The 144,179-nt window shown below is 42.3% G+C and overlaps 2 protein-coding genes across 4 annotated transcripts; one reads left to right on the top strand and one right to left on the bottom strand.

Moving 5' to 3' along the window:
- Nucleotides 1-3,942: 3,942 nt before the first annotated feature.
- On the top strand, nt 3,943-115,459 carry TCF7 (transcription factor 7). 3 transcript variants are annotated; one of them, XM_024205832.2, is made up of 13 exons: nt 3,943-4,140; nt 4,293-4,359; nt 5,053-5,159; nt 83,286-83,418; nt 87,138-87,228; nt 91,391-91,477; nt 94,139-94,249; nt 94,655-94,817; nt 97,018-97,125; nt 102,955-103,044; nt 105,970-106,018; nt 111,871-111,966; nt 115,299-115,459. In XM_024205832.2, exons 1-13 carry the CDS (start codon nt 3,943-3,945, stop codon nt 115,376-115,378), a joined length of 1,380 nt encoding a protein of 459 aa, XP_024061600.1. In that variant the 3' UTR covers nt 115,379-115,459. The 3 variants fall into 3 exon arrangements, with proteins under 3 accessions (XP_024061600.1, XP_024061601.1, XP_024061602.1); XM_024205833.2 differs by lacking the exons at nt 91,391-91,477; nt 102,955-103,044; XM_024205834.2 differs by lacking the exons at nt 91,391-91,477; nt 102,955-103,044; nt 111,871-111,966.
- Nucleotides 115,460-123,774: 8,315 nt separating this feature from the next.
- Nucleotides 123,775-143,571, bottom strand: SKP1 (S-phase kinase associated protein 1). Its single transcript, XM_024205816.3, has 6 exons — nt 143,467-143,571; nt 139,510-139,606; nt 128,126-128,199; nt 126,731-126,874; nt 125,878-126,018; nt 123,775-124,067 (listed from the first exon to the last, which is right to left on the bottom strand). Exons 2-6 carry the CDS (start codon nt 139,604-139,606, stop codon nt 124,032-124,034), a joined length of 492 nt encoding a protein of 163 aa, XP_024061584.1. The 5' UTR covers nt 143,467-143,571; the 3' UTR covers nt 123,775-124,031.
- Between the last annotated feature and the right edge of the window lie 608 nt (nt 143,572-144,179).

Raw genomic sequence — 144,179 nt, forward strand, 5'->3', positions numbered from 1 at the left:
AATCCCCACAGCCGGTAACACTGATAAATAGATTCAGCCATCTCAATCTGAAGCTTCTTTTCACAGAATAATGGGTGGAATCCTGGACCCAATGGCAACGCTCCCAGTGACTTCAGTAGAGCCAGGACTTCACCCAGTGAGGATGAAGATCCACACTGTGATACCCACAGAGCATTTTACCTGTTCGATTTAACACATTTGTACAGTATTCAGAATACACCATGTTGATAAGTGTGGGATGATTAGATTAGATAAAATAGATCTCTTTATTCTTTAAAACGCATAATTATCACCCGTGACTTAGTCACATAAAGTTATTGTACATGTTTAATTGTTTAAAAAAATGGAGGGTAATTAGAAAATTTAATAATGCTGACAGCAGATGTGTTTCTTTACTTTAGGTGTCTGCTTATAAAAAAAAAAAAAAAAATGAACAAGTATGTCAGAGGCACAAAGATGACAACAGAAAAGGTTCCTTAATTCACAGATGACTGCACCTTTCCAAAAACATTAAAATGGAAAAGCTTTATTGATTTAATCACCCATACAAGCGAAACAACGTAATGATGATACTTAGTGCCAAATTGGTCTTTTGGGACCTTTTCCATGTAAATAATACAAAAATCAAACCTTGAGGTTCAGTGCAGATATGATCTGACAAGTGAGCCAAGCTTTTCACTTTACTTTGATCCAGCTCCAAAAACGTACCCAAGGTAAAATTGTGTTTAACCATTTTCCATTTCAATTTTAAATTTTAGACATTTATCATATGGGAAACTTGCCTATAGTGCTTAAAAAACAAGTTGACTAAACTGACTCATAGCCTTTAACATGAAAATATTCCTATGTTGGCTATTAAGACTGAAAAACATAATCTGCAATATGCCATCTGATGAGATTCTGCATTATCTGATTGTTTTTAATGGTGTGTCCTGGATTTGTACAACCTGACTCGGAATCTTGAAATATTTCTAGCACTGTTCCCCTTCTCTTAGATTTAATTGTTTGAACCTATAGTTCTGAAGATAGCAAAGTGGATAGGCCTTTGTTTTCTAAATGACTTTCCAACTTTACCACAAGCTTCCTTTCTACAAATAGCCAGAATATACTCTGCAAACTGCAGTGAATTGCTTTAGAAGAAAAACTCTGTATGTATTAATTTTATTTTGATTTGCGGACTCCTTTGGTTATTTTGTTATAGTCAAGCTTAGGTGTTAATTTTAAATTTTCACATTTGACTGTAAAAATAAAAGTCTCTTTCCTTAGACCCTATTTTAATAACAGAGTGAAAGTTCAGCAACTTGAAATCTATACAAATAAAAGAAAAAAATCCTGGCCAATGCTTTCAGAATTGGATGCCTAAATATGGATATAGTAACCTAGCTTTAGGCACCCAGATTTTTTTTTAAAAATTGGCTCTTGTGAATAATATAAATCGTGGGTATTTTTTTTTCAACTTCCATAATTACTAACTGGTGTATTTAGGATTAAAAAGGCTTTTCTCTTCTCCTCCCCCCCTTTTGTTGTTGTTGTTGTATATGTGGGTCAAGGTTAATGAAAATAAGATAGATCTTTTATTTTGGGTCTTAAATATAATATGTGCCTACCAGAGATATAGGATAAAATATTTGCTCTGCTTGAAGATTATGTGATATTTGTATTCTAAGCCTCACCACAGTGGGTTTCTTTAAATAGAAGCTATACTTTACTCCTAAATTGCTTAAGGCAAAGGAAGCAGAGATGATGTTTTTATGAATGTTTAAATGCAAATGGAACTGAGAGTGAATGCTATGCTAGCTAACATCAAAGGCTCACCAAAATCTCTGCATTAATGAGGCTCTTTGTTTCCTGGATCACAGATTACAACAGGTTTCCAACTCATTGCCAAGGTTTTATCTCCATTTGGGAGGGCTGTAAATCTGACGATTTTTTTTTTCAGATGCAAAACAAGAGGATCATCTGAAAGAAAGGAAAATTTAAAGTAGCAAATATTTCATTCAAATTATTCCTCACATTGATTGCAGCTTTTGATTCTTTTAAAATATAATCTGAAAAAAGAAAGGAAATTTACAAATGGATTCGCCTAAACTGTAGCACTTTCATTAATTTGGTTTGACTCGCTGAGTCAGGAGCGGTATAAGCAATATCATGGATAGTATCCTGTCTATTTCACATATCATCTAGTTTTCCCCCTAAAAAAGTAGCAAAAAAAAATATCTGGTCACAGTGTTTTTTAAAAATTAAATATATGGATTACTTTTTAAAGTGGCGCCAAATAATTATTCTCACCCCAAAAAGCAATAAAAAGCCACACACAGCAATAAGCTCCTTAATTAACAGGCAAAATAGGGACCCAGATTTTCAGCTCCTTAACTCAAGTGTTGAATGCGACAAATATGTGCTATCTTGGGTCATACATGGCGTCATTACACCCAGTAGAAAAACTCTCCGAAACTCCGGGCTATCTTATGCAATCTTCATTAAGGAAAACAAACAGCGGTGTGTTTTTCTAAGCTACCAGAGACATGCACCGGACCTGTTGGATGTGATCAGCCGAGATGGGGAGTTTCCTTTCCATGGGAACTGTGGGGTTGTTTTGGTTTTTTTCTCTCTCTTCTCTCCAAACTGACGCCAGAACAGACGTGTCTAGTGTCTTTGGAAATTGGCTGCGAAGATGTTTAATTTCATGTTTCCGGACCCTCCGGGCAAGTTAGGAAAACTAATAATTTTCTGAAATCCGACGTCACGTCTGTGTTCCTAACGAGATCGGGGAGGGGGAGGCGGGTGTTTGCAAGACTTGCAAACGAGCATGCCCCTGCCCAGGACCCAGCCAGGGCTGGAGCCCGGGGCTGGGCAGAGGGGACGTGGAGGCTGAGATGTCCCCTTCCAGGATATGCTCAACCCACTGCCACGCTCCCTCGAGGGTTGCACGTTGCCTCGGCCCTGGGCGCGCTGGCAGAGAACCGACGACGCACGGGCTCGGTCAAAGCAAGAAATAAAAAATAAAAATCAATCCCCCCAAGCAAAACGTCTGGGATGGGCCCGATCCTGCTTCCCCGGTGTAAGTCAGGGGCGTCCCCCATTGACTCCAGGAGCGGGTCCCCGGGCAGCCCCACGCCCGAGCGAGGTGGGTAGCGCCAGGGCCGGCTCCGGGGGGGAAGGGGGGGCTGAAATTTAACATTTCAGCAACTGGTGCCTGGTTAGTCCAAATATAAACTTAAAATCTCGCTGTGGAAATCCCCCGAGCCCGCCTTAAACCCCCCCGGGGAGACCTCCCCGAGCCCAGCCCAGCCCCCCGGGGCAGCGAGCAGCGCGGGCCCCGCACAGGCGCTGGGGCAGAGACGGGCCGTGTCGCCGGGCTGCTCTGGGGTGGGGCATGTAGCGGTGCCCGGGCTCCCCCCAGCCGGGCTCCAGCTCGCTCCGCGGGGACGCGCCTGGGCGTGCAGCAAGCGAGCGCGGGCCCTTTAAGACAGGCGCGCGGGGCTGTGTGTGTGTGTGTGTGTGTGTATGTGCGCAAGAGAGAGAGAGAGCCACACAACCCCTCCCCTGCGCTGTCAATCAGCCGGCGGCTGCTTTGATGTCTCCAGCCCTTGGCTGCTGGGGCTCCTCCGTCTCGCTCGCACACACCGCTCGGCGCCGGGCGCTCCAGAGCCGTGTCTCTCCCGGCCAGAGCCTCGGGCTTGCACTACCCCAGGCTGCTACTTCGCTGAACTTTCCGGGGGCTGGGGGGGGCGGGGAGGGGGGGTGCTGCTGCTGGCCCCAGGATCCTGCTGCTGCTTCATCCTCCTCCTCCTCCAGGCTGCAGCATTGCAACCCCCCCTGCCCCCGCCCCTTCCCCCCCAAAAAGGGTTTGATCTTCGGGGGGTGGGGGGAGAGCGGCTGCCGCCGGCGAAGTTCCCGTGTGGCTCGGAAGGGGCGAGGCGGGGACGGGGGGTGGGGACCATGCCCCAGCTCAGCAGCGGCGGAGGGGATGACCTGGGGGCCAATGACGAGATGATCGCCTTTAAGGACGAAGGGGAGCAAGAGGAGAAGATCCAGGAAAACGCCTTCACCGAGCGCGATCTGGCCGACCTCAAGTCCTCGCTGGTGAACGAGTCGGAGAGCAACAGTAGCCCCGCTGCCGCGGCGGCCGATCCGGAGGTGAGAGCCCGCGGCCAGCCCCCAGCCCGCACAAAGGGCTTTGCCTCCTTCCAGCCGATTTCTTTCTGGTTTATTGCAATGAATAAAACTTTCTCTCCCCCCCCCCGCCCCCCGTCCCCTGCTGTGCTTTTCTCTCCCTCCCTCCCCCACAGGCGATCAGGCGTGTGCAAGATCCACAAAGGGTTTATCAGGAGAAACTCCCGGATCACATGGAAGATGGTTAGTTTCATAAACCATTCATTTCTCCTGCCCTTCCTCTTTCTGTACACCCCCCAACCCCCAACCACTTGGGTGATGCGCTGAGTCCTGGGGAGGGGGGGGGAGAGAGAAGAGAAACTTCGGTTTCTTTCTATAAATCAGAGCAGACAAAAAAAAAAATCAGGGAGGAACTTTGATTCGCCAGATGAAGAAGCCCTTGCGTGCTTGATACATTGGATTGCCACAACACAAGGGGGTTTAGTCACTCCCTTGACATTTAATGTGTAAACAATCCTCCCCTTTCTCACAGCGTCTGAAATATTATTGATCTGCTCATCTCTTGGTGGGGTCCTGGGAGGCAAGTTTTGCAAAGCGGCGGCGATGCAGGGTGGATGGCCCAGGAATACTGCTGCTGTGTGAAATGTGCTTCACCCGAAAGGGAAAAGCCTTGAGCACGAGCTTTTATTTGGCTTTGTTACTAAAGCCAAGTCAGAGCTGTTGATGGGGGTGGGCTAGTCCCACAGATAGAAAATACAGTCCGTTTATTAGTCCTAAGGGCAAACTATGCACATTCAATAATTCTACTAGTAGGGAAGGCACCAAAAATATATATGATGCACGGAATGTTCTGTTTGCAAACTACAAGCACCTTGCACAGGCAGAGGAATGACCTGTTGCAGGGCAAGTCCTAATGAAGTACTTTAATTTTAACAGGTATAAAGCATCAGGACACGGGGATGTACAAAGGATCTGCTTATTCTGGCTACCCTTTTCTAATGCTCTCAGACCCTTATCTGCCAAATGGATCTATGTCACCTTTGGTGAGTTCATCATGTTTTCGAGAAGTTTTTAACCTTTCACAATTGAAGTATATTGCTGTCTGCCATGCAATCACTTGATGCCAGTGTTTTTACTGACATGATGTAGCATTATTTCTAAAATGCCTAGGACGGTGGCCTAAAGAAATGAAAGGAAAAAGATCAGAGAGGATAAATGATGCTCAGCCGTAGGACAGTGGTGTAGTTCTGAATTATCCAGAGCGGTTTCTTTTCAGATCACCTCAGCTTCTAGTTTCATCTCCAGTGTTTCAACAAAAAGAGTTACCTCCAGAATGCCCCCTTCATTTTTGCTTAAATATTAGATGATAATTTGTGATGTATGTGTTTAAGGATCTAGCCCCCAGATCAACTTCCCCTTGTAAAATGGTTTGCTTTGCACTCCCACCCCCACCCCTGGCCCATGAAAGGGTTCAGTGGTGGATGATCTCCATACTGATGTACGTTTTACCATATTTAATTAATTGTAGTTGGTCCTACACAAAGGTCTAATGTGACTAGTAGGCAATATTTGTTCCAATCTTTATTTTACGGAAGTTTTGCAAAGAAATATCAAGTTCTAGTAATTAGATACACTTCAATACTTACAGTAAGTTGTGCTAAATGAAGTCTGAGATCTAATGTGCTATTTAGGGAGGGGTTTTAGCAGAAAATCCCTATCCATAGCCATCTCTAGCAAAGTTTCCAACAGAAATTGCAACTAACAAACACAAAGGGGCAAATTCTGCCGTCCTTAGCATTGCTGTAAATCTGGAGTGATTGCATGGGTTTCAGCCATTATTCTGGACGTGGAGGAGTTGTGTAAATGAGAACAGACTATGGTTGTCATTTTTAGTTTTGATCTTACTGCTACAAGATTTTGAAGAATACATTTTGACCTCCTTAATGTAAACCTGAGGTTTATTGAAATTCTACTAAGTTTAGTAGAATTTCAGATCATTTGTGCACTGGAAAAGTAAGAATACAAAAACTGCAGCTATGAAAAATGCTTCGGTGGTGGGGTACTATGAAAATCTTTGAGTGAAGGTGTAATATAATAATGTTTGTGTGTATCATCCAAGCAATTGCAATATCACAAGGTTTAAAGTAGTTAGCTTGCAGGGTAGTGGTGGTGTCTAGTTATTTTTGAAATCTACTTGTGTCTGTAGTGCTGTTACACTTTACCGGGCAGATCTTCAGCTGGTGGAGTTGTTGTAATTCCACCAAAGTCAGCATACAGCAGCTGAGGACCTGCCTCTATGTTTTTGTAATTTTCTTCATTGTACAAAAATAAATGATACATTTGCCAGGCAGTGCCAATATGGAGCATTGTATATGCATCTCGTTGCTTGCTTCCTATCCCCCTACCCATTACTCCAGGTTCCTGTTAATCCTCTCATTTTTGTAACAGATAATGCTCTTCTTTCACTATCACATTTTGAAGCGTGATACTAAAGCTGTTTTTTACAATGGCATTAATTTGTGCTCCCTGGTGCAGAACTTGGATGAGCTGTCACTTGTGTTGGCACAGGAGCTATTCAGATGCTTCAGAAGTCTGTGAATATTTATATCAATCTTAACCCTTTGCAGATCTTATTCTATTGGTTAAAACTGTGGCAGCCTATTTATTAGCAGTGTGGTTAAGAAATACGCTTTTGGTTAGTGAACCAGTTAAGGAACCTCCCACCACCGCTAATGTAAAAAAGTACAGGTTTACAGTTGGAGGAACACAGAGTAAAACAAACAGTACAGAAATCAAGAGAGTGAAAAATGACAAGCAGAGCGGGCATGATTCAAAGCCCATTACAACCAATGGAAATCTTTTAAATCAAGCCATACAGATTGTGCAATGCCTTAAGTTTGGTGGATCGAAATGGTGATTTAATTTTCTATATCAAAATCTACAATCTATTTAAGAAGTATGGGAAGAGTTCTTCCTTAAGTCAAAGAGAAGTTGCTAGTCTTCTTTTTAAGTGTAAAGAAGGTGCAATACGTATAATACAAAATACGTATACAAAAGTTAACCTAGTAAGTACTTTTATTACTATATTTGTGATTATATTAATACTGTCCATGTTCTATAAGAAGTAGGTCTTGATCTGATGGTTATTCCCACTGATTGTGTGATCAGTATTATGACTGAAGATTTGGGATACTATACTTGTCCTCCAAGAAAAATATTGTGTTTTTAATTAAAATTCTGGCAGGTTAAGGAAATGGAGTTTGTTTTCTTTTAATGTGCGAAGAATGAGGTTGTACATCACTGTAGTGCATCTACTTGGTAGTGAAGTGCTTTCTCTAACTGGGGTTTCCTGTGAACATTTGTAGGCAGGCAGCTGGGATGAATTTTGTAATCTTCCCCGCCCCTCCCCCCTGCCCCCCCCCCCCCCCCGAAAAAAGAGAATGAGCCAGGCAGTGCTTTTTCAAACTGTCAGAGGGTTTTTTCATTAAACCATTGAAAAAAATATACCTCAGGCATATCAAAGATCCTGGAAAGATCCAAGAGCATTCAGAATTAAGGCTGAAAGTTGAACCCCCGCACTATAGTGTGTTATAAAATTACATATTGTCTGGAGATTCCTGCTTTACTTAGACATGGTGTTGTGAATTAAGGCTGGAGTTAGTTTGGAGTGCCTCTACTTTTGTGAACAAGTCACAACTTTAGCATAACTGTGGTAACATTAATTTTTTAAAATTTATTTTCACACTAGCCCCAGTTGTGTTTCAGTTTCCTTTAGGGCTCAGTCGTAGTTTGCTAACTGAAGTAATAGACAGGAGTGCTTGAATTGATCTCTTGTTAAGACTTCATAGCATAGTAGGTTTCATATATACATATACATTTTATTGAAATGCACCCAATCCTGATTTTTATGTGCATCCGTGCCTTTCTTGAACCATGAATTAGAAGTGACTTGGTGCTTGAGTTCACCAGCAGTAGAATGCTCCGGTTGATGGGTTTTGCTCTCACTTTACAGCGAGATAGTGGCTAAAGGCCATAGGTGCTGGAACTAGGGATGCTGCCACACCCCCTGGTTTGAAGTAATTTCCATCATATATGGGGTTTACAGTTTGGTTCAGTGGCTCTCAGCACCCCCATTATACAAATTGCTCCAGCACCCCCGCTAAAGACCTAATTTTAGCACCCTGTGGTCAGCTATTTGGCACTCTGGCCAAATTCAGGTTGCCCATGCAATAGACCGACAGGGCTCTTTTAATGTGATTATGATCGATCATATTGATACCTGCTTGAGCATGCTTTGCACAGATTGTGGATGTATTAGGTCACAAGGTGTTCTGGACTAGCATTGTCAATATTGGTGCTGCATATGTGTATCCAGGGACTAATCCCGCACTCCGTCCTCTGAGAAAGCTCTAGCTTTTCCCAGAACAGAAGGTGTAGACTCTGTCAGTTACAAATCTGCATGAAACTTCCAATGAATGAATATGAATGTGTTCAGAAAGTATTTTTCCAAATGAAACATCAAATCAAAAAAGTATATCCTTTTTTTAAATGGTACAAATGACTTTTAAAGCAAATTAAGGTGCCTCCTTAGTAGTTACATCTGTCTTTTAGGTAGTTACAAACAGTAGAGGTCAAACATGTTAAAACTTTGCTCAGATTAAAATCTTCTTCTTGCTCTGGTTGTATAATTGAGTTTAGGCCTGAGGGAGTTTTCTGAACATTGTTACATCTTGTAGCGCATGGTAGTTAAAGGTTTTCAGAAGCACTGATAAGTTTCCTGCATTTTGTATATGGGAATATAAAATAAGGAAATTAACTGTGTGGTAGTGGAATGCGTAGGGGCCAACCTTGCACTTCTAAAGTCAGTGACAGAATTCCCAGTGACTTTAACTGGGCAGGATCAGACCATCTACTCCTGGGGCCAAATTTTGCCGTCATTTTCCATGCAACACAGTTGGATTTGGTGGGCTTGTCAGGTAATTTAGGGAATAATTAATGCTTTTCAAATACAAAGGCTAAGACTCTGGAGTGGCTTTCCCATTCTTTGGACTCCAGCAAACTGAGGCTTCAGTTATTTGCCCCCAGTTATTTGGAAAACAAACACCCTACAGAATCTCTTTAAAAGTACTTAAGAATAGATCTTCAAACCAAAGCTCAAATTGAAAGGGGGAAAGTAGAAGTACTATCCTAAGCTTCACCCATTTGAGATACCACAGTGAGATGCCATTGACAGAAGATTGCATGGATTTTCAAAATCTAATACCCTATAACTCTGTGGGGCTCCTCAGATTTGGTTCTTTCTCAGTGGAGTTTGGATACAACCTTGGGCAAGGCTGGATTAAGGCATAGCCACACAAGGCATATGCCTATAGCCCCAGTTCTCAGGAGTCATGTGATCATATCAGAATCTGTTTGACCTAAAAGAGAATCTCCATTAGCTGTTAGCAGTATGACATCTATGGCACACGGCAAACCAGTTCAGTTTCCATCCAGTAGAAGGCAGTGCTACACAAACTCTAACCGCTTCCTTAGACTACATTAGCATTTACTCAGTATAAAAAAGAAGTCCATCCTCCTTAAAGCAAACAAGACATACTAAAGAACCTCCCCAGAATTATCCTCTATAGCCCATTTCACCTGGGAGGAGTCCAGAGTTTTCTAGACAAGCCAGTCAGTTTTGTGTCTCCTCCATTACTAGTACAAGATAGGGCTAAATTCTGTTTTAGTGCCTTTCCTTCAGAGATGCAAAGTTGCCTTCTCAGTGTCTGAAAATCATGTCCTGTTCCTGGCAAGTTCCCTCCACTTGCTGTGCCAAAGTATCACATCGCAAAATATTGATCCCTAACTTTCCAGAATATGAACAGAAAAGAAGTATTACAAGAAGTGGCCAACAAATAATGTGTAAATGTAGTTCAATGAGCTACTCAAATATACTTTAAATCTGGAACTTTGGGTTCACATTCCCATTGGTGCAAATATTGTAATGGTTTGAGATTAAAAAAATGTTAGGGGCAGATTCTGGTCCTATTGCAATCAATGGCAAAACTCTTCTTGGGTTCAGTGTAATCATAATGTGTCACTATCTATCTCTTTAGATGCTCAGGGCCATATAAATACCTGATTAGATAGATTGGCTCAGACTAGCAGCTGCAAAGGAAAAGTAGCTCTGTGCCTTACCACTAGTGCCTGCTGCTGAGTGAAATCGGTGGTGTCATCATGATTTCAATCAGTTTCTCTTGACGGTAGGTGCCACACTATTGGGCACTAGTGGGACAGTGCTCTTCCCCTGCAGATGCCAACACCAGTTATCCTGCTTCTGTCACTTGAAGGGAAAGGCGATAGTTGAGCAACTCCCTGGCCAAGGGACATCCGAGCAGGCCAGCAGATGACTAATTTGCTCTCCCCTGACCAAACCACATCTTCTAGCTCTTCACCTTGCTTGAGATCAGATGAGGGTGAAAATAGTTCTTTATATTCAAAGTGAAATGTTGGATGGTCGAATGTACCAAGAGACAGAGATTCCAAAGTATTCTATTTACGTTTAGTTCAGCTGTGGTCATATCCTGAGGAAAATTTAATTTCTGGGGATTCATATTGTACCACCATATTGTATTTGAAGCAGTACTTGAAATAATTGAACTGTTTGAAATAAATTAGAGAGTTCTGCGTAAGAAGCAATGACAAGGTATGGCCCTTTGTCCCCCCGGTAATAAAACTTTCTTTTAAAAAAATTGTGACTGAAAAAAGTTGAAGAAAAATCTCACATACAAAAACTTATTTGTTTCTATAACTCTCTTTGCTTGTGAATAGCTGTATGCACATGTTTAAAGGGTGTAGTATATGTATCCTCCCACAACAATTCCTTAATAGGATACCTTGTCATTTGTTGCATCAATCATGAACATAGTTTACTGGTATTTAGTTGTAATTATGTTAATTTTGACATGTGTTAAAGTCACCACCCATGCAGGTTGGATTATTGTTGTTGCTGTTTGTTAAAGTGTTACCAAATCAGCTGTGTGAATATTTTAAAAACAAGAACAAACCTAAACCAAAATTCACAAGGCTCATCCATGTTAATGATTAATGTCCTGGAAACTTTCACTTTGAAGAACACAGTGATTTTTAGGTTTCAGGGATACAATGTGTCTGAAACAAGGGAACATACTTGTTCAGCCTAATACTCACCACTTAGCTCTTTGCAAATTGATATTAAAAAATAAAATCTTTAACACAGTATTGCTCCAAGCTCAAGACTAACACATTTCTGCCTGCATTCAATTTTTTGCAGTCAACTTACAGACACTATTAAACCTCTGTGTTCACATAGAAAGCCTCAGTGCAGAGTTGCTGGCAGAATGCTTCTCTTGTTTACCTGTACATGTAACCATGTATGTGACTAAACATGCAAACGCATTAACACGTCTGTATGGCTGACAATATTTACTATTCTCATAGTGTATCTATGCTGGGCCAGATTTTAATAATAGATATATGAGCAGCTTGTATCCCTGTGTATCTTAGAAAATCTGCTAGTATAGCAGATCTTTCAAGGTGCGGTTATGTGCATTGCACACCTAAGATTAAAGTCTGATCCTTACTGTCTATGTATAAAGATGTCAGATTACAGTTGTACACTGACACATACCAGCTGTTTTTAAGGAAGTATCTATCACTCATGCTTATTTCACCTATACAGTTCTGTCTGGTTACATTTGCACTGTAAGTATTACAGTGACACCACATTTAAAGTTCCTTTAGGGCAACTTAGCATTTCACTTTCAGTGATTCACTTGTGGCCTTAGAGAAAATAAAGGAAATTCATAATCCAACGTCCCCTACCTCTGCTCATATAGAATTTAAATGAATGATGTGAGTATTTTTGTAGGGAGATGAATGACATTTTCTTGGACAGAGTGGGTTTGTGTGAATTGTAATAAAGTCTGTGCATCTGCCATTCAGTCAAGACTTCTGCCTTGGGTATGAGTCCAGATGGAAACCCCCCAAGGGTTTCATGCATTCATTGTTGCTTTAATTCTGCAATGGGCCACTTCCGCTGTAGTGCTGGCCATCCACAAAGTACTTTGCTGTAGTGGTTCCTGGGGTACTGTATTTCCACAACCAGAACTGCAACTTCCCTCTCACTTACTACCTTGAATCAGTGATGCATGACTGCTTAGAGTGACTCAACATCAGACAATACTCATTCCTTTATTCTCTGCTGCTATTCTTTAGCTTTTTATGCCTCTCACTGCAGCTTACTTCTTTATCTTGGTGCGTTTTCTTGGTACTGTCAGCATCTCTCAAAAGAGTGCTCTATATTGTTGCCTCAATTTACCAGTGGTGGGTGGAGGTCACAAAGGCAGTAAAGTATGTACATGACTCTTGTCAGAGTCTTAAAGGAGTCACCATCCTAGGGGAAAGTTCTCAGCCTACACAATGTCCTGTGTTGCTGCTACAGTGGGATCTCATGAATATCCCCACGTGGGCTCTTTCATGCTGTCTTCCTTCAAATAGTTCCTCAAGAAAAAAAAAAAAAGCTATAACATGATATTTGCTCATTAATCTTCCAGGATCTGGAAGATGGAACAAAGGTTCAATAGGAGGACTTGATGACTCAGAGGACTTTTAATGGGCTACAGAGCTGTTCGCTTTGTGGTTGCTAATTCTAAGCTAGCTGGATCATAGAGACCTAAAGACCATTACTATCTGATAGGCACTGCACTAACTCCTCTCAGTTTGTCATCTCAGTCCAGTTCCTGATGGACTTGTGCCTGCATTATAAAAGCCACTGTTGCTGTTGAGCTGACTGGTGAGCCGTCCCAGCAGACAGCAAGTTCTGAATGATCTGGATAATGGAATGTCTTCTCACCCTGCTATGTTAGTGCTGAGGCACGCTTGGCGCCTCTTGCTGTCTGCACCAAAACTATTGTGTGCGTAAACTGAGGACTAAGCCGACCAGTTCAGTACATTTTATGAGCATTACATCCTCCTACTTTGTTTTTGTAAAGGAAATTACAGCATCATATACTTTTGAGCCTTGAGGATCCAAAGGCCTTTTCTCAGTCACCTCTAAACTAAATTGGCCAAATATCTCTGACTGTGCATTGGTCTCTCCTCACCATGTGACGCATAATCACCGCAGAGACCCACTGTTTTCTGTCTGTTTGCATTTAGAGGTTTATGAATTAACACCATACTCCAAGCTACTGAGGGCCAAATTCTGCCACCATTACTCAAGCTGAGTAGTTTAATGGAAATCAGTGGGATTACTCAGAGTGAGATACTACTTAATGTGAATAAGGATGACAGAAACTGGACCTAACTTAACTTGTAGATGTAAGTCATTGAGTGAGAAGGAAGCAGTTGACTGTCCAGGAAGGATAAGCCTTTGAACAGGCCCTTTGTAGTTTAGCTCTGAGCAATGGTACCTCTAGTTAGGAAGCCCATCTGCTTCTCTTTTCTCCACACCTGATATAGTGTGTGGAGTGTTTAGTTCAAGTCAGAAATAAAGTGAGTTACGGATATTCTTGGTGCATAATTTTTTTTAAATATAAACGTGATACATGTTGAACTATTAGAAAGTGTCAAAGGATAAAATGTATATAACATGATGATTCTAAAAGGAGATAGCTGCTGCATTGATAGGCTTTGCAGAATTCAATTTTTTTAAATAATTTTAACAGCTAATATCAGGTTTTTTTTTATGCATTTATTTTTATCAATTTAAATTCACAGTTGTTGGAAATTATGAAGGGTGCCAGAATGGGGGTGCAGACAGTTAATGACAGATGTTGAGATTCAAAAAGTTAAAGCTTTAATTGTTAAAACACAAATTGTCAACAGCACATGTCAAACTGTACAAGTAAATATTTTTAAATCAAACTAACTTCTCAAGCAGCATTTTTCTTTTTTTGCCTATAACTAAATTTCAATCATCAGAGGAAATATTTTTCATCAGTTTGTGGGGGGGGGGGGTGAAATTGACGTTTTACTGACATTTACAGATAAAAATCTAATCCGTCGAAGCCTAGTTATTGTGATGAGTCATTTCATATGTATTGGTGAGTATTAAAAAAATTCTCTAGAGGATCTATGACTGACTGTTTGCTGCAATTATTGACTAGAAGGCTTAATTAATCCTCTGTGATGATCTAGTATTATTGTTAATATGACATTGGTGTAAATGGTCACTCAGCAATGTTTCTAGGTATCTAAGTATCTTGTGATTGTTCCTGGTCTTCTCTCTCCTTCCAAATCAGAGTTGTTTTCTAGTATTTCAGTGACATAGGAAAGGGGTCATGGTTGGAGCGTGCATCCATACTCTGGCAAGCCCCAGCTGACAAAATGGCCTCTTGGCGCCATTGGTACCCAGACTGTCAAACTGGCCAGAAGCTCAGGATTAAAGGGTCACTAAGAGGGCTGACATCCCCAACCTCTGGTCCCGTGCTAAGCACAGCTCAGCTGCACCAAAGAATCTGGTCCATTTTGTTTTACTCGGTCCCAAAATTAGTATTCTCTTAAAAACTAACATGGGAGGTTTTAACTACAAACTAAAACTAGATATTTTAATCCAGAGCACTTTCCACATCCACTTAGAATAGTTTGAAGTCTGATCAAATGTTAGGCAAAAAACACTGAGTGTCTCTTTTTTGTTCCGCTGAGCCGTTTGAACTGTATACACAAAATACACATCTGTGTAAAAGAGCCACACAGTAATCATGGACTGACCAAATAAGTATATTTTTTAAAAACGTGATTCAAACCCTATGCTGTATGCTGAATTTATTTTCTCCTGTGGTTTATTCTTTGGAATGGCATATGTTAGTGGAAACAGAGATTCTTCTGGGATGTGACATACACAAAAAGGAAAATGTGAGAGGCTAGAATCACAAAATATTATTGACTCGGCAAAAGGGCAACAAAATGAGCATGTTTTTAAAATAATTGTTTAGTTGATGTTCTTCACGCAAGGTTCTTGAAATGAACCAGTGTTTTAACAGAAGAGTGGTCCTACAGATATTGTTTTCGTGTTTGGGAGATAAAATCTCCTAAGCCTACCAAGTGAAAATTAGTTCCTGTTCTATGGCATGGAACGATTAATGATTTGGATCTCATAAAATATTGCATCCTGGAAATTACTAGCACATGCTTTTGTGTCATGTAAGTTGAAAGAGAAAAGAAGTCGTTTCCTGCTGGAAAATGTTCTGCATCCAACCTCTTTAATATGACTTTGCTGTTTAGATATTGGACCAAATTCTGCTCTCAGTTACACTGGCAGGCATAACCTCATTGACACTGGTATAATGGAGATCAAAATCTGGCCTTTGGACTGTGGTTTCATGCCATAACTTACAACAGGTGGCAATGTGGGCTTTGAAATCAGAACACTAAGTGGCAAGCAGATTTTCAGGTCCCTACTAACGTTTTCTGGGCTCGTGAGTTGATTTGATGAAATGCCATGACAACCAATTTTGTCACTTATCACAAATACTAACCCTAAATCTGAAGCAGAAGCAATAATATAAAGTAAGAAATGAAAAAAATTCTTAAATTTTCTCTGATACAAAGCAATTTGAGCAGGACTCTACACCATATGAAACACATTATAAATACTCTTGTAAAATCCACATCATTATACCACATGAAAAGCTAGGTCCTAAAAATAGCCATTCACAGAGGATGCTGGCTAGTAGTAATTTCGGCAATCATGAAATAGTTGCGTTGAAATCCACATGCATGCACACCCACAGAGTGCTCTGACTTGAATACACTTAGCAACGGGACATTATTGTCCCATAAATAGTCTTCCATCTATTGCCTTTTCTTTCTGCTTTTATTCCTGCTCCTCTGACTAGTTTTATTGAAAAAATGGGTAATCAGTAGAGATTTGCTTTCTCACAGGAAAACTCTTTCCCTGTCATCAATTTGACAGCCTCAGTGCTTGAAAACATCAGCTGTTGTGTTCTCCTTTCACCATTCTTCTGAATTATTCCTCTCTTTTTTCCCCCTCAATAGGGAAGTTCTTCTCACAGGCATTGTCAATATAATTTCCTTAAACAGTCATATTTTTCTTGTATGGTGTATTAAGTTTTCAGTTTGTCATAGAAGCAAAGCATGTACTTGCCTGATATTTAGACGTGTGGCTGTCAAAACTTATATTCTTACCTAGTGCTCCAGGTTTAAGAACTGCCATGCCTAATCAGACCATGTTGTTTAGTATTCAGAGGAATGTGCAAGGAAGTCACCAGTAGGCAGTTATGGAATAACTTGTCCAAAAGGAAAGCTTCTTCTTAACCTCATCAGTTAGAGTTTGGCTTATGCCTTGAAGCCTGAGAATTTATAATCTCCAAACTTTGGAATGTGGGGGGCAGATCCTCAGCTAATGTAAATTCTCATAGCTCCAGGGAAAACAATAAGTTAGGTCAATTTACATTACAAGTTGAACTTCCCCTGTTTTTAAAAAAAATCCTCACTATTTTAAGGGTTTTTCTTTTTTTAAAAAAGTTTGCAATGTAGGTGTTGATCTGTAATTTAATTTTTCTTTTGTAAGTAGAGATCTGGACCATGGATCCAAGAATCTTCAAATTTTGAATGGGGGTGTTTTGAATGTTGTGGCTTAAGCCCATCCCTACCTTTAACTGTATGTCTCCTCTAAACCCACTGGAAACTATTTATTTCCCTAAAAGTTAGTTTGCTTATGGGATTGGGAGAAAAGCTTTGGAGATATCAAACAAAATAAGAGGGTGTTCAAGAAAATAGCTGGCATGAAAACCATAGCTGGCATGAAAATAGCTGGCATTATATAGCTAGCATGAAAACCATTACGTCTGAAGTTTCATTCAAATCAGATGTAACTGTGGTTCTAATGGCATAGTAGACAAAGTCTTTAGGAAATATAAGTTTAAGTGATTCACGGTGGGAGTTTTATTCAGCCTTCAAATTGCGTTTTAACTTAAAGGGTAAATCTTGTCCCACGTCCAGCTTCAGAGTTCCTTTCCAGTGGTAACATTGTCTACAATTTTTATTCAAGCTGTTGAATTTTTACAGGCCTTCAGTAAGTTTGGAGAATCAAGTGCCATCAAATAACTGTTAGCTGTTGCTAATGTAGTTCCTTAAAAGACTCACAACCTGACTTCATGGCTGAGACCAAGGTCACATTTGGCAATATAAGTGTGTCTAGTTTTCCTGCCATTCCACTGGCCTGGTACAGGGAAACTTTGTGGGGTACTTATTATGAGCAGAACCCACTAAAGAATACATGTTAGATTGGTGCTACGTTTGAATATTGGAAGTTCTTAGTGGCACTTGAATGCAAGAGTTAACGTAGAGACAATTTTACTCATGCATTTAAAAGGAAGAGAGAGTTGCTCATTACATGAAATTACAGTTTTCAGTGTTTGGCGTTGACTGACATTATTGTGTAACTAGAAACATTGTAAACCTGCTTGCAAAGGTATGACTGTAATATATTTAAAATTACATTAGTTGTATTGCCATGGTGCCTAGAGGATCAGGTCCCTATAGTACTGCACACTGTATAAAAAATTGAGACATCATTATTTTTGGTAAGGATTTAAGCCCAGCCCACATATATGAATGAACACAATAGGTCTTGGCTAAACCTAATCTATGTTGCATGGTGGGAATTTAACTCATGATTTTCTGGTTTAAAAAACCTAAACACCTTTGGCCTCTACTACTCCACTGCCTTATAGCTGACTCTCTCTCTTTTTGAAGAGGCAAGGTGGGTGAAGTAATATCTTTAATTGGGCCAACTTCTGTTGGTTACAGAGACAAGCTTACACAGAGCTCTTCTTCAAGTCCTGAAGAAGAGCTCTGTATAAGCTTGAAAGCTTGCTTCTCTCACCAACAGAAGTTGGTCCAATTAAAGATAATTACTTCACCCACATTGTCTCTCGAATATCCTGGGACCAATACAGCTACAACACCACTGCATTTCTCCTTTTTTAGACTTCCCGCCACTAGCAGGTGAGACCATTGCAAACTAATAAGCACTTGAGCAGTTTTAAACACATTCCACCTAACACAGGGGATTGCATTATACCCTTAGAGCCAACTGTCTCACAAATAAGACTTTGATCTTCACTTTTGTGACAGTTACTCTTTTGGCTACCATGATGAAGACAAATAGAGTAGAATGATTGTGCAACCTGCTCACCTCACACACAGGCTTAAAAAAATGAAACGAAGCAAACAGTAGAAATTGTTTGACACAGGATACTTGATGGGGAGGTGGCCACATATCTGGTATACAAGTTACAGTTGAACAAAGAGTTGAGATCCAGCCCCAGAGACTAACTTCTGTCATGTGACTGGAGGGAGGAAGTGAAGATCAGACTTTTACCAACACTTGTGTGTCACACTGTTATTATATGGTGTCAGAAGAAAGTGAAATCTCTGGTAAAATGGAGATAATTAAGGTGCCCAAATCCCTCAGCTGGAAGGAAACCTGGACAGAGCAGGAGGAGGTGGTTGCACCATTTCCAAATTTTTAATGGAAGCAGTTGGTATTGCAAAGAAGTTGGAAAGGGTGGAATCCTCCACACTGCTGAAGAGGGCAGACCTGGAAGCAGTGAAGATCTACAATCCACTGGGAGCATGGAAAGGATGGCAAAACATTCAAAAGTGTCACCTGAAAACATTGCCAGGTGAGACCAATGATGATTACATTATAGGCCTGCATAATGAAGTCACATGTTAGTCCATTTGTTCAAATACTAGAAACCAAATTGTTTGTGACAACTTATAATTCAGTCAAAACCCATGGTTATTGCCAAGTCAAGTCCAATTCTTGCAAAGAACTGTGGATGTTTGCAGGACTAGTGAAAACTGTTTCACAGACTGTGGGGAAAGAACAGAAGTGCATGTAAATGAAAAATATGTTCTAAGGGATTAAGGTAGCATACTAGGATAAACAATGAAACCAGATTTGGCTTCAGTAAGTGTGCAGGCAGAGGTGTCCAGCACAGAAGCTGGTGTCATTCATACAATGACTTTCAAAATGGTTGCTAGGTGTGTCGCTCTTGGCACAAGTTAGAGAAAAAATGCAAAAGCCAAATACATGAACTGTGAATCCCAACCATGAAACACACTCAAAAGAGTTGTGCCTGCTTCCACCAGGCTGGATTTGACCCTCTGTGTATAGCATCTAGGTTCTAGTAAGGTGTTCATATTTATTTATTTGTAATTGGGTGATCTTATTGATGTAGGGCACCAGGCGCTTTGCCTGATAGGCACAACATGTAAATATCTAATGAATGTGCATTAGTATAGAAGTTGTATATGGGATAATGGAGAATGTTCGAGTCATGTAAGTAGTGAAGGATGTTACCAAGATTTGTGGAAGAGAAATTGGATGGCCTTGTGAATAAAGCACAGGACTGGGAGTCCGAGAACCTGTGTCCTCTCCCAGCTCTGACATTAACTCCCTCTGTGAAATTTGGTCTTTACTTCTGTGCCTCAGTTTTCCTTGAGGTTTAATTATTCAGTGTTTTATAAGGTGTTTCGGAAGCACTGAAAGGAAAGCCATGTCAAATTTAAAAACAAATATCTTGTCCCAAACCCATTGTCAGCCTACTAAGGTGATGGGCATTTTAGAAATACTCAGAACGGTTTTTAAAAAAAAACCCTACTGTTGCTTTCTACGGTATGTATTTCTGAATATTAAACAAATTGTAACTTCATAATCCTTCAGCAAGTTGCAGGTGGCTCCAAACCACTGTTCCCCCCCAGGCAATGGGCATTTTGTTTCACTTGAAAAAACAAATAGCTTTTCCAACATAAATGATAAATTCCATAAGGTGGTGGTAGCTGGATAGAAATGTTGTTGTGAGTGTGTGATCCCAAAATGTTTTATAAGATACATGCACTGTACAAATCCGTGTTATTAACCTGACAACAAAGTGGCATTGCTTATTTACCAGCTTGTAACATGCTGATGAGAAAAACCTCAACAGTTGTACTACATACTTTTTGGACACATGTACCAAACCTCTGGATGCATAATTCAAATTCCTTGTTGTAAAGAAGCCTGTTTAACTTGGAACATTTTTTACTTAAACTGTAATCTCTGGGAAATCATTTGTTAACTGTAGTTAGCAGCCAATCTGTCAGTTAATGGCTTGAGGCAAAGTCAGAAGTAAATAGGATCCTTTCATATGGCACAGAAAGGTTTATAATGAAAATAAAATATTAGAGGACTCTGTCAACTGGATATAAACCAAATTTTGAAGACATGAAGGAACTAGGAGTTATTTGGCTGCATAAGTGAGTCTTGTTAGCACGTCTGTTTGTAAAATATTAAAGCCATCAATCATGCCTATGTTTTGGCTTTTAATTCTCTGTTCTTCAGACCAAGAGCGACAGGTGAGAGCATGCAGGCACACATGTGTTCACGCAGATTGTCTGCGCATTGCTTGACACCTCTTGAGTCGCAGCACATTGATTCTTGTCTGGGCCCAGAGAGCTCCCACAGTTCAGACCGCTGGAGGAATCAACCAAAGCCAGCTTTAGTGACACTCCAGAATTTGTCCATGGCAAAATTCTCCCAAACCCCACGCAGGTTTCATAGCAGCAGAAAGTGGGAGGTACAGACTGTATCATTTCTAAATAAAAGCATGGCTGTTATTTTCATTTAGGTAACAAGAATTATCTGCTTCTTTTCTGAAGAACATCCCAGGCACAATTATATCCTCAAATTTCTGTTTACATTTAGCCAGATGCTGTGCAGAAGGAAGCCAAGCAGCAGATATGGCCTAGAATTTGCAGAAAGGGGAGTAGAGAAGTCTACTTGGTCTACTCTAAAACCTCTCCGTCTCTGTGTCAGGGTGGGGAATAGCTGCCATAAGCAGCAGCTCTCCTGGTAACCCACAAAAGCCAGCAGAAATTAATGCTGCTTCCTGCAGCAGGATCTTCCATTCCATCGTATCTTTGCACAAAGGGCGGTAAGGTGTGCGCCCTGCCAAGAGATCAGAAGCAGCACAGGCAAGTTATGTGGCCAAAAGCTATGCGACCCAGACAGAAGTACAGATAGGCTTGCCCCCAAGATGTGTGTCTGAGGCCAGATTTTCCCCACAGATTTTTGGCCTTCATATGATTTGAAGATACCCTCGTCTGCAGCTGCAGCCCTTCCCTCCCCTGAGGGGAAAACAGGGTGGCAACTCAATGAGCTGAACCCTGCGGAGGTTTAGGAGCGCAGCCATGGAAGGGAAGATTTGGCTGATTATTGTGGAACATTGTGTTGCCAGGACTGAGTTTTGGGACAGAACTAACAGTGTGGAAACAAATGCAGTCAGCTTTTACTGAACTGGTTTGTAGATTACTTTAAAAAGACAATGTGTGTGTGTCTTGTAAAAGGCAAGACTCTCCTTTCGGATCCATGCAGCAGAGTTTGACTCTGATATCCGGGTCTGCCTACAGATGCAGAATCAGGAACTCCCATGTGGATATGAGAGAGGAATTTGGTCCTAAGTAGTGTTTCAGAAAAGTGCGGTTGAATTATTCCTTTAAAAATGAGTGTCCTCCTTATATCTCTCTTGGAACTAGCAACAGCTTTAAAGTCAGAGTTTAAGGTCAAAAGGGGCTATCAGATCATCTAGTCTGACCATCTGTACATCACAGGCCATTTAAATTTCACCCATTTACCCCTGTGTTGAGTCCCATGTATTGAACCCCTGTACTAAGAGATGAGCACAGATTTTAAGGATATTCAGTCTTGTTTAAGACACCCTCGTTTTGCAGATGGAGATGCATAAACTCCGCTTCGAATCAAGTTTTAAAGCACTGCTCTACTCAGCAGTTTGACTCATGCTTCATGTTGCTCTAATTATCTCAATTACACTTAACTTCTCCGAGCAATGTGTTGGATCCCATTTCCTGAAATGTGACATTCCATGATCCCAGGAACAATTATTTAAACTGGTTCTGTAATTGCACCATATAGGTACCTGGGTGGAATACCCATCATTTGCATTAAAAGTTGTCCTTCCTACCTCATCAGCAGAGCCAAGCAAAGCCATTGCTACTTCAGAATTTCATCAGAGCTCATCCCTTTGCCAGCTCCAGTGATAGCCTGAATATTATTGTTCTTCCTCAAATGCTTTCACCACCTCTACCCTGTTGGGCCCATTCTGTCATGTTCTTCTGGGCATAACAGGCACGGTCCACCCATTATGGTCTTTTGGTTGTAACTAAGCATAGGCTCCATGTGTTTCAGTCAACCACCAGTAGTCTTTCTGGACTTCCATGAGCATTCCCTCTTTTCACAGTGATTTCTGCAAAGGCTTCATAAACACAAAACACGCACAGAAATCTTTTCCATGTATTCTGCACCCAAGGTTCGATCAACAAATGGAACAGCCTTTCATTCATGCATTCCTTACATACTCATTAGTCCCAGAACATTCAGTAAGGTATAATGAATGTCTTTTCAATCTTATTATTCTGTCCTCTCTCTCCTGTGCAATACTGTTTTTTCAGCCAGTTTCTAAACAGATTTCAGAGTAGCAGCTGTGTTAGTCTGTATCCACAAAAAGAACAGGAGTACTTGTGGCACCTTAGAGACTAACAAATTTATTTGAGTATAAGCTTTCGCGGGCTACAGCCCACTTCTTCGGATGCATAGAATGGAACATATATTGAGGAGATATATATACACATACAGAGAGCATGAAAAGCTGGGAGTTGTCTTACCAACTCTGAGAGGCCAATTAAGTAAGAGAAAAAACTTTTGAAGTGATAATCAAGATAGCCCAGTACAGACAGTTTGATAAGAAGCAAGTGTGAAAATACTTACAAGGGGAGATAGATTCAATGTTTGTAATGGTGTTGTATCCATCTAAACACCACAAATGGCTCAGCCATTCCCAGTCTCTATTCAAGCCTAAATTGATTGTATCTAGTTTGCATATCAATTCGAGTTCAGCAGTTTCTCGTTGGAGTCTGTTTTTGAAGCTTTTCTGTTGCAGAATTGCCACCATCAGGTCTGTTATTGAGTGACCAGACAGGTTAAAGTGTCCTGATGTCAGATTTGTGTCCATTTATTCTTTTGCATAGAGACTGTCCGGTTTGGCCAATGTACATGGCAGAGGGGCATTGCTGGCACATGATGGCATATATCACATTGGTAGATGTGCAGGTGAATGAGCCCCTGATGGCATGGCTGATATGATTAGGTCCTATGATGATGTCACTTGAATAGATATGTGGACAGAGTTGGCATCGGGCTTTGTTGCAAGGATAGGTTCCTGGGTCAGTGTTTTTGTTCAGTGGTGTGTGGTTGCTGGTGAGTATTTGCTTCAGGTTGGGGGGTTGTCTGTAAGCGAGGACAGGTCTGTCTCCCAAGATCCGTGAGAGTGAGGGATCATCTTTCAGGATAGGTTGTAGATCTTTGATGATGCGCTGGAGAGGTTTTAGTTGGGGGCTGAAGGTGACAGCTAGTGGTGTTCTGTTATTTTCTAAACAAAGTTGTTCTGGGATCTGTAAATAGCACAATGAAAGTCTGGATCTCACCTCAGGTTCCGTCTTTCAGTTCCAAGGGTTTCAAATCATAATACCCCATTTCCAGGGCTTTCACTCTCCTTATCTAATGTGCAGCATTTTGTATCTCTTGCAGTGGTGCTCTCTCTTGCCAACTTTCCAGTCTTTTCTTTCTTTCCTAACTTTTATGGAATCCTTGTCTAAACTCCCTCTGCACTTCCTCACTGAGACTGTTGTTGATCCATCAGGCAGACCAGAGAGCCCTCGCTTTACTACATTTGTTCTGGGACCACCATATTATCCAATAGTCTCCTTAATCTGCTTCCCTTAGTTGAGAGCTGCTCTTCATGGTGCCCCATGCCATTGCTGGAGAGGATAAGGCTATTATAGTTCTAACACGTTCATACTGACGTGATTTTTTTTTAAAGTCTTCTCTCCATTTCCCCACCCCCTCCCATTTTTTTGATGATAACTTGTAAGATTCCTCTTGCATGGGCAATATGTGTGTGAGGTGTCTTTCATGGTTAGCTGCAATACACAACAACATACAGTATGGAATGTAACTTGCTGGTCCTCCTGAACCTAATGGAAGCACATTCAACATCTCTTTGGCTCTGAGTATGTGAGGAATGGATGGATTGTGAATAACTAGGTGCTAATTTATTTATTGGTGACAGTCATTTCACCCATAAAGCCTGTATAATCCACACCCCAAGCCCAGGGCAAGGCTATGGGCCCCATCCATGCATGCTGCTGTAATTTATATGTTTGAGTGGTGTTTTCAGTCACCCTTCTCATGCTACTTATATAGGGTGCTGGAGCCACGTAACTGCAATTTCCCCCATCATCCCATCCCTTCCAGCCTAGTTAGGACTGGCACCAAGTTTAATCATTCCCCTCCATCCTGGTGTGCAGATGAAATGGAGTTCCCCTTTCACAGCCATTCCACTTGCATTCTCCCCTCCCCCAAACAAACTAGTGTCTTAAGTGGCATGTATGGACCCTACATGGGCTAGTTTCATGGATGCAGTTCCCAGTAACTATTTTGTTTTATAAGTCCTTCTGAACTAAGTATTTGGTAATTAGCAAATGCATAAACACTTAATCTTGTGATCATGGCAGGCAGATTAGCTCTTCTGCCAGCTTTGCAATTTCTGTGCCAGTTTTGGTTTTAATTGCAAATACATCACTGCCAATTCCCTTGCATATTGTAGCAGTAGGCAAATTAAAACATTTGGGCACAGTTGGGCTGGTCAAGTTTCAGTTAAGAAATTAAGTGCTGCTGCCAACCAGTGGGTTGTTTTTTTTTAGTGTGTGATTGGCATTGGCAATTTTACACTTAAATACAAACTCAAAGACCTTTCTCCCCCTGCACCCCCTTCCAAACTGCAGTCTGCATTGGTGTGTTGTTAAGGTCTACCAATTTCGTGCAGCAAATTCCTGTTTCTTTCAACTCATGGTCAAGAAATTTTGTAGGTATGCAGCTCTATCACACAGAATCCAGTGGACCAGATCCTCAGCGGGTGTAAAACAGTGTGGCTCCAATTATTTCACCAGTTCACACCAGCTGAGTATTGGGCCCACAGTGATGTTATTTCATGGGAAAAAATATAATTGATGTAATATACATCTTGCAAATGGGGCCCATTGCCATGTATTTGCCAGCAGAGAATTCCAAGTAGACTGATGAAGAATGGAGAATAAAGGAGTCAAGTACAACTTAACCTTGAGGGGGTGTCGTCCCTCTCCTAATACAAAAATCTAGAGTATCATTAATTTGTATACAAAGGCCTCGTCTACCCACAAAGTTACACCAGTTTAACTAAAGGTGTGATGTTAAACCATTTGGTTAAACTAGTGAAGCTTTGTGTGGGGGCATCTTTATATCAATTTAAACGTGTCTTTATAGATTTAGCTTGCACCTACAAGGCCTTTGCCTTTCTTGCACAGAGAAATTGCATTGCTTAACTTAAATCAGTTTTTAAATCAATTTACTTAAATTGGTGCAAAAGACTTGCTCAGTGGCTACTTTTATTTTGGTTTAAACCAGGTTTATTTCAGTTTCAGGAATTGACTTAAACGAAGGCCTGATCTACACTGGGGGACTGGGGGGCAGGAAATCAATCTAAGTTATGCATCTTCAGCTACGTGAATAACGTAGCTGAAGTCAACGTACTTAGATCTACTTACCGCAGTGTCTTCACTGCGGTAAGTCGATGGCTGACGCTCTCCCGTCGACTCTGCCTACGCCTCTTACCTTGGTGGAATACCGGAGTTGACGGGAGAGTGCTCAGCAGTCAATTTATCGTGTCTAGACTAGACGCTATAAATCGACCTCCGTTGGATCGATCGCTGCCTATCGATCCAGCAGGTAATGTAGACGAGCCCTAAACCAAAATACACAGGTCCACATGTGCTTTTGCACCAGTTTAACTAAATTTATTTTAAAATCACACATTGATTTACACCAATGCCATGTCCCCATGTAGACAACAGCCAGGTGCAAGCTAGACCACTATAACTGAGTTTTAAACTGTTATAAGTGTTGTCCACACAGGTGTTTGCACCACTATAATGAAATAATTTTTAAACCAATTTAGGTTAAACTGGTGCAACTTGTATGTTTAAGCAAGACCTGTAGGGGCGTAAAGACCAAGAGGACTGACACCGTGCAGAGGAGTGCTTGTTCTCTTAAAGGTAACCAGCAAAAGGGAGAGTGCCCCCCTTCGGTTGTTTTTAGTTTGCTTTTTTAGGCTGTACAAAGCAGCAGAGAGGAGGGTGCAGGCAGGGGTGTGTGTTTCAAAATAAATAAAAAAAATACTTTAGAAATTCAGGTCTTACCTCTTCCTGTTTTTGTCTGGAAAATTGTAAAGGTAACTAAGGGACTGGTAGGACTATGCCCTCACACATACCATGCTAGTGAAAACCTGACTGAGTGAGAGTGTAGGAGAGTGACTTTTATTCAGACTATTAAAAACTCTGTTTCTCTGGAAAGATCTGTTGGAGAAGCACTTGAGAGAAAAGGCAATTTTGCTAAAATTCTGCAATCCCGCCCTTTCAATGAAGAGCTGAGAAAGCTCATAGTTTCTCTGAAACTTCAGTTAAGTCAGGAAAACCAGGTATGATACCACTGCTATTTCTAAACAAACAAACAAAAGCAGGGAGGAAAGAACCCTTCTCAAGGCAAAACTCACAACCATGGAGGGTGGGAATTGGACGTTGCTGTAGGGAAGGAAATGCAGAGGGAGAACCCTAGGGTGACCAGATGTCCCGATTTTATAGGGACAGTCTCAATTTTGGGGTCTTTTTCTTATATAGGCTTCTGTTACCCCCCACCCCCGTCCCAATTTTTCACGTTTGCTGTCTGGTCACCCTAGAGAACCCAGAAAGAAGAAGTAGAGCAAGGAGGATGGGAAGGGAAGAGAACCAAAGGGAAGAAATAGTAGTGCTCCTTCCGGAGAGCGTATTTTCCTACTGAGCGATGCAGAATGTGACAACAATGCATATAATGAATAAGGAGGGCAACTAAAAAGTTTAGTTACAACATCAAAGCCATATTTTTAGGGACATTGGGGAGATGTGCTGTGGATTGAGGTGAATGTGGAGTCCTTAATTTATTCCGAGGACCATAAGTAAAAATGGAATTGTGGCCTTCTTCACACAGGGATGGTTTAAGACCAGCCAGAGCCCTAGGCACACCCATCTGTTTCCCCCCCATGTCCTCACCTGGTATTGGCAGGGAGTGATCACACACGAGCTGCCTATCATCACCCCTCCTCTTTTGGCAGGTTAGGCTTTCCCATGTCCCTGGACCATCAGTTCCTGTCTTCATGAGAGCTAGGGTCTGTTTCAGCACAAGGAGAACTCAGCCCCTGCCCAACTGAGCAGAGAATTCTGTGTGGGGGAACCCAGCTGACGCTACCCCAGCAGAGCCAGGATGGAATGGCCCAGTGACACACACAATCTGTGCCTATATCTTGCCGCCACAGAATGGGTTTGACACCCATCGCTTATAAAGTGGCACAAGTATCATATGCATGTAATATGGTGTTTAAGCTTTCTGATATTAGGGGATATTCAGTGCCCTAAACTCAGAGTGACTCCAATGAGTTGAGCGTATGCTGTGACAAGATATGCTGAATTCCCCTGCACTTGTCTCCTGATTAACAGGCCAGAGCTCAGGCTTTTCATGACGAAGATATATTCTATAGAGTTACACTTCAGAAAGAGACTGACACAATTTCTTAGAGGAAAAAAACCAGCATTAAATAAAAGTCATCTACAAATCATATTGAAGTTGATTGTGAATTTCTCCTAAGCAACTATTGTGTGACAGCCCTTTGTTTCTCACCTCAACTTCCACGCTTGTTGCTGTGACAACACGTTGAGGGAATGTTTACTTGTACCCCCTCACATACACTTCCTTCTAGTTCTCTCGTGGGGCGAGTACTCATCCCGTCTCACCGTCTGGATCCAAATGGACTGGCATCATCAGTGGACACCTCGTGTCTTAGTGCGGTGCAGCCGATGAGTCTCGTCTTCTCACAGTCACTTGCCACGCCCCTCACCTTCAATGGAGTTTTCCCAGGTAGCTTCTGACTGCCTTTTGAGCACACCCAGTGCTCACCACACCCAGCTTCTGGCTCGTTCCAGTACAGTCCCCACTGACTGACTCCGACAGGTCTCCAGGCATACAAAGCGCTCCAAAAGAAAAGAAATTATGTATTCTTCCCCACTGTTTACTCCTCTATGTATACCACTCTATCCCGAAATGCACACATGTGGCTTACATTATTACTATGATGTCTCAGTGCTAAAGACAAGCTTCAAGTGTATTGAACGTTTTAAAAAGTCTAGGGGATCTACAACTTAATAGTCAGTGTAGTGCGCTGGAAAGCTTAACTAATCCACCCTGATCCAATAATGAAATGTTGTGCCAACAATACGTGTAAACAATTGCTCAGCAATGCGGACAGTTGCAGATCTCCTCTGAGTGTTCCCATTCTTATTTCTCCTTCCATAGCCAATACAGCTAGTTGAGAGTTTTTGAAGTTTCAGTATGGCACCTGTAAGTGTTTTGAGTCTCTGCCAATGCAGAGCCAATATAGTGATGGGAAAGGGAACTGGATTAAAATCTGGTTTCTACATCATGCAGTAAGTGTGCATTCAAATATAGGCAAGCAGTGAGTGGGGTCAGGTCATTACTCAAAACCTGGCCTCATATATAGCTTATTGAATTTTATTTTAGCATGCTGCCTTCCATGGCTAGGAGCTTGATTACTTTGTTTCCATGATAATTGGCCCAGTGATGTGTTAAAGTGCGATTCTTCTCTGAAATTGTCTAATTGTGCATGAAGCTAGTCTATATAATTGCTTGTTCCTACTTCTTTTCCTCTTTCCCCTGTTCCTTGCAGTTGTTTAACACACTTGCTCTGTTTTGTCTATTCAGTTTGTATTCTCTTCAGGGCTGAGGCTGTCTGTTGCTGTATGCTTGCATATTGTCAAGCACCATGTAACCCTGCTCCATAGCGGCACAACTGTAATGCACTTAAATAATCATATGCTCAATAAATGAACTTTTTTTTTTGGACTGCCAGCCCCGCAAACTTAGGCTCAGGTCTGAGAGTTAAGCTAAGTTTTTTCCTTCTTGTGCATTATCACCAATAACTAGAAGTACTACAGGACAAATTATGCCTTCAGTCTCACCTGTAAAAACTCCATTGCCTTCGCCGGGTTTGCATATATGCGAATGACTGGAACTTGAACAATTCCACTGATGATGCATAAGGAACAGAATCCAGCTTTCTCTGAGTTGCCTCTGCATTGCTAGCAGAGTTTAAAAAAAAAACAACCAAAAAAAAAATTTATTTTTGGTCACTAAAGCCAGCTGTTGGTCTCTGCATTGTTGAGTGAGGTGGACTCTGAAACCAGTTTTTACGTAGTCCGTGTAGAATGGCACTTTAAACATTGTTTTTGTTTTCTGAACAGAAAACAATGGAGGAAGCACAGTTTTGCTGCAAACAAAACTGAATGTGCTTTAAATTACACTCTGAATATCAAAGAGCATTTATTCAATACACATTACCACCCTTCCGTTCTGCAACCGGCACCTTGTTGCTTCTGAGAGGGCCTGGAAAACGGCGTACAGAGTATTAAGTACTTGAGAGTTCTGGTTCAGTGATGTTGTGGCTAGTAAATCTCTATCAGTGCAGACATCAGGTTTGAGTTCAGCCACCATGGAGTCAGGAGAAGTAAACATGCATCTACAGTAAGATCAAAGCACCAGAGAGGTGCGCATGTGCTAATAATAATAGCTTATGAAAGCTCATATTTTCCTTCAACAACATCCTGTCATTTGTGTATTAGCTTTGAAAGGGTAAAAAACATTCAGTATAATTTACTCCAGTGAAGTGAGAGATAAGGCAGATATTTGATTGCACCAGTGCGTATGTGGTTTGCTAAAGGACTGTATATGAACCACCTCCTTCAGTGCATGTGAGAGTCTAGTATGCAGAAACTGAGCTTGCTGTGACCGAAGTACCATTGTTATCTGATTTTTTTTAAAAAAGAAGGTATATACAGTCTGTGACAATGTGATGCAGAAAGAAAGCTGAGGTAAACAGTCACAAAGTTGGTAACCGCATCCACACCTGGTGGACCTCGGAAAAACGTCTGTAAACAGATTGCGTAGTGTGTGAGGTTACAGCTAGGCTAAACATGGGTGAAGATATGTAACGGTTTCTAACTACCCAGGCAATCTCAGGAAAATAAACACTTTTTTTTTTTTATATACTGGTATTTTTGTTTCAGTGGCGTTGCTCCGGATGTACCCAGTGTAATTAAGATCAGAATCTGGCCCGCTTACTACTGCATGCAGACCTACCGGGCTTTTTAATCAACTGAATAGAAAATGTGTGATCACTGGAATGAGATCAAGATAATCACATCACATGAGGCGTTTCAGGACAAAGTGTCCTCAACATTAGCCTAAATGTCAGATCAACAGTGATTTATTTTTCGGACTTACATGACCTACTTAGGATGAGGTGATCAGTCTTCATAACTGGACATAATGAAGCTAGGACACAGGAAACTGTCACTGTTAAGTACTGTAGAGACTTTGCCTATCAGTTTTTGTGATCTAGGACACAGACCTACATGTTGTGTTAATGTTTGTTTCGCTCTGTACCAACTTATAATGAGCCTGCCGGCGGTCAGTCACAAAGGCTTTGGGGAGTTAGTTAACTGCAAGGGGTGATACTGGGAGATAGGTGACATTTGAACTGGGCATAAAATAGAGCCATGTTGCCCAAGATCAGTTAATTTATGGAGGTGTGCCAAAAGGAGGGGCCAAGATGGAATGAATGCTAGTTGCTGGAAAAGGCTACTTTTCCTTTCACATTTCACACACAACTTCATAGGTGAACTGAATGTCAACATTTGCAGTTATCTAGTCTAAGGAGAGAGGGGTCATTTGGGGAGCAGGAAAGCAGGGGTAAGAGGTGGTGAAGTAGTCCAGGTTAGTTATTAAAGATGGGCTGGTTGAGGCACTGTAGAGTAGTTAGAAAGGCAGATAGGGTTACCTTTGTTCTTTAAAAAAAAAAAAAAAAAAGGGGGGTGGGGTTGGTTTTAGACAGAGGAGCTGTTCCAGGCATGTTTACCCATCTCTCTGATCCCTTTGCTTCTATGATGTATCCCGCATAAGTCTTGTCTTTATTTTGTAAGCTCTTTAGGACAAGGACTCTTACAATATGTTTGTACAAACAGCCAACACAGATTGGACCCTGTTAATTGGCACCTTTAAGTACTACTGCAATAATCTTAGCAACCGTAAAGCTAGAAACTTTAACAAACAAACAAAAAGAGCTGATTCTGCAGCCTAACGTTGAAGCCAAGATGGAAGATACAACAAATTCTGCAGCCACTGAATCCCAGTGAACATGAAATCCTCGTTAATGAAGTGGTGTTACAGTAAAAATAATAAAATATAGGGTTATTTAATGCAGAAGAGAGTCTTATCTCAAGGACAGTGTTGTAACAGAGAGCCTTAGATGGAGGATGGATTATACCTGTTCTCTACTTTCAACAATTCAGCTGTGGTGTTGCAAGCAGGTCAAATTGTACTAGTTATTTATTATTTGTATTTCCATAGTGCCTAAGAGCCCTATTCATAGACCAGGACCCCATTGTGCTAGGCTCTGTACAAAGACTGAACAAAAAGATGGTTTCTCTCCCGCTGAGCTTATGCTCTAAGTATAAGACAAGACGATGGATAGGGGAATAAAAGGAAAGGGTGAACAGGATTGTTCAGCCTATACACAGTGGTCTTGGTGCATTAGCAGCCTAACTATAGTCAAGTTCTTTTAGGCATCAGGCAAAGGAGAGTTTTAAGGAGGGAGTTGGAGGATAATGAGGTAACTTTAATGTTCATGGGAAGTTCCTCCAAAGTGTGAGGGGCTGCCTGGGAGAAAGCATGAAGGCGCTTGTTGGAAAATTTAGCGAGAAGATGGCATCACTGGCTGATCAGAGGTGGGAGTCGACATTTTGTTAATGAATGAGAGAGGATAGGTAGGGTCGAGATAGACTGAAAATGGCTTTGAGAGTGAAGTATTATGTTTGATGAGGAAGAGAAGGCAGAGCCAGTGGAGGGATTCAAAGAGAGGGATGGCTTTGTCAAAGTGATGGGCTAGGAAAATGATCTTTGCAGCAGCATTCTGAATGGATATGAGCGGGGCAAGATTGCATTTGTCAAGGCTAGAGAAAAGGATGCTGCAGTATATCAAGATGTGATGAGATGAGAGTTTTAGCTGTCTGGATGGACAGGAAGGGCCGTATCTTGGAAATGTTATTTAGACGTAGCTTGGATATAACATTGGGAGTGCAGGTCTGGGAGTCTGGAGACATAGGGTTTGTTCTCAGCTATGCCACCGACTTGTGGTGTGACCTTTGGCAAGTCACATCATCTTTGTATGCCTAAGGAAGGAACACACCTTAGGGCTCTACATAATCATAACAACAAAGCTCACCTGCCTCTGTGAACAGTTTTAGAATCTGTGATTAAAAAGTACAAAGTATTTGTGTTAAATTAATATCTGCCATTCTAGTCTATAATTAAAGTGGAGTATTTATGCATACATCCTGCTCCCCATTAAGGAACGGAGTAAGTCAGACTGCTTTGCCATTCAGTACCTGGCCTAGAAAGACGATAGAGGTAAGTGCTGCCATGGGCATAGTTTGGAGGGGGTAGGGGGACATTGCCCCCCAAAATTGCAAGTCTTGGGCAAGTGTGGCATTTGCTCCCCCCATTTCCCTGACTGGAGCTGCCCCCCAAATATAGAAGTCAAACTACACCTGTGAGTGCTGCTATGCCTGATGCTAGTGGCGCTGCTTCGTTGGCTCGCTGGATAGAATGTTTTGAGGGCTGAAGGTAATAAGATCTATGCTGCGTGCGTGCAGTTAGTGCCTAGTGCTGCACCATTGAAGTCAGGGAACTTTGCCATTAGCGTCAATGAGCACAGGATCAAACCCTTAGCTAGCAATAGTGCTGCCAGTGCAACCAAGCGTCACTGCAAATTGGCACTGGATGGACTGATTTCTTGTAAAGTTCATATATTCAGAACTGAACCGGAAGGCAAACTGCCTTCACTGTGGAGAACATATAATGTACTGTTTTGTGGTACATGTGCTACACTTGCCTGAGTCCTGAGAGATTCCTTCATTAGACTGATACAGCGGAGCTGCTCCATTAGTTTCTTTTCTTGGAGATGATGGTTGAGAGTTGTATTCTCCACACAACATGCAAGTGATTAGCTGGTGAATAGACAGTATTTCTTTTTGCAAGGGCAGGGGGTTCCATGTTTGCACTGTCTGGTTTTGTGTCACTAAACAGAACCAGTGCCAGACCAGGGGGTCTCCAGCTTTTCCATTCATTGACCCATCTCAGACAAATATCCTCTCCCTACCTATCTCTGTCCCCCAAACACACCGCTGCTTGGTTCACAAAATATAAACATGTTGAGTAGTTCCTCACCCTCCTTCACTTAACCCCCCCTATTCCCATAATTATAAAATACCCAGTCATTTCACTTCTCAGCAGAGACTTCATAGCACACGAGGGATTATTGCCAAAGTTTTGTTACTTTTACAGACTATAGTACAGTATATTCACTAGTATAATCAGAAGAAATGAACAAAGTAGATTCGACGATGTGATCTCCTTGATTTTTTGCAGTCTGTGATGTTGGCATGTTGCTAATTCACAAAATAACTTACAACCCCTCCATTACAATTTGCCTTCATCATTACTGCTTCACAGAGATGCTGAATCTAATCAAGAACAAACTCACTCCCCTGCCAGGTACACAAAATAATTAAAAATAAGGGCAAAAGCTGAAAGTACTGTAAAGAGCATCTTGTCTAGGTGCAGAACACATCAGTGGCAACAATGATGATGATCTTTTGTTTCATTATTGGTGTGTGGCATGTCTGGATATATGCCTTTGCAGATTCAGGGCTGGATCCTCAGCAGCTGTAAGTCAGTTAATGGAGCTGCACTAACGTACACAAGCTAAGGATATGGCCTTTATATTGCCAGCATCTAGGGACTGCAGGTAATATAGCACCCTCAGCTTCATATTTTACCTTTGATTTTTGTGGCAATGCGTTGCTGTTTTCCTACAGCAGCAGCTCCTCTTGCTTTTTGATCATTCTTGCACCATATGGAATAAGTCACAAGGGAGACTAATAGGCCGGTAATCTCAAAGGATCAGTACTTTTTATTTATGGTGGACTGTTATGGAAAAGTCCTAGGAATCAAATAGCTATTGATAACTTTTCTTTGGAATGTGTTAAGCCAGACTACAGCTTTCTATAGCAGGGTATGACACGGTCACCACTCCCAGAGCACCCCTCATCAAATGGGCGGCTCTGCAGCAGCCCTGCCTCAGTTCTGCCTCCCCCTCCCCCATTTCTCAGGGCTCCTCAGATAAACTCCAAAACCTGGGTTGGCTGCTGCAGTGACTTGGCCCTCCAGCTAGGTCCTTAACACAAATCCATCCCTTCCAGGGAAATAGAGTTCCTTAGTCCACGTTCAAAACAAAATACAAAGTCTTTGACCCAGTCTCAGACTGGGCCCAACATCTCCTCTAATCAATCTGCCAGCCATCCAGGCTCAGCTTTCAGCCCTTCCCAGGCTCTTTTCCATCTCTCCCCTCAGCCCATCCCTTGGGTTGCTTGCTGCTCCTTCCCAAGCAGGTACTCCTAAACCTTCCTACCTGGAGTCTTCCACATGCCTCTGCCAGCCTCGTGTTCTCCTCAGTGCCATCTGCCATCACCCTTTCTCCCCAAGCCCCTGGACTGGAAAAGTTAGAGTCCTGATTGGGTCACATGATATTCATTTTCTTCACCTGGTGAGGGGAATTAACTGCCGCACAGGTGAGGAGAGATCCATCTTCCCCTAAACAGCCAGCCAGCCTGTGATACAGGGATATAATTCTTTATTAAATTCTGCACAACGCTTAGTATACTTCAAAGAAAGGAGATAGTTCTCTGCAAAATGCTGTAGATTTTTAGATAAAATTCTATAGAATCCTATTTAACGTCTGTAGTACTCTGTTGGTTTCGTCCCTGTTAAATTCTATATGACTTTTTCCTAAAGCAGAGGTCTTCAATCTGTGGGGCACCCCCCCCCCCAGGGGGGGTGCAGAGTAAGATTCAGGGGGGTGCGGCTGGGGCCTGGACCAGCTTCCACAGGGAATGGAGAGGAAGCGTCATGCAGATCCGCTCTTGGCCCTGGTCCTGGCTGCCGGTCCTGTGCCCAGGGATCCGTTTCCAGCTGCGGCTGCCCACCCCATGCCCAGGGTCCCGGCTGCCCGCCCCACACCCGGGGCTTCACACCCAGACGTGGCTGTAGGCCTCGACCCTGGCCAAGGGTCCGCTCCTGCCCCCAGCCTTGGCTCCAGCTTTGGCCCCCTTACCTTATCCATGTGCTCCCTTCCAGGAGCCGCAGCCCTGCTCCCGGCTCCATGGCAGAGGTGTGGACAGGGGTAAGGGCGGGGGCGTGCATGAGGTAAAACGTTTGGGGATCACTGTCCTAAAGGTTTTACACTCCTCTTGAATGATGAATCTAAACTTTCTGATCCAAGCTGCAGTGGTACAAGTCATGGTTTACTCTTTGGGCAGTGTGTCTACATGAGAGATTTGCACCAGTGCAGCTATCTCACCAATGGCTAAAATCTCAATGTAGACAAGGCAAGAGGTCTATGCAGCTCAATCTTTTGGAGTAGTTATTAAAATTCAGGGTCCTGTCAGTTCTTTATGGATGCTAAGGCCCAGAGCTTCCAAGGTCTGTAGATGCCTAACTCCCATTTCAATGGGATTTAGGTACTTAGATCTGGGTCTGAAGGCCTTATGGCATTGTGAGTAAAAGTAGAGTTCTGAAACACTGTCCTTTATAAGAAACAGCCTCTAGTTCCAACTTCCCGTAAAGTTGGTTGCTACTTTCCACTACACAAGTGACTTAGAAATTTCTGTGTCTTCTATGTAAGTAGGCTCCTACCCTGCAAACATTTAAGCATATAAGTAACTCTGTGCACATGGACAATCTTGCAATCAGCTATACATGTATAAATGTTTGCAGCATCCGGGACATAGTTTGTAAAATGTTTAGGAATAAATGTAAATGCTAATAACAGTGTTATTGGCTAGGATGTTCAAAGGACCCCAGTGTGGTTAAATGCTCAGCTCCCATTGAATTTCAATGCGATTCACGCACCTAACTATCTGGAGCTCCTTTGAAAATTGTACCTTTTAGTATTATTTTAAAATTTATGACAAAGTGAAAAATTGTTTAATTTCAATCCAGGAGACAAACCCAATGTAAAATGTAGTAGATACAATTGGCAATATACAGTTTTATATAGCCAAAGACAGATTTTGCATAGAACTGAGGAGTATACTTTCACCCATGGCCTGTTTTAATATGATCAATTAAACAAAGATAATTATGCTGATTTGCAGCTGGATTATTTTAATACTTTGCTACAACATCATTTTGACTGACAGTATCTTGAAACCTGTAGATTTTGCTGTTAATCATTATATACATAATTAATTCTTCATCTGATCTGATCAGATGTTTAGCATCTTACAACTATTTTAGACAAGACAAATTGAGTAATATGGGACACAATTGATTTCATTGTCATTTTGGGGTTTGAACGATATCCAGGCAACTATCCCAGTAAATTTCACTGCCTCTATCTTCCAAGTCTATTGCTGATGTCTTACAAAATAGCGCACTCGGAAGAGTTTTCACCAATAGGTTGAATAGCCAACTAGTACCCAGGGTGGAAGCTAAATTTCAGTTTTGAAGACATTTTTAGGCCTTCTGTGGTATCAAAGGGGATAATTTTTTCCCTGAACACTTTGATTTTGAAAATCCTAACTCACAATTCATGTGGTCTAGGAGCTGGCAGTACTTGCACTGAGTTCTCCAGATTCAACAGGAGCCTGCAATCTGCTGGAGCGCAAAATGTAGGCCAATTAAATCAGCAAAATAAACCTTTCTTTGGAGGGACAGAGGTTCCCCTGGTTGCCTCCCCACATACACACACTTTCCCTCCATAAACATTTTAAATGCTTTTTTTCTTAGTCAGTGAAATCTGTAACATTGTCAGGAATGCACTATGGCTGCTGGAAGAAATAAATGAGGAAAATGAAGTCTATGCATGCTACAAAACTGCAATCTTTAGTTTATGAAAAAAAATTGAATTTGCCTTGATAAAGTCCAGTATCCTGCCTTCAGCACTGACCAATGTTTGATGCAATCTACAACTAAAAAAACAAACAAACAAACCTAAAAACCATAATTTAAAATTCTCTGTATTGTCCTCCTCTAGTTTTCTCTAGAATTTCCCTTCTGCTTTAAAATGTTCACCTCAATAGGCAGAGTGGAGGTTTTACACTTTATCTTACAATTGACTTGCCTGGTGCTAAAATCAGAGTAAGACATGGAACTGGTACAGAGGGAGCAGAAAGAAGGAGAAAAGACAGCAGCGGACTTAGTAGTTCTTCAGTCAAGTTATAAAGAGGAGGGTGAGTTCAATAACTTAAGTATCAGGGAGTTGCATCTGAAGAATGAGGTTTTTACCCACGAAAGCTTATGCCCAAATAAATCTGTTAGTCTTTAAGGTGCCACCAGACTCCTTGTTTCAATAACTTAGATACATAGCGAAATTATGCTTATACGGGAGATAGGCTGACATCTGTTGGATGGAATGGTAGCCTCCTCCCCAATCTTTGGACTGTATTATCTAATGCAAGACACCTGGCACTTTTGCTATCTAGGTTCCCACACAACAAGATAACCTAGCAGATGGGGGAGCTGGAACCCATTGAAAGAATGGAAGGAAAGTTCAGAGACTTGTAGATGTTTGTGTAGCTGGTGTAATCAGACTTTAAGATATTTACCTCATCCAAACTCTGTACTTTTTATCATGTACCTGCATGTAATTTTATCAAAATCTATTTGTTGATGACTAATCTGGGGGGAGCAAGAGGAGTTACATTAATTGTTGGTTCCATATTCTACACCTCCTCTCCCCCTTTCCTCACCATAGCATACATTTTACAAAGGATCCTTTTTCTCTGGAAATGTACATCATAGTCAGTATTTTTTTTAAAACATTCTGTAAGTGTTGTGTGTATTGGCAGTGTGAGTGAGGACAGATGTCCCAAATGATAAAACTGTTGCAGCACAGGGTGCGGTGGTATATTAATTGCTGGTGATCATGATAATATAGTCCTTTGCACTTACTTATTTGATCATCAATTTGGTTTTCAAAGCACAGATTTGTAGTCTCCTTATAATGGCTTGTAGTGGTACCCAAAGACAGTATTCTGTAGAATATTTTTGTATGCAAACTGATCTTCATAAAACATGGAGTATAAATCTGAATGTCCTGGTCAGATTCTAACTCAGATAATTATATTCAATCTCCCTAAACCTTCCCTGCATTTTCATGTGGGTATGATATTCTTTGCTAATTGTCCCAAACTGTAGAGTTACTGTGCAATGGTAAAGATGTTTAGGGTTGTTGCTAAAGATATTGAAAGGGGTTGCATTAAGAGCACTGCGGACTGAAGTCTTTTTATTTTCTGCATAGAGATGGGAAGATTGAATGGGCATGAAATTAACTATCATTTGCCTCTCTGTTGAGACAACTGTGGTGCTGTGTTTTTGTGGAGTGGGTACTGGAAGCTGGATTCATTTTTCAAAGGCCACCAAACAGCTCTCAGCTTAAAACAACTTTCAGTCACTACTGATCTGGGCTGGATTCAAATTGACAACCTTGAAGCAAATGTCTCTCTGGGCCAATGCAAATCTTATGAGTTTTTCAGCCCTCAAGTAAGGTTGGATTTAAAATGCAAAATTGCCGGGTTGAACAGGGTAACTGGGGCATAATTTGAAGATGATAGGGCTGGACAGTGTGGCAGAGTAGAATTTGGCATATATAATCTTTAGAATTGGTGATGATGTGCAAGGAAAGAACCCAGCTTGGCTTTCAGATCTCAGAATGAGTTTTCAGGATGGGCATATAGAAAAACTATAATTTTATTTGTAAACTTGGCAAATGTGTGTTGAAATCACTGAGCGGCAATAAACACGGAACCCCTCATGGCTATTTTTGTAAAGCCACTTATCAAACCCACACTTTAAATGTGAAATGTGCTATTTGGAGATGAACCCACATTTAATGTGAGATTCATAATGCCCACCTGAACTAAAAGGAAATTTAAAATTATTAAATCATTTTCTTTCAGAAATTCAATTTATAAAGTTACCGTTTAATAATTTCATCTTGTAAAAACTATGGCACTGTGTACAATTAAAGACCATTCATGCCTCTTGTTGTACCGTAGCATAGGTTCAGTATATGTGTTCATGAAGAGTCTTATGGAAAGAGCTATGATAAGCCAAGCAAGCCAGTACATGGAAGAGGATAACAACCACATGCAACAAAAATGACTCTAGGATTTATGTTCAGAATGTATATTGTACATCATCATGTTCCCTTTAATGTTACTGGCATTGCAATATATCTACCCATTGCAATCTTCCACTGAGATATGTTGCTTTCTGTGAACATCCAGTAGGGAGAACACTGAGAAATAAGAGAACATCAACTTCAGTTGCTTCTACATTTACTGTTTACACCAGCGGTTCCCGAACTGTGGTGTGTGGACGATTGGTGATAGCCAGAGGACTGACTGGTGGTCCAGGAGCTGCCAGATCACATGATCCTTGCTCTCTTGCTCTCTGACAGTTGCTTCTACAGGTCTCTAGGCTGTTCATTGCAAAGAAGAGTGTGGAAGCCTGTGAAAGCAACTGGAAACAAGGAGAAGCCAGTCTTGCTGCCTCTACTAGGCTCTTCCTCTACCTAAGAAGAGGGGAGGTAACCGGGCCTTTCCTTAAGGACTGGGGCCACTAATGAGACTAGAGTGGTCAGCCACCAGTGGGGAAAGGAATGTCCAGAGAGCTCAGCAGTGTGTGGAGAGGAGAAACAGGTAGCTTGGCAGGTGTTCTGCACAATCACAAGTGGGAGTGGAAGTGTCCTGGAGACAATCTGTCTAGTAAGAGGGGCCCATGGCTTAAAAAAATTGGGGGGAACCCTGGTTTAAACAAAGCCATTATTTGCACCTCCTAACATATGGTTTCTATCGTACAAGATAACTAAATAGTAATTTTCCTCTTCAATCTAGCTAACAATCTCCGCAACGAGTTTATATGAACAGAAACCATTTGTTTTATATTTCCTTACTCTTCTACTCATGAGTAATGCACGAGTAAACCCTGCATGATGCATATTACGCCTCGGGACTCCATAGGGCGGTGTTTGGAAGCTAATGGTAAGGACTGGTATTTTGCCAACCCATCTTACCTCCAGATCACTGGACACTGCCTCTGGAATTCCCTGGAGTGCTGGGTGGAAAGAAGTGATACTGGGTGTAGTAGGAAGAGAGCATAAGACATAAGCCCTTGTATCAGATGCCTGGTATGAGGCAGGACCTGCTCACAGAATCTGGCAAGAACAGGGCTGATATTGCCAAAATACACATTCCTAAGAAGTGGTAGGCACAGAGTACTCAGGCAAACACATCCCAATATCAAATGATACCAGAACATCCCGATATCAAGGATGGTACAAAAACATTCCCCAAGGATAACAGGAACACACTGACCCGTCCTAAAAGATAAGGTCAGGATGACAGTATGTAATAGAGATGTTTTAATCAAACCAACACGTACAAAGTGATGGGTAATAACTAGCCACATCAGGGGGCAGTAACTAACTATGTCAGAGGCAGTTTGTAACTTGTTTGTATCCGGATATAAAGATGGATCTCAGAAGGAGTCTCTTTGTCCAGCCAAGGTGGGACTGGAAAGTCCCACCATTCACTGAGCTGCGTCCCCATTGTCACGGGTATACACGTCTTAGTATCCTTGTAGAGTCTGCCAGGTACTATTACAGAGCTTTGTTGACAATAAACTTGGCCTGGTGCCTTCGGACCTTAACAGATCTTGTGGTCATTGGGCAGTTCGCTCAAGGTCTGCTGTGCTGGCTGTCAGCGCAGAGCTGGGACAGCACACAGGAAGAACACACACGCAGCCAAACATCTAACCACGCTGGGATGGACTGGGGACTCTCAGGTAGTTCAGGTGACCCCATTTTTATTAATCTCCACCAGGGGAAACTAAAGTAACAAAAAAAAAAAAATCTCTTTTCATCTCATGGTAGAGATCAGTTGCCAAGTCTGATTTTTGAAGTCTTGTCTATCTCGCTGCTTGTGGCAGTAAGTTGTCATTTGTAGTAGGGAGTAATCACAGAATCACACAGAATATCAGGGTTGGAAGGGACCTCAGCAGGTCATCTAGTCCAACCCCCTGCTCAAAGCAGGACCAATCCCCAGACAGAGTAATGATGGTGCTGAGACAGCCATAGACTCCTTTTAAAGAAAGATTACTGTACCTACAAAGAATGTAGGTGAGCCAGATTAAATGGTGCAACTTTCTTAGGAAGAGACTAGTAACAATTGCAAATAAGAATATCTGGCCACTCACACAATGGCTTTATTTTCTTTCTCCCACCCCACTGCTTCTGTTTTATCCACCAGCTGACAAGGAGACAATATAAAACATGGAATAATATCCACTGCTCTATCAGAGGAGCCCTTTGAGCCCTTCTGCTGCTTCCCATCCCATAGCCAACTTTCCTAATAAAGGAGAGACATGAAAAGCCTGATTAGGAGCCATATGACTTAGGAACTTGCCTTTGCACCACCATAATATCACAAAGTGGATGGAGCTCTGGGGTTAGGACAGGGATCTCAAACTCAAATCACCACGAGGGCCACATGAGGACTAGTACATTGGCCCGAGGGCCGCATCACTGACACACACACCCCCGCTGCCCCTGGCCCCGCCCCCACTCCACCCCTTCCATGAGGCCCTGCCCCGGCCCCGCCTATTCCAACCCCTTCCCCAAAGTCCCCACCCCAACTCCGCCCCCTCCCTGCCCCATTCCAACCCCTTCCCCAAATCCCCGCCCCTGCCCCGCCTCTTCTCCGCCTCCTCCTCTGAGCGTGCGGCTCCCCACTCCTCCCCCCTCCCTCCTGGAAAGCACTAAGCGCTGCCAAACAGCTGTTTGGCGGCAGGAAGTGCCTGGAGGTAGGCAGAGGAGCGGGGATGTGGTGTGCTGTGGGGGAGAGGGGGCGGCGGGGGAGGGGAGCTTGGTGGCCGCATGAAATAACTCGGTCGGGGGGGAGCTTGGCAGGCCGCAGGTAATAACTCCGTGGGCCGCATGCGGCCCGCAGGCCACGTGTTTGAGACCCCTGGGCTAGGGTCTGATCCCTAAAATCTAAAAGATCCAACCTGCCAAATTTCTTGCTGCATGTTGGATGGTGAATGGGAGTGATCATTTAGACATCAAGCCAGCAGTGTTTAGATGCAGGCCGTGGGGCTGGGGAGAGGATTGGTATTCATTAGTCTAGTACCTGAGAGTACTGCTGAATTCCATCTCAGATAGAGGCGCTGGGGAAAGGAGTCGGAGAGTGCAGGGGTAGTTGTACTCAGAATCTGGTCTTAACCAACCCAGACAGACCAGGTGTTTGGCCCAGAAAAATAAACCAAAATTCAAGCTGCAATTTTGCTAGTGCTACACAGGACACAATGGGGCTAGCTCTGAGGTTTATTGCTTGTGGTTGAGAATTTAACTTTCTTGTTTTTGAAAGTGCTTTGACATAAGACAGTTCAGGGGTTAGGGTTTGAAATGAAACTAGGATTTCTCTGCATGCAGGAGCTGCTTGTTTGCAAATACAGTGATGTGAATTTAAACCCATTGTGGTTTACCATGGAAAATAGAGACGTAGTGTTTTTCACTTGAGCTACACTACAAATAAATTGCAGTGAGAGGAGACCACTATTGAAGAGTAAGTAACTTCAGGCATGAAACTAAAATTAACCCCCAAACACACACATAGCTCCTCTCAGGTAACTTCCTAATATGTACTAGTTTAGCTTGTGGGCCAGTTCCTGTCGCTAGTGAATAGGAATTGGTGGCAACTTGACAGAGTTTGTAAGGAAAATCTGTCTTGTATCACCTAATTAAATACATTCAAACAGATAAGGCCTTGTCTACACACAAATGTACTGGTCAAGTGGTATAGCCTCACTAGTGTAGATGCAGTTACATCAGTATAAAAGTGCTTATACAGATATTGCTTATTGCTATAGCGATACCAGTATAAGAGGAGTAAGCTCTACCGATATAAGCACTCTTATACCAGTATAACTGCATCCACAACTATATCATAAAAAAAAAAAAAAAAAAATCACACCCCTAACTAAAATAGTTATATTGGTACAAAATCCATGTGTAGACAAGGCTTAAGTCTTTTATTTAGAGCCATAGGGTTTAAGGCTAGAAGAGAAAGCCAGATCATCCAATCTGACCTCCTGTATATCACAGGCCACTAAATACCACCCAGCCACATCCATACCAAGATCAATACCAGGATTAGACCAAAGTATTACAGCCCTCAGGAGACTAAACTATTGCATGGGCTCTTGTTCAGGGATGAAGCATAAATGCAGTCCTTGCATCCCCCTGAGCGCAAGGTTATATACTTGATCATAGTACCCCGATGGCATTACATTCCCCAGCATGGGAAGGGCATGTGTGTGGCTCTCCTACATCAGTTAGGAGGTGTACACAGGCCACACCATGCACCTCGTAACCCACGACTGTGCTACCTCTAAACACCTTCTGCATTACAATGGATCAGGCCCCAGGGAGCAGAACTGCAAAGTGCAGAGAGGATAAGGGATGTGCAGAACATAAATTCATTCTAAACAAATATTATTCATTCTAAAATATCTGTTACTCGGTGTCAGGGATAAAATTATGACTGACCAGGTCTAAGAATAATCACTTGAGATTGAAAGTTTCTGGTTTGATATTGGAGATTCAATCTGCATCAGAAGAGAGGGAAACCCAACAGACATCGTGCCAATGAGATCTTCTGGATTCATTTTATGACTGTGTTTGAGACCTATGGGTCAGATAACTTCCCCCAATAATCAGAACTGCATTCATTTCCGATTCTTTCTGGGCTAACTTTAGAGTTGGATACATACAGCCTATAAAGTTCAGAATGGGCTGTGGGTTCCACATATTAATGTATAAACCTTAAGAGAAATGTATTCAGCCTCTCCCTCTCTCACACACGAACATGCTTTTCATGAGTTCAAGGCATTGCCAATAGAATGTGGAACCTTTCACTTCAGTTGCTTCTGGATGGTCAGTTGTCAGCAGTGGAAAGAGAGCATTAGTTTTCAGATGGCAATAGTTGTGTTACTTTCTCTCTCAGACGTGGAATTTACCACAGTAATCCATTCCTTTGTAACCTCCAGAGTGGGTTATTGCAATGTGCTCGACATAGGGCTATAGCTTGAGACCATTTCGAAATTGGACATGGTGCAGAATACGACAGCCTGCTTGTTGAAAAGTATTTAATGCAGGAAACAAGATATTCCACAGTTGACACAATTGATTTTTGGGTGAAACTTAGGTTGTTGGTTTTAACCTGTGGTATAAAGGCATAAATTATTAGGGTCCTGACTACATTAGAGCAAGCCTTTTTCCTCCTGTGATACCACAGCAGCTGCAATCAGATACTGACTGAGTATATTTCTGCATGTGGATTCCTTTACTTTCAACCCTTCTTAAAGTCGGTCTAGCTTCAATTCAGGCTCAAATAGAAGTATCTAGCCTTCCCAAGGATTTGCTCTGATGGAAGGTGCATTTTCTGGATATGGGTCTCTCTAAACTTGCTAGCATTACAACAGAGGATGCTCTTCCTATGGTCGGAGTACAAAGCAGCAGGGTGTTCCTTTTCATTCTCTGACTTTGTTTTGGGATTTATGAAGGAAACTTTGGTGCTATTTCAGCATCTACCAAAAAAGCCTTTCTTGGAAAAATCTAGGTTTCGTTAACAAATATCTATTGTCACCACTACAGTGAACTTCATTAAACCACTTGACCAGAATCTTTTCCAAAAGTGAATAAGGTGAGCTCACGTACTGCTTTGAGGTTCAGTAGTATAGCAGAGGGAAAGCTTTAGTAAGTTCTATTGACTTTCAGATGAGATCAAGGCATTTTAATAGGGAGTGTGCAGGATCTATTGATAGCCCTAAAGATAGCCGTTTGCTCTTTGGATCTTGTATTTTGCCTGGATGCTGCGTTGCACATTAAAAGTAGTTCAATCTCCAACTCCATCACAAGAATCAGCTGTTTTCTGATTTTGCTTGCAAATAAACCTGATGCTTTTTTTCATGGAGGTTTTCATGCAACAGAAGGACCTTTCCCACTTTGCAGCTTGCCAACAAACGTTCAAGATATGTGAGTGTTACCCCTATTCTGCATGGATAAAATAGCTTCAGCATTCATTTGATCGACAGTTCAAATATTTTCAGAAGGGCAAAAAAAAAGGGATCAAATTGTTTGCAGTCCCACTTTCAGATGACCCCAAAGAAACTTAAGGCCAAAGTTCACCTAGAATTGAATAACTTGCTGTGCTCCAATCCACTCCGTTTAAAGTTTCATGAAGATCTTATTTCTAAAAATAGTGGCTGAATGACAAATGAAGAACTTACATTTTGGGGCACATCTTTTCTGATTTGACATTAAGCCTTTCAAAAGATTGACGTCATCTCACAGGTTCAAATCTGCATCCCATTATGCCTGTGGACACCTCAATGATAAAGCCATACATCAAGAAGTTAGTTCTGAAAAACAATTATCGTTTTCCCATTGATACTCCTTCCACTTCAGGCTTCCAGCTATATTTTTTCTTTCTACATGCTTTGTGAAATGCTGTATACACCTACTGTAATTGATAAATAAAAAATCAGATGCATTTAATGCTTATTAAAATCCTCTTTAAATTTATATGCAAACTAGTTGCAGCCACAGGCTCCTGGCAAGTTGCCTATGAAGCCCTTTGTACTCTTAAGGTTGTATACCACTGATGAGGCAGATAAATTTGTCTCCATCATCATAGTCTTGTCTAGGCCCTGAATCTTTTTACAACTGCTGGAAGATGTAGGTTGAGAAATGCTGGTTTGATTAACTGAGCTTGCAGTTGGTCTTTTTTTCACGCCGAAGTCATGCACTTAAGTGTTCCTGTCATGGCGTATACCCATGGAATCTATTAATACATTTCTTCTGGAGGCATCCTAATTCCTAAAGTACTACGTGATGAAGCATCAGGATCCATCTTGAAGATAAGCTATCTAACTTTAATCCAAGCTCCAACCTATGTGAGAAAATGTTAGCTGTGCAGTCTGTTGGCTACCATTTAATTAATTAGTTTTTTTCTGTAGATTTTTAAAAATGCACCTCTTCAAAGCTCAAGACACATGTAGACATATTTTTTTAAAATACATAACAAAATGAGCAACCCTTCTCCGCCCACTAATCCAATATCCACCCTGATTGCACCCACCGACAGTTTACTGCCTCAGCAGGCCCTGAAAATCAACAGACCTTGGGTCTGTCAACCCAGTGGGTGGAGTGAATTCCATATTTGAGGAGCTTTTTGTGAGAGAACCCTGTTTGCAGCTCCCTTACATTACAATCTGGAGGCTGTTAGCCCCAGAATTTGTTGATCTAACTTCCTGCAGTTTCACAGGTGTCACATTTAAGGAGTTTGAGACAATAGGTGGCAAAAAGAAATATTTCTCTGTTGTAGCCCAGTGAGATTATGTCGGGTGGTTGTGATATCAGACTCAGTTCCCCTCACTTTACACTAAAGTCTGGATTAATTTTTTTTAAACAATTTTGTAGAAGTATCTTATTTTAGAAAGTCTTCCCTTTTACCTTTGACAAGCAAAATACCTAGTGACAGTGAATGCTGCAAAAACTTTCCCAGGTATAATCCATAGGTGAAAACAGTCTGGGTTTGGCATGGACAATCCTGAGCTTTTAAAGCTCATCACAGATAATGATGCCACAATCTATGTCCAGGGACCATGTTGCAGCAGCATAACCAGCTGCCTCTCAGCTGTTCACAGCAAGAGGCCAGTATGCAAACATGACCCTTCCCTAGATCCCAAACTACTGGTTTATTTAGAGAATTGTCCCTGACAAATTTCTTTGCAAGTTGGCAACTACAATATTCATTCCGTTTTTTTAATGAATTGGCTTCAGCTCTCCTCATAACCTTTTGTTTTCTTTAAACATTGGTGCAATAAAGTTTTGCTAGCACCAATGCTGGTGGGAAAATGACTTTTAAGCTGACACTTTAGTACTAGCAGAAAGATAATTGACTTTCAATCAGATTTAGGTTCCTATGAGCCAGATTTGTAAAGACTTTTAGGCCTTGTCTACACTGCCACTTTACAGCGCTGCAACTTTCTTGCTCAGGGTTGTGAAAAAACACCCCCTGAGCGCAGCAAGTTTCAGCGCTGTAAAGTGCCAATGTAGACAGTGCATCAGCTCTGGGAGCCGCACTCCCAGCGCTGGGAGCTATTCCCCTTGTGGAGGTGGGGTTTTTAGAGAGCTGGTGCTGCAACTACACAAGCCATGTTAAAGTGCTGCTGTGACAGCCCTTTACGTGCCCTTAGACACCTAGTGGGATTTTCCAAAGTGCCTAGTTACCCAACTCCCATTGATTTCAGTATGTCTAGGCACTTTTGAAAATCCTAAATACCGTCAAAACTCTGGCCCTAAGTGCCTCATTCACTTTTGAAAACAGGACTTAGAGCGTCTCAACATGCAAAATTTAGTTTGGGTTGTGTGAATCTACCTCACTCTAGCCTGCTACGCACTGGCTATCCATGTGCACCCTGCTGATGCGTATTGACAGTTTGTTAATGAGCTTGAATCTAGTCCTCTTTGAAATGGGTTTCACATCCCAGCTTGCCGCAAACTGAATATTCATGTAGCTAAGCCATGAGTCTCCTAAGTCACTTAGGTGCTTTTGAAAATTGTATCCAAAGTTCCTGCAATGGAGACTTCAGTGCAACTCCATATTGGTGCAGGGTGTCTGCACAAGAACCTCCCCAGGTGCAGGAGGAAAAAAAACTTGTATTGCTCTGGTGTGTGGATTCAGAGGTCGTTTAAGAATCAGAATTTAAAGGATTTGAGTGTGCAGCCCTCTGATACTTCTCTAGTTGTTTTATGCCAAAGGATTTGCACCTTAGGCAGCCAGAGACACAGATGAGGTTATCTGCCATTAGAAATGCTTCTATCTACAATGGAATTTGCAGTGGTCTAGTAAATTATAATTATGCTGATATGACTCCTCCATTATTGTGACACACACACACACACACACACACTTTTGAAAAAAACTAAATAGACTTTTTTAAAGAAACCACTGTCAAAGGGTTTCAATGCATCATTGTATTGTGCAGAGTTCTTTGGGGTTGGGGGGAATAGGTCCCTTTGAACTTTGGCTCTCTGATTTTAGTGTAACTTTTTTTGGTTTTGAGATCTATGGATCTGCACTGTACTGAACTGAAAAAGAGGTACAGGAATCCCTGTCCAGTTCTAGAAGATTAATGGATAGAAATATTTGGTAGAGTTGCGTGGCTTTATACTTACCAGCAGATGTCATTGTAACCAATGCAGATTAGGATGCAGAGGATGAGAACAAAGATATACACAAATTCAGTTAACAACCAACCTATACATTAAATTTAAGAAAAAATCAAATGATCACTGGATCTCATTGCTGTATTTGGGAAATCCAGGTTAAGAAAATTAGGGATAGTTAATTTAAAAGAGATGTGCCTGGGGTGTAACATACCACACAGTAAAGTTGTTTTCCATGGAATACTTATGACTCATATGTCACAAGTTAAATTATAGTCCTTTTGTATCACATTTAATATTAAAATTTAATATGTAAGCAGAAATGTACTTAATGATGCTAATCTGGACCATGTAGCAGACATGCCAAGTCTGAATTTATTTTCCCAGCCGTGTATTCCTTTCCAAAATTCTGTGAGTAGCACCAGACTTAACTGCAAAAGGAAGCGCTGATCATTTCTCTTACACCTACCCCTCCCATCACTACCTGCTGAAAACTCTTCTGAAATCATAGGGCCTAATATCAAAACGTACTACAGCGTGGCTAATGCACATTAATTCCTATTCAGTTTAAAACATGTTGTTTAGAGATGTGTCGGTGAATCAATTCAAGTGGACATTTCTTAGGACGAGAATAATTCTGCATATATTACAGTTTGTTAAACATCTGGGGTGAAATATTGGCCCCACTGAAGTCAATGGCAAAGCTCCCATTGACTTCGGTAGAGGCAGGACTTCATCCCTGAAGTAGAGTTTAGCAGGGGTAGGCAATCTATGGCACGCGTGCCGAAGGCGGCAGGTGAGCTGATTTTCAGTGGCACTCACACTGCCCGGGTCCTGGCCACCGCTCTGGGGGGCTCTGCATTTTAATTTAATTTTAAATGAAGCTTCTTAAGCGTTTTAAAAACCTTATTTACTTTACATACAACAATAGTTTAGTCATATATTATAGACTTATAGAAAGAGACCTTGTAAAAACGTTAAAATGTATTACTGGTACACGAAACCTTAAATTAGAGTGAATAAATGAAGACTCGGCACACCACTTCTGAAAGGTTGCCGACCCCTGGTTTACAGTCTAGATCAGGAATGACGTGAACATAGGTTGGAAAACATGATCTTACTCCGTATAAATGCATTGCAAAAGAGGCTGCTTAAATTGTCCCCTAGGATTTGTCTAGATGCAGAAAATAGTCATGTTTAAAAATGTGTTAACTAGCACGTTTTAACTAATACATCTTCAGCACTACTGCAGATGGGATTTAGCACAATTTAAAGGTGTTACATCCTGTGTATACTAGTCTTTAAGTGGGGGGTGACTGGTGTGTGTGTGGGGGGAGGGGGAGGAGCGGTTTGAGGGGCCAGAGGAGAGTAATCTCTTCTGCATCTTACAGAGAGGAAGCATTATTTAGTAGCTAAAGCACAGACTGGAGCATTGGGAGATCTTAGTTCTATTTCCAGCTCTGTCCCAAACACCCTGTTTGGCTTTGAGCAAGTCATTTAATTTTCTCTGTGTCTCAGCTTCCCTGTCTATAAAATGGGGAGAGTAATATGCACCTACATCATAAGGCTATTGTCAGGATTAATTAGTCAATGTTTGTACAGGGCTTTCGAACAGGAAAAACACTACAGGCTAAATTCAGATGTCCTTACTCATGGTAAGCGCCTATTAACTTCAATGAGAATGTTGCCTTAATAAGCACATTAGGATTTGGCCCTATCTAAATGCAGAACATTATTGTTACTAATAAGGAAGAAAGACATATGCTGACAAAACCATACCATAATATAGCCAGAAATCATGTTAAAGATGCAATCATGCTTTCTGTGTTGTACGTATAGTGAGTGACAGGTGCTACAGAAAAAACCTTAGCTGACATTTTAAAATAGATGAACTTTGTGTAGTAGTAGTAGTAGTAGTAGTAGTAATAATAAAACCTTCTTAAACAAAAGGAAAGCTCAGATGCCTTTTATATTGGCTTCCCTCTTTTTCATTTTAACTCGTGATACAGATATTTAAAGGACAGTGTTCACAGAAATGTTTATGTATTGCTTGGACGGCACTCAAAAGTGTGCTAGGTCACTTGGAGATACACAGGCAAAGATAAGGGCCCTTCCTGGAAAATTTACAGGCTGATTTTAGACACCACACAGCTACAGGATGGCAAACAACAGGGTTAGGTGTGTAAAGAAAAGAGTTATAATACTAAGATCTCATCGTCACCATTAGTTTGGGCCTGTGCCACATTTTGAGGGGTTTTTTTTTACACATTCATATTAATTAATTCTCTTAAATTTTGTAGGTGTGAAGGCAAAACGTTTTCTAAATTGAAACAGTTGTTGTTACCATCATCTGTCAGATGTCACTAGTGTGAAAGAACACAGGACAGACAACTCTTCTAACCAGAGGCAGTTTTTTAAAAGGAGCGGTGAAATTAATTTTACCTGAAAAGAGAGAAGATGGTAGCCACTGGGTGACCTTGTACAGCCTTTCCAGCAGACTTGGGGGCGGCTAAATCTGAAGAGATTTGGCCTCATACCTTACTTGTGTTGTGACATAATGATATTTATGTCATGGCACTAGCTCAGAATATTATTTAACTTTTAGAATGACACAGTGGTTAAAATGGTGGCGGCCAGTCTCCATTCACAGTCTCCATTGTGATCACCAATGGCGTTGTGGGGGCATTAGTACCACACAGGAAGATTGTAAGAATACTACTAGTTTCTAGGTCCTAGATGCTAGAGAAAGCAAAAGAAGGAAAGTTAGTATAATAACAGAAAATTATAGGTTGAATCACTAGTCTGCTGAACACTCCCCCCAGTCCACAAAATGTTTAATTTACCATCTGGTTGCTTTCCAGCCACCATTTGTCTCCCTTTGTGCTTCTGGCTATGCGGTGTGATCCCACAGCAGACCAATGCTACAGATGTGGCAGAGGGAGTGGGAACTAAGGGCAGGTCTACACTAGAAGCGCTAGTGTCTGGTGAAGACGCTCTATGTGGCAGAGCGTCTCCCGCCAACATCGCGCCGGTGTGGACAGCGCTTAGGTCGCTGTAACTTGCATCGCTCAGGGAGGTGTCTTTTTTTCACACCCCTGAGCAACTTAAACTTAGATCGACTTAAGCGGTAGTGTAGACCTGCCCTATGCCCGTGTGGAGGTCCCTGGCCCCCAGAATGCCCCACCTTTGGTTCGTAAGGAGCAACCATAAGAGAGAAAGAATTGTAGTGAGTTTTGAAAATGGCAAGACATGGAAAACAACAGAACTTTAAGGGGAAATTTTTCTGCAAATCTGCACAGGAGAATATAGAATAGTGAACATACATCCCCTAGCAGCGTTGTCTGCCGGTGGAGGTGCTTGTCCTATTAGATTCTAGAGTGCCAGGCCCAAAGTCTTTTAGTGGAGGAGAAGGAGTAACCTGGCCATCAGACCACATGAAAGAGTGTGGGGGGGTAGCCAACTGTAACCAAACATTGCAATAAACCGTTTTGGATTAGCAACCAAACACCGAAGAACTGGAAATCAAATGATATATATATATATATATATAGTCATCACTGTTACAATAAAGGCATATATAGTACAATACATAACTACTGTTATGCTGTTAATTGCTATTCAATATTATCAGACATAGAATGTAATATTATCCCAGCATTTACTGCGCTTCTCGGCTCTCTGTGAGCTGAGGGGTGAAAACATTATCTACTATCTGTTCTTATCAGTTTAAATGTGTTCACTATACTGTTACCAGCTGTTCATCTGCAGTGCATCTACTTCAGCTAGCTGTGCTGGGAACTGTGGGATAGGAATCCATAATGCACGGTCACTGCAGACTTTGCTGCCTATTAGTGTACCCACCCACCCCCCAAAAAAACCAAACCATGGTTAGTGTGAGCACAGTGGCAACTAGCAGTGTTTCAGTCCCATCACTGGAAGTTTCAGTGGTATGATTCATTCTCTCATGCAGACAGAGTTTCTCTGTTTGTGCAAGGGTACTTACTTTCCAGAATGCTATTTCTGTCCCATTGCTTCTGATTTTGATGTTTACTCCTCTCTCCTACTAATCAATGATCTGGCCTTTTGTTTGTAAGGATCAGATGGGGAGGTGGCTTTCTATGGGGCTTTCACAGGCTTGAAAGAATTTCACACTTTTCTGGAAAAAGAACAGTACTTGTGGCACCTTAGAGACTAACACATTTATTTGGGCATAAGCTTTCATGGGCTAAAACCACTTAATCGGATGTCGAAAGCTTATGCCCAAATACATTTGTTAGTCTCTAAGGTGCCACAAGTACTCCTGTTCTTTTTGCTGATACAGACTAACACAGCTATCACTCTGAAACCTGACACCTTTCTGGGTGCAGCTTGGCTAAAGGTAAAAAAAAAAAGTAACAACTCCTGGGAGTGCTAATTACAGCCAATTATAAATTGATTCACCTTTCTTGGTAACAAAATGTCTTGCAGAATGCCCCTTATCCTTCAAAGATGGAGGTTTTGCTTCCATGCAGGTGACCTGGGATACTCAACAACTCATGAAACCATATGTAGTTTCAGAGTAGCAGCCGTGTCAGTCTGTATCCGCAAAAAGAACAGGAGTACTTGTGGCACCTTAGAGACTAACAAATTTATTAGAGCATAAGCTTTCGTGGGCTACAACCCACTTCTTCGGATGCATAGAATGGAACATATATTGAGGAGATATATACACACATACAGAGAGCATGAAAAGGTGGGAGTTGTCTTACCAACTCTGAGAGGCCAATTAAGTAAGAGAAAAAAACTTTTGAAGTGATAATCAAGGTAGCCCAGTACAGACACTTTGATAAGAAGCAAGTGTGAGAATACTTACAAGGGGAGATAGATTCAATGTTTGTAATGGCTCAGCCATTCCCAATCCCTGTTTAGCCCTGAGTTGATTGTGTCTAGTTTGCATATCAATTCCAGCTCAGCAGTCTCTCGTTGGAGTCTGTTTTTGAAGTTTTTCTGTTTTAAGATAGCCACCCGCAGGTCTGTCATAGAATGGCCAGACAGGTTAAAGTGTTCTCCCACTGGTTTTTGAGTATTATGATTCCTGATGTCAGATTTGTGTCCATTAATTCTTTTGCGTAGAGACTGTCCGGTTTGGCCAATGTACATGGCAGAGGGGCATTGCTGGCACATGATGGCATATATCACATTGGTAGATGTGCAGGTGAACGAGCCCCTGATGGTATGGCTGATGTGATTAGGCCCTATGATGGTGTCACTTGAATAGATATGTGGACAGAGTTGGCATCGGGCTTTGTTACAAGGATAGGTTCCTGGGTCAGTGTTTTTGTTCAGTGATGTGTGGTTGCTGGTGAGTATTTGCTTTAGGTTGGGGGGTTGTCTGTAAGCAAGGACAGGTCTGTCTCCCAAGATCTGTGAGAGTAAAGGATCATCTTTCAGGATAGGTTGTAGATCTCTAATGATGCGCTGGAGAGGTTTTAGTTGGGGGCTGAAGGTGACAGCTAGTGGTGTTCTGTTATATGTAGTTGTCATTTGTACGCATTAATCAAAAAGAGAGATGGTTGTCCTCCAAAATGACCTCTCTGGGCTCCCCGTGATTCATCTGAAGATGCTTCAGAGCTGACTAAGCCTCTTCCGAGCTCCCTTTGTGTGCTTAGCTCAAGACTCAAGATATTGAAGACATAAAAATATGACTCCTTTGCACATGATCATTATTGTGATGTGACAAGAATTTTGGAAACAGTTAGCCTGATTGTCTCCACTCAGGATTATACATTCCTTAAACAGCCCGATGACACTCTATCTGGTTTCTAGCACAATTATTTCTCTGCACAAACATACATTACAATAAAGTGCTAGTGCAATATACCTCCTATTGAGCTGGCATGATGGCTTAAGATCCTTCTTAGAGAAGTCTCAACATTTGATAGGATTACTTTAGCTAACCATGACAGGCTTGACAAATAGCACATTCGCATATGTGTATTTGGAGTCCTTCCAGCTTATTCTGGTACTTGGAGGGGGGCGGAGGGGGGAGTTATTTTCTTCACAGTACATAGAGAAGGCCTACTCCTAAATTGTATTATTATTTGTATTGCAGTAGCATGCAAAGGCCCTATTCAAGATCAAGATCCTATTGAGCTAGGTGTTCCAACATAAGATGACACAGTCCCTGGCCCAAGAACTTAACAGCTAAGAAATATGAGTTGTGATTGAGCTGTTATTGTATGAAAGAGGGCAGTTACCTAAAATAAATAAATAAATAAACCAACCTGTAGGGGATAGCTATGAAGATAAGATAATCCCTGTTTAATGCAATGTATTACCAGACTTATGTGTGTTACTGGTATCTTCACAATACTATAGAACGGGATTTATCTTCTGATAAGCTTAAGGGTGACTCTTCAAGGTTTTACACAGGAACTTTGTTCACAAAAGATAGTTGGTTATATTGCAAAAAGATTGTACATGCACAGTACCTTCTATACACCTGTGTGAAACCATACTCCTTTAGTGTGGTTCTCTTGGGAACCAGGATAAAATACTGTCAGTTAAAAAGCAGAGGTAAAGTAGATTTGCAGATGTTCTGAAGAAATAGCAGAGCTGTAGCTGCTATCTTCATGCCTGAAGCAGCTTTTAAGCCTGGTTTTCTCTTTACCCTGGTAAAGCAGGTGGCTTTTCAGTGGTGCAGTTGTTTTGAAGTTGTTATACATGGAGGTGAATGATTAAAAGGAATACACTAATGTCTAAATAGGACACTGTAGTCCTAAATAAAATAAAATTGTATATTCCTGTTAAGACCTTCAGAGTGATTTTTGGTATCTTTGTTATCTATTTAGATATTGATGCCATGCATATCACCATAGTAGCTGAGTGTTTTACTAGTTTAAAGCACTTTGGGCACCTAAAGATGCAGCTAGGTGCCTAATGGGATTTTCAGAAGTGTCTAAGCAAGTTAGGCACCCCCCTGAGCGTAGCAAGTTTCAGCGCTGTAACAGGCCAGTATAGACAGTGCACCAGCGCTGGTAGCTATGCCCCTCGTGAAGGTGGGTTTTTTGGCGCACTCACCCAGCGCTGTGCCGTGACTACACAAGCCACGTTAAAGCGTTGCCGTGGCAGCGCTTTAATGTTGCAGGTGTAGACAAGCCCTAAGTCTCAATGATTTCAATGGGCTTTGAGCACCTAATCTTCCTAGGCGCTTTTGAAAGTCACATTGGGCACCTAACTGTATCGATAGATACCTCAGTATCTTTGAAAATCTGTCCTTCTGTGCCTTGAAGTTAAAGGTAAAATTCCCATTGACTTCAGTGGGAGCAGAGTTAGTCCAATGCTGAGCACTTGTGAAAATATGTCTTTTAAATAGTAATAGTAATAATAATAATTAATAATTAATAAACTGTTCCCAGCCTCAGAGGTCACTTTTTCGTTTTGCCACAGATCTGATTAATGAAAAAACTGGAATTTGGGGCTGACAGTACATGTTATGTTCTAGTTTATAATAGGAGCAACACAGAAATATAGATGGGTGAGTGGTCCATCTAGTCTAGGATACCCCCTCCTGACAATGGCCAGTACCAGATGCTTCTGAATAAGGTGCAAGACACCTCATAGTTGATAGTGATGGAATAACCCATACTTGAGATGTTTCTTCCGAAATCCTGTCAACTAGAGGTTGGCTTGTATGAGGATGTATGTCTTCAAAAAGTCCCAGCTCAATCTCCTTTATAGTCTGAAACAGTACCAAAAAGTAGGCAACAAATTAAAGGGGTATGGTTAGGCTTAGCAGTATGTCTAATAAATGTCTTTCTTTGTGGGACACCTTAGCTTAGTAAAAACTGAAAGAACTTTTAAAATGTCTAGCCGTTCATCATTTATACGTTAGTTTCCTTTTTGCTTTTAAATTATCTTAGACAGTGGACACAGAATAGTCAGTTTCATTTTTGGAAATTACGTTTTGACACAAAATCATCATGTTTGGGCTTCAGAACACTGCAAGGGAATATGTAAATCCCAACCAAATAAAACATTGTTTAGTGTGGATTTTTTTTTTTAACAAATCCTGAAAACATTTTGTTTCGTAGAACATTTTTTACTTTTATAAAACCTCGATTAAGGCCTCAGCTCCATAGCCTGTCCCGTTATAGCAAGTTTCCTTTGTCCTTTGAGCATGCTCCCATTATAGAGAGGGTTTTTTTTTTATTCTCAGACTTTCAGAGATCCAGGTGTAGAACACACAGGCCTTTTTAAAAGGTATGGCAAAGACCCTAAATGAGAGAGAGACAAATAAAAAACAGCAGCATACGGATCTAAAAATGATGTGGAGGTGGGTGGGGTAGGTATACCACTTGGGTACAATTGATGTTCTGTATAACCTCCGTTTCAGCGTTCAGCATTGCCGCTGTCAATTACAGTAATAAAACAAGGCTAATCCAAAGTAAGTTCTAAAATGAGTTCCATGCTGAAAAATGACCTACAGCTGAGCAGTAGGTCGCTGCCATTTTATTAGAGCGCTTGTGTAAATTTAGTTAATTGTCTGGCGATAAGCATGTATAATTCTATCATCAGAGAAAATCTTATTCCAAAATATCCACAATCTTGGTACATTGACTAAAAACCAGAATTGTAATTTGTCTTCTTCCTTTTTGTTTTAAATCCACCTTTTGGAACAAATCTGGCTGCTAAAACTGTTACCGTGGATGAGAGCTTGCATTTCAGGGCAAAAGCAGCCACAAAATAATGCCCAAGTACTTTAGTACAGTAAACTACAGCAGTGGAAAACCCCTAGGTAGTTCTCTGAGTTCTGCTATTAAAAGGATTCAGATTCCTACATACATATTAAAAATTGTACTTTTTTTTTTTAGACCAGACTGTTTGCATATTCAGATCTGTAGATCTGCACACTTAACTCTGGGGTATGATAGTATACTATAGACTCAAATCCGCTCTCAAGGCAGTGTGGTTTAGCAGATTAGCACAATGGACTGTAGGAACCTGGCTAAGCCTGGGTCCTATTGTTATTTGAGTCAATAGCTCCCAGTGTGACCTTGCACAGATCACTTCAGCTCCTTGTGTCTTCGACCAGCCTTTACCCGTGGGGCAGGACCCTTCATTTGTTCACCATGGGACATCCAGTGAGCCACACCCACAAGGTGAGAAAAAGACAATGTCACAGAGAGCTCAGATGTAGCAATGAGGAAAAGCTAATAAAGTATCCTTCAGCTTTCTAGGGAATTAACCCCCTCAAACAACTGTTACAGTAAGAGCCTGACTACACTACAAAATCAACGATGTAGGGGGAACTTATAGTTATAACACAATTGTCTTCTGACATGGTGATAAGATAGTTCAGTCGTGCAGTATAGACAGGACCTAAGTATGTTATAACTATAATCCTTTAAAGAGACCCACTCAGGTGAACACCCACTGAAGTCTTTGGGGATCTGTATGGACACAGGAGGTCCACCCTCTCAGTTCTCTTTTTAGGAATGGGTTATCTGTCCTCATCCATACTGCAAGCTGAAGCTAGGTCTTAAATGTATTTGCAGACTAGCATTTTCTAATCAAGTTCCCTGACATGGCTGACTTTGTAGTGTCAGTGGTTCCTAAGTCGGGTGACTGGCTCCCACTGTGAGGATCTGATCACTAGGACTGCACTGCATTCCGTGGTTTAGTTTCCTGTGGGTTTGCACCCTTTGTATTTCATGTTCAAATGAACCCCAAACTCAAAGCAAAATCAAGTTGAAAGAGCAAAGTTGCACGGGGGAAAAAAAATTCTCATCAAAACCATATGAAATTGCGAGTTTCACATTGTTTCAACATGAAACCTTTGATCAGCCCTAGTTTGTGAACCTTTTGATGAGCCTAGGCTGAGTTTCATGTTTGTAATGAAACCCAAGGCCAGCCACACTTTGTGTGGTCTCAGATTTCGTAGTGAAAGTTTTTCATGGCTCTACAAACCATGTTATCCCCAGAGTGTAGTTCATGGTCTGCCTCTTCAAGCAGTCGCTGGAACCTTTGAAAAAATTCTGCTTCGAAGCAATTCTAACTCTCTGTTCCCTCATTATTTAATAATTAATATGAAGCAAGGAGAATAACTAATCTGCTGCTTAGTCTCCTTGTAGTCAAAGTCCTAATCCTCCATTTATAATGTCACCTTGCCACCAGCAACTTGTTGTGGTATCACAAACAGGAGATGATAACTTCAGCTGAGGTTTGAACAGCAGAAGCAAGCAGCCTCTCAAAATCCTGGTTTCATATCAAAGACTAATAAACTGAAATGATCATACCACTTAGCACTTTTGTACCAAACATTACGCAGTCCAGTTGAGGAATCTCAATACCTGAAAAACAGGATTTGATGATACATGATAAGATCTAATTTATAATATGAGTGACATAATACGAGTCAGGTAGGTAATCCTTATTATGCCAATTTTATAGATAGAGAAACTGAGGTACAAAGCAATAAGGAATAGAACTAAGGTTTCTTGACCTCATGCTGTTCCTTGACTACAATACCATCCTATTATCACTCCCACCCCCAAAATTATATCAGAATAAATGTTTCTAAATAGAATGTATTGACAATACTGATTAAAACCTGGAAAAGGAACTCAGAAATCCCCAAATGTCAAGGGTAGGTACAGACATTGCTCTGGCAGTTAATATATCATTGATTGCTGTTATTTGTTTTACTATGTGTCCTCTAGTATATGGTGTGAAATATAACATAGTAGTATTATTAACAGTAGAGCTGGTCCTTTGAAATATGTATAGCTATTTATGCTAAACAATCTGTTCAACCTTGTATTTAGCTGTGACACTGGGTACATTTCCTAGACCTGAAGAAGAGCTCTGTGTAAGATGAAGAGCTTGTCTCTCTTACCAACAGAAGTTGGTCCAATGAAAGATAATACTTCATCCACCTTGTCTTTCTAACCGAGCTGGTTGAAATATTTCAAAATTCAGAATTTTTCATCAAAATTCCATCTGGTATAAATCCAGATTAAGGGCTCAATCCAGCTCCTTTTCAATTGAGTGACAATATTTTCATTGATGTCAGTGGGAGTTGGATTGTGCTGATGATTTGCAATAGAGTTATTTGGGTTTACAGCAGATGTAATTGACTGTGGATTTACTCTGAAGTAGCTGAGAGATGATAGTCTACAAACCTAAGTGCTTCCTTTTGTCATTTTTTCTTTTTCTCAAATAAACTAATTTAAAAATACAATCCTGATTTCCTTTCTCGACCCCCTCCCCCCCCCAAATAATCATTTGAAACAATTTCCACCTTTTTCCCGGTTGAGTATTAAATATAAGAGGAGGCAAGGTGTTAATTTACATACAAGGTGAGAAAGAAATCAACAAACACTTATGCAAGGTTACATGTGAGTGCGGATGGAATGATTGGCCTTGCGGACCAGCACTACGCATTGCCCTGGAATGCAAAGAGTAGCTAGCATAGCAGAGACTGCCTGTTGAGACTATTATATTTTCAATTTAATTACAATTGGCATTTTGGCTAACTGGGGTGTTCTCACAAGTAAGAACTGCCCTCACAAAACTGTTTTTCAATCAGGCTTGATTGATAGCAGCCATAAAAATGGTTCATTGTGTCAGAAAGGTGAAAAGCAAAAGGATCAAACAGTTTCTTGTTTAAATCTGGGTGATCTAGGGCACATTGAGTCAGCCCTAATGTATATTCAACACTCCCAACACAAGCAAAGAAAGCTCTCATTAAAAGTAACTGAAATCCTATTGAAATCATTGGGCCAAATTTGACCTTTCATTACACCAGTGCAACTCCATTCAAGTCACTGAGGTTGCATAGATTGTATCTGAGTGAAAAATGTGGTCCATAGGGAGTTTTACCAACAGAGGGCCAAATTGTGCCAAAATGGTGGAGATGTGGGTCCAGGGGAGGTAGGGAGGGATTACTTCTGAGGGCCTTTGGAAGGTGCACTGTTCTCCCCTCCTAGTGCCTAATCAATTCCAAGGCCTCAGCTGGAGTTCTGTGTCCAGTTCTGGGTACCACACTTCGGGAAAGATGTGGACAAATTGGAGAAAGTCCAGAGGAGATCAACAAAAACGATAAACCGGTCTAGAAAACACGACCAACAATTGAAAAACACATTGGGTTTGTTTAGCCTGGAGAAGCGAAGACTGAGACAGAGACTTGATAGCCTTCAAATACATAAAAGGTTGCTATAAGGAGGAGGGTGATAAATTGTTCTCCTTAGCCACCGAGGACAGGACAAGAAGCAATGGACTTAAATTGCAGCCAGGGAGATTTAGGTTGGACATTTGGAAAAACTTCCTAACTGTCAGGGTAGTTAAGCACTGGGACAAATTACGTAGGGAGGTTTGGGAATTTCCATCATTGGAGGTTTTTAAGAACAGGTTGGACAAACATCTGTCAGGGATGGTCTGGGTAATACTTAGTCCTGACTCAGTGCAGGGAATTGGACTTCATGATCTATGGGGATCCTTTCCAGTCCTCCACATCTATCATTCTAAGAATCTGTGCCCTGTTTTCTCCCCACTTTTCACTTTGGGGCCATTTATACCCCCAGAGACATACAGAGGGAGCATTGCCTATGCTGTCCAAGCACAGGAATTGCAGCTTTCCCTGGACCTTACATGAGGTCTGCCCTCTACCCCTGCCCAAGGCTTTCATATGGACCTCTGACAGTCTGGCCCATAGGAGTCAGTAACGACGGCTGAATAGTGCCTGTAGTGGGGATTAGCTGACCAGTCTTCAAACTGCTCCTTGTTTTAAATTAAATTGTAGGTAACGTTGAAGGAATTTCCAGAAGTCAAATGGCAAAATGAGATTAGTTGGGATTCTTTTCTAATCCTAACAATGGGGGCATTTGCTTCTCACTGTAGGAAGTATTTAGTACCATATGTGTATGTTTGGATTTTTACCCTTCCTGCTGCTCCCCTCTTGACAAAAAGTTTAAGTAACATTTTAATACATTTTTAAAATCGTTTAAAAAACAAAATTAAACTCTTTTGTCTTTAATCTGGTAAAAGCATCAGATGTGGTGGAGGAGAAAGCCATTAAATTCCCTCTTAATTTCCCTGGCTGTCTAATTTTATGCAAATCCACCAAGCACAGGTTTTAATTCGGCCGTTCTCATCAAGAGATCAGAGAGAGAATTGAAACGGGAAAGTGGGGTTTGACATATCAGTGCCGGCTTTCAAGAATTCAGCTGTAAAAACATTTTACATTTTAATTAAAGTGTTTATTTCATTTGGCACAATAAAGCATGCTTGTTTTCAACTGAAAAAAGGGTGTTAGGCATTAAAGAAACTAATTCCATATATCAAGAAAATTAAGATTTCTCCCAGGCAGACCTATAGTATCATCCCGGATTAGTGACAGTGGCATTCTTTGTAAACATGTCATCCTTGAAAGTGAGTAACAAGGAAATCTCCTATCACTTTCCTGCTGCAGGGTGTCAATAAAAGATTCATTTGACTCCAAAGAGGATTATTTTTCCTCTGCCTCCTCAAGAGAGGAGTTTAAGCAAGAAACTGAGAAAAAACGTTAGTGCAGATTAGTATAATATGGTGGTGGTTGTGAGCAGAGAGACTGTTCTGGGTTGGCTATCCCTGTCACAGAGTGGATCTCCACTACCCTGCATTGGGGACGTATTATATGTTTGTACCAGGGCTTCTCATTTCTGGCCATGCTCGTGAATTTGGTTTTGTGTTTCTGAATTTCAGTTTAATTGCTTCAAGGATGTATTTTAGACATTAGCAATCAACATTCCACAATCAAAGCTCTGGGTGTGCTGTGACAAGATTGGCCTCAATTCTTCAGCGAGGGGCCTAGATTCAGCCGCATTGCAGTGCTGCAGAGTGGAAATTCTGCAGCAGCTTCAGATACATTAAAAAACAAATGTTTTTATTGAATTAAACATGGGAATGGGTAATACAATTCGTAGGCCGTTCACCAAGTCACTTAAATAAATTTCATTCTGCCCCCTAGTTTTAAATTTTCAGTATGTCACAGATTAGATTTTGGAGCGTGTTTTTGTGACGGGGGGTGGGGTCTGCAGAAAGTCTTATGGCAGCAGAATCATGGTGTGCACAAGGCCTTCTTCATATTGGAGAGAGAGGGGCACATTCACAATTGGCATAAGCTGAGGCAAAACCATGGGAGTTAAACAAACAAAGTTCCACCCATTTATGTCAGTGGTGAATTAGGACCATGCTGTCAATTTCTCTCTTGTATTCACTGGGTGAATTTCTGGTCCCATTGAAGTCAATGGCAGAACTCTCATTGACTTCACTAAGGTCAGGATTTTACGCACTGTGTCTGTTTTTCTGCCTGGACTTTGTGAGACTTCAGTGGAATTTGGATCAGGCCCTAATTAAATTATTCATGATCATTTACAGTGGAAATGGTTTTGGCATCCACATAAATATCGAAGGAGTTCATCTTAACAATAAAATAAATACTGAGGAAATGTAATAATGATTATAAATTACTATCCCATGTTGTCTGTACCTTATTATCTTTCAGTTAGGCAGTAGCCCACACCATAGAATGTAGGTGTGATGTGAAGCACCATTTCCTACATGTTAAAATGACCTCAAACTAATGTCATCTGACACTTGAGTAAGTATGTAGCCATAGGGATCTAAAAGGGACATCAGGATTAGTTTATCATTATTTTACTCTTACTTACCCTTTTTGCTGAGCGCAATCAGCATGCTTAAGGTTGTGCAGAACATGGAGGAAACGTGATATGACGCTTACAAAGAAAAACGGCAGACAACAACATACTGAAAGCATCAGTCAAGGACGAAATGATATCATCATAGAATGGTGTAGGAGGGGATTTTGTTTCTCTATTTTTTAAATAGATACTGCCCACTCTTCTTTGGATGGGGAGTTAACAATGATAGACTTTAAGTGCGTTTTGGAGAAGGGATTTGAGAGAGGACAGATTGGACGTAAGAACAGCCATATTGGGTCAGACCAAAGGTCCATTTAGCCCAGTATCCTGTCTTCCAGTGACAGTGGCCACTGCCAGGTGCTTCAAAGGGAATGAACAGAACTAGGTAATCATCAAGTGATCCATCCCCTGTTGCCCATTGCCAGCTTCTGGCAAACAGAGGCTATGGACACCATCCCTGCCCATCCTGGCTAATAGCCATTGATGGACCTATCCTCCATGAGCTTATCTAGTTCTTTTTTGAACCCTATTATAGTCTTGGCCTTGACAACATGTTCTGGCAAAGAGTTCCACAGGTTGGCTCTGCATTGTGTGAAGAAATACTTCCTTTTCTTAGTTTTAAACCTGCCCCCTATTAATTTCATTTGGTGACCCCTAGGTCTTGTCTTATGAGAAGGAGCATAACACTTCCTTATTTACTTTCTCCACACCAGTCATGATTTTATAGAACTCTATCATATCCCCCGCCTTAGTTGACTCTTTTGCAAGCTGAAAAGTCCCAGTCTTATTAATCTCTCCTCATACGGAAGCCATTCCATACCCCTAATCATGTTTGTTTGCCCTTTTCGGTACCTTTTCCAATTCCAATATATCTTTTTTGACATGGGGCAACCAGATTTGCACGCAGTAGTCAAGATGTGGGCATACCATGGATTTATATAGAAGCAATATGATATTTTCTGTCTTATTATCTAACCCATTCCTAATCATTCCCAATGGACAGCTACTTTATGAGGAGAAGGGAGGACATTTCAATATTGCCAACTCGAGATGTTAAAAAAATCATGTCAGACCTGAAAAACTCAATATTTTAAAATATAATAAATTTGGGGTTCTTGTTATTTGCCTTTGGGCTTTTGAGCACTTAGGGGGTCACAGTTTCAAGTTTTTCTCTCCAACCAGGGTTAGACACTTTTTTTTTGTTTTAATGACCGCTGAGATTCTCACATAATAACATGACTTCAGGAGCTGGGACTAAGAAAAGCATCAGATATCACAAGAAAAACACAAAAGGCCTGATGCTGCTCTCACTTTCCCTGGTGTGAGACAGGGGTTGGGGGTAACTCTGGTGAAGCTGACTGAATTATACTGATGTGAGCAGACACTGGTCAAAGGAAGAGATGAGGTGAAAGTAGAATAAATGGAGTGTGGGTGGGAATGGTATAGGCAGGAATGAAAGTGGAGTGAAGTCAGGTGGGTGAGGGAATTCATGTGAATAGGGAAGGGAAACCAGTGAAGAGATTTAAGAAGGGAAATTTTATGGTCAGGAGGGCTGATGCTGAAGATGATCTTGGTGGTAACGCGTTGGATGGATTGAAGGGACATTAGGTAGCACAGGGAGGCTGGAGGGGTTACAGTGGTAAGTCTATTTGAGAGAGTCTTGTCCGGATGATTACTGTTTGGCTGTAGTTGTGCTGAAGCACCACTCAACAGACTGCAGCCATTCATGCCCTTGGATTTGTATACAAGGCCAGCCAACTTTCAGCTGCTCCACTTAACGGCTTCAATTTTACCCAGCTTGTGTTTGTGTCAGTAATGGGTGCATCATCAACAAGCACTCGTGTGAGTCAGATCAGTGCAGCCCTTGTCACTTGTGTGAAGAGGCCAAGTTTCACCACCTCTGATGTTAGGGAAAATCGAAACACCGTGAATCACATCAGGGTTTTTTTTTTTAATTTATTTCCCTTCAGCTCTTTCAAGTGAAGTAGCTGTTTTTGTTTTTATTTTTGTTGTAAATGGGGAGGGGAAAAATCTAAGCAGTTGCAAGCCTTGTCATGAGTGGAGAGACAACATTTTAGCAAATAAATGGCAGAAAATACGGACTGATAACAGACAAGGAAATCATGAGGTATTTTGCCAATAGATATGCTGAGAAATCTCTCAAAAATTTGCCATCCTACTGCTAGAGCATATCCTGACTAAAGATGGACCCAAACCCAGATCCTCAATCTGATAATCCCTTTAGCTTTGTTCCAGATTCAAATCCATATCTGGATCCATGTTTTGTAAATGTGTCTCCTTCAGAATGGCATAAACTAAGTCCCTGGATCTGAACTTTAGATTGTTTGAAATCTGGATCCAGATCTTGCAGTTGGAGCCCATTTCTAGTTCTCACCGAAGGGTATCTGTCTCCGTGTTTTGTCTGGCTTGATGATGTTACATACATACATACAAGGCAAATCAAAATAATTCCTTTAGTATCTTATGGAATGGCTATCTCACGGCTCCTTAAAACATAATGCAATAAATAGCTAAACTTCCTACTTTCTTGTTTTTGCTTTCCTCCCCTTCTCTCTTGAATATTTTCCTGATTATTTCTGAGTAAGATCTCATACCTCTATCAGACTCTTAGCATAAAATGGAGGCCAGATCTTACCAGCCTTTGGGGGTCAAGTAAGTGCCTTATTTTTATTTTTTAACTCAAAGGGTTTAAAACTTTTCTTTCAAACATCACAAAACTGCATAATAGCCTATAAAGTCAGCACTTATATGGCTCTGTTTGGGCTCACTCAATGCTTCAGAAGATCCATATGACAAATGTTTTCTGTGTAGCCTAGAGCAGTGGTTCTCAAACTTTTTTTTTCGCTGACCACTTGAAAATTGCTGAGGGTCTTGGCAAACCACTTAATCTTTCCAAGTGTTGTTTGTACCGTTAGCTAACTATTGTAAAGCGCTTTGGATAAAAGTGCTATAGAAGAAAAACCTTAATAATTAACTTTTTTTGTTCTACAAATAAAAGCACACAACTCATATTTTAATATCAGTAGTCTTATCTTTCTAATGCGATGGATCTGCCCTCTCTCCCCCACTTTCATCCGATGAAGTGAGCTGTAGCCCACAAAAGCTTATGCTACAATAAATGTGTTAGTCTCTAAGGTGCCACAAGTACTCCTGTTCTTAATACAGTTAGTGTGGTTGTACCACTGTGACATTTCTTCCATTACCCCGAATGTCCCTTTTACTTTGGCACATCACTATACTTGTAGGGAATTTTGGTACAGTGTACAGGTCCCCTTGAACATATGCATTAGTGTGAGTTTGATTAAGTTGATTAGTATTGCGGCCGTGGAGTGTTTCATAAGCAAAATTTGAATGGAGAGCAGGGGGACTTTCTGCACCATTAAGAAGGCTTCTCGAAGTGAGGTAGCTCTTCTTCTAAATGTGACTGTAAATATTGGGCAGTGATGTCAAAAGTTCACTTTGCAGGGAGTTTCTTTTCTCTGATATGGATGTAATCAACTCAGTACTTGTCCCTGCCACTCTAGGAGAGAAGCAGCCACTAAGGGACCTTTCCGATGTCTTTTTTTTTTTTCTTTTTTGCAAAGAACCACCTACATCTTTCTCTCAACAGATAGATACTCCAGAAGTGAAATGTCTCTTCCTGTGCCCGTAAGCAGTGAGAAGTTCAGCTCTTTCCCCTACTGAGTGTAGCTTAAAAATAATAACCATCCTCATTTAAAAACAGAAACCCACAGCAGCAAAATGAACATCAAAACTACTCCTTTTCTGAGACAAAAGAACCTCATGCCAACAGTAAGCTCAGAGCATTTTAGCTTTTGTTCTTTTAGGAAAAGTTAAAGCCCTCTGTAACTTAAACTTTGCCAGTGATGGAACAGGGGTGGAGTTCTGACCAGAAATGTATAGACAACTGAGAAGATTGCTCAGATCATGCATAGAGCTATTTATAAATAACAAAGTTGGCATTGCTTTAATATTGAATAACCTTAACGTTTAGGACAGATGAAATTATTTTCATAGAATCATAGAAATGTAGGGCTGGGAGGGTCCTTGAGAGGTCATCTATCCGCCCCCAGCACTGAGGCAGGACCATCCCTCAGGTGTTTGTCTAACTTCTTCTCAAAAATCTCCACAACCTCCCTTGGAAGCTTGTTCAGTGCTTTACTATCCTTATAGTTAGACAGTTTTTCCTAATATCTGTCTTAAATTTCACTTGCTGCAGATTAAGCCCATTACTTCCTGTCCTACCTTCAGTGGACATAGAAAACCATTGATCACTGTCCTCTTTATAACAGCCCTTACAATATTTGAAGACTGTTATCAGGGCCCCCTTAGGCTTCTCAAAACTAAACATGCCCAGTTTTTTAACCTTTTCTCATAAGTCAGATTTTCTAAATGTTTGATCAGTTATGTTGCTCTCCTCTGGACTCTCTCCAATTTGTCCAGATCTTTCTTAAAGTGTGATGCCCAAAACTGGACACAGTATTCCAGCTGAGGCCTCACCAGTGCTGAGTAAAGCAGGACAATTACCTCCCATGTCTTACATACAACGTTCCAGAATACACCCCAGCTTTTCTACAACTGCATCACACTGTTGACTCGTATTCAATTTGTGATCCACTATAACTCCCAGCTCCTTTTCAGTAGTACTACCACCTAGCCATTTAGTCCCCATTTTGTATTTTGTGCATTTGATTTTTCCTTCCTAAGTATAGTATTTTGCACTTGTCATTATTGCATTTCATCTAGTTGATTTCAGACCAACTCTCCAATTTGTCAAGGTAATTATGAATTCTAATCCTGTCCTCCAAAGTGCTAGCAATCCTTCCATCTTGATGTAATCTGTAAATTTCATAAGCATACTCTCTATTCTATTATCCAAGTCATTAATGAAACTATTGAATAGTTCCAGATTCAGGACACCCCACTGTGAAAACTGACTAGATACATCCCCCCTAGTTTGACAGCCAACTATTGGTAACTACTATTTGAGTATAGTCTTTCAACCAGTTTTGCAAACACTTTATAATAATTTCATCTAGACCACATTTTCTTAGTTTGTGTAGGAGAATGTCATGTGGGACTGCGTCAAAAGTCTTTATCAAGATATATCTTATCTACAGCATCCCCCCATCTTTGACTAATAAACCTGTTAAAGAAGGAAGTTAGGTTTGTTTGGTAATATTTATTCTTGGCAAATCCACGTTGGCTATTACTTATAACCCTATTATCCTCTAGGTGCTTACAAACTGACTGTTTTATACATTTGTTCCAGTATCTTTCCAGGTATCCTAGATAGTCTAACTGGCCTCTTTGTTCCCCTGTTTAAAGATAGGTACTATGTTTGCTCTTCTCTAGTTCTCTGGGACCTTATCCATCTTCCATGAGTTCTCAAAGATAATTGCTAGTGGTACCAACGGTGCTTCAGCTAGTTTCTTAAGTATCCTAGGGTGAATTTAATCAGGCTCTGCCAACTTGACTAATCTAAATAGTCTAATATATTATCTAAATATTCTTTAATTTGTTCTTTCCCTATTTTGGCTTAGGTTCCTTCCCCCACCTCCCCTTGCTAATATTCATTGTGTTAAGTATCTGATCACAATTTACCTTTTTAGTGAAGATTGAAGCAACAACAACAAAAGGCATTAAACACTTTAGCGGCCTTGATGTCATTAGTTATTAGCTCTCCTTCCCTGCTATCTAGAGGACCAGGCTTTCCTTCATCTTTCTATTACTCCTGGTTCTATTTATAACATCTCTACTGATTTGCCTTTTATGTGTCTTGCTAGGTGTAACTCATTTTCTCATTTTAGTCTTTCTGGTTTTGTCCCTACATGCTTGTGCTATTCTTTTGTACTCGTCCTTAGCACTTGGTCCAGGCTTCTACTTTTTATAGGATTCCTTTTTGATTTTCAGGTCACTAATGAAACCATACTTGGCCTCTTATTATTCTTCCTATCTTTCCTTTGCAGGGGGATAGATTGCTGTTGCGCCTTTAATATTGTCTCTTTGAGAAACTGCCTGCTTTTCTGAATTCCTTTTTCCCTTAGACTTCTTCCCTTGGGACCTTACCTGCCAGTTCTCTGGGTTTGTTATAATCTGCTTTTCTGAAGTCGATTGTCCTTATTCCACTGCCCTCACTCCTTCCTTCCTTAGAATCCTGAAATCCGTCATTTCAAGATCTCTTTTACCCAAATAGCCTTCAGTGTTCAGACTTTCAACCAATTTCCTCCCTGTTAATCAGAACCAAGTCTAAAACTGCTGTCCCCCTAGTTACTTCCTCCACCTTCTGAAACAAGAGCAGAGAAGTTCAGTGTCCTAGTGCAGCGAGTGCTACTCTAGCGTCTGGCTTTGGAATTGGATATGGAAAAGATTTATCCGTTCATCTTGTCTATCCAGGCTCAGCACAGGATTGTTTTCTCAGCACATTCATCAATGTGTTGTCCTATCAAATTTTAAATGCCCTGATATCCAAGGCTTTTTACCTCTTTCCTTTGGAGACCTCTTGCTAACAGGACATTTCTTCTGATATACAGCTTAAAAATTCCCTTTTCTGCATTTCATCCCATTATTCCCAGTTATCGTTCTTTGGACCGAGGCAATTCCTCTCATCTTTGGTGTTTACATCCAGGTATTTTGCAGATGATCCTCACATCCCCACCCCTTAATTTGTTTGGCCATACACACTATATATATTTAGTTCTTTTAGTCTTTCCTCCTAGGTCAATCCCTCTTGCTCCTTAAATGCAATTTAGCTCTGAAAAATAGGTAAATAAAGCAGCTTCTTACTCAACAGATCTGCTTTCTTTGTATATTCAAAGTCATATAATAGACTCATAGAAATAAATGTAGATCTGAGAGGGACCTTGAGAAGTCATCTAATCCATCCCCCTGCACTGAAGCAGGCTTAAAGTACCTAGACCAGCCCTGATGGGTGTTAGTCTAACCTGTCCTTAAAAACCTCCAAGGATGGGGATTCCACAAACTCCCTAAATAATGTGTGCCAATGGTTAACTATCCTTATACTTAGAAACTTTTTCTTATTATCCAAACTAAATCTTCCTTGCTGCAAACTAAGCCAATTACTGCTTGTCCTATCTTCAGTGGACATTGAGAACAATTGATCACTGTCCTCTTCATCACAACTACACCGCTACCTCGATATAACGCGACCCAATATAACACGAATTCGGATATAACGCGGTAAAGCAGTGCTCCGGGGGGGGAGGGGCGGGGCTGCGCACTCCGGTGGATCAAAGCAAGTTCAATATAACGCGGTTTCACCTATAACGCGGTAAGATTTTTTGGCTCCCGAGGACAGCATTATATCGAGGTAGAGGTGTATTTACATATTTGAAGACTTATCGTGTTCCCCCTTCAGCCTTCTCTTCTGTAGCCTAAACATGCCCAGTTCTTTCAACCTTTCCTCATAAGTCATTTTCACTAAACCTCTCATGTTTTTGTTGCTCGCCTCTGAACTTTCTCCAATTTGTCCTTGACTTCCTTAAAGTGTGGCCCCAGAACTGGACACGGTACCCCAGCTAAGGCCTCACCAGTGCTGAGTAGAGTGGAACAGTTACCTCCCCAATCTTGCATACAACACTCCTGTTAATACATCCCAGAATGACATTTGCCTTTTTCTCAACAACATCACACTGTTCACTTTAGTGACAAAACCTCCTGTTCACTTTAGTGACAAAACTAAGTTTTTACAATGTTATTTTACTCTTGCTGCTGCTCTTATTATTTTTTCTTATTTACTATTTGTATTACAATAGCATCTGGGGACCCCAGTCAGAATCCTGCCCCCCCACCCCCAAGGTGTCAGGTGCTGAACATATATAGAGTAGGAGGACAGTTCCTGCCCCGAAGCAGTTCTTATAGCCTGGGAGAGTAAGCTGAATTCTATTCTGGCTCATGCACAGTAAATAGAATTCTGAGACATGTTCCATCTGCTTCTCATAGGGCTCCATGCTTGTCATCTTACTAATTTCAAAGGCAAACTTTATCAGTAAAATGATGGTTTGTCTAATTTATCCCCTGAAAACTCAGCCGGCAATATGAAAGTCAAGCAGGGCTCCCTCTGGCTTGGGGGTTTGTTCTGGTGGAGAAGGGCAGTGATAAAGTGTAAAAAGATAGCACTGCACCCGGGAACTCTGAGCTGGCAATGGCCCCTTGAGGGACACAGCCAACTATCATCTGCACCAGCTGTGTGGCTAGTGCATAGTTTGCCTCAGAATCAGGGACATTAAACTAGCTCCTTTTTGCCCACCCCAACCGCTCAGGGCACCTTGCAGCTGGGAATCTGGCCCAGAGGCTTTAGCAAATGGGTACCTATCTTAGGATTTCAAAATGCCCCAGCAACCTGCCATTGTTTCTGTCACCCCACTCATCACTCACTAAGCCCTTTTAGCTCATCTCCACTTTCTAGTAGCTCTTCTCAGCGCTCATCATTTGCTCATTAGAAGAAGCAGGCAGGCCTCCATTTGTTCTAATTAGGTCAGAGGCCAGTACTCATGCGAACCCAGAAAGCCATATCTGGTAGCCAGTACTTCAGTGACACAGAACAGAGCAGCAGCAGAGATGCTACCCCTCCCCCCCCCCCCATTTGGTGAAGGGAGCAGCATGGATCGTAGCCACTGAAAGTAGCACCCAAGTGTGAGCGGCATTAACTTTCCTTATTTCCTTTCTGCTACGGCAGTGGGCTGGAGAGATGAGACAGTGTAGCAAAAGTGAGAAAAGAGAAAAAGTGCACAGAGATGTGAAATGAGTTGACACTGGAGGTAGCCCAGTTGCTAGGAGAGTTGAGGTGTCAGCGGCTGCTAGTGCTATATTCAAGTGGTAGGTGCTCACACGCTTTCAAACAACAACAAAAATTATATTGAATTTTTACTTTGGGTGTGATATTTTCTATCAGTTCAATTTTTGTGGTGCAATAGCACAAAGAGACAAGCGCTTAAGGTGTCTAGAGGCATCAGAACAATCCTATTTGTTTTATTTTTATTACCCAGTGGCTCAAACTGGCAACCCAGCCAGACTCTAGACATAACATGGGGCTGTTCAGATCTGGTTCTGAACTAGGTTGTTCAGGCCAATACCTGCAGTGGACCTAAATCAGAACATTGCATGCAAACACACATCCACCCACCCACCCCTGTAAGCTTCTAGTGAACTTCAGCTCCAATCTGCAGCATGGATCATGTCCCTAATACTTATGCACTAATTTGAGTTGGTTACAGTGCAAGGAGATGAAAATGAAATCAGCAAAGGCATGAGGGTATACCCCATCTGAGCTTGGGAACTTCTTCCAAAGCAAAACGTGCTTCGTATTCAGTGCAGCCTGACCTTATAGCTTTATTTCTCAAGCACAGAAACTGGGCTCGGATGACTAATTTTACAGAAAAAAAGATAATTCCCCATTGAATCAGCAACAGTAAATGTTCATGCGTTTTGTTTTTCATGGCCTAAATGTGGACTCATCTCTCCCTGAGAAGTGGTGTGTGACAAACACATGTAGGATGACTTCTCCTGACTTGACTGCATAGCTTGCAGGATGTATGTTAGAACCATAGTCATTCTAAGGTCTTAAGTGGGAGATATCCATTTACTTCAGATTATGGCTCCCCAGCAAGTCTGCGTGCAGGCTTCAGAGTCTCTTCCCCTTAAGCCACCTCAAGTGTAATGAACAGCTATACAGAACTCTTAGGACTAAGCTCTGCACATACACAAAATTCTACAGAAATGGAGCTCCTCTTTTCAACTGGGCGAACAAAGGAAGCGAGATTTTTAGCTCCTCTGAGCAGGCCAGCCTCAGGGAAGCCAGCTCGCTGATTATCCAAACTTTTCTTATCTGAATTGTCCAGGGGACACAACTCCCCTTCAGATAACAGGACTTTTGAGACAGTCAAGGCTCCACTGCTGAAAACTGCTGTTTTCCAGCAAACCCAGATGGACAATGAAAAAAGGTTATTCAGTGAGTACAGCTTACAATTGTCCTTGTTTATGTGGCTCCTATGGGAGAGTGAGGTGAATATTCACATGAGTTCTGATTATTGCCTATATCCCATCCATATCAACATGTGCAGCTGTGTTTATGTGTAGGACCTACACGAACTGTGGTATATGTTGGGATTTTCTACTTAGAGTAGGAAAATGTAATCCATTTTAAAATATTTTGGGTTTGATTCTCTACCAGTCTGAGCTCTACTTCCGTGCTTTGGAGAGGGGAGGCTGTCAGGGACCTGACATGCTCCAAAGCGGGACCGCTTTAACTCACATGTAAGGACCCAATCAGTGGAAAATTGGGTGTAACAGATCTTCCCCTCCCTGCCCTGACAAACCTGTCCCTAACCCTTTCCCTGCCCCAGCACTCCCCTCGCCTCCTGTCAACACCGGTGTTCCAGCACAGACGGCCACAGAACTCGGTTACAGAGCTGGTGCAGGTGGCAGCACTGTCACCTTCTCCAGCTTCGCTCTGATGGAGACCATCTCCCTACAGAGGGGCAAGTCTCCTGGGGCAATCTCCAGCTGCTTTAAGTTCAGCTTTTTGGACTGGGGAATCCAGACAATACATATAATAATAAGCAGGATATGGAACAGCTCTAAGGATGGGGAAAAAATCCTTGGCAGCATACCTCAGAGCCCGGGTCTCATGAGGCTCGTGTTATGGTGCTAAAAATAGCCGTGTGTGGATATTCCCATTCAGGCTCTGAGGCCTATCCCCATTGCCAACTTTCAGAGCCCAAGAGGGAACATCTACACGGCTATTTTTAGCACTGTAGTGCGAGCTCAAGTCTGTAGACCCAGGCTTTAAGACCTGCTGCCAAGGGGTTTTGGGTTGGGTTGGTTGGTTGTTTTTTTGCAGTGTAGATGCCAATACAAGTCAGTGCAGTCCCATGTCTGAACAAGTGGTGAGAGAAAAAAGGAGGGAATTGTGCAGCTCCTCAACTTTGTTTAGGATCTAGAGGTTAGTGACTAAGGGTCAAAATTTCAAAAGGGCCTAAGTGCTTTAGGCACATCTCACTGAAAGTCATGGGATGTAGTCTCCTAAGTGCCAAAGTCACCTTTGAAAAATGGAGTTTAGCTCCCAATTCATTTAGGCCACTTTGACAGCGTTGCCGTATACGTACAACAATGCTTAGCTCTTATCTGGTGGTTTTCATTCTTCCATTGAGCTCAAGCACTTCGCAGTGATGGATTACTATCCTTATTTTACAGCCGGGGAAACTGAGGCAAAGGGCAGGACAGTGACTTGTGACACTGCAGCCACTGGAGCTGGAAAGAGATCTCTTTGTTCAAAATTTTGGGCAGCTCATTCTGTTCTATTTCTTTATTTTGCCAGGCAGGGATTCTCAGTCCCCTTGCTCAATCCCTGAAACCACAACTTCCCTTCCATTAGATGGAAAATCAAATGCTTCCTTCAGTTGTCTGAATAATTTTCTTGCCCGTCTGTGCCAAGTAAAGTCAATCTGGTAAAATACAAAAATAAGAATGGAGTGAGCTGCCCGGAATTTTGCCTATTTTCATTCACAAGAATTTCTCATGGAGCCATGGAGAGTCTCCCCAAAGGTAAAGGGAGCTGACAGACTTGCCCGCTGCTTTTTCAATGAGCTATTTCTGGGGCCAGCGATGTGGGAAAGTTTGAAAGTGATATGACTAATCTGCACTTACCGCTGCTTAGGTTACCCTGCCGAGTGCTAGAAACCACAGTGATCACTCAACTCAGCAGCGGCGGCGGCAAGCTTGTGTACAGTATTTGGTTAGTGACAGTGAGGGACTAGTCATACAAAAACTTAAGGGGGTGTTTCCAGATTTGCGCCTCTTGTGACCAGAGCTCACTGGTAGGAGCTCGCTGCTATGTGCATGTGTCATCAGAACACAAAGAGATTTCAGCAAGGTGGGGAGGCGCAATTGGAGAGGGGAAATGCAGAAATTCTGCACAGCAAGCTTTTGTAATGATACATGTGGATAACATCGGTAGCAATGTCTACTAGTTAAAAGACAGGACTAGGAACTGATGCTTTGGATTCAGGTCCCAACTCTGCCACTGCTTTACTCTATGACGGCAGGCAAGTCATTTAACCTTCCTGTGCCTCTGTTCCCCATCTGTAAGGAAAAAAGGGCACACTTAAGACTTTGAGATGAAATGAGCTACAGAAAGGCAAAGTATTATACTAGGCAGCAACCATTGGTAAATATATCCTTGCTGATAGTCTTTTTTCCTACTGATCTCTTGCATGTGGCATATTCCTGTGATCACAAGGAGACTGTATCACACACCATTCCTCAGGGATCATACTCTTATAAGGCAGCAGCGACATCACCAGGGAAACAATTAGGTAGCAAAAATGGAAATTTTACTTTTTTGTCTAAATAAAAAATATTTGGGAAAAACAACCCTCCTCCCAGATTTACACTGAGTTGTCTGTGCCTGTTAACTGCTTAGAAGCCTGGCATTTTCCATGGTGTCTGCCGAACTAATTTTCAGGAAGATGAGGCACCATGATCCAGAGGCCTGGGCAGGGGTCTGGAATCCTGGTTGTATTCATGAATCTGCCATTGACTTGCTCTGTGATTATAACGGAGTCACCGTGCCTACCTATTTGTAATATGGGGCTAATGGTCTTACCATCCTTTGTAAACTGCTTTGAGATCTAGGCATGGAAAGCATTAGATAAGTGAACATGTTGCTGTAATAATTAATTCGGCCTTTGCTAAAGAAGAGCTATTGTGTTTTACTGTTTGGATGATGAGGAAACAGAATGTGGCAGTGTGAAGCTCCATGAGCCAGATCCTCCATAACAGGCACAATTCATTACCAAATGGTCAGTGTAGAAATGTCCTGCGGTCAGTACTTGATTTCTGTTTCCTTTACGACTGAGGTGTTGGTAAGGTCTGGAGACCACAAGTGTCAACTGTCATCCACTCCTTGCAGTTTACCCACTCCGTTTAAAGTAAGTAATCAGTGAATGGAATGGAAAGTCAGAAGGAAATTAAAATGTTTTAAATGTAGATTAGAGGATAGTCTAAGATCGTTTTCACCTTACAAGGTTTCAAGCGTTTTGAAGCTGATGGACCAGATGAGCCCATTGTGTTCCACTCTGCAGCTGCAAACCAGCCTTACAATTGGCTAGTGTAGGGAAATCCTCAGGTGGCATAGAGCTGATTCAGCCAACTTGACACCACAATCACTGTTAACCCCTTGGCATAGAGGTTAACAGGAAGGGGCATGGCCAGAGCATGCTATGCTCCAGTGATCTCTGTCTGTTGAAGGCAGATACAAGTTAGAGCAGCCCAGAGGCTACTCTAATTTATGCCAGGAACCCAAACCAATTCCAGCAGCCCCAGGGAGCCAGAGTTGGCATAAAATGTCTCTCTTACAATAGGGCAATAACTGAAATATGATAGGTGCTCCCTTACTGTTTCTCCCTGAAAGAGAGTGTAGGAAAGAAAAGGCGAGAGTCTTGCTCTTGTACTAAAGAAAAGATTTTAGATAGTTAATAGGAATTGGAGCCAGAGGTTAGGATATTTCATATGATGTCTCAAACATAAATTTGGAGAGCAGATACTTTCTTACTGTTTTACTTATTTTATATTATTGGTATATTTTGTAGTGGCTTCCTTGGATGAAGTGCTAACAGACTGCTCTGTAGCTGCAGAGTCTGCCATTTGACTATAGTTTTCCAAAGCCTCAGGAATACTTGCAGTCCTTTAAAAAAAAAAATAATAATAGAACGCAGGGCAGAATAGTGGCAGAGTATGATTTAAAATATCAAAAGTGTACTGGAAGAAACTTGGATTATAAATCCTCACCCTTATATGGAGGATTCAGGAAGCTGATCAGTTAGTTTTAGCCCTCTTCATTTTTAGTGGGGATAGAGTGACATTGCAGGTTCTGACTTTTGCTTATCTCAGCTGGGAGTGCCAGTAACCTGCTGCTAGGCTTGATTGTTATAAAGTGTCAGCAAAATCCTCCGGCTAGTTTCTTCTCAAACAGAAGGAAATCTGAGAAATGACTTTTGTAAGTTTCCCTCTTACAGGAGATGCACCATTTAAGTAGTTTTATTAAACATCTTTGTACTAGTTCTATTTTGTTCAAAATGGGGGGGTGAGGGGGAAACCTTCTTGAAACATTAGCACCTCTATCAAATGTCTGTCCCACCAAAGATGCCCCATGCACAGACCCTGCTAGGATGATCCATGTTCACCACAAAAGCTAAGCTCCTCTGTTGTCTTTGTCTGTTGTGTAATTCAAATTGTGGTTGGATGTGTGTGCTTTTTTGCTTTAATATATTAATTCTGGTGTTGCCTGCATTTCTCTCTTATTTTTAATGTGTGAAGAACAAAGCACAGACCTGGAATCTCAGGTGAGAGTCCAAAAGAAGTTTGATATCATGCTGAATGCTATATCCAGAGTTTACAGCTCACGGCTGCAGACCCTGAGTGCTTGCTCCAACTCCCAATTAAGTTAATAAAAAAGGCTTTCATTGGCTCAGGCCCCTAGTGGGTTAAGGGTCACCAGAATTACGTGTCTTCCTTTCAGTTATGACTTGTCTACACAAGGGAATATTTCTAAAAAACATGTCCTCTAGCTGCTACTATTGATGCAGCTCCACCAGCGGCATCAATGGTGGGATCCCAAGTGTAGACAAGGGTCCTGTGGCTGTTGACATTTTTAGCACTGCGTCAATACTTTAACACCTGTTTTGAGCAGTTTTGGATAATGCAGTAGTAAAACTACTGGTGGCTTCAGGAACCTTGGGTAGCCAGGAATAAATGGTACCCGTTTGCACATGCATCTTGGTCACGTTTGGCCAAGGATGGGAGTTGCCTAGCCCTTCATCCTGCAGAGAAGGGAAAGATACTGCGGTGGTGGTGATGATGATGAATCTTCTGGTTTTATGTCCATTCAGCAAGAATAAGAATTTGATAGCCTAGAGCCTCTCTTGAAGTTGGACACACCTATATGTGAGGGAGGAAGTCTCCTAATTGTCCCTTGCCAGCAGTTCATCTTCCTTAATAATCAATGCACCTGCATTTCTGCACTGCCCATCCAATTACATTAGTTAGGAAGGTGGCTTTTCTGCTTCAGAGTGATAGCTGCTGCTCTCTGGGTCATTTTTTTTCCCCCTCTCAATTTCACACAGGTTAGTACGGCCGAGTAATCTCAGTAGTGTGGCTACTTAAAAGTAAGAGCAGTATAAGATTATTCATTACGGTGACAGGAAGTCTGCACCAGAACACAGTGTTGTTTGGTTACCAGGGTGAACAAAAAGAGAATGCGCAGTTGCGCACTTAAGAAAGTAGGTGTTTAGAGACCACTCTGAGATGTCAAACTTGTCAGAGAAAATGGTGGTCTGGGACACAAGAACATTCACGTACTGTGTCTCATTTGGGAAAAATAGTTCTTGTGTCCATCCTCTTGTCCATAAAACAGGCCCTGTGTGGGTAGCAGAGCAGCGTAAGCTGGCCTGTAGTGTCCTATGAACGGTCCCACTTTTCAGGATGAGAAGACAGGTTAATCTCTTCGGCCCATTCATTCCTTGGCCTCTACTGAGACTGCGAACAAAGACTCCAGTTTTGGTGGGTTTTGATGTAGACATCTGTGCATGGGAGGCTGGACTGAAACCAGACTGGTTATTTTAGATAGGCATCTAAACAGCCCATCAGTTGATAACTAAAAACTTTCAGTCACCACGGACCTAAAATCGATTTGAATCAGTGACTTTTAGATAAAAGTTCATGGAACCCTTCACCAATCCCAGAGTCATCCAGTTCCCCATATTTTTAGGATAACTTATATTTTCCCATCCCAGTTTCCCCTGTATTCTAGATAGACATTCTAGATAGACATATTTCTGATACCATCACATCCTTTACAGTGTCATTTAAATGGTTTTTTTTCCCAGGTGAAATATTTAAACTACATAAAAATAGATGCAAAGCAGTACAGTTCAGAGTCCTCCGGTAACAGTTCTACTTCTCCTGCGTTCTCTCTGCAAATTGTCTTCTCAAAGCTAATATAGGTTGAAGGTTAAATAGGGGCCCGGTTGGAGGGACTACTAAAATTTTTAAAATACTCCTATATTAAATGCAATTCAGCTTGTGGAAACATTTGTCTTCAGGTCAGTTTTCCTAGCATAAGGCAGTTATTGGTTGGCAATTTCAGACTTACCTTGAAGATACTCTCAGGGTTACAGTTTTTTGCAGGAACTAAATCCAGGCCTTATCAAAAGAGGAAATGATTCGCCCTGTCTTGAGTATTGGCTTTCATAGCCGTCAGGTTTGATTTTACAATTTGCAGTGTCTGGCAGCTTATAGAGAATCTGATGGTGACCAGTAACCATGAAGATGGGTCCTGGTTGTGAACAGATACAGACTGAAATATTTAAAGTTGTGAATCAAAGTGGAAGACACCTTCTCAGTTTCTCAGCATCTTCCCAGAACCTTCCTTCCTTCTCCCTGTTTTTTACCCAGGGATTTTAAAATACTTTATACAAGTTCAGCTTTGCAAGACTGCTGTGGAGTATGCATTATTATCCTCTTTTATAGATGGAAAAAACCAATACACAGAAGCCTGATTCTCCACTTTCTTCTACCTGTGCAAATTGAGTGTGAAACTGCTATGAAATCAGAAGAGTCATGTGTTTTATACTCATCTTTTACAGGTGTAAATGCTAAACCAGATGAAAGGTAGTGGAGAATCCAGTCTAGAGATAAGTGACTTGCCTACAGCTACACAGCAAATAATTTGTAGATGCTGAATAGAACCCAGGAGAGCTGATTCGAAGTCCCCTCCTTTAACCACTGATCAACATTTGTATATGGTCCACTCTTATTCCTCCTAATCTTGTACTATTATTAGTCCTAATGTTGTCTGCAGATTTTTCCTGGGACATATCCTGACTGTTTCCCCAATCATGGTGAAGTCAGTTTGGGTTTAAAGGCAATTGTGGGCGAAACTGGGCAAGTATGAAACAGCAGACATGCTTGAGGCAGACAGCAAAATTTGTGTGTGTGTGTTTTCCTTACAGCACTGCAACTGTTTTAAACAAGTTCCCTTTTCTTTGCTCCAACTTGCAGAAATATTCTGCATTGTGCTTAACACAGCAGCCTGATTTCACAAAGATTTCAGGCCTTGATTGCTCTGATAGTGCAACAGAGAGAGAGGGAGACTGAAATTTTCTTTTCTTAATTTAATTTTATTTGCTGCATCCTTCAGATTTGTCCATGACTACCATAAAGCTACTACCAGGTTACTTAGGTTTGGCTGTGTAGAAGATATAGATTTTGTTGATGTTTGCTCTGGATGAGTGCTTACACAGCACTCAGGAAAGCCAATGTTTTCAAAAAGTGTCCACTAAATATAGGTTTCTCCATTTCTGAGAACCGTCCATGAGATATTTTGGGCCTGATTTTCAGAGGTGCTGAAAACCTAAAACAACAAGAATCAGTGACTAGAACGTGTGAAAACCCAGAGTGTTCCAAAGTGTGGGCCTATAAGCTCTTAAATTCTGTGTCCCAGAATGTACTAGACTCAGTGTAGAACCTATGTAGGAAGCTTTGGGGCCAGTCTTTCCTTTGGGTTTTCCAAAGTATAGCTCAGGAATCTGGAGGGGCTGTTCTCAGGACATACTGTCCTTTTGCTTCCTACTGTTCTCCTTTCCTTTTTTGCTCTCCTTTCCTTTTTTGCTCCTTCCTTTCTTCACCAGCAGTTTAAGGGATTGTGCTCTTTCCAGAATCTCTACATTTGACACCTGTCCCTACTTCAAAAAGTCCACTGTGTATGGTTTAGCAGAGTCTGAGGCAGGGAAGTGTCTTTTGTAAGTACAAATTAGCACTGAAGGGCAGATCTGCGCTATTTATTCTTTACCTTTAATTACACACTTTTCTGTGCCATTTTTTCTTGGTCATATAGGGCAACTAAGAGGGGCCAATGTATCTCTTTCCTTGAAGCCATTTTGCTGTGTGTTCTTTAAGCTTTCTTTCAAGGGATTACCTTATTTCTGCCAATAGGGAAGAATTTGGTAGTTGAAGCGGCTAGATGTAAAGTGTAGCACTTTATGCACTAACAAAGGTGACTAAACTTATGCCAGAGATGGTGGCAGAGTGAGGGCAGTGGCTTCACCAGATGTTACTGAGCATGCTCAGTCTGTGTGAGCATGCTCAGTCCAAGCCAAGCAGCAACTCCGGGGGGGGGCACATGACCTCATGTGTCCCCCCCACCTCCAATGCATCGCCTCTGACTCATTCCCTCCGACGTCTGAGAGTGCAAGAAATAGGCGTGCTTCAAGTCTGCTAAACTGAGGGGCCCCTGGAGTCAGAGGGCTGGGTCTCTGTATTAGTGCACACCTTTGATATAAAGGCACCAGGCCTGTCGCTTACTTTAGTCTTGTGGAAGCAGAAGTTTTTCTCCGACAGTCTCGAAAACACGTGTTCAAATTTAGTTTTAGAAAAGAGAGAGAGTGTGTGTGTGTGTGTGCGTGCGCGCGCGCAGAGCACACACCCCCCGCATGCCTCAGCAGAGGGAACTGGCAGAGCAAAACAGAGAGTGCTAGCATAGCAGTACATTTGCTAACATGCTCTGTATCATCTGGAGATAAAGAAGCTATTGTAGGGTCTCACAACAAATATTTGGTGGCCTCAAAGTGCAGCCACCAACTCTTGGTGGTGGCCGCACTGACAAATTTTTCCTAAAATACTTAATTAACTTTAGGAAAAACAAATAAATTTGCACATACACATGTCCAAATCATTCTAATTTATTGACTCTTTTTGTAGACTCAATAATAAAAATAATGTAGTTGTCTCTATTGTTTACTGAACCTAAACAGAATAGAAACACAAATAAGGTACTCTGCAGGTTCTTGTCTTTTTTGTTGTTGTTTCTTTTGCTTTTTTGGATGCTTTTTTTAAAAAGACTTGCTAGCTAGTAAGTCTGCTGCTGTGAAAAGGGATATCAACAAACATACACATATCACTTTTCACATCAGCAGACTTACTCAGTCCTGGCAAGCCCAGGGACAAATTAAGCCTTGGATGGGGAGGTCAGTAGGGAGGATGTGGGGGACAGGGGGGAAACCTGACAGGCTGGCGGAGGCAGCAGGGGTCAGGGGTGATGGGGGTTGGAGCCCGGTGACCAGAGCTTGCTGCCTGCCACCCCAGGGAACTCACTAGCTGCCTGCTCCTCCAGCATTTATGTTTCCAGAAGGGGGGCAGGGTCCAACCCATGCTGGTGGCCCTGTGGGAGGGACGACTGCTTTGCTCTCCCCTCCCCTAATCACTGGCGAGGAGGCTGTGGCCGCAAGAAAAGCCACTGGTGGCCACATTTGAGAAACGCTGTGCAGAATAGCTACTACTGCAGAGTTTGAAAACTTCATGTTGGTTGTGCTGGTCCAGGGTAACATCATAAATATTACAAAACCGTGTTTTATTTTACAGTGATGGTCCAAAATACACCAGCTTACAGCAGTGCCACTGCTGTTGTGGATCTTTCCTGTAAGGGACTGTAGCATTTATTTATTTAGGTAAAGCTATTTTTCTGCTCTGTTTTTGAGAGGATTTATTATAATTCTCAGCATCTCACTTCCAAAGCCAGGCCTATAGAGGGCACTTGCAGTCTTAGGCAGGCAGGAATGGCTGCTTTCATATATTTACCCTGTGAAGTCTCTGAGCCAGAGCTTTGCTGTTGCTAGGAATAGCAGTTCTAATGATATTTGCTTAGACACTTAATACCAGATACTCAATATACCTGGATTGTAAAGCACAAAGGCATAAATTGCTGAAGCCTTTCCCCTCCCCTTGTATTTTACAGTCCAACAAGGTTCCTGTAGTGCAGCCGTCCCACGGAGTCCATCCACTCACCCCACTCATTCCATACAGCAACGAACATTTCAGCCATGGCTCCCACTCACCACACCTGCCAGCCGACATCAACCAGAAACAAGGTAACTCTTATCCTACATAAGCTTATTGGGGCAGGGGTCCTCATGATGATTTAGAAGAGGGGGCTGATGCCGTAAGTTGTTGAAATTAGAGTTGCTACATAGCCAGTGGTTCTCCAGCATGGCCAGATTCTTTAACCTATGTCCAGTTCAAAAAATAAATGACCATCAAATTTGCAAACGCTGAGTGCGGTGAGCCATGGGCAGGTAGGGGCATGGGCTAGCAGGGGAATTTGCTTGGGATTTAGCTCCTTGAGGATGCGTTGCAGTCATGGCCAAGAGAAGCTTGAACATCAAAAACTGTCTGCCTTGATCATCCATTTTGCTTAATTCTCCGTGTAATAACTCTCTTTGTAGCCTTAGAACAGACCAGAGTCTGGGGATGATTCACAAAAGTCAACCAGAAAATGGAAAGTAACCTTTCCTTTGACTCATACCCGAACAGTTGTCAGGTTGTCATTTTGAGAAAATAAATGCTTGAAACAGGAAATATTTTGACTAACTAGGATCTGTGTCTGGTGTGTAGCTGGATTTTTACAGTCCGCGGCTGTGCATATGTGGTTGTCACGCAGTTTGACTATTTGGGTTTCTCTTATTTGTTAATATAATACATAGCAGACAGACAATCATCTCAGGAAGGGTATAGAGGAAAGTACAATAAGGAGAGGTTAGACCCTGTACTGTGAAAAGTGAATACATGTGTGTGAATTTATCATAAATCATTTTTGGTTTGGGGGCTGGTGAGAAGCTGCTATTATATGTTGTATTGGTGCAACAGACTCAAAAATCTTCCAAGTTCATCCAAAGCTATGCTAAGATTCACAAACTTTGGGCAGACCCTGGGCATAGTTTCAGGTAAATCTAGGTTAATGTACAGCTTTGTGTCAACCTCAATTCTGGCAGGGATCTTGGGTTCATTTGAACCTGGAAGTCAATGGAAAACTCCAGGTGCATACACAAGATGGTGTGTTTCACGCACAGCCCTGCATACGAAAGCCACATGGCTATCTACTGTTCTAAACTTTATGTGAAGCTATCCTGCCAACACCCCCATTGAGAGGTAAAGACATGAAGTCTTCCACCCACACAGTATTGTTGCTCACCTTTTGGAGTGGGGGAGTTTTCTGTAATTTCACGCAACAGTCACCAGTCCGCGTAATCTCAATTTCTAAAGCTTCCGAGCATGTTGCAAAATGATAGTTGAGCTGAGTTACGAGTGCTGCCAAACAATGTGCCATCAAGTAAGGGGAACGGCTAAGGAGGTAATGGTGATTTGTTAGCAGTTTGAATCCTAGGGGGCACATTCTGGTCTCACCAGTGTTACCCTCAGTAAATTCACAGACTGCTGAGGATTTACACCCATGGAACAGATACCAGCATATGTCTGGTGTTTCTTCCAGACAGCAAATCGCTTGCCAGCCACCAGCATGTAATAAAGTCAACAGAAAAATACGAAGTTAAATTAAAACCTATTAGAAGCACAGCTCATGGCAGATTTCCAAGTCTCACAAAAGTGGAGAGGGAAGATTATTATTATTTTTTTTAATCTTGCTTGGCTCCTGAGGGAATATAACACAATGCACCTTATTTCAGGCTACCCTTGAAAACTACTTGCAGAACACAGCTCCATGACTACTGAAGGGCCTTTGAAAGTCCCTGCCTGCGAGTGTGCTTCAGAGACTTCCTATTAGTATGTAAAGCTTTAAACAATAGAGCACCAGCCTACCCCAGGGAGCTGCCCTATGTCCTTTCATGAAAATTAAGATTGGCACTGGAGCTGCTAATGGTCCCACAGCATAAATCTCTGTTGAGGGCCTATGAATCTAGAGTGCTCTCCTCCTGGAGATAGGCTAAACTACATCTTCAGTGTCCTTCAGGGCAAGGCTCTAATGGCTAATACATAACTGGAAGGTTATTTGATGTTCTTTTGTCACCAGGTAACTATACAAAGGTCAGTGTTGTGTTCAAGGGATCATTCATTTCATATTCTTTCACCACAAGGCATTTCCCTGGCAACATCTCACTCTTCATCACACAGACAGATGCGCACACATACACACGCTCTCTCTTTCTTCCCACATCGGGGACATTAATTTGAGGATCTTTCTTCCCCATGTGCCTTTTGGAGGTAGATACCTAAAGCCTGGTTCTGGGTTTTAATCCTGTGCCAAATGCAGTGAGAGCAAAGCAGGGTGCTTATGATTTTCAGTTCCCCAATTCTGAGGGCAGTTGAAGACCCATTTGGCCCTCCGTGTAGGAGCAGCTTCAAGGCTGCTCTAACTTCTTCCCAGCTACCCAAGGCTCCAAGAGAAGCTGTCCTGAAAGCCAGGAAAATAGCCAATGTATAGAGACACTCTGGCCATACCCCCTTTCCTCTAACTACACCCCAGTACCGACAGCTGTGAAGAGCACCCAGGGAATCCCATTACCAAAGGGGAATTCTCAGCTGGCCACATGAACCAGGTTTATGGCCCCTTGACACCAGCAGAGCAGCACAAATAGGTTGTGGTGTAATAGAAAATCAAGCCCTTAAAATCAAGGCCTCTCTGAAATGGAATACACAAGGTACACTTAGAGAAACAGCCCTGAGAGAAGCTCATGGAAAAAGTCATTATGGATAAAGAGTGCACAACAAAATGGCAGGAAGTCACAGGGAAGGAAGGCCTTGCTCCTGAATGGTGTCATTGGTCAGCATTACTGTGAACACCCTAAGGAAGAGTTTATCTGTGATGAACTGGGGAGCGGGGGGGGAAAGAGAAATAGAAACTGATGGGATGGAACAGAAATGCAAAGCACAGCATTGTTTGGCAGGTGAGTGTTGTGGCCTGTGGATCACCAAAACATGAGTAGAGGAGTCATCTTTTTTTCTGCAGTAATATTTGAAAGTTATCGCTTTTCCCCCCCCCACCCCCCGCAAAGTGCTACACCGAAGGGCATGTCTGGGGGTAAGCCTCCCAGTCTGAGTCCATGGTGTTAGCAGGGCTCACACTAGCCCTTAAAAATAGCTGGCTAAATGGCGCTTTGACCTTGCCGATCAGGCTGGAGCTTGGCCTCTCAACTCCCACTCGCCTCCTGCCCAGGCTTCAGAGTCTGAGCCGCAACATCTATTTTTAGAGCACTAGTGTGAGGACCCGAGCTGGGAGGCTTGCTCCCAGATGCAGTGTAGACACACCCTTAGTGGTACAACCAAACCACTAAAAGGGATTAATTGTTGTACCTTGTCATTTGGAACGATTGTGCATAGGAGAAAACTTTTGTCACACATGTTTCTCTGGGCAGGTCTGCACTAGAAGCGCTGCAGTGGTGCAGCTGCATCAATGCAGTTTTAGCACATCTGGTGAAGACACTGTATACTGATGGGAGAGCGCTCCCCCATTGGCATAATTACTCGACCTCTGCGAGAGGCAGAAGCTACGTTGGCAGGAGAGCGTCTCCCACTGACATAGCGCTGATGTGGACAGCGCTTAGGTCACTGTAACTTGTGTCACTCGAGGGGGACAGGGTGTATTTTTCACACCCCTGAGCGACATAAGTTACATCCACTTAAGTGGTAGTGTAGACCTGCCCTCACGAGTCACAAACCTACACAGAGTTGCTGTCTTTGGACTACATGGAAGTAAATAGAGAAGTTGAAAACATATTGACTACCATAAACCTGGAAAAGCTAGTGCTTGCTCTTCCCAAATTTCCTTCTCTAACCAAAGTCTTGATCCTCTGCTTAGGTGTGCACCGTCCTTCCCAAACATCGGATATCCCGGGTTTCTACTCCCTCCCTCCCGGCGGGGTTGGACAGATAACACCTTCTATGGGATGGTAAGTGTTGACAGTTTATCCAGGCCTCTGAAGGCAAATTGAGCATTGCTCTGACTCCTGCATCCTAAGCTGCAACAAGGTCCATTTACTCTCTAGGTCTTTGATCCACTCTAAATAGTATAATTTACTGGTGCACAATTTGTTTACCAAAGCACTTTGCAAACATTATCTCTTTAATCTTCACAATTGCCCCACCTGTGGACTCACAAGGCCTAATTTCCCCTGTTCCCTGTGAGGTTGGCAAGTAGTATCACCCCCATTTTACAAATGGGAAGCTGAGACACAAAGAAGCTAAGGTATTTGCCCCAGGTGACTCAGCATCGGAGCTGGGATTGGGACTCTGGGCCACTAGCTAGATATCTCTCTGCGTTCCTCGATGCCTTTCACCATAGTATATGACGTTGTGCAGGGATTTAAAATAAAAAATTGAGAGCTGTTTGGGTCAGCAGTCCATTGCCCATCCTGCTTAGGTGTAATCAAGGCTTCTCATTTTGAGTGGGATGCTAGTTCTGTCCTGCTCTGGATTTAGCCATGGGCTGTTATTTGTGAACATATCAAACTTCTGTGTCCCAGCCCAACGTTCAATCCACCAGAAGCTGCCTTTCAAAAAGGGTAAGACAGAGAAAAACACAGTATGGCAGAGAACTGTTTCAACGGAGTACAAAGAATGCTTGCTCACCCAACGGCAGGATGTGTGCATCCTGACATTATCCAAACCATGATCTCTTGGAATCCTGCATTCTGAGTGGCCCAGAGACGTATTTAAATCCTTTACTCCTTATTAATTAATATTTTATTTTTGTCATTAAAACTGAGTGACTTTGAGTACACATAGGAACCAGATCTGGTGAGTCAGGAGATGCCATTTTTGCGTGATCTTTGTTCAGATTGGATTAACATTTGCAATGAGTGCCATCACCAGTCCCTGGTAAAGTATTGAAATTGTAGAGACATGAGGCAAGATTTACAGTGGTAGGGTGAGTTTGGGAACATACATCACTGACCACTGGCATGAGGGAATCTTAAGGTGAAATAATCAATGGACAGCAGTGTGCAAATAATTTCCTGCCTGTTTCTCTTACAAAAACCCAGTATAGACATGTAGATATCTTAAAATGAGAGAGGTGAAACAATTAAAGAACAATGTGAAATGTTAACTAGATTTTTGTTTATTAGTGTTCCAAATATTTAACCACAAAGAAACAGAGACTGAGTCCAGACTAGATTTATGTTTGGCTGTGAGGAGATTAAATTTTGCTTTCCGTCCTAAACCTGCTGCTCTTGGCCCATGGTTTAACTCCTTGGACAATGTGATTCCTCCTCAGGACAGACAAAATAGAAACTGCAGGAGTGACTGTGCTGTAACGTGGGGAAAAAAATGTTGGTGGAAAAAGCAGCTACTTTGCCAAATGCACAGCTGGGAGAATGGGAAACCGTTAAAGGCAGCCTCGTTACATGGAAAAAGCCTATTTTTCAAAATGTTTGTTTGTTTGTTGGTCAGACAGGAAATTCATTCTGCTGACAGCCACTACAGCATCTGGCAGAATTTGGCGCCTTTAACCAAGTTAGTCAGACAAGTTCATTAATGACTAATGAAACCGATATGGTAAAATGACAAATAGAAAAACAGCCCTGTGGATCAGAGAGCAGACCATTCAATTAGCACGTTTCAAATAGGAAATGTATGTAATATAGACTTCTCTTTTTTTAAATGGTTGTCTGCTTGAAATTTACAGAATTCCATTAAATCACTTCCCAAGGTTCCTAGTCCTAAACTTCAGTTTGATGCTTATTTTTCAAGCTCTGTTGTGAACAGAAACATGGTAAGCTCCAGTAAGTTTCAAGCTTGGCTTCCCCCAGAGGAATGATGGGCCTCCCAAAGGGAGTTCCCAGTCAGAACTGCCTCTGAGTTATGTAAATGATGAAATTCTGCATTTGAGATGTGCCTAGAAGCAAAGATGGTTCTCAGCTGGGTCCGCTTAGACCTTCTGCATGTGTTTACAACCCAAATGTTATATATCTCCAGAGCCACAAATTATCAGCTCTCCCCACGCACTTCAGGGAAATGTGACTGATATTTTCAAAGGTTTCATCAAAGAGATAGGTCACCAGTTTATGCTTTTACAGAGCTTTGGTGCTTAAACAGTGTGGAAACTAACTGTGTAGGAGAAGAAACACTACAGAAACTCCTTGTGCCAATAACTAGTGCTGTGGTATGTGGACAGTTCTTAAGGTTCACTGTTCTGGAATGAAGCTGACTTCAAACGCAAAGCGGTCTTAATACAGGAAGCAGCTTTTCCTTAGCAAGCTGCCTAACAAGAGTTCAGCAGAAATGGTCTTTGTTCCTGCTGAGCATTTTGAGAAGAGGAGCTGTAATAACTCTCTCTTTAATTAGCTGGGATGACAGTCAGGAACTTCGAATAAAAATGAATTATAGTCCAGTCCAGTGAGTTTGATCGCTGGAGCCTGACAACACACCTTAACCAAGAGCCTTGTAAACTGTGTCATTTGCACAGCTCACCAGCTGAACTATGCACCAGGTTTGCTGGTGTCTCATTATGATGTTTTCCTCTTTGTCTTTAAGAGCTGTTCTCTCATCATGGGGTGATAAAATCTTTAATTGTACATTCCCAGGGATCATGGATTGGTTTTGCAATTGAATTAATTTGCATGTCAAAATCACTTTAGATAAAGGCTTGAGTGCCATGATCCTTTTATATTCAGATATCTTGGCCTCTAGAGTAATGAATGTCACTTCTGGATTAACTTTGAATGTTTTCTCGCCCCTGGGGCAGGAATGTTAAACTTCAAAGGTTGTTTAGGTTTCCTGATATATTGTAGCGCTTGGCTGTTTGTTGACATGTTTATACACTACTAACTTCTAAGCAGTGTGAGAGGAATTTTTGTCTGGCAGGTTGTAAACAGAGCAGGCCAGTTCTCAACCACGTGCACTAACTTTAATACACACAGAGCTTTTTAGATTTCATCAAGCTGAGACACAGTAATTCACTGAGTGGCATAAGCAAAAACCTTATTCTTTCAGGTTTAGGGGCTAAGTACCATGATTCTACAGTTATGGCTCTTCAGAGCAGGGACTGTGATTACCTCTGTCTGAACAGCACCAGGCAAAAGGCAATCCCAGTCCTTTTCAGGACATCTGGATGCTTTGGTGATATAATAATAATAATAATAATAATAATAATAATTAATAATGGACCTCATTTTCAGAAGGGTGGGAAATCAGTTGGAGCTGTTAATGCAGAGCACCTCTGCCAATCATGTTCAGTAATAATGACTGAGGCAGCACTTCTGTTCTAAACCCCAATTTTCTTGTGCTTAACAAAACTCTCATTTCAATTTCTTTGGGTTTGAAACTTCATGCCGAGCTTTAAGCCAGAGGTGAAATAATTTTTGGAAAGTGTGTAGAAAATCCATTCTGAGGGGGTATTTTAACCTTTCATTGATTAAGAATGTTACTCAGACATTTGCACTCTAGTAACTCCAAAATAGTTTCAAATTCCAAACCTGGCACATACATTCTGTACTCAGGAGTTTGTCTCCTACTTTTGAAACCAGATTACTTTAAAACGGTATAATGCACAGTATGTTATTTTCCTTACTGACTTAAAAGATCTACCAAAGCCTGCTACTCCAGTGATCCCAGGTGCAGATATTTGATTGGTTGATCATTCCTCAATCACCAGAGTGGGATTGAGGCTGATTTTGAACTTGGCAGTTCATCTTGGTATTGCACAGCAAGTTTCTATGCCTTGTAAACTTTACCTTTTCAGTTAGGGTGTGCACTGCTGAACAATTTGTTCCTACAGTAATAATCCACCTGAACCTTTCATCTTGATACCTGTATAGCAGATTTTAACTGTTTAGAGCTAATGAAGCAATACGCTCACATAATGCTCTAGTATTTTCAACATTTGGGGGAAGTTGGGATCCACATTCAGATCTGAACTTTGCAGTCCAGGTCCATCTGCATTACCTCTGCACTGAGGTTGGAAAAGAATGTATGCCACAAGCATCTGTCTAGCCGCCGGAGCAACTAAGGCTTTCACATCGATGAGTAGCAATGAGTCCAATTATAGAGGATATTTTTAGGAAAAGCCACACAGATGTAGATGCTTTATAGACTCTTTCTTCCCGATCCCAGGCAGAGCCAGTCTGTCTATCCGCTCCCGTCATGTGGATTTAGACAGCCGTATTCGTCAGCGCTCTCTGCTGGGGCTACTTTCTCCAGGTAAGTATGAGCTGTGTGAGACAAGACAGCAGCTTTGCTGGTCTCGCAGCTTGCAGTTTGTGCCATACAAGCTTGCAGCAGACTGCAAATGTCCAGGGAGGGGCTGTCAAGATTCCAGATGGCAGGAGTAGGGAAAGAATTTTGCTTTTGGTTGAGTCTCTCTAAAATCATAAAAACATTGAGTTTCCATGGAGAAGCCGTGAAGATTTAGTTTTGAGCAATAAAAGTATAAAAATAAAATATTAAAAAAATCCCCCACTATCAATATTATAAAGATTGGATGAGGTCCAGTTTTTATATTTGGTGTCAATGAGGTCACTCCAAACAGCTCCTTACCTTGAACTGTAATCTTTACTAGAGATAAACTGTTCCTTTCCTCAGTATAATGGACTGCGTTATGTTGCGTGGAGACTGACATGTTTTACTGGCTCTCGGTCAGGTTGTAAAGCTGGTGGAGAGTGTGATCACTACCAGTGATTTTATTTGTCCCCAGGACCGCAAAATTTAAACATCTTGAGCCTTTTAAATTCCATTTGTCTCCTGCTGCACTTCCCTGCATTCCAGTAGATGCTGCATCACTGGATTGTTGGAACTAACTCCTTGCTGACCCCTGTAAAAGCCTCCCCACAAAACTTAAAAACCTAGGGTCAGGTACTTAGCAGGTATAGAACAGTGTAGTTCCATTGACTTCAGTGGATCTCTACCAATTTAGCCCAACTGAGGATCTGGCTGCTAGAACACAATAAAACTTACATACAGAGCAAGTTGCATTCTGCAACACAAGCCTAGGACATTGGAGTACTGCAATGTCCCTCTCTTCTCCCTGTTACCCTGGCAGATTTATGAGCATGTCAGGCCGAACTCTGCCTTCATATACATGTGCACAGTTCCCACTGATTGCACAGACATGCCTGTTAACACAATTTGCCCCTTAAGTGTGGATTTGTCCTACAATTACATAGCACTAGAGCGCTCACAAACATGTTTGGACAAAATTGTGAAGAGTTTGTTACAAATGCTTGCGTTGTTCCTTCAGCCGACCGACAGCAAGCCCCTATGCTCCTGTTGGTCGCTTCAGCTAGACTAGATTAAGCCCCAGGGGAGTTTATGTGCAAGCAACATTTGTTCGCATCTCCAGCTTTTGCTTCTGCTATGTGTTGTCATGATATGTAGGGGATAACATTCAAAACTGTTGTTGAAGGCATTCTTCAGGGACTTATCCCTGGAACAGTGGCAAGAAAATAGTCAGCCACGTTACCTTAGTTTTCCACCATGCTGCCTGAGGCAACTTCTCCTGTTGAGCATCTAAATAGAATATAAAACGAGAGAGAGGAGTTTACAGTCCTCCATGGTTGCCCCAAAATCTCATCTTGCATGGTGTTGGCATTTTCACTTATACTATAGAGTGGGACAGGTTTTGCAATGCTGCAGACAAAAAAGAACACCTTGTTAGATGAGGATCAAACTTCACACTGTGGCCAATGGATCAAATCAAAACGTCTTTTTTGTGTGTGTGACAACGTATCTCATGAACAGTTGTTTATCTCCCAGGGGCAATTCTTGCTCTCTCCAAGCTCCAGCCATAAAATGGCAAGCTTGGCAAAGCCTGGCTATAATCTCAAAAATCTATATGGAGTTAATGAATCTTGTAAACTAGTAAAACCTCTTACAATCTCATTTCTGTGTTGGTGGATAACGTGGCTAGGGCTGGGCGTTGGGTGTACCTCCAAGAGTTGCAGTTTGATTTGTGCTGAGACTCATGCTTTTTCTATTAAAAAATATGGAGGTGTATGGGGGTCCCAATTCAAATCCAAATGTTGGTGTGGTTTTGGTTTTTGCTGTAACACTAACAAAAATAGTGTGACAACTGAGATCTGAAAATGCCTTTTTTTTTTTATTAAATAAAAGCTGCTGATCTCTGTAAGGCTAGATTACATTGCAAATTAATTTTTATAAAAAACCCATGGAATCTGAATGCCGTTCCAAATCTTTTCTGCTATCAGTTTGGCTACTAGGTTATGCACTCATCCGCTGTCGTCATGACAGAGGAATACTCAGCAAGGATGCATTGATGGATGAAGCCAAAGAAAAGCGTCAAAGACCCCAGGCAAAATGCACACCTCCCCTTTGTTTTCATTGATTCAGAAACTTTGTAAGTGCCATTCTTCAGGTGAAATCAAACACCAAGTGAAGCACTGCTGCCTTTATTTAACTACTACTGCTAGAGCACCAGCAGTGATGGAAAAGTGCTGGGTTAGGCTTGGCAGATCTGCAGCACCTTGGCATCCCTACATGGCCCCCTATTATTATTTCAGGAAGAATGCTTTCCTTACAAAATTTCAGAGCTGCATAAGATAAGGAATGTATCTCAACGATTTGCTTTGTTTACTTCTGTTTAGCATTTGTTCCTGTGACTTAAAAACAACTCAAAGAGTGCCATCTAGTGAGAAAAGATGTGTTCTCCATCTGCCAGACACAAATACTGATGGAAAGAGCTGTACCCAGCCACCCCTTTTCCTGTTCATCTGGCAATAATGTTCTGCAGATGGGTCTCTCTCCCACATCTGAATCCTCCTTTAAGACCTGAATCCAGCCATCTATCACGGGAGGGTTGTGCTAAACGCGAAGTCCCAGTGATCACTGACATGCCCTCTATTGCAGGTTTACACATCCCTTGATGCTGAGCTCTGGAATGCATACCACTGGAATCCCTCATCCAGCCATAGTACCCCACTCCGGGAAGCAAGAAATGGATCATTACGACCGGACCATGTAAGTCAGCAAGTCTTGAGACAATGGTGAGACTATCAAAATGGTCTCCTTAACTATTTAGTCCTAGTCTCAATTATTCCGCTTTTTATATGGGAGGGGACGCTTTGGGTGGGAAAACCCTGTGGAGGCCAGACATGGAAAATTTGCAACTCTGTCGATTCGACAAGCAAGGTTGGCGGCACTACGCTGTTGCCCCAGCAACTGAAAGGCGCCGGTGGCATGATGGGCATGATCATTAGAAGGGTCCGTGCCCTAGTTGCAAAAAATACGCATTAGTCTAGGTTTGAGCTCAAGTGTTTTAGTATTTAATATTTTCACAAGGAACAATTTCTTCTGACTACTGTTCAGTTCCGATAGCTGAGATGCAAGAGCGTGCTCGTTACTGACTGTTTTGTTTTTGTCCAGGAAACCCCAACCAGAACCAAAGAGAGAGAAGGAAGCCAAGAAGCCCACTATCAAGAAGCCCCTGAATGCTTTCATGTTGTATATGAAAGAAATGCGGGCAAAAGTCATTGCTGAGTGCACCCTGAAAGAAAGTGCAGCTATCAATCAGATTTTAGGAAGGAGGGTAAGAGCACAGAATAGAACATATTGCTGGCTTCTAAGCAAAGCCATTCTCTTCTTCACAATCCCATAAAGAGAGAGAGAGAGAGAGAACTGATTAGCTACTTAACAACAAAACTATTACCTGGGAGGCTTTGAGGAAATCAGTGTTTCTTTAAATGTGGTCTGTGTCACTCCACAGAATAAAATGTTTAGATGAGCAAACAGTAGGAGTGATTGGGGTGTTCCTTAGAGGGATTAAGCCCATGGGAGGGTCTCTCCCTTACTAGTACTTTTTAAATAACATTTTTAAACCACCAGGTAGGTGCCTTTATAGCTCAGTGGTTTTTATATCCTGTTACTGAAATGAATATTTACAAACCCCCTTTCAATATATGAGGGCAGAGGGGTGGAAGTATAAGATCGTTACTGTAATGGGGCTTGGCTGCGGTTCGTCCCTCAGCAGGGCTGTGGGGTATCCCACCACCTCGCTCTAGTTCACTGTCAGTCCTGGTCCTGCGGTAGTGGGGGACAGCAAACCCACTGTTAGGGGCTCAGGCCCTTTAGGCCAGGGCTGAGCCAATAGTTCTATACAGACGCCCAGGCCCTAGGTCAGGGCGGGGCAGCAACCAAACAGTCAGGGACCCAAGCCCTTAAGCAGGGGCTGAGTCAATGGGCGAGAGGTCCCAGCCTCTCCAGGCCAGGGAAAGGGGGAGTCTGCCACCCAAGGGGTGGGTGGCAGGGGGGACGCAGGCCCTCCCACTCCACTGCGTCCCAGCCCGGGGCCCTAGCAGTAGCGGAAACTCGCTGCTGTCAGTGGGGATCCTGGCCGCAACACACTGACATAGGCTCTGGCAGTGCTGCAACCAGACTGGGGTCGGCTGCCCCTGGGCTACTTCCACACTCCCCCTCATAGGGTACCTGGGTCGTGCCAGTGTCCTCGGCGGTCTCCAGCAGCATCGGTTCCTCCGGGTAGGTGGTGAAGGGTAGGCTCGGCTACTCCTCGAGGTAGCAGGCATGGGGCAGGCTCAGCCAGTCCTCCTCGGGGTAACGAGCGAGGGGTAGGCTTGATTGGCCTGGTGAGTCCTCAGGCCAGCCGCGGCCAGCTGCCGTCTCCCAAGTGGGAGCACGGCCACAGACGTCTGGTCTCTCTGGCGGCTGGTTCTCAACTGAGCTCTGCAGGCGGGCTTTTATACTTCCGGGTCGGTGCCGTGACCTCTGAGGGGCAGGCGCAGGACCCAGTGGCTCCGCCCCCGTTGGTGTTAGGGGAGGTTCGTCCCTCAGTGGGCCTGTGGGGTATCCCACCGTCTCGCTTACAGTTACCAATAGATCAGTGATGTGTAAACTAACCACTCCGACACTGGATCCTAATTTAAGGAGTATTATGACTAAGGCTGCGAGTTTGTCACGGAGGTCATGGATTCCGTGACTTTCCATGACTTCTGCAGCAGCCAGTGTGGCTGGCTCTTGGGCTGCCCTAGCAAATCAGGCAGCCCCTGGGCCAGTCACACCAACTGCTGCTGGGCCTCCCCACGCACCCGCAGCACACACCCCCCCCCGCCCCCGCGGCCCCCCCCCCCCCCCCCCCCCCCCCCCCCCCCCCGGCCCCGCCCCCCCCCCCCACCCAGCACCTGCAGCACTCCCAAGATTTAGTCAGGGGTATAGTACAAATCATGGACAGGTCATGGGCCGTGAATTTTTATTTACGGCCTGTGACCTGTCCATGACTTTTACTAAAAATACCCATGACTAAAACGTATCCTTAATTATGACTATGGTAGAGGCAATGTGTTTGTCCCTGCTGGGGAAGAAGTGACCCCTATGGATCCAGCCATTAGGGGTCTATAAAACCTAAGGAGAAAAAGACTGTGGGGAAAGTGCTCCAAGCACCACTAGCTACATAGAGAACTTTCATTTCATTCCCTGGGGAAGCCAATTAGCCACGCCACTACAGATTGAAGGGTCAGCCTTGCATTGTTTACCAGTGTTTTCCTCAAGCAGGTAGCAAGCTGCTCACCTTTAAAAGTGTGTACATTGTCCTTATGCCACTGTAGATGCCCAGCATCAAATTACCCCGATGGAACTCAACTGACACGAGTGGTGCTACACAAGGGATAATGGAAGGCGATCCCATCTAGCCCTCATCTCATTCTGACAGCAAAGAGGAATGGTGATGAAATGCACTGAGGAGTCTCACATGGACTTTGTTGTTGTTGTTGTTGCAGTGGCACGCACTGTCACGGGAGGAGCAGGCCAAGTACTATGAACTGGCTCGGAAGGAACGGCAGCTTCACATGCAGCTCTACCCAGGCTGGTCTGCTAGAGATAACTATGTGAGTGCTTAATGCAGCTAGGGACTAAAGGCCGCATCTTGGCAGCATGTTTAGAAATCTATAGTTGAACCTGAAAATGTCACCTGCCTGATTTAACAGCCGTCCCTGATAGCGTACCTCCTGATAGCCCTGGGGCGCACCAGTGCACTCATACAGATAGGTGATAGAGGGGAGGGTATTCATATACCCATAGGCATAAGAATATATGTCTAAGGAATACGTTACATTTTTTGTTTGTTTGTGGATTAATATATACTTTTGGCAAGCATGTCACATTTCCCAACAGCTGCTAAATGATGTGTCTTTATTAACAAGGAGGTTTGCATACTTATTGTCTTAGGTAGAAGCTCTAATAAAAATACCCAGGTTCATATGAAAAATAAGCAGAAATCAAAATGATTTTTAAATTACTTGAATGGTCGTTGGCAATATTAGTCCTATGGAAATATACTCCTATGATGGCCTTAGGCAGTCAATGGTTTTCCATCTGTGGTCCATGGACAACAGAGGAGCATTTCCTGATGATCCGCAGAATGGAACATTTTGAGAACTACCTCTTAGGGCGGGGTGAAGGTTAGGAAAGGAGGGGGTCTAAGAGGAAATCGCAGCCTCTGAATGAAAGATCTGGAGAACTCCTGGCCTAAGACTTTGATAAATAGAGAGCTGCAATGACTTCCACAATACTCACTATGGTGCTTGTTAGGCCCTTTTCCTGAATTCCTTGGCAGGGGGGGGGAAAATCAGCTTTATGGATTCAGGAATGACCGAGAGAAAATCCTTCTCCTTTAATATGGCTGCCTCCCCCATGGAGACTTTATGGTTTAAAGACTTTATACTCATTTTTTATTATTTGTTGATGGTAGCACTTACTTTGCTGGTAAGATGGAATGTCCCTGCCCTAAAGAGCTTACAGTCTAAGGACAGACCAACAGAGGTTGGGGGTAATGGGAAACCTACTTTTTTCTGTCCTTTTACTTTATTGCGCTTGTCAGGAGATTTACTGTAGGTGGCAGTAGGTCTTCAAGAGTGCCTTAACTGTGGAGAGTATACAGGCTTTGTAGATGAACTCCCTTACTGGCTAAGCAGTCTCTCACCTATCCTTATAGTACTGTATCATAATTTTAAAAACTATTTAATCTAAAAAATTAGAAATATCCCTACTCAATGACATGACATGTAACATCAATATTGTTTTGCTCTGGGGCTGATGTGTCTCTCACTTAAGCCTGTTTTATAACTGAATAACTCCACTGATCTCACAGGAATTGCTCCTGATTTACACCAGTGTGAAACTAGACAAAGTCCTTTTATAAGTTTGTCAGCACTGGCCTCGTGTATGGAAGCAGCTCTACTGCCCAGCATTAGTCACTGCCCTAAAGTTACTGGAGATATCAGTCTTTGTATTTTCTGTTTCCTTAACTATACAGAGCATAAAATATTCACAAGCTGATTCTGTTGCATTTCCCACCCATATATAACAATTAACCAGTAGTTTTAATTAGCTATAAATATACTGTAACAAGTGAAAGTTACTGAACTTCAATGAGCTTTGGGGAATTTCAAATGGGATCCTTATTGTTTCTTCACTCTAATTCCATTTACCATGGTTATATCCTCTCTTGGCCATTATTATGACACCTTTATTATCAGCGGAGTTGGTGGCTTTTGGACTTTTTCCAATATTGCTTGCCATTCATTAGGAGAGAATTCCACAACAGTGGAGATAATGATCTTCACTGTACAGATTCTAGTCCCGGCCTTAGGTTAGCTGCCTACCTGGGTTAACTTTCAATCATTCATGATGCTGCTGTCATAAATAAAGGTAAGTACAATGTTGTCTAATCTGGGATCATATGCTGCGTTTGCAGGATGACAGACTCACTGATCTAATAGGTCTTTACCCGATCCTATGATTCTAAAGGGGTCCCAAACAAATGTTTGGTTCACAGTGTTCAACTAAAACAGGAACATCCAAACATGGCAGCGGTTCGTCTCTCAGCAGGGCTGTGGGATATCCCACCGCCTCGCTCTAGTTCACTGTCACCCCTGGTCCTGCAGTAGTGGGGGACTGTCTGTGTGCTAAGCCTAACTCTTCCATGATTCTGCAGTCAGAGCAGGGATACCAGAGGCAGGTGTTTTTATTTTAAATGACCGTTTTAGACAAGTGTCCGGAATAAGGTTGCTGAATAGAACAGCAAGAAATATGCTCTGTAAACATCTCAGCTGTCACTACTGGATTCAACACATGGCAGTGTCAGAGCAGCGTTCCCCAGTGGTTGTTGGCAGTGTGAAGCATGATCTGCAGTAACCAATGGGGAAGGCCATGAAGCACACTGAACGTTGGCATTTCAAGTACTCATAGGCTATGTCTACACTTAGGACGGCATGTAGAATACATACACTGCATGGCTGTCTAGCATGGGTATAAATAGCAGTGTAGCTGGTGAGGCACTGCTTAGGTGAGTAAAGTAAAGACATCCTAAGGTTCTGGCGTACGTACCCTACCTGGCTCTCTACACACCCAAGCCATGCCTTCATAGCAGTGTAGCATCCTGCTGCTGGAACCTCCCCCTGCCAGAGACTTTCCCCGATGGATGTAGCTACACTCTGCAATATGGACACAGCCTGCAGCTATGCACACCCTACATGCCGCAACCACCAGTGTAGACAAAGCCATAGTCACACAAGCCACATCTGGGTCTCTCTCATATAGCCTAACTGCTCTCCAATTCTCTGTATGTTTGTTCTCCTCTTGATTAGATTCCTAGAACAGTAGGATCCAACAGCCTCAGTAGCAATTCTGAATCAATTCATTAAACATTAGTGAAATATTATTTGTTTTGTTCTGTCTAGAAATCTGATTAGGTGGTTATATTTATAGAGGATGGGATTTTCAAAAATGCTCCCTGTTGGCCTAAACTCTGCTCCCATTGAAATCAAGGGGAGTTTTACCATCAACTTCAATGGGAGCAGAGTTAGGTCATCCGGAGATGGTAGGAGCTGAATCTCTTGGAATCAAGTAAGAGAGAATTTTGAAACACAACGCCTTATTTGAATTAGACTCTAAAGAGTATTTTTTAAAGCAGACACCTGATGTCCCTTTAGCACCATTTTCTTTGTGTTCTAAATTGATTTATTTTTCTCCTGACCATTCCAGGAATGTGTCTGTGACTACTAACTTTCAGGCGAGTACAAGCTTCCAGTAGCTAAACCCTGGTGTAGAGTCGTCTGTTTGAAACAGTCTCATCACCTCTTTACTTTCCAATCTGTGGCACATTTGAGAAGAGCCACTATAAAAAAATTAATCATTTCCCCATTTTCTCTTAGCTGTACCGATCATTTAAGAGGCAACCCCATTAAGTGAGGTTTTATAGGAGTAAGAGTGCTACACAAACGTGCACATTCAGCTTTGCTTTTCTAGTCTTTATTTTGAGGCTAGACAGAAATGCCTAACTAGTTAGCTTGGGACCTGATCCAAAGCCCATTGCAGTCAGTGGGAGTCTTGCATTTTCTTTTAGCTGCTCCCTTCTCTCCTAATGCTGCTAAGATAAATGATCACGCCACCAACTGTGTTTATAGCCACTCCTTGGCTTCCCAGAATGGCTGTTCTCCAGGTGACTCCTCATTCCATAAGCCTGCATCTCTCTCTGTGGCACTCCACCAACCTCAGCCAAGGATCTCCTGATGGAACATACGTGGGGGAATTTTGCATGTAGCTCTTCAGGATTCTCAGTGGCGTGTATTCCCCTGGGATGGCTGCTAAACCAGTATCCGAAGCAGCAGTCAGTGGTGTTATGAGAGCCAGGGCAACACCAGCAGCCTCTGATACAGCAGGTTGCTTCCCCTCCCACACACCAAGATGGAGTGCTTCCTTTAACAAAACCGCCTCGTTCTGCATTTCTCCCGCTGAATCTTTTCTCCTCAAAAAAAAAAAAAAAAAGCTGCCGTCTGTGCTCTGGAAACATTCTCTCACCCTACCTGCACTTCTCCAGTAGCCCCCATATCTTCTGCTGGCCATCCAGGCTCTAGCAGTCTGCTCATCAGCTCATCCAAAGTTGTTTTGGGACAGAAGTGCCCAAAGCCAGGAAGCGGCTGCTTTGTGATTTTTCTCACTGTATCTACAACAAATGCTTTTCTGTCTCCCCAGTTTTGTAACTCAAATGGGGAGGAGGAATCTAGGTCAACGCCCCTGGCACGTGACTTGATATGAGACAGGAAATACAGTTACTCCCACACTGAAGAAAAGCTCACCGCGATTAGGAGCTTTCCACCTTCACTCAAACCACAAGAAGTCATATAAGAAGTCACAGGTCAAAGCCAGCACTGCAAGCAGTCCTTTCATACAGGACAGATTTGCTCCAGCAGCTCTTGTGCGCTTGTTAATAGAACTCATTGGGACACAAAGGGTGTTATTATGCATTCCGTGTCAGAGAAGCAAGTAGAGGATAAAAATGTGTTTCCTTACTAATGGGCAGAAGAAACGGAAGAATTGATAGGCGGGTCCAGAACAGTGAAGAGAGAATTGAAAACACAAAACTGGCTATTTTTAAGAGTCCTTAACAACACTAATGTGGTCATGGCTGTTATTACCAAATATTGTATACTAAGAAGAGCATCTTCTCTTCAGTGATACGTCAGCCGCACAGAATGCTGTCAATCCCATGGAAGCTCTTCTGTTCAGCTTTAACATAGGCTTCCTTTAGAGTGCACTGCTTTACTAGCGTGAAGATAAAATCTATTTTATTTTTACAAGTTTCTAAAATGTGCCCAGCACTGCACAGAAACATAAAAAAGCATGGTCCCTTCTGCAAAAGGTTTTAGTCTCATTTTCTTTGTGATGCAGTGAGGTGACAAGCAATAGGAAGGGAAGTTGTGAGGGATGGCCGGAGTTACGGTAATAAGATCACACAGTGCCTCAGTTGGGCATGGGCATATTTTGTTCTATTCATTTAAAAAAAAATAATAATAATGGGCCAAACTTACTGCTGGTGTAAATCACTGGGAGGAACTAAAGAATGTTGTTCAGCAGTTTAGACCCAACGCTAATGTGAGTAGAACTATCAGTATGTAAAACAATTCCAATGAAAACACGGGGGAAGGGGAAGACAAGGAGTCAATTGAAATATTGCCCTATGGTGTTGGCAACCCAAATAAGAGAGGGAGTTTGAAGAAAATAATAATCTACTTGTTATTTAGTAACACAGGCAACATATGAATTTATCTTGACCATATTCTCGAACGTCTACACACTGAAAGAAAGAAGCTACCTCTTAGGGTTGTTTAACCAGCCAGTTGCCATTTTGAAGAATCAGTTTTGGCACACCTGGGAAGCAACAAGAAGGGATTTGCTGATTCGCCGTTACTGATTTAAGGTTGGGACTAGTACTGTATTGTCAATCAAGGAACAGTGCATTACTTTCCTCTTCGGATCTCATTATACCCAGCTTTGCCAACCCCAAGCATTCAAGAGTCATGCCTTAAAAACAAAACAAAAAACCCACACACACCTTCCTGATATTTTGAAAGTAATACATTTGGGGTTCTTTTTGTTTGCCTTATGCTGTTTGATGGGTAGATCTCCAAATATATAAGGTTCATGATTTCAAGCTTCTCCCTGCAACGATGAGGGCAATTTTTGTCTGCTGAGATTCTCTCATACCATAATTCTATGAGCTGGGACTTTAAAAACCACCATTGTGAGACTTGCAATAAAATCTGGGGCGTTGACAACACTGTTTACCTTCTGTGCATGTATTGGATTTATTTAAAGAGATCAGTTACTATTTTAAAACTTTACCATTTTTACTATTTTAATACTTTGCTCTTCAGTCTTCAGGCTCTTCAGCCCGTGAACACACTCAGTTATACTCAGGGCCCCTGGAATTCTGCGGCACTTCAGGGCCAGTTTCTGCGGCAAGGGTAAGAGAATTCTGCAGCGAATGTTAGTCAACTCTGCAGCAGTGAGAACGTGTAGCTGTCTGCCACTCTGTACCCACCGACTCCAGTGTTAGCTGCAGAATTCCAGGAGCCCTGAGCTTTTCACACTTCCATGGCCATGGAATCGCTCACTGGCTATGGAATTTATTTAATCCTCTCACTACACTTCAGAGTACAGTGTGGGCTAAATGTTGCTTTAAAGTCAATGCCCGGTATGTCATTGGACATTGTTCTGTTATGGAACATAACAGAACAGAGACAGACGTGAAGAAATTGCAACAAATGGACGATGTGTTTTTTCCATTGAGGTATTGGGAAAAGTTAAGTCTAGGACCAGCCCAGTAGTGCTGGTATCTTTACTCCTGATCTTCAAGAACATTAGCTGGAGTGTGAGCATTCAACGCTATCCAGCGACTTATACCCATAAGTCAAGCCTGTGCCAGCAGGGCAGCAGGCATCAGACACTCATTGACAAGCAACACTGAATGGAGTGCCCTGGATTTAAAATGCCAGCATTATTTTGCTCAGATGGAGTTTAATCCAAAGGAGGAGGGTTATAGCTGTGTTCTAACCAGCTCCTTCAGTGCAGCTGAATTTGTAACGTGGATGTGATCGTAGACTAGAGTTACATAACATGGTTTGACCATACCCGCAATTATCAGGGAAGCAGTGTTAGCACCTTGTTAACAATAAACATGTTCGAGCACAGTAAAAGCTAGAGTGTGGACAGGGCCTCGGTGGTCTCCAAACTCTTAATCACTTTTCTTAAATTATATGTAAATCTTATGCACCATCTTTGCTGCCTGTTGTGGAATAATCAAAGTGCTTATGATATTGGATTCCAGAACTTCCAAAAATCAGGAAAATATATTCCAGAAAATAGTAGATTTGTGGAACGTGAAAAACAGGCCCTAGATAGTTGAGCAAATGCTTATTTTAAAAACATTGGCTATGGTTTCACTCAAGGGGACCAGAACATGTAGTGGAAAAGTGGGTGTTCAGATAAATAAACTGTTTGGCCATCTCACCTGCATTGATTTCCATTCCATGTGCCTAGCACTGAGCCTCAGAATGGAAAAAAATTCAACCATCACCTCTCTGCTTTTTGGTTAAGATCAAGTGTTTTGTTAATCTAACTGGGGGTCATATTCTCCTGTGACCGGAGAATATGATCTACCACACTGGGGTATTTCCTTCTCTAACTACTTGACGATTTATCTAGAGACACAAAGTGGGTGAGGTAATGTCTTTTATTGGACCAACTTCTGCAGGCAAGAGAGGCAAATTTTAGAGCTTACAGAGAACTCTTCCTCCGGTCTGGGAAAGGTACTCAGAGTGTCACAGCTAATTATCTGTCAGTGGCATCCTCAGAACTGCTCATCCTCTCTCATTTTTAGTCACTCCTTCATGACAGTTGAGGAAGATATAGCCTCTCTATAGAATTTGCTACCTATGTTAGTGATATCCCTCCCTATCAGTTTACTCAGGCCTTTAGGCACATACCTCCAAGAGGAGCTTCAGGAAAAAGAAATTCCACCTCCAAGTTTCCTGCTGCACAAGAGGAGCACCAGGCTTCTACACTCTTTCAGGCCCCTCCCTCCTGCAAGGCCAGGCCATGATGGTGACTCTCTGCTGCACAGGGGCCCAAAGCGGGAGGCTCCTTATAGCTTCCTTCTCTCCCCTGGCACTTTCAGAGATCATCAAGGCACAATCTGGCCCTACATGCCCAGAACGGTCTGTCTATACACAATATATATTACTGCATGTGGAGAGAGATTCTGATTTGGTGAATTCTGAAAAATGGTGTGTTGCATCCCGTAACTTCCAGTGTATGTTGAAATACTTGTCCTAAGTTGTTACCAGTATGTTCCCTTTCCACGAGGGTTCGCGCTATATCTTTTTGTCTCTCCATCTGTGTTGAGTTGGCATTTATACAGATAAAAGAAGCAGTGTTTCATTCCTGCAATGATTCAGCTGGCCCATTGGCGGCTACCTTGTGGAAGATCCCTAAGCCTGCACAGTCTGATTTGTGGAATAAATCACTGGTTTTGGTATGTGCTTGCATTTGGGAATATGGCTGGCAAAGGAAAGCCCACACTGTGCTGCCTGAGCACTTCTCTCACTGAAGGGGAGACAAAGTATAACAGTTGTTGTTCATGACTCCGTGTTTCTTCCTTTGTATTTAAAAATATGGTATTATTTCATAGTACAGTTTGCTGTCTCTAACTGTCAACAAGGTTCTTCAAAATGAATATCAGAGACTAGATAATCTCTGGCAACTGTGAAGACAGATAGCTCTAAACCAGACAGAAAATGAAGCAGTGGTTTCTCCCTATGCTTTTGTTACACCACGCAGGCCTGTGTTCTCCACGACTTGCTAAACTGTAGCTTAACCATGATTGTACATACATCTCTAAAACTCTAAGGAAAGGTTGGTTTTACCAGCAACCTTTTGCTGAAGTTATCAACCGTAGCTTTGAAAAAACCCTACACACCTTTAATTCCTAATGTGTGGATTATTGATGGGCAAATGGCCAATCAGGTGACACAGAAAGCTGTCTGGTTCTGTACAAGGCCCCTCGTTGCATCATCTGTGATGAATGAAATGACAAAAAGGGAGATGTACATATCAGACTGGGCAGGTCATGTTGGGAGGTTTAAGTTTGCTACTGCCCCTGAGCTAATAGACCTGTTTTTTTTAGTATAAGCAGAAGAGGGCTCATGCTTTTAGTTCCAAAGGTGCTTGGTTCAGTCCTCATGGGCAACAACAACTCCAGATGTTGTGACGCTTCATGAATTTTACTTATGCCTTATGACTGTCCCTTTCAATTGTTGTAGTCATAATACTGAACAGCCTCCACCAGTCCTGAGAGAAGAAACTAATATTATTTCCCTCTTGCATCCTAGGGAAAAAAGAAAAGACGAGCAAGAGAAAAGCAGCAAGACTCCAATTCAGGTAAACTAATTGGTACTGAATTCAGCATGTTACTCAGTAGCTTATCACTGAGTGTTGTATTTTGCCATCCAGGTTTAGCTCATTCGGTCAGCTTTCTAAAGCTAAAAAATGGCATATTTTAAAGTCACAGTAAATTTCTTCTATAACTATCTTGTTCCTAAAAACACATGGGTGGCATTTATGAAAACGGAGCAAGCGGGATTCCAGACCTGAAGAGCTCTTTGTAGCTCAAAAGTTTGCCTCTTTCACCAATGGAAGTTGGTCCAATAAGAGATATTACCTCACCCGCCTTGTCTCTAATATCTTGGTACTGACACAGCTACAATACTGCAGTCAAACTAGATTGTGGCTAATAAATCATTTTTAATAGAAGTCACCCCTACAATTTGTTCTGCCACAGAGATATTCAGGGGAAATGCTCCAGTAGGTTCTGAATGGCAGGAGGCACCAATGTCCTTTAGTCAAAAGTGATGCCTTTATCCGTTAGATGCATCAATATTGCGTATCTAAGAGCTATGAAACCTCTTTAAAGGCCACCCCAGGGACCACATCACAAGTCTTTTTGTAGTAGAAGTAGCCTAAACATCAAACAAAATTGCACTGAAAACCATGGGGTACTTTAATGTGGTTGCTAACAACAGAGTGCTCTTTATTGGAGGTGGACCTAGTGCAAATTTCACTGTGTATATAGATGTGTGTGCACACCCACACAATCCAAAGTTATTCACATCCTAGATTTGGAAGCATTTCTAAGTGATCTGTACTAATGGACCTTTGTTATATCACATCAAGAGAAAATGTCAAGGCATATGCTTTGTGTCTCTCATGAAGCTAAACTGCACATTTCTTATAGTAAGTTAACTTTTCATCTCAATTATTGCCTAGATTGATAACAAATGTAAGATTTTATGTAGTATACGTGGTGTAAAAATAAATAATTTCACCCACCACTGGAATGCAGCCCTCTTTGGGCTGGAAGGCAGCTGCTGATTAACAGCACAGAGCAGGAAAAGTTGGCGATTATGAAAGTGAATGAGTAACATTGACACAAAGGTACTGCTCAGATCTCATTTACCCTAGTGCGAAAAGTTCACATGTATCTAAATGAAAATAGGGCACTATCCCAATCAGCCCCTATTGTCACACAGCAACACTACACAGGACTTTAGGGCAGTACATGCAGAAGAGTGGCTTGTCCATTAGAACTAGAGAGAGAATTTAGGGAAGCAGAATGGAATTGCCCCATATGGGTCTCATTGGTGCTATTTGTTTTCAGTCTGCTTCTGCAGTATTTTCCTCTTCTGTTTTAATATATATGAGGACTCAGTTCTTTGGGCGGCCATTTAACCAGGGAGCAGGTAAGATTTCAATACAGGAGGCAATGGGTGGCTGTCTGATTTGGCAGCATTTCAAATCTAAGAAGTTTGACATTCCATAAGAAGCAATTAATTTCCAGGTAAATTCCTAGCTTTCCTGTAACTGAATGTTGACTGCCTGGACTTGGCTTTGTGGAGAAGTGGTTGAGTTAGGAGAGCACCAGAGGTGGGAGGGACCAAAGTCTCCAACATCTGTAACTTGAGGCCATTTCCCAAACATCTCCCCCCGCCCCCCACCGCCCCACTGGGTGTAATCTCTCTGATACTTGCCTAACAATCCCTTTTTTACAGGAAAGTGGGGTCTGAATAGTTCTGTTGCTGAAGAATTGGATTTTAGTCTGTTAGTTTTGTCTTAAGTGGCTGAAATGATGTTGCATCTTTTCTTCTTCCTCCTGCTCCTCCTCCTCCTCCTCTTTGTGCCTCTGTCTTGCCCATTCTCCGCCACGCATGCTTCTGTGTTCAGATCCCGCCTCTCCTAAGAAATGCAGAGCTCGCTTTGGCCTCAACCAACAAACGGACTGGTGCGGCCCATGCAGGTGTGTATCAGAGAAACTCTACTCTGCTTTTAGTGCCTTTTCCTGAGCGCATTGTTTCCCCCCCTGTATGTGGTTTTATTTTTCCATGCATGTTTCTATAGTGCCCTTGGCTCCTAACACACAAAACAAACTACTGGCATTGCTCAAATTTGTTCCTTCCAAACTGGGAAGGTTTTCCCCGGGTATCATTGTTGTGGGCTGGTATTGCTGAAGGTTCCCCCCAAATTCTTTCAATTTCTAAGAGAAGAGAGTTGAAGGGACGTATGTTGTCAAGGTTGCTAGACCCAAAATTCGACACGTATTTCTTATAGCAGGTTGGTGAAGTGCATGTAATAGTTTACATGTTTTATTAAGATTCCTATTTCACTGTTCCTGGGAGGCTGATCTACAGGGTCAGAGGTTCCTACAATGGTGCACATGTGGAATGGAGGAAAACAAATGCTTATTCCCCATCTTCCTATTTCCAAAGAGGGACTTGATGTGGAGCCTTTTTCCCCTTATATGACCACCACTTTGAGGGCCCATACAATGTACCCAAAGTGCTGCCTTTCCCTATTTACATTTGGGACTAAAAATGTACATTACCGTAGTACGCTGCCATTAGAACAGTTAGTGCCCCAAGCAATGAGATGTTCTGAGGACTCCACCAACTCAGGCTTCCAAGGAACGAATGAGGGACTAGAATGAGGAAATACCTTGACAAGTGAACAGAATGAGTAATACCTGGGTCAGAGTGTCATTAAGCAGTCCCAGGCATGAGAGGCCCATGACCTACTTCTGGACAACCATGTATGGAGTAAATGCAGCCTGAGCAGAGTAGAGGTGTGTACAGTTCTCAGTACAATCTGCTGAGTCACAGGGCATTATAGTTCCATCTTTTGGCTTCTGTCTAGCAAAACCTGAAAGTTATTTGCATTGCATTAAAAAGCAAATAACCTGAATTGCTAAAGGAATATGCAGCTATGAGGGGCCTAGATGTTGGCTGATCACAGCCTGTGATGCTGGTACATTCTTGGCTGGAAATGGGGGCTTCCAGATTGGAGCTTCAAAAAAAAATCTCTTCTGATTGAACCAGGGTGTCAGATACTGGCTATCCTTCAGAGACCAGTCTATTTAACAGGCAGTGTCCTGATGCAAGTTGTGTAGTTAGATTGGTCCAACTTCCAGCATATCACTGGTCATAAAGAGTCTTAGTTAACCCCTTGTATTCTCCTCCTACACAAAATCGCTCCCTGTCTGTATTTGATCTTTCCCCTGGGGAATTCTTTGTATAGCCCTGAAAATTCCTCATTTCCCTTTTTAATACAACACACCCTCATGATGCCACCACAATCACCACCTTTCTGACCTTGGAAGACTGGGGTGCCCTTGGAGGCTCTGAATGCTGCACCTAAAATTGGTCAAAGAGCCTCTTATGTGATGTAGGCCTTTCCTAGCAGCAGTGCCAGTCAGGGAATTGACAGACCAGGACAAAGTGTTGAATCCGGGTCTCCCATGCAGCCATGAAGAGCACAATTCTTAGGTGTGTGGGCAGTGTTCGTATTTTTACTCCCAAGTTTATTTGAGATCTCTTAATTAGGATGCAGTGCTAACACTTTGCTTTGCCTGATGTTGCTTACCAACTAACACGCATCGCTGGAGTGCTCCTAAGACCTTAGCATGCTTTCTTGTTTTTTACCCTGATATCTCACATACTGTATAATAGCAGCTGTTCTGCAATTCCAGGTACTAATACACAACAGCCAACTTGGGGGCTTCAGAAGTGTATGCTTTCTCATCATTGACATCTGCCTCTGACAGAAACCTCCAGAGAATATCCATTCCAAAAATGGGAGAGAATTAACTGATTAAAATGCTTTGTCCCCTCAGAAGTTGTATCTTCATCTGGGAAAGCTTGGTTCTATTAGACTCCTCTTCCAGCCCCAACATTTAGAGGAAAGATAGTGGGATCTATGTAATTGGTGAACCTAGTCTAAGCAATCCACTGAAGTCTCTACAGCCTGGGTCATGAGGTGTATTTTTATTGTGTCCATTTATCTTTTAAGTTGCATAGCCTACATGTAAATTTTAGGCCTCAAGGGTTAATGTATCTAATCAGACATGGCAGGTCTCCTTATGGTTTATAATTTTACTGTTTAAAGAGAGAGTCATTCAATTCATTAACCTTCCCCCTCCCCCACACAGATTTTTTGATTGAGTATAAAATACGGCAGTCAGTTTTCTTCCTACACCCACCTCACACACAGCAGCAAGTGCCTGAGGTGGCATGGGGAAATGACTTCACCATGGGCTTGTCTACAGTGGAAAATTCTATCCCATTAGAAGCCGTGTGCACATTCAGTTTACACAAGGACTGTCATGTTTAATACCATACCCGCTGGTTCACCCTAAAGTGAACCACAGCACTGACACTTTGAATATAGAAATCCTAGAGACCAGGTGAACTGGGAGCAATGTGATAACTTTAGTCCAGGCCTTCTTGCTGTAACACTGAGAATACTGTCTTAACTCCTCCTGCGTACTTACAGATAACTAAATGTAGGCTACATCTTAGTATTTCCGAATAGATTGAACAATGGAGTAACCTGTCAATGACTCACTGCCAAGTAAGCTTACAGAGAAGATGATTATTAGTACAGGCACTGTTGAAGCATCCCTCCTCATAGTCTGTGAATGAATGGGGCCCCTGGAGCTACTCTTCTGCAGTGATGTATGGGGTGGACTGTATGACCCAAGTACCCTTCTCTTCTGCCTGGATTTGCTTTTCAAAGTGGTTAGAGTTTGTCCTACAAAGGGATCTGGTCCATAAGACTGAGGTGATGTGAGAATAGAGGTAGTGGAATATTTTAGTGAATATTTGCTGTGAATTTACCCATTGTCTTTATTTGAGAATGGATTTTTCGCAACATCTGACCAGCTCTGTTTAATCACAGTCCATTGAGAAAAGGTGTAGAACGGATTGTTTTGAATCAAGGGTTTGGTTAAGGGTTCATTCCAACACTTCCCCCTGTTCTACCTCCATTACACTCCTCACCAGTATCTGAGCTTCTTCTAGGGACAATTCATGGTAAGCTTTCCTCACCCAGAAGGTACATTGGTTGAAGTGTGAGCAATAGAGCTGTCATGGCAGCTGCTGTCTTTTCCTGAGCTAATTAAACCAACGACTGCAAGTAGCCTGTACACCAGTATAAACAGGCGTTCTACCCTCCAGAGACTCACAGGCCAGACAATTCTATGTATTCGTGACTCTGTTGACTTTCTGCCTTGCCCAGGCACCTCCTCAGGGACAATGCTGGCCCTAGATTCATTAACATCCCAGACTTGAAGGGATTTGGCACCTTCTGACCACTTTCCTCCTCTGGCCAACCCACCTCCAAAAGGTGGTCCCTGTTCTGCTACTCATGGCTGAGCAGGAGCACGTTTCAGTCTTAGATATGCCCCAGAGTGCTCTGTGGTTGTGCTTTAATGCAGGCACGGCACAGCCAGTGCAAAGAATTTGGGATTCAGAGACACTGTGGAGGCCTAGGCAGGATCGAGGGTCCCCTTCAGGAGGAACCAGGGTGGGCAGATGTAGGAAGCAGTTCAGAATGGCACTGGGGATAGATCTGTTCTTCCATGAGGAGCCGTGGGTGGCCATCTGCTATGCCTGAGGCTGTCTCTGCCTAGGAGGCAGAGCCACAAGAGGGGATCAGGTAGAAGAACCAGAGTGGGTGGCACTGCAGCTAGAATGGAGGGACATGAGCACCCTACCCCTAATTGGAGTCCAATTTTTGAAAATGTTGGCCTCTTTTCGATCCTCTGGGGAAACTGCCATCCTTTCCACTGGCTAATCCTGAAGGGGAAGGGCAGAACACTGTAGTTATCCTTCCTTGTTTCCCCAATGACTACATTGTTCCCAAATCATTCTTCCTTGTGCCTTTGTTTCCACTTCAAACTATAGCCGTAGAAGAGTTCAGGTTGGTGCACCCCTCCTCCTCCACTGAACAGGGATGTTACCAACGTGCTCTCGTTGTTGGGTTCTCAGAACGAACTATTGGTAGGTTGTCAAGCTACCATAAAAATGATCGCGTATTTACTAACAAATGTTAACGCATGTTACAGGTCTTACCAGCTGATTGTTTAAAATACATGTATAGAGAGAAATCTTTTTGTCCTGCACTTCAAGTGTAGCCACCTCTGGGGTAACGCACAGCCCACACTAACATTACTCAACAACTTGGAAAAGAAAGAGAAGGAGTCTATGGCCAACTGAAATAGCCACGGGGAAGGAGGTAGGCAATTAACCTCAGCGACAAAATCCAACTGGGGTAACACCCCTATTCTTGGGAGAAGGCCATGAGTGATCTGAAAGCGTTACATCCGATCTGAAAGAACCACCAGTAGCAGCAGTGATCTCAGAACCATGACTGGGCACTGGCTCAGTCTGGATTCAGTAGGTGACACTTTTCCCTTTGAATTACCAGCACCATTTCACTTCCCACAGCTTGGGCTTTCCCTATATCCTAGCCAAGTACCTGCTTAGCTTATGTGGTCCAGCTAGATCTTGGCTTAGTGTGGTCTGAGTGCCAGAACATTGCATGGTCGGCTGTCCAAACACCCTCATTAGTCATTCCCTTCCTACTGCTCTGTAAAACCAGTATTTCGAAGTACTTACAGGACTGGAAAGGATGAGAATAAGGGAGCTGTAGAAGAGGACTCACCACTGGCACACCTCCTTGTGGCTGGTTGTGGCATAGCGTGCTCTCGGTGCCCCCTGCCAACAGCTGGTCAGGCTCTGTGGTGACATGCTTCTTCTGGTGACTCAACCCATCCAGCCAGGTCACTTTAAAGTGTCTCCTCTTCCAGGGAAACCAAAAATCCAACAAACAATAGTCCAGCATACTCAAGCCAACTCTTTGACCCAAGTCCCAGCTTGCTAGTCCTTCCACTCCTGGTTTGCAGGGTCTTTGCATAACCTTTGTTGCCAACCAGTAAGGAAACCCAGGCCCTCCAGCCCAGAGACCCTGTTATAAGCAGGCAAGGTCTGTCCATTCAGGCCCCCTGCTTCCACCTTGAGCTTCTTCCTAGTTGAGACAGTACATCAGCCCCCATAACAGCCCCTTCCTAGGCTCACCACATACCTACATTGCCCCCCAAGCTCCCAGAGGTCTCAGGCTTTACCCTTCCTGCAGGGCCTGGCTTGCAGGATTCCCCTGGAATTCTCCAAATCCCCAACCAAAAGTTTAAACTTAAACCACTGCTGTCCTTGAAGTGGAGTTCTTCACAAGCCTTCTGCAGTACTCTGCTCCTCAGCTGAACACCAGCACCGACTCCCCGGAGCTTTGGCCCCAGTTTGAGACCCACCACCGGAACTATCTCCCCTCTTACTGCTTTTCCCAGTTCTCTCTCCTGACATCTATGAGCCCATTTTCAGACAGCAGGGTCATCTCCAGCTGAGCCCTCTCAAGCCTTTTAAGGAAACTTGACTCACTTCCAGGTGGATCTGCTAATTTACCTACTTTGCACCTCTCTAGTGCCAGCAGGTGCATTAATTGAGCATTCAGACTCCTGCTAACCCGCTCGGTACCAGTGTGGGCTTTACACCCTATCACAGGGGCCCTCACTTAAGGACCTGCTGTCTGGGCCAGATAACAGCAGCCCTTTCTGTGCCCCGGGTTCATTGTCAAGTTACCAAGGCTGAGCGCCTCTAACTGAAGGGGTCTGTCCTTGCTGCTGCTTCATAATTGTCTCCCCTTGCAGTGACCCACTTCTATAGTGGGTGTGACTCTTTCCCAGCCATAGCCAGTGCCAGCTTTCTCATACAAATGCAGCATTGCCCATTTTCCCAGAAGTGACCTTGGGCCACGTAGGCACAAAGTAAGTGCTCCTGGGCTAGACATGGAGGACAGACTTGAGAATCAGCCCTTTTCTTCAAGTTAATACATAAAGTAGCACTTCCATCACAATCATCGTACACACCCCTTTGTTAGAAGTGAGGGAGGGCTCCCATGCTGACGTTTGAACTTTGCATGGCACTTCATGCCGACCATAAGCCTTTGCACAAATTCCACACACCTAGGCTTTGTTTTGGGTCTCCTTTGTAGGAAGTTAGCAAGGGTGCAAACGCCAGAGATAGGCAAGGAAAGGCAAAATCTGCATCTGATCAGTTCACCCCAGTATCAAGCAGAGGTAAATTCAAGCAGTGCCACTCACAGCATTCCCTGATTCTACAAGGGGTTTCAGCTGTCGCAGCCATACTTGTTGCTGGGGTCTGATGTCTGAATTGGAACTAGTCCAAAGTATAGACCAGGCCCTAGACTGGGGTCAAATTCAGATCTGATGTAAGTGGGTGCACCTATTGAATCGCCAGGGATGGGCAAGCACAAGCCCGCCTATATTTAAAGTAAGTGGGTGCAACTGCACATGGCATCATGGGGTTTCAACCCATTTACATGAGGCCTGAATTTGGCCCTGCTCCCATTAGGTCAGCAATACAGCACACAACTCAAATGGTGAGCAAAAGGCACCTTCTGAAAATGGAACAACTTTGCTATTAGAAGGGCTATGCCTAAGGAAGGGAGTAACCATGAAGGAGAGTTAAATTTTAGTAGCTTTAAATGTTTAGCACTTGTTTTCTTGATCCTCATATACTTCACTTGACTTGTGTTTTGAGCTCTGAATAGTCACACTAGAGGTGTTGAGAATAATGGTATCAGCTGAAGTTTTATTTTTTGGCTCATTCTGGATTAGTCTAATTGTCCATTCTTATTAGATATCAAAATGGTTAAACTCGTTAAGGTTATTGATCTGTATAAAAGATCTATAAAACAACTATCTTCTTGTCACTGAAAAAAGATGGTCTTCATTTGCTAGGGCCTTTGGTTCTTTATCCACCAGCCTAAAGTAAGGCTGAATGCTGTTGTTATGCTGCCACCTAGTGACAAGATTTGGAAACTGAATGTAATCAAAGACACAGGCCCAGTTCTATTCTTGAGTTATGCCGGTTTGTACTGACGTTTTGACGTTACTCTGCATTTACACCAGTGCAGCTGAGACCCGAATTTGGTCCTCCACTTCTGTTCTGCACACTGTCTGTCAGCCAAAGGCTAGCTCCAAATACTTTACGGAGCTGGACAGCCCAGTTACAGTTATCTAACAAAGAGTAGCAGAGAGCAATAGTTACAGGCCCAGAAGAGAGAGAGGCTGTTGGCTCAGCATTGAAATAAATTGAATTTTTATTTTTTATTTTGTAATTTGATGTTCTGTCTTTAGCACTCATTTCTGCTGTGTGCCCTCTGTTTACAGTGACTACTGTAATGTTTTCATTTTAAATATATGACACTGTAAATTCACCCTTTATTTACAGATAACTCTCTTCACTGTTCTTAGGAGGAAAAAGAAGTGCATTCGGTACTTACAAGGAGAAGGACCCTGTTCCAGCCCAGTTTCTTCCGATGGAAGTGCTATAGACTCCCCTCCCTCTCCTCTGGATACACTCCAATGCATATCCTCTGCTTTTACTTCAGACAAGCTTGCTACACCTGCTGATTTCGCACACAAAGAACAACGCAATCCTTTCCCCACCTCTATTCGTGTCAAAAGCGCTCCATGCTCCTCTGGACTGACCACTCACTGCTCATCCATGCCACAGGTGTCAGTAGCATCCAGCGACTCCTCAGAGTATAGTGTGCCATCAACAGGAACATAGTACCACATTGTACAAGTCAACACTTACTAATGCATGGGGCACTTTGCTTTTACCAAGTGGCTTTGCTGCCCATTGAAATGGACTGGAGGCCCATCCAAATTACCCATCATGCTGTAAAACACTGTTTTCAAAGTCAAGGGACAGCTGTGTCCTGAGCCCCCAAGTGATTCAAAGATGCTGGAATAGTCAACGTTTTTATCTAGAGCAAAGATAGAAAAATGGTGTCTCCCTCCATAAAAAGGGTGAAATGAGGACTCGCCAAAATTAAAAATGCCAATCAGTAAACAAATCTTTCATCCCCACCCTGAGCTTCCTTTTACTGCATCATCTGCTCAAGTAGCTGAAAGTGAAAGCTAACTCCCTGGCTTGTTGCATTAGATGGTAGGTGCTATAAATCTTAAGCATTGGTTTCTGTTTCTTGCATCCCAAACAGCTTTGACTCGTAGTCAGTCACAGATCTCTGGTAGCTATTTCACCATGGAGTTAGGAAAGCTGGTACAGGAGCATTTTTTTAAAAAGCCTGTCTGTCTGAGAGCTAAATGTTGGGAAGCTAGATTTCACTCTGACTGGCTTATAAGAAAAAAGTGAAATATAGGCAAGTGAGGTGAATATTATTAAACTTCTTGTTCGAGGACAAGAAAATATTGTTTACAGGTAACAGATCTTTGCAGACATGTCAAGTTTTCTTAGCATACAGAATGGCAGACAAACAGTGAGAGCACTCAAGGCAGAAAAGGAAGCTTGGACTGGCTGCTTGAAGGTCTATCTAGCCAATGTTTCATTGTTATAGAGCTAAAATACAATAGTAACATGTCGGTCAGGTGCAGAGTCCTCCTTGCTGCTCAGGTTGTTCACAGTAAACACTGGAGAATCAGACCCCTTCAATAAAGGACCTTGCAAGGCTCAAAGTAGACCCCATTTGCCATTAAGGCCTTGATCCTACAAGTCCTTGCATAATAGCTGCAGCAGGGTGCATGAGATTATTAAGCATCAGCCCAAGTGTAAATAGAGGCTATATGTAAGGTCAAAGCATGGCTTGCTGCACAGAGCTGATGTAACTCTCAAGCCCCTGTGCACTCACTCCCTTACTCTTACAAACCCAGGGTAGGGTTAACAGTGGATGTGGGCTTGAGCATGATGTTCATCACGTTAATGAGGTGCTTACCTCCAACTCTTCCCTTTTCAGCCTTTCTCCCCTTGGAGGCAGGGATTTTGAAGCAGAACACAGAGTCCCTGCTGCAGGGTTTTGCTCCCCATCACCTTTAACCTCAGGTGTCACTCTGCAGTGCAGGATCAAGCTCTCAATGTGGTTATAAGTGAAATGAGCTGGTATACAGCTTCGACTAGCTAGTTACGCTGTAGATTTTACAATGCAAATGATTTCCTCTCTGCTCCCTTTCCCATCTAGTGGCTGTCAAACATTAATACCGTCTCTCTCTTGCTCAAGTGGCTAGGGATTTCTGATATTTTATTTATATTTTGAGCCTGGTAAACAAAAACCTTTAGGGGCCAGATTCTGATCTCAGCTCCACTGATGTAAATCCAGAGTTATTCCACAAAAGTAACTGGCATGACTCCAGATTTACACCGTTGTAATTAAGATCAGACTCCAGACCCTTGTGGGTTTTTTCCTGCTTTATAAAAAAACCTATTCTAGAGCAGTGATTCTCAAACTTTTGTACTGGTGAGCCCTTTCACATCGCAAGCCTCGGCATGTGACCCCCCTTATCAATTAAAAACTTTTAAAATATATTTAACACCATTATAAATGCTGGAGGCAAAGCGGGCTTTTGGGTGGAGGCTGACAGCTCATGACCCCCCCTGTAATAACCTCATGACCCCAGAGGGGTCCCAACCCCCAGTTTGAGAACCCCTGTTATAGAGTGAAGAGAAAAGTACCATAAAACATGGGGGGGGGGGAGAAGAGGAGGAGAGACTATTTTTTTTTATTGTACACGATAGGATTTAGAATACTGAATACAAACTTAAACTAGTAGTATATAGGCTTGCAAGAAATTTAAAAGGACCTTTAATAGACAAACTATTTTTGTATTTTTTTCTTAAGGCAACCAAAACTTTTTTTACATGTGTTTATTCCAACTCATTAATAGGTTTCTATATCAGAGACTGAAGATCAGAACGCTGCTTATAGTGTAGAGCTCTATAGTTATTGGTTCCCTCCACCCCATTTAGTTCCTTTTGCTTCAAGCTGCTGTAGATTTTTTGGGGGGTAGGGGACCATGCAAATTCTTTGCAAGAAAATGTAAAGCTGTTGCTTTATTAATCTCCATTCTCTGTGCAACTGTAACCTCCAGTAGTACTAATGGAAGTTACAAGCACCACTCTAAAAGAGCTTATTTAACCCCCAGACCACTGGCATTGTCTAAACTGCCACACATGTATAAATAAAAGCATATGCTGACAGTCACCACAGGGTTAATGGTGTAGCACTGGATCAATATTTGAACTAGTAGCATTTGAATGATTTCCAACCAATGTGGAAGACAGCATGGCCAAGTGGTTAAAGTTGAGGTAGGTGTCTATTTGCAGCTTAACCACTGACTGTGACCTTACGCAAGTCTCTTCACTACTCTGTGCCTCAGTTTCCCCACCTGTAAAATGAGAATGCTAATATTTTTTCAAGCACCTTGAGATTCTCAGATGTAAGGTGCTGTGGATGTGACAAGTAGTAGTAATATTAAAATCACAATATATGGTTCAGCTATAGCATGGGTTAGTGGTTGGATATGTTAGTCAAAAAAAATTGGGTGTGACAAGTGAAACTTGCACCTACTATAGTTGTGCAAAACAAATGTAACCTACTCCCTCAGCAGACATCACAGGAGAGTACAAATGGACAAACAGAGGTGGCTAGCTAACAGCCCAGGATGCTATGGGGGAAAGTCCTGCAGTATGTAAATAGCACCCTTTGACCAAGGGCCAAACTCAATGCTGGAGTAAACAGACATCACTACCATTGACTTCAGTATTCAGTGGAAGTTGCACCCACTTAGTCTAATGCTAATTGGGACCCCAGAAGTGCATGGCAGCATCTGGCATAGTACAGGGATGCACTAAATTGGGAAGGGCTGCCTGATATCACAGTCTACTCTTAGTTGATTTCCATTTCCCACTGTTGCAGGATCTGCTTGGTGGCACTCTGGCTAACAGCCCCTGTTCCTCCTACAGCTTTTCCTCTTCCCCCCAAAGTAGGCAAGTGATGTTCACATAGCTCTGGAACCAGGATCATTAGAGCCCTTTGCAACTTACACCCGTGTTCTAACTGATGTACACTATCACTAAACGTGGCCCTTTAACTCTAGCCTTCTTCTGAGTTTAAAGCAGGGCAAATTATATTTTGCACAGATGTACATGTTCAGCCTTTGACCCTATCCTCTGCTCTCCGACACCAGGGTGGAGGGCTGTAACTCCAACTTAAACACACCAGTGTAACAGAGCAGACTTTGTTTATTATTTGAAACATGCGAGGAGACCTTTAAGCTACCCATTCCAAGGAAAAATATTGAGTAAACGTTATCATCTTTTACAACATGCCATAGGAAGCCAAAACAGAGATCTTAAGTTTTTTAAAAAACAAAAAAAAAAAAAAAAAAAAATTTTTATCTATTCTATAGGAAGTTTTACTTTTTTAAAAAAAGAAAACCTTGCCTGTAAATTTTTACTGCAGCAAGATTTAGTTCTCATATGACAATTTCCATTTTTTTTTTAAATTACCCATTTGATTTCCTGTTTGAATGTAGAAGTCACAGAAATACCACTTCATTAAGTCAAGTAAAACCACTGTATGTATGTAGCACGGATAAGTGTTTTGCAGCTGTACTGTCATTTGTCCAATAATTATCCACCATATACTGTATTTTTTTTTTACTTCACTGAGTTTGTATTTTTTGGCTTTTATGTTCAAAATATGTTTATAAATAAAGAAGTGTGCCAGCCTGGCCCTTCAAAAAGGGCCACTGGAGATTATAATCCTATAAAATTATATCAGATCATCTCATTTCTTACTATTTTAAAGATTCCTGTGTTTCTTCCCCACCTGTAGGTAGCAGGGCTTTTTAAACTATTGCCTGTAGCGAACTGTGAGTATATGAATGACAGGGAGAATGCTAGCAGCTGAAGCAGCAGATTTCTTTATCACCAATCCTCTTTCCATGCACAAGGGCCTGGTTCAGTCACCTTTTGCATTGGCTCAGCTAATAACAGCTGTATCTGTTACTGAACATGTAAAGGGGAAAAAGCCAAACAGAAAAGAACATGGGCACAGCTTGCTTTTAAAGAATCAGAGGGGACAGAAGCAGCCTCATTTCTTTTTAAGCATTTTGAAATGAATGTAGTGCTGATAAAAGAAAGGCATAAGAATTCTGCAATAGGCAGCTATAAAATATGCATTATCCCTACCCGCTCCCCTGGATCTCATCCTGCTCTCTAGTAGACTGGCTTTAGCTCTTAAACATGAGCCTTAGTCTTTCTTCCAAAGCTTTCCCCCTTCATTAGTTAGGACAACCCTGGCTATTCTTGAAACCGCCAATCCCTTTTTGATTCTGGTTAACTTCACTCTACCTTATCTGCTGAAAGTATGACAATTAACATTTCACAGGCTACTACTGCCCTTGGCTGGTTTTGAACTGGCACCGTAGAAGCTGAAGCCTGTAGTCCTGTAATAACTCCTGAGCCAATCAGTTCCCCAGAGTTACATTTCTAATGCACACTTATAAAAGAAGATGTGTAAAGGCTAAAGGATGAGCTGGTGGATTTAAATCTGGTTAAAATTGGAAGAGTTGAGAGATTAAATTACAATATCTGATTAGCAACAGCTGATTAGCTGAAAGTTTGAGGGCAGGGGAACCACTAATCCAAAACTACCTTGACTTGTGCTGGGCGTGGGATGGGCAGAGTTCTTTTCTCCAGCTCACCCAAACAGGAACACAGTAGGATACAGAGCAAGAGCTTTTTGAGCAGTAGATTAGGGCCCCAGCTAAAGCATGAAGAGTTGCTCCCCTGAACAGAGGCATAATCAGCTATTTTGATGGAGCAGCCCCACCCCCACACTTTTAGTTTTCAGAATTAGTGGAAGGAGTACCAGTGAGCATACTTCCTACCTTAGTCCCTTTAACTAGGCCTGTTCTGCAAACACCTCCACACAGCACTTATCACATTGCTTCTCCCTTCACACACAGCTCAGAGGCATAAAGACAAAGTTTTGCCTATGCTCATCTCCCCAGCAGGGTGGTCCTTAGCACACAGATTTCTATTGACAGTGCCTCAAATCAAGGGCACCCATAAACTCCCCTCTGTAGCTTTGCTACTTGAATTCACTTAAGGCAGCAAGTAGCATTTTAAGAGGGCATGTTCTGCTTTGAAGAAAAAAATTAAAAAAAAAAATCACACTACTTTCCCCAAACTTTGGTATAGGCACAGCCAGAAGTCATTTTAGAGCAAGCTACTCCACATCTACTTACAAGCTGGAGATTCGTAGGTAACAGCCTCAAAACCAGTCTTCGCAAAAAGAACAGGAGTACTTGTGGCACCTTAGAGACTAACAAATTTATTAGAGCATAAGCTTTCGTGGGCTACAACCCACTTCTTCGGATGCATCCGAAGTCTCTAAGGTGCCACAAGTACTCCTGTTCTTTTTGCGGATACAGACTAACACGGCTGCTACTCTAAAACCAGTCTTGAATGCCTGCAACTGTTCCTGGAATGGCATGAGTAACACTATTTCTTGGGGTAGAAATGGTGCTGCGCTTCTCCTTGTCTCAGTAAGTGCTGAAGTTATCACAGCCCTCCAGCACTATGCTATGATTTTTTATTTATTCTTTAAAACACTAGACTAGTTAGAATATCAGATCATTGCTCCAAGTGGCATTTTAGACTAGAGTCTGTTATTCTGAGGTCACAAGAATCCTGCAAATGAATGAACATCTTGGATTATCAAACCATCCAATGAAGATCAGCAATTCTCACACCAGAGGAGACACCGCTTCTCAGGTGCATTACCTACAGTTAGGGCAATTCAATACATATTCTTTAGTCTGCCCCCCCTCACTTTTCCCATTGTACCATGTGGCATTACACTTCTGCCTCCTCCCCATCCTAAACTCTGCCACAGTCCTCACTTTATGGTACAGCTGAGCATTGATACCCGCCAAGCCTAGGTCAGGAGGTACTGGCAGATAGCAAGAGTGCAGCTGAGCTGCATGTAGGTTTGCCTCTTATCTTCTAACGATGCCTTATGACATGGCAAGGGAACATTTAACGAGAGGAGAGGTGAACTGCTTCTGATTTGTAGGACTGCAGTTTCTCTTCCACCCACTAAAAAGAAGAATCAGTTTGAAGTTGGGTATATCACATCACTTTTTGTGGTGGCCAACCCTTGTCTCAGGGGATAAACTTGCTGAGTATAAGCCCGTTGTTGCTGGATGCAACATAAAACAAAGCCTAAAAACAAGTTCATCTTGATACCTGTGTTAAGGAAGGAATTGAACATCTAAGGACCCAGGACCTTGCTTTAATATTAGTCTTCGAAACAGGATTAACTTACTCCACTAACCATAGCACTGGGTCTCATTTTCTTTCCTAAAGAGTATACGGTTTCCTACAGATTTTTGATGTTAACATGTCTAAGATTAACTGCATTGCTTGCATAGAAGAGGCCCCATGGGTCATCAAGAGCATTTATTTTTGGTAGCATTAGGATGCTCCAATGATGCTACCATTACACTGAACCTAGGACCCATTATCCAGCAACCCCTCTTGAGATGCTTTGGCAGGCTGGAGGAAGCCAGTTAAGGGATGGATGGAGAGCAAGTTTGCTTGGGTGCTACAGCAGTGACTCGCCAACTTTTCATGCTATTGACCATCTCTTAATAGCTATCCCCAACTCTCCATTGTTTGTCACTCAGTTCCATGGACTGTAGTCGGAGAAACTGTTTAAAATGCAAACTGCCAGTCAGTCAACACAGAGTCAGATGTTAAAATGTTCTCTACATAGATTGTTTACGCAGCAGCTACATGGAAGTTTACCAGCAATTTCAAGTTTTAATGTTTAGCAAGACGTGCTATTCACTGAGTGTTCTAGAGGCTGTCAAGTTGCTCGTTAAATTAACTAGATTTTTCTAACACAATCGTCATTAACCCTTTAACACCACTTAGTGCAACACCATGATCTTTAAAATGAAGATAAGTATATTTATTAAGGTTAATTCTAGTCTAAAGTTTATACAGAAAATGGAATGCAATAAGCTAAGATCACACCTCAAATGTTTAGTACACATCCATCTCCTACTCCCTATAAGGGAACCGTAAAAGTCAGAAAACCAGTTACTGTTTAACTAGTTGCAAGTGGCTTTGTCCAAAAGAAGTCACACTAGATACAGCATTAGCTTTGTTTTGTATGCAATAATGAAGAATCTACAAGTTGTGATTTTGTGTACAGTACATAGGTGAAATATTTCTTGCAGACACATGAAGCCATGTTTAATAAAGCTACATCACAAGCGGGTTTAGAATTGCCTAAAGCCAGCTACTAATGACATGCTGGATCAGTAAGTTTAACTTTGGTAAAGTCAGTCGTTTTTTGGTCAAACTGGGAATTAGCTTTTCCTATTAAAATTCATAACTCTCCTGTGCCTACAGCAGTTCAGATTTTGCTTTGTACCAGCTAGAGGCAGGTCTTAAGATACATGGCTAAAGAGTTCCAGGTTAACTGTAACTAGCTTACCCAGTTTTTGCCAAACCCACATTTGTGCTAGGGCTGGTCTTTTGCAGGCAAAACTGAAACAGGGTTAGAAAGTACTAGCCACTGAAGAGATTTTGTAATTTCTAAGTATTTGCCTGTGACCAACTAAGAACTGTGTCAAGTACTAACTTACTCCAAGGGTAATTATCCTTCATATTTAGAAGTTTGGAGGAAACTCAACAACTCTTCACTCAGCCTGGTTCCCCAAGAAACCCTTTGTTCTTTGAATAAAAATATGCTTGGTTAATTCTATTTCAGAAAACATTTGCAAGTGGTTTTATTTACAGTGGAGTTTAAATGCTTATCTAAATTCTGACATCTCAAGAGAACATTGTAACTGGACATGGACAGTTAAGAGTAATGAACAGGATGGCCTGAAGTGCTATTTCCATACAGAATCCACGCTTAGTTCAGTTTTATTCTTTGCAGGGTAAAGTAAAAAGACATCTGATTACACTGGTAAAAACTCAACCATAGGATTTAAATCTGTACTCAAAAAAAAAAAAAAAATACACTACACATGCAAAGGGAACAATATCCTGCTAATACAACTTCATTTGCTGCTGCATTTGTCTAATATTAACAATTATAAACAGAGCAGTGCAACTAGTATTTGGAACGATCCTTACAGTGTTAGAGTGTCAGGCACAAAACTTCACTTCTCTTCACACCACTGGTTTTCTTTGCGTACCTTAAACAAGATAAAGCTTTAATTAGATGCAGTGCTACACATGCTATGAACTTCTAAAAACTAATTAGACAAAAACAGTCCCAGTGGCATCCTGGATTACGCTCCTTTCCTGTAAAAAAAGGGTGACACTGGAAGAAATGCTGGATTTTTACTTGGATGGTTGAAATTAATTTTTGTAAAATATTTACCATTCAGATTGAGAAGTTACTGAAGATAATATATGCATCTTTCAACTACTTCCTAAGATAAAACTACTCCTGAGTAGAACATGCAGGCTAATTAACTGGTCATCTTACTATACATCAGCAGCTGGCTGCTGACACGTCTCTGTGGCCCCTGGGGGAAGGAGGGCAGCGGGTCTCTGTACACTGCCTGCGTCCACAAGCACCGCCTCCGCAGCTCCCATTGGCCAGCTCCTGGACAATGGGAGCTGCAGGGACAGTGCTGGGGGTGGGGGCAGCACACAGAGCTGCCTTCCCCCCACCCAAGGGGCCAGAGACATGCCAGAAGCCAGCTGCTTCTGAGAGCGGTGTGGGGCCATGGCAGGCAGGCCGCCTGCCTGCCTGAGCCCCGCTGGACTTTTAGCGACCCAGAGATCGCGATCAACTGGCAGAGGCTCCACGGGTTGGTGACCACTGCTATACATGATTTAGGAAGAGCTGAAGTGCATTGACTTCACACTCAAGTTCTTCACACACTGTTCAATGATGTTTGCAGCTTCTATAGTACTCTGCTTAAAATGATCATTCAACAACCATTTTTAAGGTAGACCATAAAGCACAGCTTGTTTTATTTAACTCTTTGAAAGGCCTTATTAGGGAAATTCTGAGCAGCTTGAATCTTCGTAGGTGGGTGCCCCAACACACCTTCAGCTTTACTGTTTAGGCTTTTGAAAGGGCAACAAAGGACTATTTATGGCAACCCAGAATATCCTATTACTGGTTTAGCTTCAGTGATTTACTTAGGGTTTGTCTACTCTATGGAGGCTACAGCACCATAGCTGTGCCACTGTAACCCCACAGTGCAGACATACTACAGTGATAAAAGGGTTTTTTTCTGTCACTGTACTAACTCTATCTCCCTGAGTGGCAGCAGCTAGGTTGAGGGAAACGTTCCCTCAACCTAGCTGCAGCTAACACCAGGGTTTAGGTCAGCAGAGCTACCTTACTCCAGCTATGTTACTCAGGGGATGGGAAATTTTTTTCCCCCACACCCGAGTGATATAGGTCAATCTACATTTTAAGTGTAAATCTGACCTTCGTCAAAAAAGTTTAGCAAGTCTGACACGGTGATATTAATTCACTTGTGAAAAGTGAACATGCTAGACAACATTAACTTGTAAGGGTATGTCTACACAGGGATAAGAAACCTGCAGCACAGCTGCAGCTGGCCTAGGTCAGCTAACTTGGGCTTGCAGGGCTCTGGTTGTGGGGCTAAAAACTGCTATATAGATGCTCAGGCTGGAGCCTGAGCTCTAGGACTCTCCACCCTCCCAAGGTCCCAGAGCTTGGGCTCCAGCCCGAGCTCAACCCTCTACTCAGTGATTTGTCAGCTCCGGGGCCCTAGCCCCAAAAGCCTAGTCAGCTGATCTGGGCCAGCCACAGGGTACGTCTACACAGGGATAAACTTAAGTGGCAAGTTAATTGGGGCACCAATTCTAGCACAATTGCTTTACACTTTAACATTTAGACCAAAAATCCTAGTTTTACCTGGGAAGTCTGTGGGTTGAAACACATTAGCTATAACACTCGTGTGGCTACTTCAATGTATAAGCAATCCAGAATTTAATGAAACCCAGACTATGGAGTACCTGTGCTTCTTCCTCTTCAGTGAAGTCATTCTTGATATTGAAGGTCTTGCGAATTTCTTCTGGAGTTTTCCCCTTAATCATATTTGCAACAGTCTTGCATGTGACATCAAGCAAACCTTTAATGTCTAAGTAATTTGCAGCCTGCAGAAAGAGTCACCAGATTTAAAGTTAATGTTCTGCCTCTTTGGATGTACAACCTTAAACCAAATACAGGCTACTTTTGTTTTATGATAAATGCATTACTGTAGGTACCTCGTTACAGCAAGTGTTTAAGTATATTGGACAGGGCAGTCCTAGTTGAATGGTTCACAATAGTTCTAAGCAAACTAAGAAATTTGAGACATTCTTGTTAGAAAAGGCTTATAGAAGCCTATGAACACGGAGGTCTTCAGGGCAGCCAGTTGGTTATCCAAGCAATACAGACATTGCCTGTACTAAGTGCGCACCAACTTACATACCATTAGGGTCAAGGGGAACTAGGCCTCAAAACATTAAGACTGAATTTTGAAGTTAGAAGTGGGTTCAGGCTGCTGAACAGAATCTAGTACACAATCCTATTCCAAATGAAGGAAGGAAGTTACCATGTCTGCGACAAACTTGACTCAGAAGACCCAATTCTGAACTTGAGTGCAAAGCTAAACATCAAATTTGTACTTGGGTCTGCAAGTGTAGATTGGGCTGCTTAGTATTAGGTAAGTATTTGAAGAATGTCCACAACACTTATCTTGAATGATTTTACTATGAACTGGGGAAAGTTAGACCAATTCCACCACTTCTAGGTACACCACCAAGATAAAGTTCAGAAGTCTAGAGAATGTCTGAAGAGAGCATCTAATGGAACATGGACACCCACCAGGATAAGTTCAAAAAGTGTTCCTTGGTCTACTTTCAGGAATTCTTGGTCCCACACAGGGATGTCATCTGTTCGTTTTTCCTTGTTCTCATCGTCCTCAGGGGGAGGTGGATCATCCTTGTGGTGGGTGCACCATTGGATCACCTGATATTAAGACATTCAAATCAATATAAAAAAAAACTGTCCTTAAGCATTCTCATCAGCTCTGTTTAGACTGACTTCAGATTACAGGAACAGTTACTTTCCCAAAACTGCAAAAAATCCACAAAATCTTGGACACAATGTGCTGTGTCAGTGCTATTTGTGCCAGATAGTAAGACATGTACAGACCCAACAGTCTTAAATACAAGACCCTGGAATTTCAAAGCCTTTTAAAATCCTGTTGAGTGTGCCTGGTAATGAAAGTCCGACACTTTGGTTCTCGAGATTTCCCAGAAGGTATTTGAGCAGATTTACATTTGCATTAGTGCACGGTCTAATCAAACATAGCATTAACATTAAGAGCACAGTTCTAACACAAGAGGGTTTAAGTATGACCTTCTCCCTACAGTTGAGAAATGCAGATTAGTTTTCTTGTTTAAGCAAACTACCACCTATTGGCAGACAGCATGGTCAGGCATTAGTGCTACTCTGTATAAAAGATTATGCATTTGTATTAGGGAGAAAACAAGTAGTTAATCTACTAATATTACATTTTTTATTTAATCTGAATTTTGACTAGTGAAGTGTTACCTAAGAACTGCACAAGGAATAGGGGTTGCCTGCTCTTATAATCTCCTTTTGCACTCTGGCTAGGAGTTTATAACACACTGTCCTAGCCTCACTGGTCAAATGCAGCTTATTATAGAACTAACCCAATTCATTTCAAACATGGAAATTGGTTCAGACTCTTCCAACACAATGCAGACAGAGTCCTCAAAGAGACCTGACCTGCAAATTTGTTCCTCCTTTCATTTCACCTAGTAACAATAGATTCCAGCCAGTGCATTTAATGATCTGAACATGAGTCTCCCCATCTTTCATTTCAATTTGGTGTGCTCAAGTGAGTCCTCAGATAACACCAGCTGTAGACTTCTTGTGGAGAACCCCAGGACAAGAACAATGAGGGAGTGGATGGCGAGTTTGGTGCACAGCATAGTAGGTCTGGCAACAGCTATTACCACTGCTACTGTTTTATCTGTATGATTTACAGGAAAAAAATCTCATCTAGAAATTTAAACTGCAGTTCAACAAATCCTGCTTTTGACTGATAAGCAGTTTATGTTCTAAAAAATGTAACTGGTACACAAGAAAGTTTGTGTTTAAATCTAGTATTTCCAGTTCCCATTAAGTGATGGCTCAATCTACACATTTTTGTAGTTCAAAGCTACTAACAGCACCTTGGTAGCATCTTACCTTTTTTAATATAGCTGCATTAACATTTGGAAGAGGAACTGGGTCATCATCTCCTTCATCATCCATTCCCAGATCTAAGAATGGAAAGAAGATTTAGATACTGTAACTTGCCATTCACTCATTTTTCTGAAATTCAGATGGCTTCATCAATCCACAACTACAGTATATAATTCTGATACAGAAGGTTGCTAAACTACTCAATTTGTATTCAGATTATGGTTCTCCTATTGCTAAAGTAGGAAGTTAAGCATGGTTAGACAAGGCTTCATAATACCACGGCTGCATCACTTTTACATGCTATGTAACAGAATGCTCATCATACTCATGTAGCTAATATTTTTATTTATATTATATATACTGATGCATGTATGTTTCCTTATTCACGAGGCTATTAAATTGCCATTAGATGTTCTTTTCCATCCCTATTTCACTGTAATCCCACTATTAACAGTGTTGGATAATTGGAAGGAAAACTCTTTAGCCACTACCAGCTTTTAGGTCCCAAATTTGCTATAAGCGTTCCAAAAAAGAATTCCCTTTGAATCTACTATTAAGTGAGATCTTAAAGAGCTACTGTATGAACTACAAACCATACTTTGTCCTCTCTGCAGGATCAGTTAATACTGTAGCCATAGAGATTCTGGGTATTTGGCTTACAAGGCATTGTATATTGAAACATAAAAGCCATATTAGTTTCCAGAGACAAGGTGGGTAAAGATATTACCTCACCCACCTTGTGCCTCAAATATTCCGGGTCTGATACAGCTACAACACTGTATACAACAGTTAATTTCCACTCTATTTGAGGCAATGACAAATCACTTGACCACATTAAGAAAAATCCTTTAGGGAATGTGGTAAAACCAATCACCACTGTTTAAAAAAATTCAGAGTATACTTGAGACATGTGTTAAACACATTTATGCTCTACTGAGTCATCAAATTCAGAATTAAGTGACTAACAGCATCATGTAGAGAATATTGAAAGCACACTGCAATTCACAAAGTAGACTTTAATCCATACCTGGATTGAACTACACAGGATAAATACCACATTAAGGTAACTGCCCTGATTAAAATGATGCACCATACCATTTTATTGCAAAGCAAGATATCAGAATTGGTATGTTATCTTAGTTTGAGTGCCCTGTATAAGGGTATGAAGCCATGTAAAGCGATGCATAAAATTATCTATGCATTTGATGAATAACTGATCTGCATCATCCAAATACATTAAGAAATTAACTTAGTTAGAATACACCACTGTTGCACCTGCACCACCACCACCACCACCTCCTCAAAGCAAGCCTAAACAGTGGCTAACATGCCAATGTCCTACCTACACTGGCACTCCACAATTACCACTATTGGGAGATTTTAAACAGAAATGCTACTGTTTATCCAAGTCTACTTGCAGTAATGAGCTATAACAGGTATTGTGTATTTCACTGGAAACTTCAAATATACTTCATTGAATGCAGTGACATATATAGGTGCAGCGAGAGAAGCTAGTTGTCAAAGTGTTGGACTGTGGAATGAAGAATTTAAACACTCCAAGGAAGAGAGCAGATATGTCCTGGCTGAAGCCTCTAGCACCCCCTAACTAGGAAAGACTGCCTCCTGCTTTCTTGGTGTCAAAACCCTATCTGTCCCTCCATCCCCCTTTCAACCCTCCAGTTTCTCCTCCTGCTCCCCTTTGGAGAGATAATTCTGCATTATCAGCATATGAATCTGCAGCACAGATGTCTGGGAGCAATAGAGAGTGTTTTATTGGCACAAGGGATTCTAAAGCAGTAAGAGGCAGTGCCATGTAATTCCAGAGTTCCCAATACATGGTTTGTCTAGTGTGCTACTTCTGATTTTCAATGTAAACCAAAAGCCACTGATAACATTGAAGAGTTTAACAATTTTCTGAACTCTAAAAGCGGCAAGATCCCTTTGGATGGGCTTACCAAGCAACTGCATTCTCTGCCACCTGCTGAGAGAACTTTTATAACTTCCTGCTCATGTTTTCCAAATTTTGTTTATTGGTCACGCAGAGCAGCACCACACTAAGCAGCTTGTGGTGGTGTTATAAGGTGGAAATGACAGACAAACAGTAAAAAAATAAAAAAAATACAATTTTAAATGTTTATAGTATTTTATCCTGTCTCTCTCATTGCTAAAAACAATTTCTACTTGAGGGTATGCAGTCTGTTCAGCTAGATCTATAAGAGTCATTTCTAGAAGTTAAGGTACTAACGTATTCATTTCTAATGTTTGGGATTTTGCGTGTAACAGCACGGACAGGCATCCCTATTGAGAAGGATTAGGCATAGTTTGCTGTACATACAGACCATCTGGTAGACTTGCACAGATGTTTTTGTTTGCAATTTGTGTCAGTGGGAGATCAGAGCTAAGCATTATCCTGAATAATTTAACTGCTTTCACAAATGAGAGACAAAAGGTTTCTGCTTTAATTTTCCATGTATTGAGACTTTCTGAAGTCTCATCCAGTGCTCCAACATATGAAGGCGAGATCCACTGTATTTGGAGCTGACCAAGCCATCCAGTCTGTCCATCTTTGCAGTATCTACTATAGTTTAACATATTAAAACAGTAAGCTAAGGCTGCATGCAAATGAAGGTAGGTGGCTTGTGTTTTTATGAACCTCCTTTCTCGAAAAGTGTTGGAACTACACAAGACTAGAATATTCAGGGGACATAAGCATTTTAAAGGGCTTTTGCCTAAGAGTCCGTATAACCTAGACTAGAACTGCTGTTAAATGTCAATACATTTGTAACTTTTGGTTCTGTTCCTAACACTCCACATAGGAATGCCAGCTTTCCTTATACCCCCCTACTGGCTTCAGGCAATATCTAGATGGCACTTTTAGGTGACTGCCTCAGCCAGCTGCAGGGTGGATAAAAATCATTGATTTAAAAAAACCACACACCTGATTTTTTTTTATTTAAAAATTTTTTCCCCCCTCAAAAAGCATTTTATCAAAATCTGATCTAAAGATAGTTTTAATTAGGATACATTATAGCTCAAAGATCTCTCATCATGGAATCGGGATTATAAATTCTATAGTATGAGAATATATTCAAGTTTTGTAAATGAGTTACAATAGTTCATGGATTAGGGACCCAATCTTATGGGGTTCCAGGGGCTTCTGTATAGATTATTTAGGTTAATCTTTCTTAGTGTGACCAGACAGCAAGTGTGAAAAATCAGGGGGGGGGGGGGGGAAAAGAGAGAAAAAGGTGCCTATATAAGAAAAAGACCCAAAAATCGGGACTGTCCCTATAAAATCGGGACATAGGGTCACCCTAATCTTTTTATCTACCCTATTGGACTCAGTGCTCAGTCTAGAAGATACCATCAGAGAAGCTTAATTTTGCAATTCTCAAACTGTGGATTTGGGTCTCCAGAGATAACATGCTTGTTAACGGCAAAAATGTTTTTAAATAAATAAGAGGTGAGAAACAGACCTCAACCCTATTGTCCCTCTGTAAATTTATGTACACAGTCAATCTCTTACCTCTCTCTAAAAGTGCAAAGTTTCAAAAAGTTCAATGAACAGAAGATTGTTAGGGGCGGAAAAGATCTGGACAAGAAGAAGAAGCCTGGAGATAAATGTGAGAAGGGAGGGACAGGCAGTAGAAACAAAAGTGAAACTGTTTAAGCAGCATATTCCAGAAGTCTTGAGGTCTTTATGAGTGTAGCATTCATTGATTTGAGATCTACCATATCATTCTCTCACTAGAAGGGAAAAAACTATAATGGCAGCAGGCTGTAAAAGAGACCCAGTTTGAGAATAAGAACCATTCAAGAAATACGTTTGCTTAGGGTTACCATATTAAAGGTTTTTAAAAAGAGGACACACCACAGGGCCCTGGCCCTGCCCCACCCCTAAACCTTCCCCGCCCCAGCGCCACCCCAACTCCGCCCCTTCCCCAAAGTCCCCGCCCCAACTCTGCCCCCTCCCGAGTGCCCCGCATTTCCCCTCCTCCTCCCTCCCAGCCACGCGAAAAGGGCTGCCTGAGTGCTACCAGCTTCGCGGTTTGCCGGGCAGCCCCCAGACCTCCAGACCCTGCGCCCCCGGCCGGGCACTTCCCCTCCCGGGCTCTGGCGGCGCTGGGGAAGCGCCCGGCTCGGGGCGCAGGGTCTGGAGGCTGCCCGGCAAACCGTGAAGCCGGTAGCACTCTGGCAGCTCCGCTCTTCAGCTACACAGAGCTGAGGTGTCTGGGGGGGAGCAGCAGCAGCAGCCGGGAATCCGCCTGCAGCTCAGGTAAGCAGGGGACTGGGGCAGGGATGCCGGCATTTTCCCAGATATGTTCGGCTTTTTGGCAATTCCCCCCGGAAGGGAATTTGAGCACCAAAAAGCCGGACATGTCCGGGAAAATCCGGACGTATGGTAACCCTACGTTTGCTGATGTTTTGAAGACAGTCACACCAGCGAACTGGTGGAAGTCACTTAAGAACTTGGATTTAGAGACTGTTGAAGTGATAATCTCACTTTTAACAGCAGTAGCTTCGTCTGCCGGTGTAGAAAGAATATTTTCTTCCTTTGGATGAATTCATTCCAAGTTGAGAAATCATTTGGGACCTGAAAAAGCAGGAATGCTTGTTTTTCTTTTCCAGATTATGAACAAACAGGAAAATGAAGGTAAAGATGACGGAGTTAGCTGCAGAAGCCAATATTTTAAGTTTCTCAGGTTGATCTGGCTGACGCAGATTTTTTTGTTTATTTTCATTTAACTAATTTTAGTTAAAAACAAACCTGATTTTAAAAAACCTGACTTTTTAAATTCAAAATTCATGTTTGTTTTGTTAAAATATTATATCTTTGCTGTTGAAGAAAAGAATCCAGAACACATAACATTGTTGTTTTAGTTAAATAAAACAATTTAAATGTCTGTCTAGTGATGTTCTCCTCCTAATACAGCATGGAAAGAAAATCCTCCAAATATTAATGATTAACCTGTTGAATTGGAGATAGTTCCCCTCCCAATGACTTCATAAATATCTGCTTCACTTATCTTCGGTAAATGAAATAACCAAACAATCATTCATTTTCTGTTATAGATGTAAAACTAATTTGAAAAGTTTTCAGAATAAATCACTTTAAAAAAAGGATAGTGTGTACCTTCTAAAAATGAAACCTACATCTATCTCTGAGTTGTGAAGAATATGTATTAAGGTTATAACAACCAACAAGAATGCACTTTTATGTAGAAATCATGATTAAATCAAGTCTTCCTGACTAGTGATTTAAATCAAATACACCCTTACCATGGTCGCCTCAGGTGTCAGACTGGGGGCGCGGGCGCCACTAGGACCCAGAGTGTAGAAAATTGTGTCTGCTGCTGGTGCATATATATGCTCTCTGCTCTAGATGCACAGAGATGGTGGAGTGCTGTGCTGGAGGAAGGAGGGCACAAGAGACATAACAGGTGGGCAGGCGAAAAGGTGAGAGGGAATAACAAAGCAGCAGGAGCTGCAGGGAGAGAGGAGGAGCTGCCTCTTATGTACCTCTCTAGCATCCCCAGGAGCCTGGACTGATTAACACCAGCTTCTCAGGGAGCTTCCTGTTTCCTGCTGCTTCCCTGAACCCACTTGAGGAGAACAGGCAGTCAGCTGTAGTAGGAGGAGCTGGATAGGCCCTTAAGATGCTGATATCTTCCATCACTCAGGCCCTGTTACCAGCCTGCTTATTTGTCCCCTTCAATTGAGTGTTGAGAGCCACTACAGCTGGCACAGAACAGCAGTCATGAGTGAAAGAAGAAAACGCCCCTCTGGGGCAGCATTCAGAAAGCGAAAGAAAGCAAAGGAAGCTTCTCTCTCTCTCAACAGGAAGGAGCTCTCCTGAGATACATAAACACAAATGTTCACGGTGAGCCTTCCGGCCCCAGTGAGAATGTGAGTGGTGAGGCTTGATCTTCCAGTTAGTCAGAGTGCAGGTGTCCTAGCAGCATCCATATCTCCATCTCAAATGGATGTAACCATGCACATTGCCGAAGAAAAGTGTAAATCAGAGAAGAGTGTGGTGAAGGCGCAAGAAACAGCTGCTGCTGAGTTTAGTTCCTGAAGTCTAGAAGATACAGGACTGTGGACCCACTTGAGCAGTAGCCTGAGGGACTTCCTTGTACTGCATGGGCCACAGCAAGTGAAAAAACTTCATGTTCCCCAAAGACAATGAAAATAGAAGTTTCCATCCAACACATTACTGGTGTGAAATCCCCAATGGTGACAAAAGTGGAGAGGCCATGGCTTATGTACTCAAAAACCCAGAATGCTGCATACTGTTTTCGTTGCAAACTCTTCCAGTCTAATGTTCCAGCCACATTGGGTTCTACAGGAACAAAGGACTGGAAAAATCTGGCATGCCATGAGAAGGCAGCAAATCACCAAGAGCATTCCATAGGTGGAAAGAGCTTGAGATGAGACTAAGGTTAAAGGCCACCATAGATGATCAGCATCAAGAGAAGATTGCATCAGAGTCTCTTTACTGGCAAAATGTTCTGAAAAGGCTCATTGCCATTGTGAGAATGCTTGTTACCCAAAACCTAGCACTGCATGGCACTTCAGATCAGCTGTATGTGCAAAACAATGGAAGCTTCCTTAAAATTGTGGAGCTGATGGCTGAGTTTGATGCTGTACTTCAGGAGCATCTAAGCAGAGTCACCAACAAAGAAATGTACACACACCACTACCTTGGAAAAACAACTCAAAATGAGATCACACAGTTACTGGCAACAAAAGAAACAGAAGATTGTTGCAGATCTGAAATCAGCAAGATATTACTCTGTTATTCTGGACTGCACACCTGACATCAGCCATACAGAACAAATGACTTTAATAGTGCGTTTGGTAACAACAACAGAACCTAGTGAAAATGTCCCCGCAATGGTGACTGTCAAAGAGCATTTTCTAGAATTTATTGACATTGATGATACTACAGGAGCTGGTATGACAAATGTGCTTCTTAAAAAGCTGGAAGATATGGGAATTGTGATAGCTGACATGAGAGGTCAGGGCTACGATAATGGTGCCAACATGAGAGGAAAGAACAGAGGAGTACAGACATGGATCCGAGAGTTAAACCCTCGAGCTTTTTTTGTCCCATGCAGTTCTCATTCATTGAGCTTGGTGGTCAGTGAATCAGCATCAACTTCTAGTGAGGCTGCTGAATTTTTTAATGTAATTCAAAGCATCTATGTATTTTTCTCTGCATCAACTCATTGATGGTAAATTTTGAAGCAACATCTGGGAACATCCTCTCTGACACTGAAACCACTGAGTGCCACACAATGGGAAAGTCAAGTGGGGGTGATAAAGCCTATCAAACACCAAATTGGGAAGATAGAGGATGCCATAGTTGCCATTATGGAGGATAGTGCTATGACAGGAACTGTTCGTGGGAGAACTGTGGCAGAGGGAAATGGAATCACCAGAAACGTACATAACTTCAAATTTCTGTGTGGCTTAGTGTTGTGGCATGACATACTGTCTGAAATAAATGTTGTAAGCAAGAGACTCCAAGGTGTTGACCTTGATATATCTGGAGCAATGGAACAACTGGACAAAGCAAAGTCATACCTACAGTCTTACTGGTCAGATGAGGGATTTCAAAAAATTCTGGAGAGTGCACAGAAGTTATTTTCCACACCCATTCAAGAATACAAGAATCACCGAAGACGACATTTTGATTACAAGGCACAGGATAATCCCATAAAAAAAAAGAGACCCCAAACAACAATTCAAAGTTGAATTCTTTAACCAGGTGCTAGATTGTGCAGTACAGTCAGTTGAACGTTTCACGCAGCTCAAGGAACACAGCAGTATATTTGGGATGTTCTAGCATATTCCAAAACTCCTCACTATACCTCAAGACCTACACCAGCAATGCAGCGCACTAGAGACAGTGTTGACATATGATGACATGCAAGATATTGATGTGAGTGATTTAGGTGATGAACTGAAAGCCCTTTCAAGATACATTTCAGCAGGATCAACTCCAAAGGCTGTTCTGGAATACATGTGCACAAAGATGACGACCACCCTCTTTCCAAATGCTTTTGTTGCTCTGCGCATACTTCTAACACTTCCTGTAACAGCTGCTGGTGGAGAATGCAGCTTTTCCAAGCTGAAGTTAATAAAGAACACATCTATGCTCCACAATGACACAGGAGAGGCTGGTTGGCCTTGCAACCATCTCAATAGAGCATGAGCTGGCCCAGACTTTGGACCTTCAGGAAGCAGTTCAAATCTTTGCAACCAAGGAGGCACGGAAAGCACCATTTTGATTCTTCAAACAGATAAAAATACCAGTGTTTACTATGCAGACAAGAAAAATTAACTTTCAAATTCCTGAACAGCAAATGTAAGTTTTATTTAAAATTTTTGAACAAGGCATTTTAATTTGTTAGTTCTCCTTTATTGGGGTAGGAAGCAGAGCAGTACCATGAGAGAAGTAGAACAGGAAGAAGGCAGAATTGAGACCTTTCAAAGTTTTGGCCCAAGCAAGGGTGCATGGGGTCGTCATTTGAGCTCCCCGTCTGAGGTGCCAAAATGTTGTGGGCTGGCCCTGCAGCTGCTCAAAGGTATTACGGTCTTCTCCCCAACTGCCTCACAAGAAGGCAAGACAGACTTCAAACCTCAAGGATAAAAACAGGAACGCTAGCTATCTAAGAAACAAGTTGCCTAAATAAAACCAACATGGAAAAATTGAACGGAAACAAGAAAAATGGTATGCATCATCTAACCTTTACTCTGTATGAGGTACACTAGAAAAAGCAGTCTTTTACAAGTTTTAAATATGTATCCTTTCTCCCCACTAACATTGGTGGCACAGAGCAGGTCAGACGGGCTCCCCCAGTTTCTAGTGTATTGCCACACCCGCACTGCAAGAATATAGTCTGATCCTCAATGTTCAAGAGGTAGCCCGTTTCCATAAACCCAAGCACTTGAACAAAAGTATTTAGATAGACATCACTCCTGAGAGAGTAAATTTAAAACAAATTTAATTCAGACTCTCACTATTGTAATCACTGATCAAGTAAATGGTTCCCCCTATTGTACTTATTTTGGTAAAAGGCTTTTTGAAGGCTTATCCACAAATTAGTTGTGCAGAAGTCCAAATTAGCATCTTAAGAGGACTTCTAACAGTCAGCCTGAGGATGTGAGTGTGAATGCAAATTTGCCTTTCAGACTATCCCTGACCAAAACAGCTCAACCATGAAAACAGCTCACTGCCTATAAAAAGTTTATATTTCTTATTTTCAACTGTATTCGGTATGAATTTGACATTGACAAATTTGTCACAGTTGAGGAAATAACTGCATTTAGAAACAAGCATCTTTTCTGACATCTTAGGAAAAGATAAGAAATAAGACATGAATGAGTACTGTATAGGCCCTTTCTCTGAAGTAGTCGTTCAAGTGAACCAGCAGACTGGAGGGGGAAAGGGGAGGGGGAAAAAAAGACTACAGCACGTCTACAAGAGGGACTGTAGTTTGGAAGGAGACTGCCACCAGTGTCACAGGTGAAGGTTCATGATAGACACCCGGGGCAGACACTGCTCAAGGCCACTGGCACTTAACACCATGTCATAACTCTGCTCAAAACAGGCTAAAAGCAACAGTGATAAGGACTCCAGTGCTGAAGCCTTGTATGTACCAGGGCTTCCACCAACTGGTAATTTTGTGCCAAAGAAGCCTAATGTAGACTATTCCTGAGGGATTCTGTACCAAAAATAAAATAAAAATTCTGCAAACAGTATTTTAAAATTCTTCCAAATTTGTCAATAAATAAATGGAGGCTCCAGCATGGCAGTAGGGAGCTCAGGCCACTGGCTGAACAGAGGTGGGAGATAGTTCTGCAGCCCCCATGCACAGGACACGGCGGTGAGGCTGCACCCGACCCTGACAATGCAAGGGCCAGGTCTGTCCAAAAACACCTGGAGGCCTTGCCCCTCCAAATCAGGGCAGGCTCAGACTGGTAGGATCCAAATGTGGAGGGATCCAGGTGAGGTGAGAAGGCTTTGGGTGGGGCAGTCTGGGTGTAGTCGGCTCAGTGGAAGGCTGTGGGGGAGGATCTGGATTCACAGGAGCTTGTTGGGGGTGCCGGGGCAATGGGACTCTGCAGGGGGGGTCCAGGTGAAGGTGGTTGGAGGTCACAAGAGGCTATGCAGGGAAGAGCAGCTGCCTGTATAGTGACTGACCCTCCCCCCACAGCTGAAGGAGCAATGGGAGCAAGAAGCTGGGGTGGGCGAGATGCAGCGCTTCCAGCAGCCAGGGGAGGTTTCTGGTGGTGGGTCTGACCCAGCCCTGCCATTCCTTGCAGGGGAAGAGGAATTCCAGTACTCCCCCACCCCCTGACCAGCTGGGACTAGGATAGGCGCCACCAGTCTTGGCATTACCTCTCCGCCAGCTGCTCTAGGTGCCTGAAACAATGTGCCCGAGCTGCTGGGGAGGGATGTGACCGCTCTTACGGCTTCACTTTGCTTCCCCATCAGAAAGTCATTTTTCTGTGGGGAAGCAAAGAAATCTGAGGGGGACATGAATTCTACCCAAACGCAGTGATGTAAAATTCCCCCAGGAGTTGTAGACAAGGTTTAAGAGAAACACTCATACCACAGACATGTCAAATACAGAGGTGCATTTTGCAGAGGCTATGATGACACCACAACTTCTACAATAGAAAGTCTTACGAAAGAAAGATATCTTCCAGTTGATGTGAAAACTATCTAGTAGACTTGCACTGACAGTCTGTCCTCTGTTGTAAGCTGCCAACAGTGGGAGGTTAATGTATATGAGACCTTGAGACATACTGGGTATTTCAGTTTTAAAAAGCAGCAGCAGCAAACAGTTAAAGATTCAGACACTAGGGCCAGTGATACACCTATCACCATTTACTTTTTTTTTTTTTTTAAACACTTTCATCTCTTAGCTTTGATGTTTAAGTTATGTTTGTTGTACCTTAGTAGCCATCATACAAAGCCAGTAAATTCAACCGATAATAGAAGTGTTTTGTAGAGATCAACTATTTAGCATGATCACATGCCTAGAATCAATTTGTTACACTTGCCTACCACCACAAATCAGTACCTGTACTTTAGATCTAAATATCCAAGTAGGTTGCACATCAAAACATCTCTATCTTACAACTACACCATAAGAACCTACACTTAAGAGTTACTTGCAAAAGTTTTTGCTTTGCTATTTGTGGTTGTACTAATCCCTTCTCTTACTACTATATCTGTGCCTAGGACAGTGCTTCCAAGAACCATTTAAGTGGAGTTGTGGTAATGCACCTCAGTTTTTAAAAATTCTGATTTGAGTGATGTTTCCTGGGACACTAGTTTGCAATAAGCTTTTATCTCAAATCTGCACTCTTACCTTCCAACATAGTCTTGATAGTTACAGATTGCTTTGCAATTTCAACGTCAACTTCAAAAATTTCTCCATCTGAACTCTGTAGTTTAATTGAAGGCATCTAAAACATGAGAAAGTCACCAGTTATTTTCATGCAATAGTTTGCAGAGAAGTTAGTGTAATACAAAGTGCTGTTCAAGTTATAAAAGCCATCTTTACCATTCACATTGCCTCTTCAAGACAAATGCCATCAAGATGAGACACTCCACTGTATATGGAAGGGCAAATGAAGTGTCCCCCATACCATCAGAGACATCTTTACAAAGTTTACTGTTTGGATAAGCAAGTCTTAATTCACTACTTCTAGATTAAAGCATCGGAGGATGAGAGAGTGGAAAAGGAGTAATCTAAGACTGATCTAAGCAATTAGGAAGTGTCTAATATGTTAAACAAGAGGCCAACACATTTCACATTTAAGTTTTAGGGCAATGATACAATGTGAATGAATGCCAGCCATATGTTGGCAGTACTACAGATGCAGTAGCATCCCTCCCTGGTCTTGAATATGGTTTTAAGTGATGCACCAAAACTTCCAAGTGCTCCCAAATACCAATGTCAAAATATTAAGATTAGTATCGTCCTTCAAATCTGCTAGCCCCTTCTGCCATCTGGTGACTATTCAGGTGCAGTTAGATCTCACAGCACTTTCAAAATTCTGGTTTCTTGGACAAGTCTCCCTCAAATGAAACAAGATTGACATATTACTGATATTGGAGAGCTTTCAGAACAGATACCGAGCAAGCTTTTTCCACCTGCCCCCACACTTACTGTTCAAGACATTACTTAATACATTGCTAGGTCTAGGGAAAAAAATGGATTTTAGAACATAAGTAAGTCAGTCTTAACAAGTTCAGGAACAACAACAATAAATTGTAAGATTACTGCTTCTTGTTGCAGCACGTGTGTTTGAGTTTCCTGGAGGTGTTCTATTAGGAGTCGGATTATCAAGCCTCACAAAACTGATCTTCCTAAGAGTTATGCTACAGCTCAAATACAAGTTATAGGCTTGATACAGGAGTTACGGGTGAGGTTCTATGGCTATGCAGATAGTCAGACTAGATGATAATGGTGCCTCACTGCCTTAAAAAAAAAAAAAAAAATCTATCTACCTACCTACAAGTCCTTCAAGTGCTTCTGAAGTCAGGCTACTTCAAATTTTAGAAACCGGCTTTAATTCATTACAACTAATGTGTAAACTGTATTAGTGAATTTCTCCAGTTAACAGCTAACAGAAGAAAGCAAGCTTGTTTCTATTGCAGTGTTAAAGAAGTAGTCTAGACTAATTGGTGCTATACTAGCTGTGAAAGTGATTTGCTTTAACAGGAAAGGTCTCTGAAGGCAGCTAACTTGGAGAAAAGCCTGTGTGAAGTCATTAGCCCTAGTGCCTTCGATGTCTCAAGACCTTTTTTGGTCATTTATTACCTATTTGTTATTTTGATTTGCAGAAGGATATCACAGTTTAGAGCTCCTTTAGTGGATATAAGAGAGCTAAGTCATGCATCATTTGATGCAGCCAATCCAGTTCAAAACCTGTTGGAAAAAGCTTTAGGGACAAAAGGTATAAAAAGGTTAGGGGGCCTAAGATTCCACAGACCCAAAATCTACTGCAATTAAAGCAGCTTACTGGCTGTATCCCTTTCAGCCAGCTCGCATTAACTGCTCCACAGCGCAGACTCTAGCATGTCAATACTGCTGATCCTGACTACTGCAAAAAAACCCAGCCCAATGAAGCCCAGCCAGTGCAGGTTATTAAGCAGCACGCAAGCTGAATATAGAACCTCATCTGAGAGGATGAGTGCAATCTCAATTTGTGTTTGGCAGAGTTAGAGCCAATCCTTTAACCCCATATGAAAATATTGTATCTTAAGTGGTATGGGTATTTTTGGATAGACTCAGACTCATGAGCACTGCATCTCTCATTGAAGTATGATACTGAATTATTGCTGCAATGTTACAACTATGGTTTCTCTTTTAAGAGTGCTGAATATTGATTCAATATTATTAAGCAGACCAGTCCTACAATGAGAAGTTAAGATTGCTCAAGTACAAATCTAGCTTCTTATTTGCTAGATATAAATATGACTTCACATCTAAAAACAGTTGCCCTGCAATCTCTTGCTTTTTTGGGTGGGGGAAAAAATCAGCGACAAGACAGGAAGTTTATTTTTGACTATTTGGACTTCCAAAGTTTCAAGGAAACTAAAATGCAGAAATTAAGTTATTGCTTCCAGTTTGTTTAGCGTCAATACAGCAAATTTCTACTAAGTGTAATTTGATTTACATCATAGCACTGCTTGTTCCATAAGCAGACTGAGTCAGCATTATTTTTAAATGCCCTATTTTCAGTCTAACTATGCTGAAATATTCAGTGAAGGGAGAGTTTCATACATCTAAGTATTTTAACTGTATGATGTCATAGAAATTACTGCTTATTGTGATCAGAAAATGCAAGACTTTCTTTAAACTGAAATGTTCATATTTGGGATTTACACTTCTCCCTTCATGTGAATGTTTTTTTAAAAGGAGCAATTTCAAGTTTATGTTTGTTATCAGAGTGACAGTATCAAGTTTTCTTGTATATTCAGTCTACATGCATGACAACTGCATTGACAAAATAGGTTGAGTAGTTATTAGCATGACCTGATTAACTATGACATTAAGCAGCACAGAATGTTTTCACAATGAATAGTTTAAAATTAACCACAGCATCTTGACATTATACCTATTTGGAGCTCATCAGCCAAAATTTAGTCATGTTAAGGTGCAACAAATGCAAGAAGTGTAAAATTAATTTTCATACATGTCTAGGTTGTACACGTCTAGGATTATTACATAATTCTACACGATGGGATATATCCATAGATTTTGCCTGATCAAATTCAGTCAATGCAAAACTATTTACATTAAAGTCAGTTTCACACATTAGTTTTAGTCCATAATTCAAATACACATTGATTACATCCCTTTAACAAACAGGGCTTTATGGTTAGAAGTCTTAATCAAAAGGACATTTTAAGTAGTTTAATTCTCATTATCAATCATGGAGATCAGGGTTTATACTTCGTTAGTAAAAAAGAGACTACCTCCTGGAAGAGAAGTATCATTTGCAGTGTAGAACTTGGAAAACAAGTTATCCTCAGATACCAGTACAGCACAGTGACTAAGCAGAACAGTGCAGAGCCTGTATTTGACAACACTTAATCGGGTAACTTTTGTTATTGTTATTGTTTTTAAGGGATGTACTTAAATTACAGCTCTGTGCTCACATTTTACTGGCCCTAGCTGCTCAGCTCAACCACTTACGGTATCTTTAGCCAACTCTGTGCCCTGCAAAGCTGTTAAAGCACGTACTCCGGGCTCTTCCCCTGCATTTCTCAGGCTCACACACAACACCCATTAATAAGGGCCACGTTTCAGTCACTTGTTTAACGGTTCTAGTCGCAAGGTCTGACACACACACACACACACACACTAGAGAAACGCGCCGTGGAGCCCAGGGCAACGCACAACACAGCAGAGCAGAGAGCAGACCGGGGGTTGTTTGCGTTTCAAGGGCTCAGAGGGAGCCTTCTACCCGAGCAGCATCGGGGGCAGGCCGGGCCGGCCTGCCCTTCGCCCAGGGAAGCCCGCGGCCCTCCCGCCATAAGTGGTACGAAGCCCCCTGGCCCCCGCCCCATTGGGAGGAAGAGGAGGCTCCCCAGGGAGCAGGCCGCAGCCCATAGCAACCACCTGCCGACACCTCCCCGCTCGCTTTCCTCCGCGCGGGGCCAGGCCTAGCTTCCCCCGGGCGGCCGCTGCGGCCTCCATCCCCGGCCTGGCCTAGAGCCCTCGCCCCGCCCAGCTCTGCTCCCGGGATTGCCAGCCCCACCGCGGGCAGGCGCAGCCCAGCTGGGGGGCGAGACCTGAGCCATCGGCCCTCACCGCGAGACGGCGCCCGGCTCTACGTCCCTCCGCGCTGACCGAGACCCGGCGGCAGCAGCTGCAGCTAGGGCCTGACTGCGGCGACGCCTTTTATAGCGCGGGGCGGGGCGGGACTCCGGGAGGTGGAAGACGAAGGACCCCCCCGCTGCCTCACAGACCAATTGTAGGTGTCCGCGCAGATCGCCTGACTGATCGTGAGGAAATGTAAAATGCAGCCCGCCCGCGGGACACAAACGCCTTCCTCACCTCCACTTTAGATACAGGGGAGCGAAGGGGAAGAGATTTCATGCATGTAAACGGATTGGGGGAGTTAAGTAACAGCTATGGCGTCTTTCAGGCAGAGGGTGCCCCTGTCAGAAAAGCTGCCTCACATGGCAACGGCAACAGCCTCATAGTGGATGGAGGGGGCTTACCCCAGCACGTGTTTGTTGCATGCCCCTTGCCAGTGCTGTGGACAGCCTTCAGTGCTAAGCCCCGTGTTGCCCTGTTCCCAGAGCCCAGCCTCTAGCCCGCAGCTTCTCATCTCCCCCTCTGCCTTCCTCCCCCACTAGGAGGGAGTAGTGCAGACTCCTCCAGGACTAGGCAGTCCTAGGTTCTGTTCCCAGTTCTCCCTGCATGGCTTTGGTCTATCTCATTCCACCTTAGCAAAATGGGAGGGATGATATTTCCATGGCAGGATTCATTAATCCCTGTCAGGCAGGGGCCACATCTTC

This window comes from Terrapene carolina, unplaced genomic scaffold (assembly GCF_002925995.2).
Source record: "Terrapene carolina triunguis isolate 2854851 unplaced genomic scaffold, T_m_triunguis-2.0 Scaffold629, whole genome shotgun sequence".
Lineage (NCBI taxonomy): Eukaryota > Metazoa > Chordata > Testudines > Emydidae > Terrapene > Terrapene triunguis.

Bases quoted from the DNA above. Each gene is read 5' to 3' on its own strand.
- TCF7 (XM_024205832.2), top strand. From the start codon at position 3,943: ATGCCCCAGCTCAGCAGCGGCGGAGGGGATGACCTGGGGGCCAATGAC. The intron at 4,141-4,292 runs GTGAGAGCCCGC...CCTCCCCCACAG, and splicing joins CCGCGGCGGCCGATCCGGAG to GCGATCAGGCGTGTGCAAGA. The intron at 111,967-115,298 runs GTAGGTTGTCAA...CACTGTTCTTAG, and splicing joins GTTCTCAGAACGAACTATTG to GAGGAAAAAGAAGTGCATTC.
- SKP1 (XM_024205816.3), bottom strand. From the start codon at position 139,606: ATGCCTTCAATTAAACTACAGAGTTCAGATGGAGAAATTTTTGAAGTT. The intron at 126,875-128,125 runs GTAAGATGCTAC...TCTTAATATCAG, and splicing joins ATGCAGCTATATTAAAAAAG to GTGATCCAATGGTGCACCCA. The intron at 126,019-126,730 runs GTGGGTGTCCAT...CTCTTTCTGCAG, and splicing joins CACTTTTTGAACTTATCCTG to GCTGCAAATTACTTAGACAT.